This window comes from Neovison vison, chromosome 13, assembly GCF_020171115.1.
Source record: "Neovison vison isolate M4711 chromosome 13, ASM_NN_V1, whole genome shotgun sequence".
Taxonomy (NCBI): Eukaryota; Metazoa; Chordata; class Mammalia; order Carnivora; family Mustelidae; genus Neogale; species Neogale vison.
In genome coordinates this window covers 1,677,582-1,812,704 of record NC_058103.1, presented here as the reverse complement: position 1 = coordinate 1,812,704, position 135,123 = coordinate 1,677,582, and the positions used below count along the sequence as shown (strand labels likewise).

General features: G+C 65.6%; 5 protein-coding genes across 11 annotated transcripts; 4 read left to right on the top strand and 1 right to left on the bottom strand.

Annotated features, from left to right (window-relative positions):
- The first annotated feature begins 24,888 nt into the window (after window positions 1-24,888).
- Window positions 24,889-54,469, top strand: INF2 (inverted formin 2). Of its 6 annotated transcripts, XM_044229818.1 has the most exons (23): window positions 37,772-37,817; window positions 39,405-39,804; window positions 40,994-41,109; window positions 41,190-41,349; window positions 41,763-41,796; window positions 42,303-42,444; window positions 43,200-43,341; window positions 43,489-44,178; window positions 44,661-44,806; window positions 44,892-44,953; window positions 45,485-45,587; window positions 45,790-45,875; window positions 46,251-46,351; window positions 46,984-47,054; window positions 47,141-47,248; window positions 47,339-47,409; window positions 48,299-48,419; window positions 48,737-48,901; window positions 49,020-49,122; window positions 49,389-49,550; window positions 50,118-50,717; window positions 51,193-51,249; window positions 53,528-54,469. In XM_044229818.1, exons 2-22 carry the CDS (start codon window positions 39,414-39,416, stop codon window positions 51,246-51,248), a joined length of 3,630 nt encoding a protein of 1,209 aa, XP_044085753.1. In that variant the 5' UTR covers window positions 37,772-37,817; window positions 39,405-39,413; the 3' UTR covers window position 51,249; window positions 53,528-54,469. The 6 variants fall into 6 exon arrangements, with proteins under 6 accessions (XP_044085752.1, XP_044085754.1, XP_044085751.1 ...); XM_044229819.1 differs by lacking the exons at window positions 37,772-37,817; window positions 51,193-51,249 and adding an exon at window positions 28,827-28,893; XM_044229822.1 differs by lacking the exons at window positions 37,772-37,817; window positions 39,405-39,804 and adding an exon at window positions 40,554-40,645.
- Window positions 54,470-56,886: 2,417 nt separating this feature from the next.
- On the top strand, window positions 56,887-73,006 carry ADSS1 (adenylosuccinate synthase 1). Its single transcript, XM_044230569.1, has 13 exons — window positions 56,887-57,093; window positions 64,617-64,719; window positions 66,740-66,802; window positions 67,565-67,615; window positions 67,930-67,996; window positions 68,801-68,908; window positions 69,008-69,089; window positions 69,760-69,886; window positions 70,032-70,186; window positions 70,603-70,727; window positions 71,501-71,598; window positions 72,655-72,804; window positions 72,882-73,006. The coding sequence occupies exons 1-13, from the start codon at window positions 56,902-56,904 to the stop codon at window positions 72,932-72,934; spliced, it is 1,374 nt and encodes a 457-aa protein (XP_044086504.1). The 5' UTR covers window positions 56,887-56,901; the 3' UTR covers window positions 72,935-73,006.
- Window positions 73,007-76,261: 3,255 nt separating this feature from the next.
- Window positions 76,262-81,081, top strand: SIVA1 (SIVA1 apoptosis inducing factor). Of its 2 annotated transcripts, XM_044230821.1 has the most exons (5): window positions 76,262-76,428; window positions 77,946-78,140; window positions 78,429-78,689; window positions 78,941-79,097; window positions 80,889-81,081. In XM_044230821.1, exons 1-5 carry the CDS (start codon window positions 76,311-76,313, stop codon window positions 80,944-80,946), a joined length of 789 nt encoding a protein of 262 aa, XP_044086756.1. In that variant the 5' UTR covers window positions 76,262-76,310; the 3' UTR covers window positions 80,947-81,081. The 2 variants fall into 2 exon arrangements, with proteins under 2 accessions (XP_044086756.1, XP_044086757.1); XM_044230822.1 differs by lacking the exon at window positions 78,429-78,689.
- A 4,685-nt stretch (window positions 81,082-85,766) lies between these two features.
- On the bottom strand, window positions 85,767-105,329 carry AKT1 (AKT serine/threonine kinase 1). The gene is made up of 14 exons (XM_044231635.1): window positions 105,213-105,329; window positions 102,519-102,656; window positions 93,412-93,540; window positions 91,174-91,285; window positions 90,921-91,068; window positions 90,679-90,810; window positions 90,533-90,598; window positions 89,357-89,425; window positions 89,072-89,197; window positions 88,870-88,998; window positions 88,573-88,787; window positions 88,099-88,186; window positions 86,836-86,938; window positions 85,767-86,602 (listed from the first exon to the last, which is right to left on the bottom strand). The coding sequence occupies exons 2-14, from the start codon at window positions 102,562-102,564 to the stop codon at window positions 86,523-86,525; spliced, it is 1,443 nt and encodes a 480-aa protein (XP_044087570.1). The 5' UTR covers window positions 102,565-102,656; window positions 105,213-105,329; the 3' UTR covers window positions 85,767-86,522.
- A 5,638-nt stretch (window positions 105,330-110,967) lies between these two features.
- On the top strand, window positions 110,968-114,421 carry ZBTB42 (zinc finger and BTB domain containing 42). The gene has a single exon (XM_044231636.1). It carries the CDS (start codon window positions 110,968-110,970, stop codon window positions 112,234-112,236), a length of 1,269 nt encoding a protein of 422 aa, XP_044087571.1. The 3' UTR covers window positions 112,237-114,421.
- Window positions 114,422-135,123: the final 20,702 nt, after the last annotated feature.

Below are 135,123 nucleotides of genomic sequence, written 5' to 3'. Positions count from 1 at the left end.
GAAGGCTCCCCAGAAGGAGCACAACAGCCGGAGGGAGCTCCGTGAGCAGCCTGGATGGGGCACTGACGTCCATCTCGGCCTGAGCTGTAGCATCAGAGGCCGACGCGAAGACGGGCGGCAGGCACTGTCCCTTTCTCCTGCCTGGCCCCCACTCTGGAGCCTGAGAACGTCAGCAGTTCATTTTCCCAGTCTCCCCGGGAGCAAGGGCTGCCCTGTGACCAGCCGGACATCTGCTGAGGGGCTCCCGAGCGAGAACTCTCCTCTCCTACGAAAGAGGACAGGCTAGCGAGGAACCTTCTACACCTCACGGGTGTCCCCTGCTTCCTGCCTTTAAACATGGCGTGCGTGACCGATGGCTGGAGCCCTGGCAGCCAGCTCGTGATCAAGAGGCAGCAAGTCTGCACACTGAGGACGGCAGGGCGGAAGGAGGGTACGAAAGCCATGCACAAGCTACTGAACCCACTCTGGGACCACCGTCCTCCGGCTTCTTGATGAATAAGTGGAAACATCCACGAGGTAATACGGCCAATGTTCATATGGTTTAGGCCGCTTACTCCGGGTTCATTACGTGTAACTGAGCAGACCATTCTGGAAAGGGTCAGATCTCATGTAACAAGAGCAGGTCCGGTCCTAGGAGGACAAAATAGGGAAGACGAGACCAAGAAATGGGGAAGAAACGTGCTTAGAACCAGTTTTCCTGATAGGATGATTCAGTCCCAAGATCGCCTACAGCCCGGTGACTACACTGACCGAGCCTGTACTGAGAACGGGGAATGTTCTAGAAGAGGTTTCGGGTGTCCTGGCTGTAACTCCGCGCGGAGCCCGACCGCAGTCGTCACTTCCTGTGTGACGCGCATCCTGTCACCGTGTTGCACACCTTACCTACGATTACAGGTAAAACCATACCTGTGTCGCTCTATTTTGAAATAAAATACATTTTACACCTTTCAGTAAAAATGTTTAGTTAAAAAGAGAGAGAGAACATCGTTCTGACCGGAACAAAGACTTGAGGTCTGGCTGGAGCGACCGTCCGTCACGCAGGACTGACAGTAAAAGAAGCAAGACGTCACGCACCTGACACGTGCAGTGGCCATGCTGAACCCCGGAGTTGAGAGGGACAAACTGCTGATGGGAAAGAGCCGGTGGCCTGCGGAGGGACGGACGTCGGGGGGAGCTTTCCCCGTCATAGGCCGTGGAGTGCCATCTGCCAGAGGGAAGTGGCTCACAGAGGAGAACTTTGGGGCCCTAGAGAGCTAGGCCCAAGCCAGCCATCGTTGGAACGTGAAGGGGAAACTGTTGTCGTCCGACCCTCTCTGGGAAAGCAAAACCATTCAAGTGTGCGCACCAGCCGAAACAGAATGCGGACTGGAGCAAGGGGGAAATGCAAATGAAGAAATGATGATGAACAAAGGAACCATGAGACATAAACTATGTTTTCTTCTAAAGGTTATTTTTTCCCCAAAGATTTTATTTATCGAGAGAGTGAGCGAGCACAGGCAGAGGGAGATGCAGACCCCCCGCCGAGCAGAGAGCCCGATGCGGGGCTCGATCTCAGCACCCTGGGATCATGACCTGAGCCGAAGGCAGGCGCTTAACCCACTGAGCCACCAGGTGCCCCCAACATAAACTATTGTTAATAATTACCAACCACACTGTTGTAAGGCCTAATGTGGCCACTGAGAAATGATTCCTCGAGCAGTACATGGTTCAGGTAGAAGCACTTACGGCAGCTAGAAACAAATTCTGGGAGGAGCACTCAGGCGGAAGAGACAGTTACTCCACAGGGTGGGTCTGAAACAGGCTGCGGGGTTTCCATTTTCAAAGTGCAGGGCTGCTCACAATAAAATACCCAGGGAATGTCAGACTCCTGCCTCTCCCATTCACCCGCCCCGTGACCTCGGGCACTCACGTCCTTTCTGCAAGCCACAGGAATGTGCACCTGCAGGACGTCAGCAGAGGGACACACACCCGGTGGCACTCGCCAGAGTGTCGGGACAGACAGCGAGGCCCGGGGAGCCCCAGGACCAGATCAGATAGCCACGCTGAGACCAAGCACACGTCAGCCCAATAAATGTAAATGCAATAAATTCCCCAGGAAGACAAAAGCTCTCAACGTGGGTCGTTTTCTATATCCAGCTGTGTTGCTCACAAGAGACACACCAAACACGAAATGACGCAGGTTGGCGATATTATGAACAAAGTTATACCAGGTGAGTCTTTTTTTTTTTAAAGAAGGCAGAACCAGGGCAACAGGATTCTCAGACAAGGTAGATTTCAAGGCAAAAGCACTGGATGAAATAAAGAGAGCCCTCTATTCGGATAAAGAAGGCCCTCTACCCCATCGGCAAGCCCTGGAGGAGGCTGACCTCTGAGGGGACGGAAAGCCCTCTGCGCCCCTGCGCACTGAGCCGCCATGGCCTGCACACATGCCATCAAGAACGCCGTGTCCGGAGGGAAGGTCTGCCTGCCGCAAAGCCAGGCTGTGCGTCTCAGAACATACAGACAAGCTGAGTGGGGCCAGCAGGACTGAAGGCCAGTAGCACCTGTAGGTGGAGTGGAAGTGGCTCTCTGGAGAATCCTCCAGTACGGGGGTTTGAGTGCGTACAGTGACTTATAAGGGACTGGCCCACACAGAGAGCCCCAAGTTCGGCCGTCAGCAAACTGGGGGTCCAGGAGAGCCAACAGTGAAGCTCCAGTCTGTGTCCAAGTGCAGAGGCAGGAGAAGACCTAGGTCCCAGATCAAAGACAGGCAGGCAGAGGGAGGATGCCTTCCTTCCCTTTGTGTTTCCTTCGGTCCTTCCACTGCTTGGGTGAGGCCCACCACGTGGGGAGACCATCTGCATAGTCCGTCTAGCAGTCTCGTCCAGAATCACCTCCATGTCCACAATACCACCGACCCCCGCGCCCAGCCCAGCCGCTCACAGAACTAACTACCACCCTTGGCCAGCCTGCCGTCCATCCCAGGACACAGCTGGGGTCTGCTCGGCAGGTACTGGCCCCGGAAATCTCATCCCGGTGCCTGTCATCCCTCTGCGGGACCAGGAGGCCAAGCTCCACATCACCGCCGCCGCTGGTGGGTGTCTCATCCCGAGGTCGGAGCCACCTGGCAGACACCGGCCGGTCTGAGAGGCTTCCCGGGCCCAGCCCGCAGCAGCGCCTCCCAGGGGACGCCCCACCGCCGCCTGCCAGCTCGGTGGGGACACGTGCGACCCGGCATGGCCACAGAGAGCTCTGCAGTCATCAGACCAAGAGTTCAGCTCCATGGGACCCGGGAGCTGAGCGTCACTTACGAACCAGAGCCTTCCTGTCTCTGCCCCCGACGTGGCTCCTGGATGGGGCTGGAGGACAGCCGGCGTCCGAGCGAGGGGACCCCCGCGTCGGCTCAGACGTCACTCTGTGCTTCCTGCTTCCCGGTCCCTGAGTTTCTGTGTGCTCGGAGTCTGCAATGGTTGATTCGGTTTCCCAGGCGCCTTCGGGAGCCAGGACCCGCAGTCTTGCTGGAAATTAAATTTGGAAATTAGGCACTAGGAGTGGCAGAGGGCATGGCGGAGCCCCAGCAGAGCCAGACTGACACGTCCACGGAGCCACATCACAGTTATTAACCTTCTGCTCCCAAACAGACGGAGACGAGCTGCCAGCACCCCGGGGGAGTTTGCCCGCACAGCAGTCACGGCGGGAGAGGAAGACACCTTGCCCACCGACTGCCAGACCCAAACAAGGCGTGAGGGAAAGAGAAGACGGACGATCACGCACCGTGAGCTAGCAGACGGCGGGCCTCGGCAGTCGACACAGACAGGCAGCGCGCTCCTTGGAAATACCAAACAAGCAACAAGAGCTCCTGCGGGGACCCCCAGAAATCTCGGTGGGTTCCTGGGGGCGGGGGCGGCGCAGGCAGCGGTCCAGGAACACTCGAGGCCGACAACAGACGGGCCTGCTGTAAGGTCATCTCCCGCCTGCTTGGAACGGCAGCGTACACCCCGCGGTCCGCCCGTCCGGTCCAGTCCAGGTGGCCCTGCTGCCGCGGGGGAGGGGCCTCCCTGTCGCCGCACCTGGGACCCGGAGTTAAGGCCGCGAGCATCCCCAGATGCTGCACCCCGACGGCACGGCCGACGGCCCGTGCCCCACACAGCCCACGCCGTCGTCTGAGTTGAAGGGGACACGTCCCAACACGGACCCTCCTGACATTCGGTGACGGGACGGGCGAGCCAGAGACCACGACGCAGCCAAAGCCGCGAGGGCAGCCGTTCGCCGTTCTGGCCCAAGTAAGAAGGCGTCAGTCTGCGCTTTCCCGTGCGAGGCTGGGCCTCGGAGGAACACGACACAGCCGGGCCTGGCCCCCCACACCACACCCCTGCGGGCGGACATGCGTTCCAGCGACGCTGGTTCCCGTGGTCGGAGCTTTCATAGGGAGCCCGGGGCCTTCTAGCCCACGAAGGAGCGGAAGCGCACTTCCCGCGCTGGCAGCCAGTGCCCGGCCTCCACAGCCCGAGGGTCCGGCCACATCGCTGCCCATCCAGGGCCCAGGTGGGGAAGCAGGTCGTCAAGGTCAGGGGCGCGGAGGGAGAGCCCCAGCCCCGCCCCACATGCCCCACACCGCAACGACGCTCGCTCCCCGGTGGACCCCCTCTCGCTGCTGGCCCGTCGCGGCCCCCAGTGTGCTCTCAGCTGCAGACGCTGCCCACCGGGAACTCTCCAGCGGGCGGACGGTTAACCGCTGGAGCCAGATCCCTTCACGCTTCTCCCGTCCTTCTGAGGAAAGCCGGGCGCTGCTCGCCACGGAAGGGCGCTCAGCCCGTGCAGCAGGAGGAGAACGCGACGCGCAGGGACAGGCGCCCGTCAGCAAGGACCACCTGCCGTGTGACCCTCTTCACAGGAAACGTCCAGAACCAGGAAGTCTGCGGGGACGGCAGCTGGGGGTGGGGCACGGGCCAGGCAGGCGGCGGTGGGGACATCATCGGCCGAACCTCCTGCGGGCTCCTGCGGGCTCCTGCGGGCTCCTGCGGGAGCCAGACCCACACGCTGGCACACAGCGTCATCACTGCAGAACGTTCCCTCCTGCCGGGCAGGCCCTCACCCCGCCCCGTGGGGGACAACGCTGATGCTCTCCCCGCACGGCGTCCTAGAACTCCTGCCAAAGCGGACAGGCGGCCCTGCGGCCTTCGTCGAGGCTCTGACACCCACCCAACTCGCCCCACGTGCCTGACGGTCGCGTCGAGGACATTTGGAAAGCGGCGTTGGATCCGTCTTCGGAGCCGAGCCCGCCGCCACCAGCTGAGGAAAGACGATTCTTAACGGGCACGATTTTCTCCTCCTGGGCCGGATCCTCGGCGCACGCCGCCCGCACGCAGGCCGTCACCTAGCCGGGGGCCTGCCCTGGGACGCCGCCACCCTTCCCCGCGGGGAAAGCGCCCGTGGGGCCTGCAGGGGCGCGTCTGGGTCTTCTGGACCCCAGCGCCCCCCCCGACCTCCGGATGCAGTGGTGCCGACGCCCGCGGGCTCCCGAACCACAGACCAGAAACAAGCATGTCACACTCTTGGACAGAAAGCTTTTCGGCAGCAGAAGTGCCCTTGAACTGGGAAGTCGTCTCTGGAGGAGATGGCCGGGGGTCCCTGTGTCCACCACGAGTGTTGCTTCCTGGGAGCCTGCAGCGTCCGGAGCCGGACTTCGGCTGCGGGCCTCAGACGTGTTAGCTCTGAGCAGCTTGGTTCGCCGGAGCGCGCTGGGAGCAAAAGGGTTTGTTGCTGCGATGAGCTCATTGTTCGGTGATGGGGTGCAGGCGGCCGGCCTGGCCTCGCCCTCCCGCACAAAGGCGGGCAGGGGACAAGCTGCCCCTCCATCGGGCGCCTGTGCAAGTTGGGGCGCTGGACCTCACCCTTCCAAGACTGCGAGCCCCAGCTGGGCCCTCAGAGGTCTTTGGGGACCGACCGGGTCTCCCCGCCCCGCCCCGCCCTGATTTGAGACCACCCGTAAGGAAGACAAAGGAATGTGATGCCGCCTTTTGCCACCAGAGGGCGCCCTTGCCCCCAAAGGACGGGGTGCGCGGCAGGTGGCTCCTTGCACCTGCCCTGTGAGGCCAGGGGCGGAGGGCTCTGTGCTCTTGCAGGGGTGGGGGGGTCCCTGGAGCCCCCATCCTGGGTCCCAGCTCAGCCCCGCCCCTCTGCCAGCTCCCCATTCCCTGGTTGAGGGGTGTGGCTGAGCCACCCCCCCCTCCGCCCCGTCTGCTGGCCTCCCCCGGGGCAGAGGCACTGGGTCTGGGAGCCCTGGAGGCATGAGGGTGCCGTGAGCTCCGGCACAATGTGAAGACTGCCCTTGGCTGGGCGGACCCCCAGCCCCACAAAGGAGGGGGCCCTACTGCAACCCAGCTTGGCCAGAACGGCCCTTCTCTCTTCCGGCCCTGCAGAGCAGCTGCCGAGGCCCCTGGGAGGGAGTCCTGGGTGCCTCCAGAGAATGCCCAGGCTGCCCAGAGTGCGGAGGGAGGACCTGGAGCCGGGCCTGATCCAGCCAGCCGAGAGCCGTGTGACCGACCCGTGGGCCTGCATTTGGCACGTCCTGCGTCTCCTTGGGCAGCCGCCGCCCTCCCACCTCAGGCTGACAGACGGAAACTCAGCCTCGAAGCCCAGAAAGAGCAAGGCACACATGGGGTCCTAGAGTCCATGGCCAAGGCCCCAGCCACCCCGTGCAGCCCTGGGACCATCAGGCGGCGTGGGCTGCTCGGGCCAGGGCGGGTGTCCCTCCCTTCCACGGCCCTCACCTCCCGGCCCAGCCTGCCAGCCCCAGCTGGTCCCAGAGCCGCCTCATCTCCTGGGCCTCAGTCCCCCGTCGGCAAAGCAAGGCACCGACGGCTCCTGGTTGGAAGGCAAACGGGCTGTGCGCTGGACGTGACCTCAGGTGCCGGCACGGAGTAGGGGCTCAGGATGGGATGTTCCCCCGGCCCCGCCCACCCTCCACGAGCCCAGGACACCGACCGGCAGGGCCACCAGCACTGTTGGCTGCCCCTGGCGGTCACGGCACTGGGAGGCAGTTGACGGTCACTGGACCAGACCAGACCCACACAAGATGCCGCAGCGTGGCCTCTCCCATGGGGGCAAAGGCCTCACTCAGGTCTGCAGGGGCTAACCCCCAGGACTCCCTCCGGCCCCCGAGACTGTGCAAAACAGGCCCAGACTCCCTCCCTTCCTGGTTGCGTTGGGGAACCAGCAGAGCAGTGCCTCCAGCAGGACTGGGCAGACCCCTTAGGAAGGGCCTGGCCTGGAAATCAGAACTGATCTGGGAGCTGGGGGCGGGCTCTGGGGCTGTCCCGGGTGGGAGGGGCCCCGGGGACCGGCCTGGGGACTGGGAGCAGTGATGGGACAGAGCTCACTTGGGCAAGAGGCGGAGCTTCTGATGAGCCATGGGGTGAGGAATGAGCTCCCCGTCACTGGCATGTGAGCAGAGCTGGAAGAGGGACCACAAGCTGAAGAGGGACCCCGGTCCTGGACGGGGCCTACCCGAGCCCCCAGAGAGGAGGTTCCTGGTCCCCAGAGGCCTCTCCCAGGGGTCCGGGACCTTGACCACGGGAGCAGCCCTCAGGAGAGCCACCCAGCTCTGCCTCCAGCAGACACCAGCCTCCCCTCCTCCCCCTCCCTCCTGGGAGCACAGGTGCCCGTCGTCAGTGACCTGACCCTCAGCGGGCTCCTTCCCTGCCTCACCTGCTCCTCTGGGCAGGGACCGTGTGCGACATTGTGCTGTGCTCTGTGGAACGGCGTGATGCCGTGCTGTGTGCTGTCGGCAGGGACAGGAGAAGGAATCCCTACAGCTCCCCGGAGCTCGGCAGCGTCCCTGACCCTCACCCGTGGGCTCCTCCGCCCACCCGCACCGCGGTCCCACCCGCCTGGACGGCCGCTTTCCAGCATTTCCCATAGATCTTTTAAGGCCTTAGAGTCCCAGGATCTAGTCATTCTATAAAACTCTGTCCCAGTATTAGTCATTCTGGGTCAGTTTTCCCAAGTATGGGGTACCCCTTTCCGTATCTAGGTTTCAGATCTTCTTGTGCTGGGTAAGTGGTCTTGGACTTAGTTTTTCGTGTCTTCTCTGATCCAGTGCTTTGGGGTTTCCCCCACGAAATCCTACTCTATGTATGTTGGCTCCTTTTCTTTCTTTCGAAACACCTCGATTGGGATAGAATCTACATATTATGAAATTCACCCGGAAATTATGAATTTCCGACGTACCGTTCAGTGGGTTTTAGTGTCAGTACAACACTGTGCACCAGAACTATAACCGTAAGGTACAAAGAGGCCGCACACCTGTCAGCGGGCCCAGCGCCGGCCCCACGGGTCCACCTCTGTGTCTGCAGAGTCCCTGCTCGGGACATCCCGTGTGAGTGAAGTTCGTACATGGCCTTGTCTGACGGGTTCCTGTCGACCAGCAGAGCGGGTTACGACTCTCTTTTTTAAAGACTTTATTTATTTGAGAGAAAGAGAGCATGGAGGGAGGGGCAGAGGGGGTGGGGGAGAGACTCTCAAGCAGACCCCCCACTGAGCACAGAGTCCCCCTCGGGGCGCGACCCCATCACCCGGAGACCATGACCAGCTGAAATCAAGAGCAGCCTGTCCGGTCCCCAGCCCCGCGCCCTTGCCGAGGCTCAGTCGCGGCAGGACCGTCCTCCTGGGCGCAAGGTGGTGTCTCCTGCCGTCCTCCCTGCCTCCCCACGTGCTGGGCGTGTGTCATTCCCCCACCGCTTCCCCCCCAAATGCCCACCGAACCCTCGTGACTTGTTCTCGGGATTTGCGGCTCTCTGATCCTTTCCGTGGGTGTGTACCCCTTCTCTAGCCTTCGCAAAATATTTTCTTTTGCGTTTACCGACCTTTGTGTCCCTCTGGGTTCATGTGAATTTCCAAAACGATTTTCAGTTCAGCTCTAACTCCGAGGATGTCTCATTTCCTGCTGTCCTTCAGCTTTGTCGTGGCCTGGCAGCCAACCCCCTGGAGGGCCTGTGTGTCCCTGGGGCCCAGGACTCCTGCCGCTGTGTGTTCCCACCCACGTCGGATCAGGCCTGGGGGCTGCCCGGCCGCACGTGGGGCAGGGTGCAGAGCTGATTTCTGGGGCGCGGTCATAAGCGGGATCGCAGCCTCCGCCTTGATTCCTCGGAGCACTGGCCCGGGGAGCGAGCCGCCATGTGGTGAGCATGCTTGAGCAGCAGGCGCGGAGGGGCGCGTCCGGGGAAGGGCGCGTCCGGGGGAGGGGAGGGGGTGCGCACGGAGGGTTGGCAACGGAGGGAGGGGTCACAGTTTGCTCCCTGTGTGATCGGTCACCTTGGAGACAGACCCTGAGCCCCAGCCGCACCTTCAGATGACAGCCCCCCAAGCCGCATCTGGCCCGAGGGAAAGCCAAGCACGGGCTCACGGGGAGCTGTCAGGCGGAACCGACCGCTGCATCTGCCCTACTAAGTGTTGCGGTACTCAGCCGCGCGGCCTCCAGTAACTGACAGCGGGGGTTTTGTGAGCCTCCTCGCCCGCGGAGTCAGTCTCCGCACCCCTCACGCTCTCCCTCCCAGCGTCCTTGTAAGGGTCCGACTGCCACTCAGCCTCCGGCTCCCGTGTGGCTGTGCTCACCCCTTCTAGCCGTGCCCAGCGTCCCCGGCCCCTCGACCTGCCCCTGCTGTCTGCGGGGCTGTTCCTGCCACTCTGCTGACCCTGCCCTTCCTGGTGGGGCTCTAACCCCCCACCAGAGCTCACCGCGACCCTCCGACTCCTGCGGAGTGTGGCGCCCGCCCTCCTGGCCTCCGGCTCAGCCAGGGTTCACGGGCTCTTCCCCTGCCCTCCGGGGCTCCTGTGTCCCAGGGCACCTCCTCTTGGTCCTCTGTGTCCTTCGGCTTCTCTCCTCCGTCGTCAGTGCCATCTCGCTGGCTTCCTGCTGCCCTTCCGGCGCTCCCTCTGCCCCTACATCTTGCCCCGGGCTGGGCCGTCCCGTCCTGCCCTGTGTCATTGGCCAGCGAGCTTGTCAAACCTAATCTTTCCCCTAGCTAGGTTCCCTTCCTTGTGATTTCTTTTCTTGCTTCTTATTTTTTTTTTAAAGACTTTTATTTATTACTTTGAGTGAGCGCTCGAGAGCACACGAGCAGGGAGAGGGGCAGAGGGACAAGCAGGTTCCCGCTGAGCGGGGAGCACAGGGCAGGGCTGGATCCCGGGCTCCCGGGACGGGACCAGCCGGCGCCGCACGGACAAGGTGCTCCTCTGCCACGTCCACACAGGCGCCCGCGGGCTGTGCTTGGTTCTGCGTCTTCCTGCTCGTACCTCCGCGGCCCGTCTGCACCCGGTCCACACAGCGCGCGGCGGAGGTCTTTCCTGCCCGGGCCGTGGTCCCGGAGCCTCTGCGAACCTGCCTCTCGTCCTGGCCAGCTGCCCGGCCTCGTGGTACTTCCCCAGAACCTGGGGAGGCCCGGCGATGTGCCCCCCCCCCTCTGTCTGTCACAGGAAGCGCAGGTCGGCTTAGTGGGGGGGCCTCCGCGTGTCTGCTGTACCATGACGAGGTGATGTTGGAAAGCCCCTGGGATGAGGCTGGCGGCCAGGGACCCCACCCCGTGATCAGAGGGCTGGAACATCCGGTCCCACCCCCTGACCTCTGGGAGGGGAGACGGGCGGGGGTTCAATCCATCACCCATGGCCAATGATGTAATCAATCGTGACTGCCTAAGGAAGCATTTGTAAAAAGCCAAAAAGGACGGGGTTGGGGTCCAAGAGCTTCCCGCTGTTGAACTGTTGAAGATTTGGGGAGAGCGCGGAGCTCAGGGCACGGGCACTCCAGCCCTTCCCCGCCCTCGTCCTACGCACCTCTGCGGGCTGTGTTCACAGTTGAGTTGTAGTGTTTCCTGAGTCGCGTCCGTAGTCAGTGGGTCAGAAGCACAGGGGATCGGGGCCGCGGCCACCGGCACCTTCAGTCGGGGAGGAGCCGTCGAGAGGGACCGAGTGCTCGCCTGCCGGGTCTTAATGTAGTAGGGAATGCGGCTGAGGGCCGGAGCCCACGGCCAAGAAAGAATTCTGGAGACATCTTTGGTGCAAGAAGGTGATTTTATGCAAGCACAGGACAGGCCCCGTGGGCAGAGAGGGCAAGGGCGCGGGGGCTGTGAGCGGCGGCTGATGATCCACGTGGGCGCTGGGGGAGGTCCGGGCACGGGAGCCGTCCGAAAGGACTTTGATCCGCTCAAGAGGACTCTGGGGAGACGGGAGGCCCGGCCGCGGTGCCCTGGAGCAAAGCACGACATTGAGTCAGAGGGAGCTTCCTGCAGGGGTGGGGCGTCGGGGCTCCAGGAAACTGAGCTGTGGGTCTCTGGGTCGTAGGCTATTGCTAAGGAGGCTTTTCCCGTGGAAGCCGGTGAGACAATGGTGAAGTGAGGGAGACTCCGGTCCTGGGGGGCTGAGGTCTCTGTCTGGGAACCATTCGCAGCAGGAGCGCCTGGGGACGTCCCACTGTCCCGTCTGCCGGCGGGTGGAAGGGGGTCCTGGGGCGGGAGGGGGTCCACTGCTGCTTTGTCCTCCGCTGGCCTTCTGCTCCCTCGCCGGTCTGAGGCCAGCTCCTGTGGGCGTGTCAGAACTGGGGGCCTTGTAGGACGCCCAGCTGGGGCGCGGGACCTGCTGTCAGAAGCGTCTCCCCCTGTAGGTGCTCCTAGCGAGCCCCCTGGCGGGCGTGTCCCCTTCAGCCTCCGTCCCACCCACCACGGCCCCGAACTGCTGACCCTGGGCCTGGAGGCGGCGGGTGGGGTGCCGGAGCCGCTGCTGACCTGCTCCCAGCAGCCCTCACCCGCAGGTGCGTCCAGCCCTCCAGCCTCGCCCTGGGGCCAGCCTCCCTCCTGTCCCCTCCCTGCCTCCCTGCGGCCCCGCTCCTCCCACAAGCCACCCTGTTCAAGAACCTCAGTGCCCCAGGTTTCCCACGGGCTCTTGCTGCGTTTTTCTGGTTCCCCAAATCCGTCCTTGCCGCGGTGCCCTCCCCAGGTTGAGTGGGGAAGAGCCCGTATTCAGCATGAATCAGAACAGGACCGAGGAGACAGGCGCTGGGGGTGCCCTGGTGGGGAAGACGGCCCCCGAAAGCTCTGCCCCCCTCTTCGGCTTTCCCAAAGGTCACTGGATAATGAGGTCTTAGCCCCGGCAGAGTGGGCACTTGTGCCTGGTTAGAGGCCCTGGGAGACGGGCCCATATGCAGATGAGGCCATTCCTTCATCTTGGGGCAGGGTCTGGGGGGCGGGGAAGTGGGGGTGCTGGGGAGGCTGGGACCACACACCCCCCGTGTGCGTGCACGGACACACACACACGCGCGCGCGCACACACGCACATACACACACGCACATACACACACGCACACATGCGCGCGCGCACATACACACACGCGCACACACGCACATACACACACATGCACACGCACACATGCACGCACACGCACGCACACGCACATACACACGCGCGCACACGCGCACGCACACACGCACACACACTCGCACGCACCACCACCATCTTCTCAGGTGGCTTTATTTTTTTTTTTAGATTTTATTTATTTTTGCGAGGGAGGGAGAGAGCGAGCACAAGGACAAGCGGGGGGTGGGGGCGCTGCGGAGGGAGACGCTCCCTGATGAGCCACTAAGCCGCGGCCTGTGCTGCCGCTAGAGCAGCTGCGCGGACCGAGGCCCACGGCGGCCCCAGGGCCCGGGAACCACCCTTGGCCCCACACGGAGCCCCTCTAGGCCCCGCAGCACTGACCCCACCCCCCGCCACAGTCCGTGAAGCCGGTCGGACGTGTCACCCACAGCCACGGAGCCCCGGCTGGGTCCGAGAATGCCCAACACCGTGTGTCCCCACCTGGAGTGCGGCCCTTCTCCCTCCCACCGCACTGCGGGCAGGGACATCCCAGGACAGGGGCCTCTGCTAGAGGAACGGGCAGCCGAGCCCTCCCCACGGCGGCGGGGCTGCTGCGGAGCTCCTGGAGCAGGGCCTGGATTTCCACCTGGGCCCCCTCCCCTGGCCCCCTCCCCTGGGCCCCCTCCCCTGGCCCCCTCCCCTGGGCCCCCTCCCCTGGCCCCCTCCCCTGGGCCCCGCTCTGCGACTGAGGGAGCCGGGCTCGCCTCTTAGAACCCTGCGTCTGTCTGTTCACCTGGAAACGTTCCTCTGACGGATTTGTCATCCCCGACACCCTGGAGACCAGAGAGCGGCCCGGAGGAGGCTGTGAAGAGGTGGACGTTCTCCCGTCTTGTTCTGGGTGTGGGTCCCACACTCTGTCTGTCAGCCTCCTCGTCCTGCCCGCTTCGGGCACACACTTCACTGCACGCACGTCGCACCTCCGAAACCCAGTCCACGGAAGAGTGAGGAAGTAGGAAACCCGACTGGCTCCGCTCGGGTCCCGGGATCGAGCCCCGCGTGGGGCTCCCTGCTCCGTGGGAGCCTGCCCTCTCCCACTCCCCCTGCTTGTGGTCCGTCTCTCGCTATGTCTCTGTCAAAGAAATAAATAAAAATCTTAAAAAGAAAAAAAAAAGCAAAGACAGGAAATAGGGGCAGCCAGGCCATCGCGAACACGGGGAGGGCGACGTGGACAGAAAGGCACCGCCGTGGCTTTTGCTGACTTCTGTCAGCCACAGAACATGACCCTGTTTCCACCAACTCTCACCCGATACTCTTAAGTGACCATGTGACTTATTACTGTGTGCATAAACCGAATGCTTCTTCAACAAATTCCCTACCATAGAGAATTCACTGTTTCTAGGGTTTTCCTTCCGACGTTGTAAACTGCCATCCACACCAGGAGCTCGAAGCCTGTGTATATGCTAAATCTTCCTCTTGACCTAAGTCCCAGGATTGGTATCCCTGGGGCAAAATGCACTCATGTTTTTAAAATTTGAAATTGTTTTTTAATGCCATGTGGAAAGCAGTGATTTCAATAGACTTTCTGGTCCCGCCTCTCATTGGGTCTTTATTCCTGGGGAGGCTGGCAGTGCTGGGCCTGGAGGGGCCGGAAGGGGTGGGTCCCCCGTGGGAGACATCACTCCTGTTGGCGACCAAGGGGGGCCGCACACTAGGGCCTCACAGCTACGTCTCAGAGAGCTGCGGGGCTGTGGAGACCCAGGCCCAAGAGGGGACACCCACACAGCCAACAAGCGTGGCCATCCTGCTGCCCAGGGTGTTCGTCAGTGCCAGCACTGGGCCAAAGACCGGACTGTCCAGATGGGGAGCCACAGTGACAGGAACAGAACCCAGAGGAGCTTCCCACAGCCACAGGGACAGTGGTGACAAAATCGGAGGCTTCAGGATCCTCGGACGCACTGTTGGTTCCACCCACCCCAAAACATGTGGTGCCGGGAAATCTTGGTGCGGTATCCAGTGAGAGGCTGGGCCTTGCCAGCTCTCTCTGGTGAGACCAGACCCCGAACCACGGCTAGCCAGAGCAAGACCGAGTCACACCAAATAACACTGCAATCCAGCTCATTCTTCCTGACTGGGCTGTGGGACCCAGCTCTCCTCCATCCCAGCTGCCCGAGGGCTGCTCCCAGCAATGGCCAAGTGGCTCCAACTGGACCAGCTCCAGTATGGGGACATCCACAGTCACTGGACGTAAGGACAACTGTCCAACAGAGTGGAGGAGAGCCAAACCCAGACCGACACTGGAGGACACAGACACTCAGGAGTCCGTGCTCGCTGGGTGAGCGTCCCATGTTTGTGCCTCTGTGTCCGAGGGCAGGCTTGCCTGCTTGAAGAATCAGAGGACGGAGTTGGGGGTGACCGCCACAACTGGAAAGGGAGGGACGACCCCAGGAAGGGAGCCCTGAATGTTCGTGATGGCTTCTGCTCAACTCCTGGCTGATCTGTGAGCTGTGTTTGCACAGGACAGACTCCGAGCAGCTCTGTTGACGGCACAGAGATTTTACACAAAGGGGAGACTGTTCACGGTTAGAGTCCAGTTCCGCTAACCCCTCAATGAAACAAACAAACAAACAAATGTATGCTCTGAAAGTGAACACAACAGAGCCCCAAGCCCCTACAACGTACCAGTCACAATGTGCAGGACACAACCACAAATCACTAGACACACAAAGTGGCAGGACATGGGACAACACCCAGCAGAAGCCAGAAGACAAAGGAAGAGCTCCTCAGCGGGCACACAGTGGGGCCAGATCAGCCAAAAACACCATCCCCAGAAGAAGGTGAGACACAGAGAACCTGTCTTCCCTGGCCCTGCGCTAAGAGGAATACCGGAAGAGACGCTCAAGGAACTGATCCAGGCGTGGATGGGAAACTGTCGGAAGACGTGAAGAAGTCCGGAAAGGACGACGTCTGTGCACACACTGAAGCAAAGACACACGTGCACGACAGCGCTCTCAACTCTTCCCCCAGCTTGAAACACGAGGAAAACCACGGACATCACAACCAGAGCAGAAAGAGCAGGCGGGAGGCGTTTGCAATACAAACGTGCAACAAAGCATCCAAGACTTACGTCCGGAAAGTACAAATATATAAAGAACTCCTACAGATCAAACAGAAAAAGACAGACAACTCCACAGGAAATGGTCAAACAGACTCGAACATCACAAAGGAGGAGCGTCCAGAGATCCGTAAACGTGTAAGAGGTGCCCGTTTCACTAACCAGCATGGAAAAGCAGATTAAAAGCCGAACATCATACCACAAACCCACAGAAGGGCCAACACGGAAAACACGAAACCTTCCTGTTCTCAGCAAGGATGCAGAGTAGTTGGAGCTCGCGCGCTTGGCTGGTGGCCGTGAACGCTGGCACAGCCGCTTTGGAAACGTGTCTGGCAGCGTCTGTGAAAGTCGGACACACGCAGACACACACCTAGGACTTATCCAGCAGAAACGAGTGTGTGCGTGTCCCCAAACACGTACTAGAATGCTCGGGGCAACACCGAAGCCGAAAGCCGAAGCCCTTCCATCAGTAGTAACTCGGGAGAATACAGGAGGGACGTCCGCCCGCGGGAATGACGCAGACAAGACAGGAGCCCCTCTCGGACCTCTCACCGCACTGAGTACGCCGAAGCCAGGGACCTCACATGGGAGGCTCCACGCCCAGAAATACCAAAGCCCAAGAGACACATCTCCGGTGTCCTCGGGTAGGAGTGTGGGAGGGAGGAGGAATGAGGGCAGCTCGGGGACAGCACCTGAGGACGGTCACCTCCATCTGCGTGTCGGGTCTCAGGGCGGCGGCAGAGGCGCTTGTCTGCGCACATTCTCCTTCGGGGAACACGTGCTGGGCCAAAGCCCCGACCTGCGCACATTCGGGAAGCAGAGCGAGGAAGAAGAGGGGAGGGTGCCCGACCCTGTGTGCGTGCGGACGCGGTGGGCCTCCGCCACAGCGGCAGGGGCAGGACCCCCATCCCTGTGCGCTCCCGTACCTGCGTCTCGCGGTCTGGAGAGCCCCGTTCAGAACCAGGCGCCTTCGTAGGGAAGAAATCGTTCCTGAAACTTACCAATTCCTTCTGTTTAAACCCAAATGAGATAAATTTGATGCTTGGTGTTAGAGCGAAGCCTGGCAGGCTTACCCCGTCGGCTTTCCAGTGACTTGCTCCGACCTCTGTACGCCGCACCTGCCGAGCAGGACGTCCGGATCAAGGGTTAACAACTTAACAATGCTCGTCTCTTAGAGGTCGGACTTAAAGTGACTTCTACAGACTCTTCTGTAAATCATTTACCTTACTTGATGTTTTTAATACCAAACATTGGAAAAAACCTTTATTTTCCGCTTCTAGTTTAGCCATCACTAGCTGAGCGACCTTGAGCAAGTCTCTTAACCTCTCTGAGTTTCTGTATTTACAATTTTAAAACAGAGATAATATCCCCAATTCATAGATTTTGATAAGGATTAAGTTAGATCTTTCGGGTGGAGTGTGGATGTGTCTATCACCCCATTGTCTCACCAGCTGAGCAGGGCAGGGTTACCAGATAACGCAGAATAAACTCTGTGTTTAATTCAGAATAAGTCGGATGAATCTGAATAATTCAGATAAATATGAATTTCAGACAAGTAAGTTTCTGCCTAAGTGTGCCCCATGCAGTATCTGGGACATACTTGTACCAAATATTGCATACTTACATAGTTATACCAAAACAGGATTCACTTCTTTTTTTTTTTTTAAGATTTTATTTATTTATTTGACAGACAGAGATCACAAGTAGGCAGAGAGAGGAGGAAGCAGGCTCCCTGCTGAGCAGAGACCCCGATGCGGGACTCGATCCCAGGACCCTGAGATCATGACCTGAGCCGAAGGCAGCGGCTTAACCCACTGAGCCACCCAGGCGCCCCGGGATTCACTTCTTATCTGAACTTCAAATTTATTAGATACCCTGTATTTATATTTGCTAAATTTGACAACCCTGCTCAAGCGCATTGCTGTGCCTTTGCCTACTTGGTTTAACAAGTACCAACCCTGCACCCAGCACAAGGCAGGCTTTCAGGAAATATCGGATGGATGGATGGGTGGGTGGGTACTGGATACCGTAATGGTTTGAACACCAAACAGCCTTAAGTATCCGTGACAGAGCCAGGGTGAAGCAAAGGAAGTGCCTGCTGCTAGGAAGACCCCAGTTCAGACACATCTTACCGTGTCTGGGATTAATCTGCTCAGCTTCTGTGTCCATTAAATGGAAATGCTCTGCTGTGCCCCAGCAGGAGGAAGCCCAGTGTGCTGGGGCAGGGGTCATATGTCCTTGACATGAGAAGGAGGGAATCTGCCTCCAGGCTTCAAAACCTTCCCAGCCCACACCCGATTTCACCTAAAAGGTAGCCTCTCCATTCCTAGCACCAAGGAGCGGTTCCCAGACAGCTGACCGCCCCCCTGTCCACAGCCACGCGTGCCAGCCTCTGCCGGCTGCCATCCAGAGCCTTCTTCAGTGAGGACGTCCAGTCGGAGAGACCCCCACCCACCCAGGAGTCCTGAGCCGCGGGAACCACATCTTTCTAGAGAGGCCCACCTGCTTCTATAGGAAAGGGGCTCCGATCGGCGGGCCCACAACACGCGCAGAGATCCGGCTGGCAGCTCTTCTCTTGTGGAGAGCCACCCCCTTGTTGAACCAGGCCTCGAGGGAAGCAGCCCACACTCCTGGCGCCCCCTCCTCTCGTCACAGAGAATGTCTGGGGGGGGGCATCTCCGGGGTGGGGAGCCCGGCATCGTCAACACGGCCCTTCCTGCAAGGCCCCTGGATAAGGAGCCGCGAGCTGTTGGCAGGAACGTCAGGGTAGGGGATTGTGGACCAGGGACGGGGCAACACCGACACAGGAGCTGGGGAGAGCCCCCTCCCACCTCCGTGGGACTTTGGGGAGACAATCCCCTTCTCTCCTTGCCTCCCTCAGGTTGGGTTTCTTGCAACGAAAAGTCTCCCGCTTACGTCCGCATCTCTGAACCACACCACACAGGGCGGCAGGGCTGGCCCTCGCCCGGACTGGGCCTGGCACCATGGGCACCCGCACCAGCGCCCAGGGGCCAGAGCGCCATGCCCCTCCGTCCGGTGGCTTCCTGCCGGCTCTGATGTGCGGGGGGCAGAGCGCGATGACCCAGCACACTCCCTGCCTTGCCAGCCCCATCTTAGACAAGGAGCCCGAAACCCAGAAAGAAATACAGCACAGCTGGGAAGCCAGGGCGCAGTGTGGGGGCGGGGGGGCACCCACCGCACATCGGCTCGAGGCGGCATGCAGGGGAGGGCAGGCCGAGGTCAGCTCCCCATGCTTCACGTTGGTACAAACGTTCATCCCAGCACAAGACGTCACTGCCGGGGTGGAGCCTCCGTTCCATACTCCAGAGCCCAGCTGGGAGGGATCCACAGCGAGACTAGGGGTCCAGGAGCCCCTTCCCCTCCGGGGCCTCAGGTGTCCCACCGCACATAACAAGACGGGGGAGACTGACCTAACTGCAGGCAAGTGGGAAGGCAGGGCAGCCTAGGGGGTGGCCCCAGTCAGAGGGGGCACCCTCTCCACCCACCCCTGCCCCAAGGACCAGGAAGGTAACCGCAGGGGCCAGAGGAGGGCCAGAACCTGTCTGAGCCCCTGCAGAATTCCCCCTGGGGGTGGGGCATCAGCCCGGCCCCTCCCACAGCTGCCCCCAAGGTTCCCAGGGCCCCAGGGGAGAGGAGTCTGCAGCACTACAATACTTGGGGGGGGGGCCTGGTACCGGGCTCCCCTGTGCTGTGCTAAGCTCAGGCAGTCCTGCAGATTCTGGGGTTCCTGGACTGGGGTAGGGGAGTCCCCAGTGGGAATCCCGGAGAAGCCCCTTGGCAAGGCCCCCCCACCCCAGAGGTGGCCTGTTTGGCGATGCGAGCATCGGACACTCCTCCCCACTGATCAGAGGGCCCTGTGGGGGCTGAGGTGAGAGCCGTTTTGGGAAAGACCCACCCCCAATGCAGGCCCAGGAAAGGCCGAGGTGAGGCGTGCCCCCTCCTCCCCCAGCGGCTCCTCCTCCTCCTCTTCGCAAGGAGACAGATGGTGACGGAAACAGCCTCCTTCGTTTTCCGGAGGGTGACTCAGAGTGCAGCTGCTTCCTCAGCCCCACACAGCAGCCCGCAGCCTGCCCTCCCCCGCCCGGGAGCCCCGGGCCCCCCACCAGGCCACTCCTCCAGGGAAGACGCTGGGCAGAGGGTCTGCAGGATCTCGGCCCCCCCACACCCGCTCCCCAGGCCTGGGTGGGGAAGGGCTGCCCGTCCCCCAACCTGGGCTGACCCCTTACAGCCCCAGCTGCGAAGCCTCTCGCTTCCCACCCCCCCCCCTGACGTCAGCACCCCTGGGCAGCAGGAGGACCGTGTGTTCTGGGCTCCCCCGGTGTCCCAGGGTGGGGAGATGTGGGGAGGAGCCCAGGGGAGGGGCGGGGGCTGGGCGGCCCTGGTTCTCAGGGACTGGGGAGAGAGCAGCGTGCCCGGGGAGGGGAGGGCTAGGAGGGAGCCCGGAGGGAGAAGAAGCAGAGAAGTTTCCAGGAGCCGGAGCAGAGGTCAGTGTGGAATGCGGCAGGAACCAGACAGACCAGCCTCCTCCAAGGAAAACGCCAGCTGGATCCCGGCACGGCAGACCTGCCCCAGGATTGCCCCTGGGGACACAAGCCCCAGACCCCTCAACTCAGAGCCCATTCCTCGCTCAGAGCTCAGGGGCAGCTCTCCCCCTGCGGAAGCCCCGGGACCGGTGGGCGTGCCTTCTCCCGGTCACCCCAACGTCGCTTCCTCTCCGCATCCTGCCAGGCCGCGGTGCGGACCCACCCCCGGACAAGGGTGCACATGGACCCGCACTCACCCGGGGTGTGGAAATGAGGAGCCTGCGTTAGCGTCTCTGTTCCCTGCCCCGTGGGAGAGAGCGAGGACGGTCACCCTACTCCCTCCGGCCACCCCACTGACTGCGGCAGACACTGAGCTCAGGGAGTTTCTGTCCCTTTGCCCAGGGCCATGCGCTGGGGCCGGTCCAGGGCCCGAAATCCCAGACGCAGCGGGCACTTCCTTCTGTGGGAGCAACCGGGCCTGGCTCGGCAGCCGGGACTCAGACCAGGGGCCTCCACCTTCCGGCCCGGGACATCGAGTAGGTCCTTGGCTCTGGCGGAAGGTCCCCTGAGAGCTGAGCAGGCTCGGGCCCTCCTAGGTTTCCTCCCTGTGTGCTGCCCCCCCCCCATTTGGGGCTTCAGGTTCCCTAAGTCAAGAACAACCTAGACCCCCTCACCTGCCTACCAGATCGACGGGAGGGAGGGTGGGAGCCGTGCCTGGGAGGGGCGGGGGCCAACCGCAGGGTGGGGACGCAGGTGTGAGCTTCCAGCTGGGCCATGGCACCTGCCTTCTGTGTGGCCTCGAGCGAGCTCTTAGCGCCTTAAATGCCGGGTGTCCATCTGTGGGCAGAGGGCGACACGGGCCAGGCAGGGCCCCGCGACCACGGACGGGACAGAGCCCGCACCGGACGCCCCGAGGCTCCGAGCACCCTTCCCGGGAGGGGCCTGGGCTCCTCCCCACACTGCGCACTGGGCGTCCCACGCCCCACACAGACCCACGTCCCCACGCTGGGGCCAACCACAAGGCCAGGCCCTGGCTGAGCTGCCCACGAGGGACCAGAGGCACAAGCAAGCCCCTGTCTCCCGGGCCTTCCTGACAGACCGTGGGGTGACGGCCCCGCCTCCCCGCGGCAAGAACAGAAGCTGACCTCTGATCCGCCCTCACCCACGTGCACACACACACCCTCAGCTCGAACCACACCAGCTCCGGCCAGCTTGGCCCTGCCTCCTTGCCCCCCCAACCCAGGGGATCTTTCCCCATAAGGCAGGTCCCCCCCCATCCCTGCCCCTTCCCCAGCCTCCTTGCCCTGCTCCTTGGCTTGTCCAGAAGAGGCTTCCGGGACTCCCCAGCCCCAGCCCCTCAGCCCTCCGTCTACAGTGGCCAGCCGGTCCCCACCACGTCACCGGAGGGCTGCTTCCCCCCGGTCTCCTCTCCTACCCCGGTCCACAACACACTCTCCTTTCGTAGTAGAGGGCACCGCTCAGAGGAGTTCACACCACTCACGCCCGGTGGCCCTCCCGCAGCCCTGGGCTCCTCTCTCATGGGGCCCCAAGCGGCCAGGGTTCCTGACCAGGACCGGGCAGCGTAGAGCGCAGAGCCTGCATCCGGGCCCCGGGCGCGACGGCTCGGTGCTCCCCGGCTGTACCACGGGGCCGCACTGCCGCCGTCCACAGGGCCCTAGGGCAGGCCGACGTCCGGAATGCGGCCTGTGGGCGTACACTCGTCTGCATGGGGTCGTGCCGTCACGCCCGCTGTCAGAGGGCAATCCTGCCCCACCGGGACCTCCGCACCCCCCCACACACCCAGCCTGCCCCTCCCCCTACTCGCCCCGCCCTTCCTCCAAGAGGCGGGGGACAATTCAGGCCTGAGCACTTTGGGAGAAGGACTTGGCCACCTCTTAGCCAGTACAAGGGGGAAGGGGGACAGAAGAGTCCAGGCTCTGCTAGCTGGGGTCAGCAGGGTCCCCCAACCAGCACTGAATCCGCCCAGGAGCCCAGAGACGCTCTCCTGCGGGGGCCTGACCCTCACAGGGCCCAGCACGCGGAAGACGGGTCTGGACCACGGGGAACCCGCGGAGAGAGACTGCATGTGGGGAGGGGAGGGCTCCTGGCTGGAGGACGGAGCCACAGCCTTCGGGGTTCCCTCAGACAGCAGCCGACCCACGAGCCCCCCACCCTGTGGAAATGGAGCTACAGGCTGACGCACTCACTCAGCAAACATCCCCTGGCAGGCGTCCCAGCCAGGCCCTGTGCCCGGAGAGCAAACATGGGGGGCTGGGCAGGGCCCACGCCAGGCCATCCAGAGCCCGGAATGCACAAAGAAAAGGCTCTAGCTGCTGGCAGGGAGGGTGTGAAGGGCTCCCGCGAAGCTAAAGTAGGAAGGAACCCCCCCGGCCCCCCTGCGCAGGCTTTGAATCAGGATCTCATGAAGTCATCTGTGCTCAGTAAGTGAACGACGATTTAAAATGGGAAAAAGACAAAGGACAGCCTCGTGACAGCCATGGCAGGACGTCTGGTGCCACGCGCGTCCCTCGTCTCCGTGGACTCATTGTGGTGTTGGCTGCTCCCGGCTGGGCCGGGGTGGGCTGGGGACACGTCTGGAAGGCCCAGCTACAGAAGGGCTCTGGCAGGCGCTCCCCCAACAGCCGGCTGCCCCGACTTGGCAGAGGGCACGGCTGTGCCCCCCGAGACCACCTGCCAGGGGCCGACCTCTGCCAGCGCTCGGCCCATCCAGTCAGAGTTAGATTTCCAACTGATTTTAAAAAAACATGGCCAAAGCAGTAAGGAATGGGTAGATTAAAGGAAACGGGGTGCCGCCTGAGGAGGCCCAAAAGGGCTTCCTGGAGAGGGATGCACACTGAGCCGGGAGGGCCCGGAGTACACATCACATCACCGGGACAGCCCGCGTGAGGCACCCCTGCAGAGCTAGGACAGGGCAAGCCCACCCAGACCCTCCCCCCCCCCCCCGAACCCCCTCGGCCACACCTGGTCTGGAAGCCACAGATTAATCCCACACAAGCCTGAGCCGGAAAGAGTGGTCCAAGCTCAGCGGGAGAGCAGGAAGGACAGTGACCCTCCCTGGGACGGGACGTGTGGGGAGAAGCAGAGCGGGGGCAGCCCACGAAGGGCCAGAGGGAGTGGGGAGGGAGGGGCACCAGGGCAGTCCGGGGTGGGGGCCACCCCTGCAGAGCCAGCACCCTAGAAACTGGCGAGGCCGGGGTCTGCAGGAGGGCCACACTGCGGTTTGAGCTTTTGGGTTATTTTTGGCCGTTAAACCTCCGCCTGCTGTACTGGGTACATGCTGGGCCCTGCTGGGCGCTCAGGAAGGTACAGGGGGCTGGGGCAGGGGCCGGGAAGGAGCCCCTTCCCACACCTTGGACTGAATCTGTCAAGTCCATGCATAGGACAGCTTAGGGGCAAGGGGGTTCTTTTCCACAAAGGTGAGGAGGCCCCGTGCCTCACTCAGGGGCGGCGGGAGCAGCCCGGAGCCCGGATCGGAACTCGGGTTGTTCTCGGACGACAGGGGCTGTGGGGCTGGGGGGCCCGGGCAGGGCTGAAAGCCAAGGGGCGGCTCAGAGGGAGGCAGGCGCCGGCCCGATTCCACTCATCAACACTGTGTGACAGCCTCCTTCCCTAAAATAAAACCTTTAAGACCTACGAGGCCCAGGCTTGGCACCGTGTCTCTAAGAAACACAGTTCAGGAGCCAAAAACCACTGGCAAGGAATTCCAGACTGGGTCCCCATCTCTCTAAGAACACCAGGGAGAGCCCAACACAGCAGCCGAGATGCCCCCTCCCCGCCCTCCAGTCCTCCCTGAGACCTCTCCCCTTCTCCCTTGCTCCAGCCCTGCCCCTCTAGACAGAAAAGAAGACCCACCCTTGAATCTGCAGCTTCAAGGCCAAGAGCAGGCCAAGTGGGAAAGGTCCTGCGTGGTGCACACCCCGGGCTTGGGGCCAGAGGCCTCCTCACCCTCAAAGCCCCAAAGATTCCCCACGGGGACTCCAGCTGGTGTGCCCCCCAATTACTCCCTCCCCCCAGTTCCCGGGACCAGGGCTGCCCATCCTGCTTGTGCGTCTAGACCTTCCCTGGCCAGCTGCGGCCCCCGAGGGAGGCAGGGGAGGCCCGGGGCAGCCTGTCCCAGCCGCCGTGCAGCTCAGCACCTCGGCCTGCGGGTGCAGAGGACAGCGGAGAGCAGGTGCCCCTGTGCTGCCCCCAGCAGTGGGGTGGCCACAGTCTCGGCAGCCCGAGGGCATGGCCGTGGTGGTCTCTGGTCACCATAAACCACGAATTCGCCTCCGGGGGACCCAGGGTCAAGGTCGGCCCGCATGTTGCCGGCTGGTCGACACACAGCCTGGAGCCATGTGTGTTTCTGGTTAGAGACGCCGCATTCCGCGCAGAGCTGACCCTGACACCAGTGCTGCCCTGCCCCCCCCGCACAGTCGAAAAACACGTCACTTTTAACTTGACCCCCCAAAACACAAGCCATCCGTTAACACACATTGTGCGCTCTGTGTTACACGCTGTATTTTCGCCACAGAAAGTGTCAGAGAAAAGAACGTGTAACCAAGAAAATCTTAGGGAGAATACGTTTACGGCACCGGACCACATTCACCGGGAGACACTCGGAGACACTCGGCGTCTACGCGGACCCGCCAGTTCAAGCCCGTGCTGTTCAAGGATCCGGCCACACTGACTCGCTCGCGCCGAGCCCCGGCCAGCCGCTCTGCACCCGGGCCCTGGAGGGAGTCTCCTGACACAGGCGTGTTCCCGGGAGGCACGTCCGAGCCACTCCCACAGCAAATCTCCAAAGGAAGGACAAAAATGCGGAAAACACGTCACTGGACAGGCCGAGACGGACCCTTGCTCACGGTGGAATGAAACCGGGGGGCAGGCCGTCACTTCCCTCGACGTCAGCTGGGGACCTGCTAGTCGGGGACTCAAAGTGTTTGCGGCCAGGCACATGCTCCCCAGTGGCCGTGGCCTTAGGGTCATAAACGTGCGTTAACCAGCAGGCACGTTCGCCAACCATGAGACTGTCCTGTGAGTGCGTGTGGGTGTTCACATGAAGGACGGAGAGGCCACTCCTGGCCACTGTCCCCCCCCCCACGAGGATCGTCTGATCCCACTTCCTGGACCGCAATTCCCGAGCGGGGCGGGCCCCCATGGACCCCAGCCTCCCGGAAGCCAGCACCAGCAGCCAGACCCTCGGGGGCTCCCTGCAGTTTGAGCTGGGGACACAGAGGACCGTCAGGGAACCCTGAGAGGCCACCGTGAGCAGGTACTGAGGCCGCGGGGTCACGGCACTGAGGGAGAGATAGGGACACAGGAGGAGCCGCCTCGGAAGGGACGGGAGGTCTGGCGTCCTCAGGGACAAGGACCGAGCAGGAGTGGCTGCCCGGGGTGCCGTGGCTGCTCTGGGCAAAGGCTGGGTACCCTGGCTCTTACTCCCCAGGTAGAACTAGCTGAAGCAGGTGTCTGGACAGACCGCTGGGTGTGTGAGTGGGGGCACCGGCGGGGGGCGGGGGGTAGGGCGGCGGTTGGATCCACGACAGACAGACGGTGTGTGGTGGGTGGGTGGACGGAAGGAGGGCGGACGGTGGCTGAGTGGGTCGGTGGCCGGGCTTGCTTTTGCTAACTCCGTTCTGGAGCAGTGTCCGAGGTCATCTCAGGCCATCCCAGAAAGGAAACAGAAGGAAAAAGGTTTCAAAATGAAAGCAATAAAGATGACTCTGGGTGCCTGTCCGGGGAAGTGAAACCGCAGTCCAGGCTGCTGCCCAGGGTCTCTGGGGGCCCCAGAGGGTCCCCCTGGGCTCACAGCGGCCCACCCACCGTTCTCAGGGCTGTCCTGGTTGTCACCTCCGCATCACGCGTCAGGCAGGGAGACGCTCTCTGAGAGACACCCACGCCTGCCTTCCTGCTCCCAGCAGAGCTCACTCAAGGTCTGCCCATCCAGTCTCTGAGCTCTGCTTCCTGACAAGAGGCGGGGGCTAGCTCTGAGCCGGCCCGGGGTGGGGGGCAGGGCACCCTTGCTCTGCCAGAGCATGGGGGGGGCGCGTGCTCCCCCAGAGTCAGGCGTCGGTGACACAGGGACTCTGGCCAGTGGGTCAGAGGCGGCTGGCCACATGTGGAAGCTCCAACATGTTCCGTGTCCTCGGGCATCAGGTTACCCAGAGCTGGGGGTAGGCACAGATGCACCCGCAGCTCCGAAAAGAGACCCAGGTCCCAGGAAGGGACCTGACAGGTGGACGTAGCTTCCAGAAATAATGTCCGTCATCAGATGGGCCGAGTGTGCTGTCCTGGCTACAGGAAGTCTCTGGGGTGGGACAGGAAATCAGGTCGGAACGAGGTCTGGATGGGGGTGTGCCTGGGGTGCAGAGTCACTGGAAGAAATGGGGACCGGGGTTGGAGGCGTCTTTATATGTCTCTGTGGGTAAGGCAGGACGAGCCCTACCAAGCCGAGGCACGGCGGGTCAGAGCCCAGGGCTGAGGGAAAGCCACTCTCAGGCCAGCGTCTGTACCCCAGAGCCTTCAAGGCCCCGACCTCGGCCACCCACCCCATGGACACAGCCCCCCACACACACTCTCCCCGCTGTCTTCAGCCGGCTCCGGCCAGTTACCTGTTGGCCTGCGGTGAACTGACTCAGCCCTTGGGGGCCAGGGCGCACCAGAGAGAAAGCCCTGGGCAGGAGGCCACACCAACGGTGCCGGCTGGCCCCCAGCAGCCCCCTCCTCTCCACCGAGGCAGGGGGTCTCCCTGCTGAGCGGGCCGCAGGAGGACCGGCCAGATGGCTGGGATGCAGACCCCAGCCATGCCAGGCGTCCACTCCAGTCTCTGGGTGAGGCTCTGGATTCTGCCCACTCCGCGGCCCGGGGGTGGGAGCACGGGTGCCAGGCACAGAAACCCTGCTCAACGCTGAGCTTCTGGCTCGGCCATCCTCCCCAGCCCAGGCCCAGGGCTAGAAGGTCACCCTTTCCTCCACTGCATAGTTCGATCCATTAGGCCAACAAATATACCCACTGACCACAGCCGGAAGCAGCCAGGCGCCAGCTCGGGACGGCAGTGAGTCAGCTGGCCCGTGTCTCCTGCCCCACCTCCAGGTCCTGCCGACGCTGGGCATCTAGGCTCTGGGATCCAGGGATCCAGGAGAGTGAGGAGAGGCCCGAAACCCAGCTCTGGGGAGGGCAGGAAGGCTTCCAGGAGGAGGCCCCAAAGCTCAGAGGGTCAAGCAGAGGGGCAGGGAGCAGGATAGGGGTGTCTGGCCAGCCTTCCAGGCAGAGGCACTCACGCTGAGCAAGGACTCGACGCATTCCAAGAATCGCTGAGTCCCCATCCAGGAGTGGCCCTCATGTGCCTGCGTCTCCAGGTTGGAGAGTGTCCAAGAGTCAGCAAGCACCTTTCTTGGCTGGCTCTCCTGGGGACTCAGGGCCCTCATCCGGCACTGGCCTGTGGCCAGAAGCCACTCTTGTGCTGGGGCTGGCCTGAGATTTCCTGGGCTGGGCAGAGGCTAGCGACGCCCCTGGGAGTCTGCATCGACGGGCCCTCTCCCCACCGGACAGAGGCGCACCGTGAGTCCTGGGGCAGAAGCTGGGGCAAGGCTGGGAAATGCCCTCTGCCCTCTGCCCTTCCGTGGCCAGTCCCACCCACCGGGCCCGCCTCCCCAGGCTCTGAATTCTGCAGACCTCCGTAAAGGTCAGACGAGCCCAGGGACAGGGATGCTCTGTCCCATGTTCTCATCTCGCCCTAATTACAGGCCTTAGAGGCTCTAGTCATTCTCCTTTGCAGGTGGGGAAGCAGAGGCTTGGCAGTTGAAGTCATGTCCAGGCCTGACTCACACCCTGAGCGCTGGAGTGGGGCCCTGGGGGCAGGGGCTGTGTCTCTGTCAACAGGCGGGCTGGACAGAGGACCAGCCTCACCTGCCTCACCTGCCCCTCGCTCACCCACGGTCCCCTGGGCCCTCAGGCCTGGGGCCTTCCGCTCCCTGTGAGCTCCGCCTCAGGGTTACATACCCCAAGGGACTTCCAGAGCTGGGGGCCACCTCTCCCAAGCCGGTCAGCCAGGATTTCTGAGCGTGCAAGGGGCAGGTCCCCCCGCACTCCAGGGAATGTGGGGGTCATGAACCAGGCCCCGCAGTGCTGCAGGATTGATGAGGCAGGGCAAGAAGGAGGGGGTGGCAGAGAACACCGCCCCAGCACTCCCACAGGCGGGGAGCAGGGGCGGCTTCCTCGGCCGTTGCCTGCAGGGCCCGGCTCCTCCAGCCTGCCCCAGACCCCCACCCCCAGCGGACTCTGACGCGGCTGCTGCGAGGCCCGCAGGGGCTGGCGCGGCTGGTGGGGGCTCTGTCCACCGCAGAACGTCCGCGAGGGGCCCTCAGCCGGGGATCCAGGGGCCAGCGCAGGGGTCCCAGGTAGGGGCGCGGCAGCCGAGCGACAGCCCGACTCGGACTCTGCCCCTGAGCCCCACGGCTGAGCGGTCCGACGGCTGCCCGCGGGGGCTGGACCGGAGGAGGGGTCGGGGGCGAGAAGGCCCGGCGCAGGCGACCCCAGGGAGGCGGCCCACCGCGAGGTCCGAGGTGAGGGGACTTTCCCGGGCCCCGGATCCGCGTCTCCCGCCCCCGCCGCCGCCGCCGCCGCCGCGCCCGCCAGGAGCGAGGCCGGCAGGTGCGGAAGGGGCGGCCTCGGGGCGGCGCGGGCGCGGGGGCACCGGCGGGCGCGGAGAGCCTCCCGCCGACCCCTCCCCGACTCCGCCCCGGGCGGGGCCCGCTCCCCACGTGGCCGCCGGGGGCGGGGCGGGGCGGCACCTCCTCTTCCGCGCGCCCCGCGCCGGGGGAGCCCAGCCCGCGCCCAGCCCGGCCCGATCCCTGCGGAGCCCGCGGCCCTGCCCGACCCGAGCGAGCGCCCCCGCGCCCCCGCCCGGTAAGTCCACACCTCTGCGCCCCCCCCCCGGGAGCCGCAGGGGAAACTGAGGCCGAGCGCGGGGGCTCCTGGGCCGGGGAGGGGGGTTGGGGCAGCGCGGCACGGGGCGGGCGGGCTCCCGGGTCCCGGCTCGCGGCTCCCGCGTGGCGCCCCCGGAGGCCCCGGCCCCAGGGCGCAGCCCATCCCGGACGGCCGACCCCTCGCGGGGACGCCGCCCGCACGCCCCGGCCGCGGTTGTGGGCCCAGGGTCAGCCCGCCAACGCCCCGCCCGCTGCCGCCAGAATTTCCCGTCCCCGCGGCGGCCACGTCCTGACCATGAATCAGCCACAGTTGGGAAAATAAACTTCAACTTCGGGTCGGCAGCGGGGGGGAGCCCGGCGAGCTGCGCGCGGGCCTCGGGTCCCGCGGGCGCTGCTGCCTGTAGCTGCCTGGGCGCAGGTGGGCGCACCCGGGGCCCTGGCACCGCCACAGGCAGCCTTGGGGCACGTGCCCCAGTCTGCTCGGGGTTCCTCCTGGCTCGGGCTGGCAAACCTGGGGTTGGGAGGCTGGCTCTGTGCTCCTCCAGCCCCACCCCTGAACCCCCTTCCCAAGGAGGGAAGTGAGGAATGAGCACGACCTCAGGAAGGAACTGGGGTTACCAGCAGTGCCCCCATCAGCCTCCAGCTGCTCCTGGGGGGGTGGGCAGGTGGGTCTAAGTGCCTGGCCTCCTGAGTTTTGGTAACCTAGGGGCTTCCCCCACCCCCTCCACCCCCCTACCTCCTCTACCCCCCCAACCCCCCCTGCAGGGCGGCCAGACTCCTGCTGTGACCACAGCAGCTACTGCCCTGGCCTAGCCAGTCGTGTGGGCAGGCATGGCTGTGACCCCGCCTGGGTCATGCATACCCTCAGGGGGAGCTGGGGTTGGGAACTTCCCTTCCCACCAGCCCCACCTCCTGCTCCCTAGGCAGTCGGACCTAGGCAGGACACTCGCCTGCTCTAGGCCTCAGTGTCCCCATCCGCACCCTGAAGGATGGGGACAATGGTTCAGGTGTGGACTTCCTCCCCGTCACTCTCAGTGGGGAGGAAGAGACCCCAGACCCCTTCACAGCGCCGTCCAGGACAGGAAGCCTTCGGGGAGGGGGTGTCAAGGATCTGGGGTCCGGGCCTTTCACTCCCCACCCCCACTCCCTCACCAGGGCAGCATCCACTCGTGACTTAAAAAGCCAAGTTGGGCACTAGCCCCCAGCTGACCCCTGCCCGGGCCCCACCTTCTGTCTCCCCCGAGGAGCTCGGGGCTGGTGGACAGCTTGTCACGTCTGCGGGCCGAGGGGCCCTGCTGGGGAGAGGACCGCGGTGATCAGGTAGGGCTGCCCTCCTGGGACCCACCCAGGCAGCCTGTCTGCCAGGGCTGCCCTGGTTTCCAGCAGAGTGTAGCTCTCAGGTGAGGCCCCCACTTCGTGGAGGAGCTCGTGGCCTCACGTGCCGGGACCCGGGAGCTCCTGACCTCACAGACACTTCGTTCGCCTCAGCAGAGTGTGGTGGCTTTCCAGGCTGGAGAAGGTAGCAGGTGCCCCAGGGCTGGGGCGGGACAGAAGGCAGCGGCTGGCCGGTGCAGGGCACGATGCGGTCGCCCTCGCTCCAGACCAGGGCAGGGGGTGATCTCCAGGGCACCCCGAGGAGGAACCGGAAGGCAGAGTCCCCCCATAGTCTGAGGGCTGTGGCCTGAATCAGCTGCCCGGCTCCTTCCCGCACTGGTCTTGTACACAGTTGGTGTCTCATAGTTGCATGATTCGAGGCCCAGTGGACACAGTGGATTGGGAAAGGCATGTGCACCTCCATTTTAAGACAGCGGACAGAAGCGGGTCTATGGGAGGTTGAGGCTGAGCCCAGGCAGGAGCCAGTCTCTTCAGGGCTGTTCCCAGACAGCGCCATGCCTGGGGACCCTGGACGTCCAAGACAAGGAGGCTGGTTTCAATCCATTAGGAAGGAGTGCGTGTGAGGGGGGGAGCTCCCCATCACTAGGGGTGACAGCAGGGTCTGACCCTGTGGCGCCTGGTGTGGCCACCCCCTGGTGAGGAGGGTCTCTCGCGCTCCAGCTGGTCCTGAGCAGGAGGGGGGACTGGTGGCACGGCTGCCCCATCTGCCGGGTGGAGAGAGCACTCCGAGATGAAGGGAAGCTCTTTCTCGGTGACCGCCACCCTCCTCCCCTGCCAGGCAGGGAGAGAGGGGCAAGGGTGGGCCTGCACCTTCCCAAGGTGTGATTAAGGAAGGGACTGACTGGGTGGGGGTCTTCCGGGGGCCCCCCCTGCCGGGTGCACTGCAGCCTCCCGAGAGCGGGCCCAGGGGCCAGCCCGCGCACGGCCGCATGCCCTCGGGTCCTGAGCAGGGTCTGGGCGGAAAACGAGAGAATGACAGAAGGAAGGAGTGAGCCAGCCAGCCACGTTCCCACCCCACGGCCTCCGACCCTCGCCATCTACCCAGTGAGGCACGGGTCCTGGGATGATCGTCCGTTTCATGGGACAGGAAACCGAGGCCTGAGGCTGCTGGGTTGTGGAGTCCTGCCATTGCGGCGGGACGCATTTATAAAGCCCCTACTGTGCGCATCAGCATCTATGCTCACCTCACTGCTCCAGTGGACCAGAGTGCAGCATAGAGGGCGTGCTGCCCCGGGGTCAAGGTGAGAACGGGCTGGGCCATGGGGGCACATGGAGGCCAAGGCTGGACCCTCGGGTCCCCGCACCACCACTCTGGGACTAGGAGAGCTTTGTCCCGGCCAAGCAGCAGCCCTGCGGCTCCCTACAGAGGAGGGGCAGGCTCTGGGGCGTCCCCCTGTAGGACTCCAGAGCAGCTCATAGGGATGGGCAGCAGCCACAGGCCTGCTGAGCCGGACCCCGGGAGCCAGTGGGCCCTCCCGGCCATGGGGGCTTGGTCACAGATGCCCGGATGGCTAGACCACACAGAGGCCCCTCCCCCGGGGCTCCCTGAGGACAGAATGCTGTCTTCCGCCTGCCCCCCGCCCCCCAGGGCTACCTTCCCACCCAGCCCCGCCTCATCCCTGCAGTTTTCCCTGGTCAGGGCCCCCCTCCCACCCGTGGGCTGCAGCTCCCTCACGAGAACTCCCCTCCCTGCAAGCTGGGCCCAAGCGGGGGAGGAGGAGCTGGAAGGTGGACGGCCTAGGCCGACCCCCCCCCCCGAAGGCTGAGGCCCACCGAGCAGGCGCGCATGGCCACGGCCACTGAGGGTCATCAGGTGCAGGTGCATGGCTGGGACACCAGTCAGGAGACACACTTTGGGGGGTGGAGGCGGATGGTGCCTCCCATTTAGCAGATGGGGCCACTGAGGCCTAACCTCCAAGCCTCGCCTCGAGGCTGACCCAGGGCGCAGTGGGTCAGGGAGCAGGCCAGCTCCAGACACAACCGCAGGGGCCTGGGCGGCGGCTTCCCTGCCCGCACCCCGTGCCCGTGGTGCCCAGCCAGCGTGGGCCCACACGCACAGCACACTCTCTCTCACACACACACATGGGGCGGGGGGTCCTCTGTTCCCGAGCTCAGTCTTGGCCTTGTTGAGTGCAGACGGACACGAGTGTGGGTGCCAGCGTGGGCCCTGGCCCGCTGTGTCGGAGGGCCTCAGTCTCCCCGTCTGTGCCTGCACCCGGGCCCTCTCGGGCTCCGGCTGTGGCCTCAGTGTGCAGCCTGCTCCCCCGCCGTCCGTGTCCCCATGCGCAGTTCCCCATTTCTGCTCCCCAGTACAGTTGGGCATGCAAGGGCAGGAAGGCCCACGTCTGCTCTTTGGCTGCCCAGAGATGGGGCTGGGCACTCCCTGTCCCCCTCCCCTGTCCCCACCTTCCCACATACGGAGACATGAGAGTCGGAGAAGAGGAGCACCACAGGCCCAGAGGGGAGCCTGCTCTTCTGGAGGCACACACGGCCCTGCTTGGGGCTTCAGGGCTGCTGTGGAGGTAGGGCACAGCCCAGGAGGGACCGTGCAGGCCAGGCAGGCCCAGTGGCCGGCACGGGGGGCGAGGCTCTGCCAACCCAGCATCCCCGGAGAACATCCTGGCCACTTGAGGATGGGAAAACCGAGTCCTCCATGGGCCCGGCCCTCGGCTGCTGGCAAGGAGTGCCTCACGGCATCTGGTGCGGGCCGCCCGGCGTCTTGCTCACTGGCAGAGCCGGGGCGACCCAGGGACCGAGTGGGGCTGCGTCCCAGCTCCATGTTGGCCCCTGGCTGAGGAGGAGGCGGTGGTGGGTGCCGTGGAAGGGCGGGCACTTGGGCACTTCCAGAGCCTGGTTTAGAGAGGGCGTCCCGTGGGTCTGCCGGCAGGCTCCAGGGCTGGCACTGATGTGCTCGGCCCCGTTTGAGGACTGGACCCAGGGCCCTGGCAAATCCTGTGGTTGTTCCAGGGACACAGCCAGGCCACAGCAGAGCCTGATTTCACCCAGAAGCTGAGCCATCCTCTGCCCACGGGGCCCTAGCCAGGGCCCTGGCAGTGCCAGGCAGTGCCAGCGGCCCCTCCCCCACCCTCAATCCGGGGCTTTGTTCTCCCTGCTCCTGCGCGGCCTCGTCTTCAGCCCCTCCTCTACGGCCTGAGGCCTGCGAGCACACACGTCAGGGCCCAAAGCCTGAGGCCCTGAGGGTCCTCCCAGACTGGGTGAGGCCTTTCCTGAGGGCAGCAGGGACACAGGGAGGGACAGGGGACCTCCTGGAGGAGGCATCTCTGAGCTGCCTGCCTCTGAACTTGGGGGGCAGAAGCCAGAAAGAGGGATTCTGGTGGCCAGCCTGAGGTCCTCGTGGGGCCCCGGGAGGCCCTGTGGGTGGAAGGCGCGGTCGGGGGCTGGGCCTGCCATAGAGAGGCCCCAGATTCAAGTGCCGCCCTGCGACCTGAGGCCAGCTTCTTGCGCTCCCTCACACCCAGCCACAAGTCTGTACCCATCACTGCTCTCAAGGAGTCACTGACAGAACTGGCTCAGCCACAGAAGGTGGCAACAGTGGCCTCTGTGGTCCTTGGCCACACCGTGCCGCTCTCCAGTGGCCGCCTTGGGGCGCCAGACTCTAGACCCGAGCCCTGAGCATGTCAGAGGTGGGCAGGCCCTCCAGGGAGCCCCCTGGCCCTGCTCTTCGCGCAGCCAGGGAGATGGAGGCTCGGGGACAGCAGAAGGCCGGGGCCAACCCTGTCCCCGCGAGCCCTTAGCACAGGTGGAAGCGAAAGTTGGGCTTCCTAGCACGGGTGCCTCCGCCCTTCCTGTCCTCCCCTGCGCCGGAGCCATCCCTGGGGGAGGCGGGACTCCCAGACCATCCCCAGCCCTTTCTCAGAAATGCAGACACACAGCGCCCAGCCCAGGGCTGCGCAGCCAGCACCCTCCTCTCAGGGGCCAAGGGCAACGGCAGGCCCAGGACCCCCCCCCCTACTTTCTAGCAGGCGTTTCCTGTTTGCCCAAATCCCTCCTCGACCCCAGGGCAGCCCTCTCTGCAGCTTTCTGTGCTTCCACCCACTTCCAGTCCTAGCCCCGGAGGCCAGGACCCAGGGAGGGCACAAAACAGGCCCGGCCTGGGCACCGTGTGTCTGCTGGCCGTCCCACCTGCCCCCACATCCTGGACCACAGTGGCCCACGTCCAGGCCCGGCCTCCCTGACCAGCAGGGTCGCTGGGCTCTCCGCGCCAGCCCGCCCAGCCCTGCACCCTCGGGCCCCTCTACCCTGCGTAGCTGTAGCCTCACAGAGGAGACCAGCAGAGCCCCACCCTGCCTCCCTGGTGATCCGCGCTGAGCCCACTGCCCTTCAGAGACTGTAGGCCTGTTCTCTCTCTGTGCTCTTCCTCTTTCTAATTATGAAAGTGACCACATTCACCCCAGGATGCAACTTGTGTTAGCATTCAGGCGTGTGTCTGGTGGGACATGCTGGATGGCAGAAATCCTACACGGTACGACTTGATGTCCTACTTCCCGTCTCCGTTTTTAATTCAGCAGCGCCGTGAAGGTCTTGGTGCCCATCCGCCCCCCCAGCAGCCCCCTGTCTTGTTGCTGGGTGGACGGTGGCCCGGCAGGCCTCCTCACACACGGGGGCGAGGCGGTCAGGTGAGGGCTTGGGAGCCACAGGCCCCGTGCTCCGTCCTGGGACTGCTGGCTGCCGGTCCCGGCCCGTGAGGCGGGCCAGGGGCTGGTGAGGACATCACCACATGGCCAGGGTTCTCTGCACTCTGCACCTGTGGATGGGTGGGCGGCGGGTTGGCGCTCGCCTGCTCCTCCTTCCCCAAGGCCTGCTGTGCCCGGGCCCCCGGCCTGGGGTGACCCTGTGGTGGGTGACCCACGCAAGTCCTCTGAGGGCTCACACCCTGGTGGGGAAGGGGCTGCGTGCCCTGGAGGCTCAAAAGGAGCCAAGGTGATGGGGGGGGAGATCCGAGGAGGAACCCGCTCCAGGGGCTTCCCCCAAGCCCGCCGGCCCCGGCTGCCCCCGAGCTCTAGGGAATTTGCTGCAGGAAACGCAATATAAGAGTTGCCAGGCAGTGGAAAAATTTGGAGCTAAAAATACAGCATGGCAGCCCCTGCCTCCCAGTTCCGGAACCCCGCTCCTGCCATTGTACCCGCCTTCCCCAAGGAAGACAAGCTCGCTCTCTGCACCCCGCCCCCGCGCCCTCACTGGCTCTGGGCCCAGAAGCACCCCAGCCCCTGTGCTGATGCTGGCACGGCTGTCCTGAAGCTGCCTCCCCACAGCAGCCAGCCCTCTCCCTGGTGCCCGGTCCCTAGCTGCTGCCCCCCTCACCCTCACTGCCCACCCCGCGGGTCCCCCAGCCCTCACACTGATCTAGGAACAGAAGGCCAAACCCGCTCCTCCAAGGTGCCGAGCTCTGGCACTTAGTCTGGGCTCCCCACCCCGCCACGCTGTCCAAACCTGGGGGGGTCCATGTGGTGGCCTCCCAGCAGCCATGCCCAGGACCTAGCCTGGTGCTCGGTGCCCACCTCAGGAGGCCCTCTCTCTCTGGCTGAGTTTCTCCATCTGCGTGGCAGCCGCTGGACTCTGAGGGCGGCGGGGGGGGGGCAACTTTGACCCTGTCCCCTGTCCCCTCCCCAGGAACACACTGCTTGACAGACGCCTGCCAGGGGCGGTGGCTTCTCGTGAGTCAGCACCGCTGCCCGGGCATGTGGGTGCCCGGTTGGAGGAGCTGGTACTGCTGTTCGGGGCTGGCCGGGCGTGGGCAGAAAGGCACGTGGGTGTCTGTACCCCCTCCAGGTCCTGCGTGGGCTGGGTGAGCTCAGGTGAGCAGCCCACCCGGCTCAGCTGACCCAGGAGAGCACTGAGGGGGAAGGCGTGATCCTGCCCCAGCGGGAACCCCACTTTGTTGGTTGAAAAAGTGGAGCGCTGAAGAAGATTGGGGAACATGCCACTCATGTCAGAGCCCCAGTATCTTCCTCTACAAAGACCCCTGCCCACTGGAGCTCCCCTGGTGCAGGGGGACGGACGGACCTCCTGCGGGACACTTGGGGGTGCTGAAGCGCCCCTCATTTTGCAGCCACCCGACCAACTGGGTGCAGCCTGAACCCGGGAGACCATCATGCTCTTCAGCCGGCAGTGCGGGGGGGAGGGGGGCAGAAAAGGCTCCGTAAATGCAAATTCCTGCTCTGCCCGCGCCCCTCTGTGGGGTGGGAGGGGCCGAGACCACATTCCTGAGCGTGTGGTTCCGCCCCCGGCAGGCCAGCCCCGCCCCCACATGGGGTGGGGAGCCCCATCACATTCCTGAGCATCTGACCGCGCCCTCTTTGGGGGCAGGGCCTGGCTGGTGGCCGCGGGCTGGGCAGGACGGCGGGCGGGGCCGGGCCGCCCACGGGCGGTGTCGGAGGGCTCCCGAGCGCTCCCACGGTGCCCGCCGGGTCCGTTTGCCCCCTGGGAGCCGCACCTGTCCCCGTACAGACCCGCAGCAGAGGGGCAGGGGCCCGTCCCCGGGCGCACAGCCGGCAAGCCCAGCGGCCTGGCCTCTGCCTCCCACGCAGGTCCGGGGCCTGCCAGGAAGGGTGGTTCCCCGCGCTGTTCTCCTGACAGCGGGAAGTGCCCCCGCTGGGGCCCCGGACAGCAACGTTCACCAGCCCCGGACGGGGCCAGACGGAAGCCGCCCCTCCTGAACGGCTCCCGGCGGGGACCGGGTCTCCGCCGCTTGCATCCGGAGGTGGGATCGCTTTCGGGTTGGATCACGCGTCTGCCCGGTCACTGTTACTGTGGGCGTCCGGTGTTCTCTCCGTGTGGACGCTGCGTGCGCATCTGTCCGTCCTCTGCTGCCCTGTGAGATCACGTGCCTGCATGCGAGGCCCTCGTGTGTGCTGCGCTGGTCTAGGCACGTGTAGGACGCACGCGTGGAGGGGCTGGACCAGCTTGTGAAACTCAGCCCCAGGCCACACGACTAGCATCCTTCGTGGGCAGGCCGGTAGTCGAGACTGATCATCCCCTGCAAGGGGGCCGCTGGTCGGTCTCCTGGGGCAGTGAGCGGGTGCACAGGGAGGCCTAGGCAGCGTCAGGTGGGGCTGTCTCTGAGAGATGGTCTCCTGCATCTAGGGACCCCTGGGGCTCCTGGCTGGAGAAGACACTCAGGATGCTGGAGGCCTGGCCTGGGAGGGTTGGTGCTCTAGCCTCTCCGCTGTGCCAAGGAAACAGGGACTGGGGCCAGTGGGGCGGGTGTGGGGGCGGGGAAGGGAGGGTCATTCCTGGCTGCCTCTTTTAAGCTGCAGCACCCACGGTGGGCGGCAGTGTGTGCCAAGGCCACTCTGCCGTGCTCTTCATGGTGCCGGGAGCGGCCCCCTCCCCCAGTCCCGGGAGCAGCCCGGAGGGACCAGAGCCGCAGCGGTCAGCAGGGCTGCTCAGCAGTTCGCAGGGATGAGAAGCCAGCAGAGCGAGAGGGGCAGCCCAAAGCAGGGCTTGGAGTGGGTGGGCAGAGGCAGCCGGAAGGTCCTGCGCATCTGGGTGAGTGGACCATGGGGTACGGGGCAGTCACAAGGGCTAACCACACGCTGCGCCGCACCCTCCCCACAGGGTCCCCCACACCCACGGCCTCCCAGGATGCTCCCAGTGGGCTGCTTCCGGAGGTTTGGGTGAGGACAGTGCGTCTCATGCAGGGTGAGTGGCCCGGTGGGCCCAGAGCCCATGCCCCAGCAGGCCGGAGCCTCTCTTCCCCTCAGCCAGGCCGCCTCCTTGGGGTACCCCATGGGCCTGCGTGGCAGTCAGCCAGGGCCTGGGTGGGGGGCTGCAAATGGAGGAGAGGCTGCTGGAATGCCAGGCCGTCCCTTGCAGGAGAGGGGGCTCAGGGAGCACAAAGGAGGACACCCAAGATGCTCACTGAGGCAGAGGGGGAGCGGGGCCTCCAGGAATGCTCACTGTGAGCCAGGCCAGGGACAGACTTCTGGGCTCCTGTCCCCACTCAGCCTCCAGCTCCTGTAGGGCCTCCGATGGCCCCTGGAGGCCCCCACTAAGGCTCTAGGTCCGGCAGCCCTGAGAGGGAGGCCGGGTTGGACGGCCAGCCTCTCTCCACCCTTGGCCTGGGGTCCAGGCTCACTCGGTTCTGCCCTTTCCAGCTCTGGGGTCCGGGCACGTGACCTGGCTTCTCCAGTACCCCCCTTGCTTATCCTGTAACTTCGGGGGCTGGGGTGCGCAGTGGCGAGCCCAGGCCCTGGGCCTGAGGCACGGCGGTTCTCCCAAGCTCTGCTTCTCGGGCCCTCTCAGCAGCTCCGGGCCGTCCTTCTCACGCACTAAATGCAAGACCCAAGCCATACATGGTTGCAGGAGAGCCTGGCCTGCCCCTGACCTTTGAGGCCAGTCCCCAGGGGCTCTGGCCAAGGACAGAGTCACCACCAAGGGCCCCCAGGAGCGTGGCCTGGTGGATGTGGTAAAGACACAGAGGCACAGCGGGTATGGCCTCCTTTGGGGAAAGGCTGGTGTTGGGGGGCATTCTTGGAGGGGGGTCGCCCTTGTTGAGACTGCATTCAGTAACGTTCACATGCCAAGGGTTTAGGGGGACATCCGGTCCTCTGCCCATACAGCCTGACCACCTGAGGGCCTCGGAGGCCAGGGCCTTGCAGGGCTGCTTCCCCATGGGGCCCTGGCCATGCTCGTGATGGGGGGTGGGCACCGGGCATGACCCTCGAGTCAGCCCCTTCCCCAGCCACACGCCTGAGGCTGTGGTCAGCCCCCAAGTGCCCCGGGTCTGGAACAGCCCCTCCCAGTTCTGCCTATCTGACCCTGTCCCCAGGGGCAGGGGAAGTGCTCTGGGACAAGATAAGGGAGCCCCAGAGAGGCCACTTCTGGTGCATCGTCACCACTGGGTCGGTGGTGTTCCTGCCGGTGTGGCCACCTCGAGATCCTCGGGCGGACGGGGAGGCGGTCCGTCAGGGGGGCGCGTGAGAAGCCCGTGGACGGTGGCGGCCCTGACAGGGCGAGGGCGCAGCTTCCCCCCTCCCAGGCCCGTTTGGCAGGTGGAGGGAGACAGCACCGGGGGAGAACCCGCCTCCCGTCGTGGGTTGGGGGCTCACGGCAGGTCTCCCTCGGGCCCCACAGTTCGGCAAGATGTCGGCGAAGGAGGGTGCGCAGCGCAAGTGGGCGGCACTCAAAGAGAAGCTGGGGCCGCAGGACTCGGACCCCACGGAGGCCAACCTGGAGAGCGCGGACCCCGAGCTGTGCACCCGGCTGCTGCAGATGCCGTCCGTGGTCAACTACTCGGGCCTGCGCAAGCGCCTGGAGGGCAGCGACGGCGGCTGGATGGTGCAGTTCCTGGAGCAGAGCGGCCTGGACCTGCTGCTCGAGGCGCTGGCCCGCCTGTCGGGCCGCGGGGTGGCCCGCATCTCCGACGCCCTGCTGCAGCTCACGTGCGTCAGCTGTGTGCGAGCCGTCATGAACTCGCAGCAGGGCATCGAGTATATCCTCAGCAACCAGGCCTACGTGCGCCAGCTGTCCCTGGGTGAGCCGCGGCCGCGGCCGGGGCCCAGACGGCCTCCCGAGCTCAGGCTGGGGCCCTGCGCCACGGAGGGCAGCGGGAGGGATTCCTGAGGAGGAACCAGGTGCCCGTTCGCCCCAGGTCTGAGACGTCCAGGTCAGCTTGGAGCCATGGTCCACCAGCAGCACCTAGTTGCCCCCTCTGTTCCATGGCTCTGCCTGGCCTTCCCGCCCAGCCCTGTGCCTGTTTGCACCCTGCCCCCTTCCCCACCTCCGGCCTACAGCACCCCCCACCCCCACACCTGCCACCCTAGTCCGTGCCCTGGCAGCCGGACTCACCTGGGCCAAAAACACACGTTGAGCGGCGCGCCCCCGCTTACACTGTACCTGGCCACAAGCCCCTCGGAGCCCCACAGGTCACCGCCGCTCAGTTCTGGCCAGCACTTGCAGCTGGAGGCGTCCTCCACGCCCCCACACACCCCACCCCTGCCCACTCTGCCCCGCTCCCACCTCCTGCTCGGGCTGCTCTGTGCCTTGTGCACCTGCTGACTCCCTTAAGTTCTTACTCTTGATCACCTCCTCCAGGAAGTCTCCCCAGGCTGCACCCAGTGTTAGTCTCCAACCTTTGGGAATGACCTCAGGTGGTCCTTAGTGAGCAGGGGTCCCACTGTGTTCCTGGCCTGCCTGGCTGTCCTGCTCTGTGGCAGCAACCCTGTCCCCCTGATGCTTGGGGCTCTAGGGAGGAATGGGGGAGTGCTGGTGGGTCGGCCCCTGGGAGTGGGCGCATGCCTGTGTAGAGTCCTTTGTGGTCTCTCAGCAGGCCAGCTGAGGGACACCCCCAGAGCTTTCCCAGCCCAGGGGATGAGGTGAGAGGCAGGGGCTCATGAAGACAAGGAAACACCCTAAGCTGCTGGGCAAAGTCATGGGCTTGGCCCGGGAAGCTGTGCCGGTGTGAGCCTTGGGCCCAGAGCCAGCACGGACGACTTTCAGAGCTAAGGCCCAGCTCAAGCAGACTGACCCTGCATGGTCTGCCTCTCCTTTCCTGGAGAGAACAGCGCCCGGGGAGGGGGAGGCCAGCCCCTGATGTGGCCCGTGGGCTGGTGCAGAGTGCCCCCTGGTGTCCAGCTGGAGTGTGGGTTCAGGACAGCGGGGAGCAGGAGCCCAGGCCTGGTATTGATGGGGGGCCCCTGCTGAGACTCCCTGGCCCTCCGCAGCTCTGGACACATCCAACGTGATGGTCAAGAAGCAGGTATTTGAGCTGCTGGCTGCCCTGTGCATCTACTCTCCTGAGGGCCACGGGCTGACCCTGGACGCCCTGGACCACTACAAGGTGAGCCCTGGGGCGCCTGGTGCGGGCCAGGCATGTGCTGACCCCGCCCGGGGCACGTGCTGACCCCGCCCGCCCTGCAGACGGTGCGCAGCCAACAGTACCGCTTCAGCGTCATCATGAACGAGCTCTCCGACAGTGACAATGTGCCCTACGTCGTCACCCTGCTCAGCGTGGTCAACGCCATCATCCTGGGCCCCGAGGACCTCCGCACCCGCACCCAGCTACGCGGGGAGTTCACGGGTAACCGCCCACAGCCCGCCCCGGTGCCCCCTGCGGGACCCCAGAGGAAGGCTCTGGGAAGCAGCCCCCAGCCGAGTCCCCAGTGGTGGACTCGGGGCCCTGGGGCCCCGGACATGAGTCCTGCATGGCTCTCAGTGGGAGGCTGACCCCCAGCTCCAGTCCTGCCAGTGGTGGCCGTGGTGGCCGTGGTGGCCGTGCCATTTGGTGGGACAACGGCGTGTGCCCTCCAGATTGTTCCTGGCACCTGCAGGAATGGCAGGTCCCCCTCCCGCCCCTTGGGCTGGGCGTTCTGGGTGGTGGGAAGGAGCCCAGGGAGAGAGCAGAGGGGAAGGTATCAGAAGATGCAAGCGACCTTGGACAGGGGCTGACCCGAGCAGCCTCCAAAGCCCGCTGACCCCAGTGTCCCTTCCCAGGGTTGCAGCTGCTGGACATTCTGACGCGGCTACGGTGAGTCCCCATCACTGTTCTCCAAAGCCAGGCTCACCCTCCCCTTGGGCCTGGAGCAGCACCTCCCGATGGGCAGAGGGAAATTCCAGGACAGCCCCCGCGGGCCCCGCTAAACCCAGGTCCCGGAGACATCGCGGTTGCCATCCGTCACACTGCGTGACGGGCCACCGTGCAGGGCCACCCTGCAGAACCTCCTGGCCCAGCAGCTTGGGGGGTGCAAGATACAACACCGACCATCCTGTTGGTGTGAGCACGTCCCCGGTAGCGCATACGGCATACTTAGGCTAAACAGCACTTGCCGTTTTCCTGAAACTCAAACTTACTTGGGTTCTGGGAACCCATGCAGGTGAGAACACCCCTCCCGGGCCCCTGTCAGGACCACTGCCCCGGCTACGGGGCCCACGTGCCCAGCACGCCCCGCTCAGGGCTGTCTGTGTGTCTGTCCAGGGTTGGGAGGGAGGCGGGTGGGGCAGCAGCCTCAGCCCATCTGGCCCCTCTCGCCCCAGGGACCTGGAGGACGCCGACCTGCTGATCCAGCTGGAGGCCTTCGAGGAGGCCAAGGCCGAGGATGAGGAGGAGCTCCTGCGCATCTGCGGGGGCGTCAACATGACTAGCCATCAGGAGGTCTTCGCGTCTCTCTTCCACAAGGTGAGCCAGGGAGCAAGCTTGCGGGGAACTGGCTCCAGAGACGGGGGTCCAGGGCTGTGCTGTGGCTGCCTTCCCTGCCCCGGGAGACCCCACCCTGACCAGAGCCGTAGGGCCGGATCTGGTGCCCCAGCAAGGAGCAGCGAGGGGCCGGGGGCGCTGGAGACAGGAGGAGCCCAGAGCCAGCGCAGGCAGCCTGGGGCAAGTCTTCGCTGGCACAGGCCCAGAGCCAAGGCCACAGGACCCTCTAGGACATTGTCCCAAACATCAGAGGTAGCTGAGCTGTCCGAAACTCCAGCCGGCGGATGGCCTCAAATGGCCCCAGGGGCTTCTGGACCAGCAGGAGGCCAGGAGGCCGGGTTCTGTTCCAGTTCAGGCCCTCCCCGGTGGGAGCCCCTGTCCTTCACTGAACTCACGGCTCTCAGCCAGGGGACGAGTGTTGCCAGGAGACATCCAGGACATCTGGACGCATGCGGGGGGTCTCAGTGGGGCAACGGGTCCCACTGGCTTCGGGTGGGTGGAGACCGGGGATGCCGGGCCACCTCCCACCACATGCAGGGCCGCCCCTAGCATGGAGCGGTGTCTAACCCCCAATGTCACCTGTGCACCGGTCTGGGAAGCCAGGCTCCGGCCCATCAGCAGGGCCCTTGCGAGGCACAGAGCAGTGATGGGGCGGACGTCCCTGGTGGTCTGAAGCCGTTGTCAGCCTCCCCCGGGAAGGGCGCGGCTACCAACCTGTCCTTTTCCTCCCCGCCCAGGTGAGCTGCTCCCCCGCATCTGCCCGGCTGCTGTCCGTGCTGCAGGGTCTCCTGTACCTGGAGCCCACCCTGCCCTCCAGCCAACTGCTCTGGGAGGCCCTGGAGAACCTGGTGAACCGGGCCGTGCTCCTGGCCAGTGACGGTGAGCAGGTGGGGCAGTGTGTCCCTGACCCCAGCCCAGCGGACAGACAGTGGGGCGTTAGACCATGTGGGAGGGCATCCCTCCTCGGCCCCTCGCCCCCCCCACCTGCTCGGGCATTCTGCCCTGACCCTGGACACCCCCACACAGTCCAGGAGTGCACCCTGGAGGAGATGGTAGAGCGGCTCCTGTCCGTCAAGGGGCGGCCACGCCCGAGTTCCCTGAACAAGGCCCACAAGAGTGTCCAGGCCGACCTAGACCAGAGCCGGAAGGACGGCGCGCCCCAAAACAGTGGCTCCGTCAAGGCGGGTGTGGAGGAGCAGCAGCCAGAGGCCGGGCTCAGCGGTCTGCACCTCACCGTGCAGAGGGCGAACGGCTCGGTGGCCCCACAGCTGCAGAAACCAGCCCCAGTCCCTCCCGCTCCGCCGCTCCCCGGCTCCTCCTCAGCAGGGCCCCCTCCCCCGCCCCCACCACCCCCACCGCTCCCACCGACCCCACTGCCAGTCCTGGGGACCCAGGTCTCTCCACCCCCTCCCCCACCCCCTCCCCCACCCCCGCTGCCTGTCTCTGGCGGGGTCCCTCCTCCCCCACCTCCCCCACCCCCAGTCCTGGGGTGCCCCCCCCCACCCCCACTACCTGGCCTGGACGGGGCCCTTCCTCCTCCCCCACCCCCGCCCGGTCCCTCCAGCTTCTCTCCGGTGGGTGGGGAGGAGATCATCGTGGCGCACACGATCCCGGCCCAGGGCTCTGCCCCGGTCCCCAGCCACCGGCGAGTCCTCGCTCCCTCCCTGCGCATGAAGAAGCTCAACTGGCAGAAGCTGCCATCCAACGTGGCCCGAGGTGAGGACCCCCGTCTCCCTGAGCGGCCGCCCTCCCGAGGCCCGGACCCCGCCCTGCTGCGCACGTCCCCCCGCCACGTGTGGCATATGTGCCTGGGTCTGGGCCAAGGGTCCCCCCGCCTGCAGGCCGGACTGGTCAATCTCCACCCTGGGCTCCGCTCCCCGGTCGTCCGGGGCGGGGGGCCGGGGCGGGGACAGGGGCGGGGACCGGCCAGGGTCACCCCTGAAGACCCTTCCTCCCGCACGCGCCCTGGTAAGCCGAGATGTCCCTCTGCGGCCACAGCCCCTGCCCTGCCCGGGCACCGGGGTGCTGATGCTCGGTCGGAGAAGGTCAAGGCCCAGGCTTGTGAGACGGCCGGTCCCCCTCCAGCCGGGACACGGGCATGTGTGCGTCCGTCCACGTGCACGCGGCATGACAGCGACCGGAGGGCATCCCTGGCCCCCGGGGCTGGCGTGAGCCTGACCGGGGACCCCGCCCCCCAGAGCAGAGCTCCATGTGGGCCTCACTGAGCAGCCTGGGCGCCGAGGTCGTGGAGCCTGACTTCTCCAGCATTGAGCGGCTCTTCTGCTTCCCCGAGGCCAAGCCCAAGGAACGCATGGCCGCCCCCGCCAGGAAGGAGCCCAAGGAGGTGGGGCCGGCCTGGCCCGGTTGGGGGGGGTACGGGGGTCTCGGTGCAGCCACAGGTACCAACACCAGGGTGGGGTGTTTTCCAGATCACCTTTCTGGACTCCAAGAAGAGCCTGAACCTCAACATCTTCCTGAAGCAGTTTAAATGGTGAGCGGCCCGTCCTGCCCAGCCCCTGCCCTCTCGGGCTGCGCAGTGCCCTGGGTGTGGGGGGCTCCGGGGAAGTGCGACTCCCCCTCCCTGGGGCCAGTCGGTGCCCCAGACCCCCCCCAACTGGGGGCCCTGGAGAGCCCCAGCCTGCTCCTTGAGGAAGCAGAGGCCCAGACAGCAGCGGGCAGTGCTCCCGTCCCCCGGGTCCTTCCCTGCAGCTGCTGAGCGCCGGCTCCTGCCAGGGAGGTCCCTGGGCATGCGTGAGCCCCCTGCCTGGGTCCTGAGCAGCCCCCAGGAAGGAGGAGCAGGGGTGCCCTGACAGGCAGGGAGCACGGGAGTCAGCCTCCAGCCACGTTACTGTGCGCCCCCAGGCAGGTGGATTGCCTTCTCTGTGTCCCGGCAGCTCGGGCCTGAACAGCAAAGAGGTCGTGCGCTGAGGGCAGTCCCTGACCAGCAGGGTCCCCCAGGAGCCCAGAGGAGGGGGCCGGTGCTCCCTCTGTTCCCACTGAGACCACGCCCTCTCTCCCGCAGCTCCAATGAGGACGTCACCGCCATGATCCGAGCTGGGGACACTACCAAATTCGACGTGGAGGTTCTTAAGCAGTTCCTCAAGCTCCTTCCCGAAAAGCACGAGGTGAGTGGGGCAGAGCCTTGCCGGCCCTGCCCAGGTGCTCCCCACAGGGAAAGAGGAGGGGACGCACGGACACACGGACACACGGAGCTGTGCTGGACATGAGTGGGCCCTGGCGGGCAGGCATGGGCAGGTGCCGGGCGGTGCGGGGGCTTCCTGGGAGGGGATGGGGGCCAGGATCCCACGGTGGGCCTCCTCCCTGCAGATCGAAAACCTGCAGTCGTTCACGGAGGACCGCACCAAGCTGGCCAACGCCGACCAATTCTACCTCCTCCTGCTGGGCATTCCCTGGTGAATGGGCTGCCCTCGGACCCCAGGGCCCAGTGGCAGGGATGGGGCCGGGGGACCCGGGCCCAGACTTAGAGGAGGGAGTGTGGCTGTGCGGACCGTTCCCTTGGGGCTCCGTGGGGAGGGCTGCCCGTGTCATTCACGCTCCCCCCTGCTCCGAGAAGGTGGGGAGCCCTGCAGGGGGACAGCTGTCTTCCGGGTCCCCTGTGGGTGTTTGTCTCAAGTGCCCCTTCCCAGGCCCTACTCCAGTCCTGCGGAGTCCCCGTCTGGAACCCGGCCCGGAAATGTGCACACGGACCAGGGCCAGGCCGTGGGCCCCCGTGCTACAGGCCCTGGGTGGGTGGGAGACCTAGGCCCTGATTCCCCGCTCTGTCCCAGCTATCAGCTGCGGGTAGAGTGCATGCTGCTGTGTGAGGGCGCGGCCGTCGCGTTGGACCTGGTGCAGCCCAAGGCCCAGCTGGTGCTCGCGGCCTGCTGCAGTGAGTGGGGGGCACAGCCTGGGGCCGGGGGGGCCCGGAATCCACATGGCGAGTGGTCCCGGGGCACGGACCTTCCCCACCTCACCATAGACACACCCCCTGCCCTAAGGCACACGCCACACACACGCACTCGTGTGTGCGTTCACAGACGCACACAGGCACGGGCACACGCACATCCGTGCACACAGACGCAGGCCCCCGTGCACGCACGGGCTCACATACACAGAGACGGGCGCGCCCATCAAGGGGCGTGCTCAGGGACACCTGTGAATGCTCAGCAGTCTTTCCAGAAGAGGGTCAAGCAGGAGTGTACCCCAGCCCCGGGGCAGGGACGCACGCAGTGGACATCCACTCCCATGTCAGCCACCATCCCTGAAGCCCCAAGGGAAGGTTGGCTGAGAACCAGGGAGGCCGCCGCTCCGACCTTTCGGAAGATTCCTCGCAGAAGCATCATACCCGGACAGGGGCCAGGGGTCATCTGCTCCCGGGGTGGGGAGGGTACAGGAGTGCAGAGTCCTGGGCCTGCTCCCGGGGGGGCTGGAATCCCTGGGGAGGGGAGGGGAGACCCCCACACCGAGCTGCAGACCCCTCGCAGCACCTACCCCTCCCTCAGCCCTGGCGCCCTCCCGCAGGCCTGCTCACCAGCCACCGGCTGCCCGTCTTCTGCCAGCTGATCCTGAAAATTGGAAACTTCCTCAACTACGTAAGCGGGCCCCGCCCCCTACCCCCCATGCCCTCCCCCTCCCACCGGGCTTCAGGGGCCCTCACTCCGCACCCGGACCCTGGCAGGGCAGCCACACGGGGGACGCCGACGGCTTCAAGATCAGCACGCTTCTGAAGCTCACGGAGACCAAGTCGCAGCAGAGCCGCGTGACCCTGCTGCACCATGTGCTGGAGGTGGACCTGGGCTGGCCCCACTCCCCGCTCAGGCACCCCCGGGGCCAGGGTGTGGCCACCACCACGCTCACCCCACTTGTCCTGTTGCAGGAGGCAGAGAAGGGCCACCCAGACCTCCTGCAGCTGCCCCAGGACCTGGAGCAGCCCTCCCAAGCAGCGGGGTAGGTGCCCCCTGCCCCCCCACGGGGCTCGCCCACACCGGCGCCCCCACCAGCAACCCCACCTCTGGTCCTGGCCAGTGAGGTGGCTGGGCCAGGCTGGGTCCCCAGGAACCACTGCCCCCCAGAATGGTCATTTTCACATCTGAATAGGACTTTGGGTCCATCGTGGCCTGTTCCTAGGTGATTGACAGCAAGAAAGTGAGGCCTAGGAGCTGTAGGGAGCGACCTGGTCGTGGTCACACCAGGGATTAGGCTCAGGCCACCTTTTTCCAAGGCTGAGCCTCATAACAGCCCATGAGGAAGCCTGTGCCACTCCCGTTGTACAGATGAGGACACTGAGGCCTAGGCTAGTGGGGCTGCATTCCTAGGGTCACTCGGCCCAGAGGAGCAGCTCAGGGAGGGTGGCCTGGACCTTCCAACTCCAGGTACCCACTGCTACGGGAAGTTCTCAGGCCTGAGAGCCAAAGATGGGCTGAGCTGCTGGGGTCACTGTCCCAGCATTTCACCCCCGGCACCATCTGGCCCTTCCTGGAGCTCTGATGTGCTTCTAGAACCTGAGGGCATGTAGACACTAGAACCAGTGTCCCCCGCTGTCCCTACGGCTGTGCCGTCCACTGTCCCCCACTGTCCTTGCGGGGGTGCTGTCCGCTGTCCACTGCCGTCCCTGTGGGGATGTGCCACCCAGTGTCCTCCGCTCTCCCCACGGGCGTGCTGTCCACTGTCGCCCACTACCCTGAGGGTGTGCCATCCACTACCCGTGGGTGTGCCGTCCAGTGTCCCTGCCATTCCTGCCGGTGTGCAGGCTGAGGGCCCCCACTGGCCCCTCCGCTGACCCTGCAAGACTGGACATCAGCTGTCGCCTGACCCCGCCTGGCTTTGGGGTTTTCAGGATCAACCTTGAGCTCATCCGTTCGGAGTCCAGCACCAACCTGAAGAAGCTTCTGGAGATGGAGCGGAAGGTGTCGTCCTCCATCCCCGAGGTGCAGGAGCAGTATGCCGGGCGTCTCCAGGCAAGCTGGGCCAGGGTCCGGGCCAGGAGGCAGCTGCTGGGGGGTCTCCCGGGTGGTGGAGGAAGACAGGCCAGGGTGAGGGGCCCCGTAGGAGGGCAACATGCTGTCCCTGATCCCAAGGTCGTTCCTGCAAGGGAAGGGCTTCCTCTGAGCCTGGGGCCTGCAGTGCCCAGACCTCTCTGTCCTGCGGCCAACCCCCTTCCGCAGCCGGGCCCCGCCCTGCCCCCAGGGCTACCCCGGGGCCGTGACCCTTTGAGGGCCGGTAGTGCCCTCGGTGGGGCTCTCCCTGGGCCATGACCGCGCCCTCCTGTCCCCAGGCCAGCATTGAGGCCTCCCGGGCGCTGGACGAGGTGTTCCAGGCCATCGAGGAGAAGAAGCTAGAGCTGGCGCGGTACCTGTGCGAGGACGCACAGCGGCTGTCCCTGGAGGACACGTTCAGCACCATGAAGACCTTCCGGGACCTCTTCGTGCGCGCCCTGAAGGTGGGCCGGGTCGGCAACCCCTCCCCGGGCTCAGGCAGAGCTGCTGGAATCACGGGGTGCCGGGCTCGTGCTGTCCTTCGAGGGCTGGGGGTCACGGGCTCCCCGTCCCCCCACGCAGGACAACAAGGACTGGAAGGAGCAGGCAGCAAAGGCCGAGAGGAGAAAGCGGCAGCTGGCAGAGGAGGAGGCCCAGAGGCCATGGGGCGAGGACGGGAAGCCAGGTGAGGCCAGGGGGAGCCGGGGGGGGGCAGGCCTTGGTTGGGGGCCCAGGGGGAGCAGGGGGGGTGGGCCTTGTCTGGGGGTGGGGGGGCAGGGAGGGCGGGGGGGGCCCAGGGGGAGCAGGGGGGCCTCCGAGGGGCCGGGTCTCATCCCCTATCCTCGAAGCTCTGGGGGCACCGCCCACCCCCTCCTGGTCATCGTCTCGGGTCACGTGGGTGGGGTCCAGGGACCCGCAGGCAGCCTCTCTGAGGGTCTGGGGGCCTTTCAGTCAGGAGGGGAGTCGGGAAGCAGGAGGAAGTGTGTGTCATCGACGCCCTGCTGGCGGACATCAGGAAGGGCTTCCAGCTGCGGAAGACGGCCCGGGGCCGGGGGGACGCGGAGGGGGGCGGCAAGGCAGCTGCCATGGACCCACCGAGGGACAAGGCGCCTGGTGAGAGCCTCTCCCACCTTTCGTCACTGTCTCCCTCCTGCTTTCCTTGCTGCCCGCTACCTCCCCTCCTCCAGGAAGCTCTCTCTGACCTCATGGGAGAACCCTCGTGGCTGCTTGGCTGCCGGAGAAACGGCACAGCCATGAAGTGGGGTTAGAGGGTCAGCTCGGCCTTCTGGTCCCCTTGTGGGTGGCAGAGGGCTCCCTGCAGCCCCCTCGGGCAGTGGGCCTTTGACCCGTGTCTTGGGGCTTGGGGCTGCTGAGGTGGTGGGAGAGGTGGGCCGGGGCCTGGGGGAAGGGCGGTCCACTCAGCGTGGCCGCCCGGAGTTGGGGGGCTCTTAGGACGGGCATGAAGTTGGCCCAGTGTCCCCCGCCCAGCCACACCACGGGCCTGCTCTCTGGGAACCCACACTTCGGGGCCACCAGGGCAGGTTCTCGGGGCAGTGGGCTCTGCAGCGCTGGTGGCACTCGGGTAGATGTTGGGATGGACAGAGACCTCTGCTTGGGCACGCCCTCAGGATGGCCTGGGAGTCGGGACCTGCCCTCAGCTGCCGTGTCCTGTGTCCACAGCGGCCACCAGAGTCCCCGCAGGAGGCACCGGCGGCCCAGCCTCCGAGCCCCAGGGCTGGGATCTCTCCGACGCCACTGCCCCTGGCCCGCAGCCCATTGCAGACCCGCCACAGGGGAACGGGCCTGGGTCCCTGGAGAGGCGTTCTTCCTGGTACACAGATGCCAGCGACGTCCTGACCACCGAGGACCCCCAGAACCCCCAGCCTTGTCAGGGCGCCTGGCCGGTGGTGCTGGGCAGTGCACAGGCCCTGAAACCTCTCAGGCTGTCCGGTGACAAGCCCCCTGGGGCCACGGGGTCAGGCCAAGATGCCGAAGACCCCACAGCCCCTCGAGGCGTCCGCCGGGCTGAGGCCGACAGCACCGTGGAGGGGACGCAGGAGGCTGACCTCCCTGCCACCGGCCCTGGCGTGGCTGGGGACGGGGATGGGGACCAGGAGGACACAGCCCCAGATTCTGCACTGGACACGTCCTTGGACAGGTCCTTCTCTGAGGACACAGTCACGGACTCTTCAGGGTCCGGCACTCTCCCCAGGACCCGGGGACAGGCCTCAAAGAGGATGGGCAAGCGGAGGAAGAAGCGTCCCTCGAGGAACCAGGAAGGTAACTTGGGGCTCCCTTTCCATCGTTCCTTGTCCCCCGAAGCAGGGCTCCCGGGTAGGCAAGGCCCATGGAGCATGGGGACTCCAGCGTCTGGTCAGAGCTCGTGCAGCCCCAGCAGGGCCTCCGCCTTTCGCTGCCGCTGGCCGTTCCCTCCTCTTCCTCCCGAGAGTGGGTGATTCCCAGGACACCCCACGTTCTGCAGGAGAGGAGACGGCCACCGTTCTGCGTGGGGGAGGAGCAGCTTTGGTTGGGGCACGCTGCCCTTGTCCCCACAGCCCAAACCCCCTAACTCCTGCTTCGTGCCGTCCCTAGCAGGGAGCGGCAGCTGGGGCGGGTGTAGCCTGGGGCTGCCCGAGGCCCAACGGGTCTGGGTCCGTGTCCACACAGCCCGAGCGCCCGGCAGCCCGGCCCCAGCTCCGAGTTCAGGGCAGGCCAGGAATAAGCCGTTGAGTGCGTTTCTCTTATTTGAAAGCAGAGGTTGTCCCTGACTCTGACGATAATAAAACAAAAAGACTCTGTGTGATCCAGTAAGGTAGGTACTGGTTCTGGTGTCCTGCACTAACGGTGGCCGCAGAGGCCCGGCCCGCGCCCAGCCCCTCCTGGACGCTAACCTGCCTCCCTGCGGCCCGCCTGGGCCTGTCGGCAAGCCCTGTCCTCCTGTGCTGCTGGTGCTGGGACCCGCCTGGCCGTCTGCCTTCTCCTCCCTCTCTGGAAGGGTGGGAGCCGTGCCTCGCTTAGCTGGTGTCCGCTGTGTGCCAGGCGCGACCTCGGAAGGTGCACCGGGTAGAGGGGCCTCAGGAGGGTGGGGGGCCTCCGAGCGGGACACGCAGGCGGGGGTCGCCTCTGCCCCAAGCAGTCTGGCTAACCTGGGGCTTTCCTGACTTCTATCTCCCAGGGTGGTAACCTTTGCTCTGAGACCTTCCACGGGCCACACCCCAGCTCTGGTCTGGCCACAAATGTCCCCAGGGAGGCAGTGAGGGACAGAGGCAGTCCCAAGATCCAGCTGCCAGGAAGAGACGGGCCACGGGCCCTCTCTAAGGAATGGACATGCCTCCCCTCCCTTGTAGCCAGGTCCTGGAGACCGCAGATGGGTCTGAGGGCACATCCCGGGTCCACAGCACTGGGCCTCCCGGGACCCCGAGGACGGGCAGGACCATGGTTGTCTCAGATGTGGCCCGAGAGGCTCACAGGTGCAGACAGACAGGCCTGGGATCCCTGCTGCTTTCTGGGCCGTGCTGATGGCGAACTGATCCACTTCCTCCGGAGCAGGGGGCCGCCTGCACCCAGCTCGGTGCTGACCCAGAGGGCCCGGGGCATGGAGGAGAGGTGTAGTGGTGCCCAGAGGAAGCAAGGGCTGGCGAGAAGCCAGGCGCACCCTCCGGACGGTTTATTCCCCGCTCTTGGTACGGGCGTGAGCCTCAGTCCCCAAGTTTGCTGCCGGGATTACTTTCGAAGCCTGGCTCTCCGGTGAAACCAGCGTGCACTAGCGAGTGGGGCTGTGGGGTCTTTGGGTTTGGGGGTCCGGCAGCCACATGTGGCCACGGTGCAGGGAAAGCCTGGTGTGCCCAGCACAGCTCTGCGCACCCCCGCAGGACCGCCCCCTGTCCTCCGGCACAGCAGTCCACTGCCTCCCCGGGCCCCAACATCCCCTTGGCTGGGAGCAGGAGGGAATCCCACCCTCTCCATCTCAAGCTTTTATCTGGAAAAACGGCCACCAGACAGGGAGTTTGCGAGACCATGACGGCCACCACGCGTCCTGCACCCTGAAACGGCAAGAACTTTCCAAAACTAGCAAAATTATCAGCATTTGTGGCGTTGCTCTTAGCTCACTGAGGGGTTGGAAGGTTCAAGGCATCTTGCCGCCTGGCCCCCAACCTGGCCCCCGGGGTGTCCTAAGTGAGGCTGCTCTCACGGGTTTGGGGCAGGAATTCCACACACGTGACCTGAGTCCACCCCAGAGCAGGTCCAGAGGGGCTCGGGGCCCCTTATCCCACGGGCCGGGGCCTGGAGGCCGACTGCCTGGTTGAGGCGGTGATGTGGGAGCCCCTGCTGTGTGGGGTCCTGGCACCCTGGGGCGCAGGGACAGGAACCCCGCTCTGAGTGACTTTGGACCTTTCTGCCTCTCGTTTGTGTGCCTCATCTTTTTCAAGCACGATCGTCCCTCCCATCTGCTCAGGACCCCAGGGGCCTGGGGTGGGAGAGGGCAGGGCAGGGCGTCTGCGGGGAAGCGCAGAACAGGGGCCCTTGGACCAGAGGGCTCTAGGGGACAGGGGGCCTGCCGGGCCAGGTAGGGGGCGTCCAGGTGGCAGGAACCAAGGAGCTGTGGCCGCTGGTAAAGGACAGGTCTGACGCGTCCGGCGTCAGGGGTCGGGAAGTTCAGGGAGAGGCAGCCAGCGGGACTGATGGGGACGGACAGTGTGGCCTGGCCCTCGGGGGAGTGGTGAAGTCAGGTGGGGGGGTGGGAGTGGAGAAGTGGGAGAGAAGGGCCTTGGTGGGGCACAGGGCCTGGTGGGGGTAAGGCAGGGGGCGGAGAGCAGGGCCTGGTGGGGGTGGGGGTGGGGAGAGCAGGCCCAGGGATCCGGCCTGGGCAGGTGGACAGGAGCCCGCCGGCTGGGGGCTCACCCCGGCGACTTCCACCTGGAAGGGTCTTGCTGCTGGAAAACAAGGGCCGGGGTCAGCGTGGACCGAGGGAGACGCAGTGCAGCCCCCCGGGCTGTGGTGATGCCTGGGGACCCGGAGGCAGGCACCTTGCTTGGCATCGTCCCCAGCAAGTCTTCTCCTAAAGATGCTGTTCCTCTCGCTTCCCACAGGCCTCAGCCTTAAGCCCAAAGCCAAGTGAGAGTGCTGCGGCCCCCACCGGGCGGGCCCCCCGGAGTACTGCTGAGCTGGGCCCTCCAGGGCCAGGCTGGAACCGGGCCCCTGGGAAACCAAAACTCTGTGCCTTACCCTCCGGGGAGGTGGGCCTCCCAGAGCTGCTCGGGGTGCTCTGGCCGAGACCCAGGAGGCCCCAGCGCCCGGCCTCCTGGCCCCCTCCTGGACAGCCTGCACGCCCCCAGCCCCCGTGTGGTCAGCTTTCTGAATGCCGACGCCCACGCCCGCACCCGCATGCCCCACGGCACGGCCCACAGGGGTGAGGAGCCTCGGCTGCGTCCCCAGGGCGCCTCTCAGCCGTGCCCTGCCCTCCAGCCCCGGGCGCTCAGAAGCTTCTGGAGACGGGCCCTCACAGACCTCTCCACAGAGCCACGGGAGCCGGACAGAGCTGGAGCCCCCACACCCCACCCACCGCCTCCTGCCCCAGCCCCTGCGCCCTGCTCCCAGTTCCGCCTCTCAGCCTGCTTACCTGGGCTGGGCCAGAGCGGTTTTTAACGGAGCTGGATTGTTTCCGTAACTGCTCTTCTGCGGTAGCTGAGCTGGGCATAGGTGGGTGGAGGACCCCCGGGCCTGCGGCAGGGCAGGCTGGCCGGCGTGGTCTCTGCCCAGCAAACAGGTGGGGGACCCTGCGGGGCCGGCCCCCCATCCGCCCAGCCTTTGCTGCCACCGGGCCCGGCCACCGAGTCACCAGAACGGTCGTCACTGTGGCTATGGCTGCGGCCGCCTCCAGAGGGACTGGGCTCCACCCCTGCTAGGCTAAGAGGAGGTGAGGACCCAGGCCTGGGGGCGGCCAGCCCCACCCCGCCCCACCCCTGCCCCAGGTCTATGCTCCCGAGGCTGGCGTCCGGAGAGGCTCAGACCAATAAAGAAGCAAGCCGGCCCAGGGAGTGCTGCGTGGTGTTCAGGAGCGGCGGGCAAGCGGGCCGGGACCCTCGCCGCGGCTGTGCTGGCCTGTCCACTGCCCCAGAGTTCCCTGGGCCCAGGCCGGAGCAGGTGCCCGATAGACCCCAGCGTGGGGGCATGGGGAGCCCAGCACCTCTGTACAGAAATCTCGCCCATGGACTCCAGCGGGTTTCCGCAGCCGTCAAGCACAGAGATTCAGTTCTAGAACACTCCATCATCCCCCCGAATTCTCTTAGCAGGCGCGCCCGTGCCGCCTCCCCCGGCCCCCAAGTCTGCTTCCGTCTCCATAGATTTGCTTTCTGTGGACATTTCCTATAAACAGAGGCCGCTACGTGGCCTTCCGTGGCCGGCTTCTCCCACGCAGCGTGTTTGCGGGGTTCACCGCGTGGGAACGTGGGTCGGGACTCCGCACCTTTGCCTGGCAGAGTGGGTGGGCCTCACCGCGTGGACGGCCCTGGGGGTGGGGCTCCTGTGCGAATCAGCCTCGAGTCGGTGGCCGTTCACGGAACCCTGAGGTGCCCGAAGTAGCGGCACTGCTTTGCCCTCAAGGGCGTGAGCGCCTGTGCCCGCGGTGACCATGGGGTCCATGTCTGCGACCACCGAGCATGAGGCTCAGTGGCTGAGCCCACCCCACTCCCACAGGGAGCCCCCCAACCTCGGTGACCTGGGCTGCCATGACCCCAGTGACAGGCCCATGGCGCACAGGCCGCTGCAGGGGGACGTGTTCTAATTCAGGCGAGGCCGTGTGACAGGCCAGGCCCGGCTGCCAGTGGGGACAGGCTGTTTATAGAAAAGCCCGACCCCCCCCCCCCCCCCGCCAGGCCCACTGGCTATTTATAGAGCCAGGCTTGGGGGAGTTGCTGCTGCTGCCTGCCAGCATTTGGCCCTGCGGATCCCGTGTGAACCCCCATAGTGGCCCCCTGAGCCACACGCTCCCCCGAAAGGGCCCCAGCCAGCACCCAGCCCTGCCGGGACTCCAGCCCATCGCGCCTCTGCGGGCGTTCCAGAGGCAGCAGACAGCCCTTCCCACCTTCCTGCTCCCTTCGGCCACCAGGCCACCTTTTTCTCGTCTACATGGCCAGCGTCTGTGCCCCAAGGTCCGCTCCCACCGCCGTCCCCTGGTAACACCCAGGCACCCTGGCCACAGCCCTGCCGGCCACCCGATGCCTGCTCACCCCGGCCTGCCCAGAGTCTCCCGCCGTCCTGTCCCTGTTCAGCCACTTCCCACAGGTGGGCCAGGGGGTGCTGCTGTCCCCCAGGAAGGCCAAGGACGAGAAGCTCACCCCGCACACCCCGCTTGTTGCTTGCATTGCGGCGTTTGCCCCACAGCAATGCCGGGAGAAAGGAACCAGTGGGGTCCCCATGGGAGAGAACAGGGCCCCAGCGGGAGCCCAGGGGACTGTAGGGAGGGAACAGGAGAGGACTAAGGAGGGCGGGCGGACAGCGCCCTCCTCTGCTGGGACTCTCCATCCACGACCTCTGTGTGCCTCTTCTCTTCCTCCGTGGGAACTTCTGCACCCCCTGGGGAAGCCCGCGGAGCCACAGGCTCATTGCTGGGCTCCAGGTCCCTCTGTACTGAAGACCCCCCACCAGAGAGGGAACAGGGTCTTCTGGCCCTGGGGGGAGGGGCCCGTAGTACCCTCCTGCCCACAGGGGTCCATCCCTGGCCCCTTCTCCCAGCGGGGCCAGCCATGTCCAAACCCGAGTCCACACGGGAGATTTGGGGGGCGGGGTGGGCCCCGCAGGAGCCCAGCAGACGTTGCAAATCCTCTCCAGAAGCCCAGGCCCTCCAGAGGTGGGCCAGGAAAGCGTCCGCCGCGGGGTCTCGTGGAGCCTGCCCGCTGCTGCGGACGGCACGGTGGTCGTGCCGCGGCTCCTCGTGGCTGGAACTGAGCCCGAGAGAGTGGGTGGGTGCTGGGGAGGGGCATGCTGTCCTCCCCGCCCAGAGCGTGCGCGTCAGCCCCAGACCGAGCTTCACCACAGGCAAGCGCCCCCTCCAAACCCAGTGGGGCGTGAGGTCGTGGCTCCCCCTCTCACCCTGAAGAGGGCCCCCCCCCCGTTTTCTAAAACCCTGAGGTCCCGGGCCTGGTGAGGACCCAGGGGAGTGGGTACCCAGGTCCCACCCCGGGACAGGGCCGCACAGGTGTCCCCATGAGTGTCCCCACAGGGGGAGCCTGGCCATCTGTCCTTGTGCCCCCGGCTCCAGAAGTGGGTGCCCTCGGCCGGCCGCCGCTCCCCAGTGGTGGCTGGGCAGACAGGGGCGGGACCCGGCAGCCTGGAGGTCACCAAGAGGCGCCACTGCACCAGCCTGGCCCGCCCCCGGCCCGCCCCCTGCCCCGGGCGGCTCCTTTTAATGGCACAGCAGCGGGGGCTCTCCCGTGGCCCAGCGCAGCCGAGGAGCCGGACCAGCATGTCGGGGACCCGCGCCTCCAACGACCGGCCCCCAGGCTCGGGGGGCGTCAAGCGCGGGAGGCTGCAGCAGGAGGCGGCGGCCACCGGCTCCCGGGTGACCGTGGTGCTGGGCGCGCAGTGGGGGGACGAGGGCAAAGGCAAGGTGGTGGACCTGCTGGCCACGGACGCCGACATCATCAGCCGCTGCCAGGTGCGGGCCCTCCCCCCACCCAGCAAGCCCCCTCCTTCCCTCGGGCCTGGGGCCCTGTCCTCACGGTCCCCGACCTGGACACGCCTCTTGGATGCCTCCCCTCCCTGGACGGCCTCCCCTCGGCCACCGGACCCTTCTACACGCACACACTCCCCTCCCCCTCACTCCCCACACTGCCTTCCCTGCCCAGCCCCACCCCTCCAGGCTGTGGGCCAGGGCGGAGCTATAAATGCCTGTGCTGAGCTGGGGACACCCGATCTCAGGGGGTGGGGTGGGGTGCTCCATGGGCGTGCCGCTGGGCCCTCCGGTGCGGGGGGGGGGGGGGGGGGGCAGCTCCTGGCTGGTCTGAGACACCCTCCCTCCTCCCTGTCTGGGCCTGACCACAGGGTGGCCCTGGGGGGCCAGGCAAGAGCAGGCAGAGGCAGGGGCAGGACTATGGCCTAGGACCAGAAGGAAGACAGGCCAGGGGCAAGGAGGGTCCCCGGCCAGACTCGGGGCAGGGGGTGGCCACGGGTGGCTGGCCAGGGCGACCCAGTGTCTGCCGGTGTCACCAGGGAGGCCAGATATGGGCTCTGTCCCCAAGGGCCCAGGGTGAGCACTGCCAGCTGTGGGCTATCCTCGGGGCTGCTCCCTGGGGCCACCACCCCTGTGCCAGGACTGAGAGCTATGCTTGGCGCTGGGACTTAGAGCTCAGAGCACAGAGGGGGCCGGTTTTAAGGTGCATGTTTTGGCTGTGTGGGGTTTGGAGCCATGCCCACAAACGCCACCCCAAATGGGGAAGGGGCACCCCTGAGCTCTTCGTCTGGTGTGGGGTTTCATTCCCAGCTCCTGCCAGGAAGGCTAGGGCGGGGGCCCACTCCCAGGGAAGGACATGGGCCCCACGCTTGGCTCAGAGAACATGCTTGGCTCAGCCGCTCTCTGGGTCACTCCTGTCCCACACAGACAGTGGGTTCTGGAAGCTGCACCCCAGCCTGATAGAGAGACCTCCTACCCTTTCTGCCCCGAGCCAGTGAGCAAGGCCCATCCCGGCCCCAGACAGTCTCCAAGGCAGTCTCCGGGTGCCCTGCTGCTTGAGCTAGGGGCCCTTGTCCCGCTGGGCACACGGTGCCGCCGCCCTCCATGTAACCTGCTGGCTCCAGTGAGCCTCCCAAGTCCGTCTGTGGCCCGTCTCCCTTCTGAAGAGCCCAGAGGGCTTTGCAGGCCATCCTGGCCGCGGAAATGGCTCTGGCGTGGGTCCTCCCTGCTCTGCCACATGGGTCAGCAGGACAGGACCAGCCAAGCACAGAACAGGCGGGAGCCCCGTCACCTGACCTGGGGGCCCACGGGGCACCCTCGCCCCTAGCTGACTTCTCAGACGAGATCAGATGCGTCTCTGCTGCAGGAGCCCTGGGTGACCTCACAGTGGGGACAACTGGGGGCTGTCCTGGGAGCCCAAGGTGCCTTCTTCCCTCTAGCCTCCAGACCGTGTGGTGGAGCAGGGACACGGAGGCCCAGAATAGCGGAGGAATGAGAAGCAGCAGCCCACCTGGGCGCTCACGTGTGCCACCCCCCCACGGAGAGCGCCAGGCTGTCAGGCATGTGCAGTGAGGGCCCCGCGCTGGCCCTGGGGAAGCTGCCACGACGCTCAAAGTCACGGCTGTGGGTGCAGAGAGCCAGACCCAGCCCTGACCCCAGGAGCCGGCAGCACACGGGAGCAGGGGGCTTCCGGAAGCGGGCAGAGGGGCATGTGCGGTGGGCAGGAGTCCTCTCTGGGTGGCTGCCTGGAACGGCTGAAGCCGGCCAGCCTCAGTGACCAGAAGAGTCACCTGGCCTGTTACTTGGGCCCAGGGCCGTCCTGAGTAGCCCCGTGAGTGCCGGCTCCACGCGGCCTCTGCCAGCCCTCACCAGCGGCCGCACCCCCGCCCCTCCCTGCTCCGACTCAGCACCTCTCTGAAGCCCTTCGGGGCCCTCAGTGGTGTACAGCCGGGCTCCCCCACAGCTGGCTTCTTCCCTGTCAGTCACGTGGGGCCTGTGCTCAGCACCCCAGGACTCCCCCACTGCCTTCCCGACTGTCCAGGGTCTCCGGCTTGGGTCCCTCCTGCGGTTTTCTGTGTCCTTTGGGGGGCAGCCTCCCCTTCTCACTGGAAAGATCGCGCACATCCTGCCTCCCTGCCATTCCCGCCGGACCCCCCAGCCGCCTTTTGTCCCACGCTCTGGGCCTGTGGGGGCTGCTGTGGGGCACCTGCGGTCGGGGCATGGCAGGGAAGGCCTCCCTTGGCTCATAGCGGTGCAGGTTCCCTCTGGGCCATGTCACGGCGCCCCTGGGGACCGCTGCTGGCATCCCCGTTCTCCACGGGGGCTTGGGGCCGGCACACCGGCTGTGAGCTCTGCCCTCCCGTCTTAGGAGTCAGCACACCTCCCCTGGGCTCTGTCTTCTTCTTCCCTCCCGCTGCTCCCCCTGTCGCCGGCCTGGAGTCGGCCCCAGGCCCACACAGCCAGCTGCTCACGCCCAGTCCTTCCTCCATTTCCAAAGTTATTTGGTCCAGAAGGCTCTGGGGCACCCTGGCCAGGACTGCCACGGTTGGGATTTAAAATTCTCTCCTTTGCAACGGCAGCATCCACGGTACCGGGGTTCCATGGGTGACCGTGTCCAGTACAAGGGTGCTGTGTTTCTCTCGGTTTCCAGCACAGTCCACGTGCGATCACCCATCTGGGGAGCGCACTTGTCCACCCAGCTCACGCCCCGGGAAGGTCCAGCGACCCCGAGCTGCTGGTGGAGAGCTACGGTTCTGTACATGGCGGTCTCACTCTTTGAGGGGCCATGTCCTGCCGATCGTGGGGGCTGGGGGACCTCTCTCGCCACGTGGGCATCAGGAGATATCGAGCCTCACCACGAACCCCCAGCTGGTCAGGGCCCTCCATGGGACAAGGGGTGGGGAGAGCCTGTTGTCGCTTCCAGAAGCAGGCATCCCTGCATGTCTGCATCCTCTGATGCTTGTGGGGGGGCATCCCCCAGCTAACACTGGCTCTTGGTGGCCATGGAGGCGTCTCTAATGGGCAGCTGTCACCTGCCTGGAGCCCCTGAGCTCTCCCTCCCACTCCTGTGCGGTGCTGAGCCCAGGGCCACTCTGCGTGGGGTTGAGGGAGTGACCGCAGCGGGCAGCAGGCGAGGGAAAGGACTGTGTAGGTGGGTGGACTTCAGGTCAGGTCAGCGTCTCCACCCTGAGAGCAGGCCACTCGCCATGTGTCACTCAGGACCCAGACTCAGCCGGACCCCTGCTGCTCCCGGGGCCGGCCAGGAGCACTAGCTCCCCTCCCCTGCTCAGACCAGGACTGGGATGGACGCAGGCAGAGGAGCTGCTCCCTCTCCGAGAGCTGGACTGAGGAGGCCAGCGGGCTCTGTAGCTGCGGGGGGCAGGCGGGCAGAGCTGTCAGAGAAATGAGATCAGGAATGTTGGGGAGAAGGGGAGTCTGGAGCTCACGGGCCTGGGGCCCCTCGAAGCTGATGGGGCTGGGGGGTGCATCACAGGACAGATGGCCAGGCTAGTGCCTCCCTGGGACTCAGGGCCGAGGGCATGGTGGCCAAAGGAGCCGTCCAGAACAGAGTGGAGACGCATGCTGTTGGGGGTTCAGGGAAAATGGGAGGGGTGGGGCCCCTGGCAGATCAGAGGTCAGCGGAAGGCCATCCACACGGACACCGGCAGGGCGCTCAGGACGAGGGCTGGCGCACCGAAGCAGGAAGGGGACAGATGCTGGCGTGCGAGGGTGCACGGGTGGGAGACGGGGGCTGCAGAATGTGCTCCGCGGGGAGCCCTGAGGAGATGGCGCAGCCCTGGGGAGTGGGGTGGGCGCCCCAGGGGCACCCTTGAACCCCCTGCAGTGTGCCCTCCCCGGACACGCTGCTCACCCTGCCCCGTCGCCTCCAAAGAGGGGCGAGAGCCCCGACCAGCGAGTGGACCCTCTGAGCCGGCTGAGTGGGTGCCTGACCCGACTTGGGGACCGAAGTCCTGCCCTTTGCACAGCCCCACCGCCTGCCCTGTTGCTGCAGGAGCAGGTCCCCCAGACCTGGGGCCCCACAGAAGGCAGCAGAAAAGGGGGGCCGGGAAGATGACTCTCACAGGCTCTCTGTCCACCAGGTCTTGGGGCCCAGTGGGACGTCAGAGCTGGCTCTCAGGGCTGCACAGGCCTCGAGGTGCCCAAGAGAGTGGCTGAGGCCATGCTCTCTCGCTGCCAGGTGGGGACCAGAGAGGGCGTCTGCACTGTGTGGCTCCCGGCCACCGCTTACACTCCCACAACGGGCCTTGTGTGTGTCTCAGCCTGGGCAGGCCCTGGGGAGGGCTTCCTGCGCCTGGGCCCCGCTTTCCCTGGTCCCAAGGAGAGTGGGCCCGCAGGTCTTCTGCAGGGACAGGAAGGTTCAGAGCTGCCCAGGTTTCTGAGTGGGCCGGCCTTGGTCCTATTCCTGGGTCCAGGAGTGAGAGCCCCCTTTTCTGCCTCCAGTGGGGCAGCTGGCTGGGGCTTCCGCAAGGTTTGGGCAGCGTGGCGGGAGTGGCTTCGGAGTCCGTGGTGGGTCCAGAGCTGGGCCTGACCCAAGGTTCTGCCACAGAGGGAGGACCTGGAGGCAGGCAGAGCCCCGGAGGGCCCATCCCGAGCCCTGCCTCTGTGCCCAGCTCCCGCCTGACTTGGCCCGTCCCCCTGGGGTACAAAGGTAAGGGGAGGCCTGCTCCAGGGAGCCATGGGGCAGACAGTGAAACAGATCTGGGAGTCGCCCCAGGCTGCCCTGAGTTCCAGGACGGTCCTCGCTCACTCTCTCGGGCACAGAGCGTGGAACCTCCAGAGCCTGCCTCCTAGGCTGAGCCGCCCAAGAGGGAAAGGGGCCAAGCCAGGTCGGATGTTCACACCTGCTCTCACTGGGACCCTGGACAAGCTCCTCCCTTCACGTGGTTTTCCAAACGGGGCTGGAACTGGGGCAGCTGCACCCCCAGCCCGAAGGCCCCCAGGCCCGGTCCTCTTTGGGCCCAGGGGGCAGGTGGCAGTGGGGCTGAAGCCTAAGAAGGGCGCGTGGGGTGTCCCTGCCCCCATCTCACACCCTGCCCACATGCCACCTGGGGAAGGATGGACGGTGGTCTCTGGGACCATCACCCTGAACCTCGGCAGAGCTGCTGGGAGATGCTCCCCACAGGTCAGCAGGCCCTGGGCTCAGCGTCCTGGGGTGAGCTCCTGCTCCCTGAGAGTGGACTGGGGTCTGAGGCCTGGGCCCTGCCGCTGGCCCGGGTCATCTGATGCCCACTGGGCCACAGTGGCCCGTGCCGTTCCTAGTGCCCGTGTTTACCCCACACAGAGGCGGGGGTGTGCTTCACAGTGCTTCTGGTCTCCGCGTGTGTCCTCAGGCCGGCCGACACTGGCCCCGAGCACCGGGAGAGCAGGCAGCGGGAGGGGGGCTGTCCAGCCCGGCTGTGGCAGGTGCGAAGCCGCTGTGGGGGGAAGGCATCGGCAGGGAGGCAGGGGTGCTGCGTCCCAGAACAGCCTGGATCCTGCCCTGAACGCCCGCTCTTGGGACCGAGGTCCTCCCATTTGCCAATGGAGACCCCGCCCCCAGCACCCCTCGCACGAGACAGATCCTGGCTGGGGCGCCCGTGCGAGGCGAGTCGGCGGACAGATGTCTGGTGAGGGCAGAGCAGGGTGGGGTGGGGTGGGGTGGGGGTCTGCCTCTGAGCCCACCGCCTCCCCTGCCGCGTCTCCCCCACCCCACCAGCGTCCGCCCTCTTCCTCTCCCCACCCCCGCCGCCCCCGGGGTCCCTTCCCACATCTCTTTGCGCAGCCCATCGTCTCACCTGCCGCTACCGGCTCCGTCCTGAGCCCCCGGGGCCTGGAGCTGCCTGTCCGCCCTTGCTCCTGGGGTGGCCCCCGGGCTCCCAGGCCCCCACAGGCCCCTTTGTCCTTCCCCTCTGCTCCCCGCAGCCCACCCGTATCCATCGCTCCCCCAGAGGCTGCGGTGAGTTCCCATAGCCAGTGACCTGGGAGCCCCAGGGCAGCTCGGACCCCACCGGTGACGGGGCGCTGGGGGGGCACGGCCACAGTAGGGTGTCAAGCGCACGCCTGGACTGCGGGACCCCGGGAGTCTGTCAGAGACGCCCTCCACGCCATGTCGGGGGCAGCGGGAGCAGACACACCGGACTGTCCACGTGCACTCCAGACCCGCAGTGCTCGGGCGTCTGGGGCCCTCCGCGGACCCGGCTTCCAGCAGGAGCACCCTGGGCGGAGCTCACAGGGCGGAGACGGGGATCAGGGCGCTGTGGACGTCGGGGAGACGCATTCAGACCCTAACCCCACTGCTTCACGTACTGAGGCCTGACGTGCGGTCCGGGAGTGAAAGCCACTGGGCCTGGGGTCTCTGCTGTCACCCCAAGCGCCCTGCCGCCCCCCACGCGAGCTGTTTGGGTGCAGAAGCTGGGAGACACAAATTTCATCCAGATTCTCTGGGAGGAACAGGGGCTCCCAGCTGGCAGATGGGGGGAGGAGGCCACGGTCACTCAGCCCTGCCTGGAATGGGCAAGACCAAGGCCACCAAGAGCCTGCGGCCCAGGCCCTCCTCTTCGAAGCAGGAGGACGGGGGTGTGTGGCAGGGACTGGGCCTTGGCCTGGAGGGCCCCTGTGGATAAGCCCATGTCTCTGTGGGAACTCAGGACGGGAAGGTGGGACTGGGCTGAGCACAGGGCACAGGCACGGGCCAGCATGCTTCCCCACCCAGGGGCACCACCAAGGGTCCTGTGTGGCACACTGGCGGGGGCACGTGTCCTCTGTTGGTGGGAACAGCAGGCTGGGCACCCCTCCTGGGACTAGATCTCCTTGGGCCCCCCGCAACCCCCTTCAGCCAGCCCCAGGCCCCTACCAGCAAGAGTTCCACAAAGAAAGGACCCTGTCACCCAGGTGTCCCCCAGGACAGAGCTAGACTCAGAGCCGTGTTTCCCTTCTTATTCTTAGATGGCAGGCCAGGTGGAGTGGCCCCTGCTCAGGGGGCTGGGGGCGCCGGTCTTGAGGCCAACGGCTACACCTGTCCCTCACCTCGTCCCAAACAACGGTGCTGTCTAGCCCAACCTCTGCCGCCAGGGAGCTTGGGCTGTGGGGGAGAGGCTGGCCCCTCATTCCTGCATCAGAGGAAGGCCCTCCGGAGGGGCTCGTAGAGGGGGCCTGTGCCAAGCCGGCCTCCTCGGGGCATCAACGTGGGCCCATGGGATGGTCCTGGGCCAGGGGGCGGGGGGCAGGGACCAGCCAGGGTCCCCTCCAAGCCAGTCCCCTGGCCGGGCCTCTGCACCTCCTCTGTGGCGTGGGCCGGTGACTCGGTGCACCCAGACATGCATCAGAGCCAACCAGGGCTCTAGAGGCCCCCAAGTCCAAGTGTGGACAGTGTCCCACACGCCCTGGGGGACAGAACCACTGCCCTCAGCCACCTGTGTTCAGAGCTAGTCCAGAGCAAGGCTGGACGGGCCCTCCCGGGCAGGCCAAGCCCTGAGGCTCCCGCATACTCATCGGGGTTCTGTTCCCAGGGGGGCAACAACGCCGGGCACACCGTGGTGGTGGACGGCAGGGAGTATGACTTCCACCTGCTCCCCAGCGGCATCATCAACACCAAGGCCGTGTCCTTCATCGGTGAGTGCCGGCGGCCCGGGGCCCCTCGTGTGTCGGCAGCACAGGCCAGGGCGTCATCCGGCCCAGGGTGCCCTGCATGTGGGCCTGGACACAGCAGGAGAGCTGGGCTGGTGCACGGGCGGGGATCCTGTCCTGGCGGCCGCCCAGCCTGGGCCAGAGGGACCAAGGGCGGGAGGCCCCACAGAGCTCTGTGTGCGAGCTGTATGCATGTATGGGAGTAATCGTGTGTGGGTGTGAGTCCGTGAGCAGGTGTTGTGTGTGGACAGGTGTGCAGGCCGGTGTGTGTGTGTGTGTGTGTGTGTGTGTGCACGCGCGCACGTGCAAGCATGAACAGGGGCTGGACTCCTGCCGCACGGGCGGATGCCCAGCCTGCTGGCCCCCCTTGCCTCCCCCTCCCCACGGCACTCCTGCCCTGGCTGGGGCCTTCCCTGCCCTTCAGGGTCCCTCCAGCCTCTAGGACTGTGGGGTTTCCTGCTCTCTCGCTCTCTCCCTGTCTCTGCCCCTCTCCCCCTCCCTCCCTCCCCCCTCGGCTCTACACAGAGCCTCCCTGGCCTAGAGCAGCCCCCCCAACCCAGATGCCCTCCTGCAGCGTCCAGGACACGTCCTCTGGCTCCTTCCGGGGCTGACCAAGACCACCACGCGCCTTCTCTGGCCCCAACGCCCTGCGCCGTGTTGGGAAGCCCAGTGAGGGCACCGGGCCGCCGAAGAGAGGGGAGTGTTGGCTGAGGGGCCGCGTGTGGTCAGGCTGCGCAGGGGGACAGACCCGGGCCGCCGTGTGGGCGAGGACAGCACGGTGACACCGGGGTTCACCCAGAGTAGGGCTCGGGGGGGAAGCTCTCCTGCAGCCTTCTCCTGGCCCAGCCTCATCCGCTGGACCCTGCGCCCCAGTTGGTGGGAAGCGAGGCCAGGGAGGCCCTACTTGGAGCTGGGGTGAGTCAGGGTCAGCAGCCGGAGCCCAGGCTGTGTGGTCGAGGGGGCGCCTGGCAGCGTGCTCGGCAGGGGGCGAACATGCCCCAACTCAGCTGCCCCTCGGCTTGCGACACTCCCCGGGCCCCTGCCACGTGGCCACTTCAGGACACCCTGGCATTTCGGTGACCTTTTGTACTTGGCGTGGCTTGCACAGTCTGAGCCACTGCCATCTGGACCCACATCCTGTCTCCCTTGGCAGAGCCTACGCCACCGCCACCGGAGCCCTCGTGGGGACCAGGGGGGCGGGGCAGGGGGAGGGCTCCTCCTGGGAAGACAGCAGGTGGCCCGGCTGGCTGCCTTCCTTCTAAGAGAAAAGGGACGGCATTTCGCTTTGGCCTGGACCCCACGCTAACATGCTGTGTGACCTGGGGCCAGTCGCCTTCCTTCTGCGGGCCTCAGTCCGTCCCTGTGAACGGTGTCCACGGATGGCATTTCAGCGTCCCAAGGAGGGAAGGCACGGCTCCCCAGAGGCCCTGCTTGGGCCGGGAAGGGTCTTTCACACCATTTCGCACCACTCGAGTGAACCATCCCAGCTTCCTGAGGGTCCGCGCTGGTGAAGTTCAGCATGGCTCCGCTCCGGGGCTCGGTCCCCACCTGGCAGTGCCCTCCGCTGTTCACTGGGACGCCTCTGCTCTCGGGCTCTGCACCTGCGTCTGTTGCTTTGGTTTCGGCCGCTTCTTCTCCTGCCGTGACACACTCCTTATAAGCCCACCAGCTTAGCCTCTTCGACACGCAGAGCTCAGTGCCGTGAAGCTCACTCACTCTGCCTGTCTCCAGAACTTTCCATTTCCCCAGCCTGAAACTGTCCCCATTCAACACGAACCCTGTCCACCTCCCCAGTCCCTGGCATCACCCCTCCTGTCCCTGTGAATCGGACTCCTCTAGGGACCCCCATGAGTGGAATCACACAGGGTCTCTGTCCTTTGGACCTGCCTGTGTCACTCGGCACAGTGTCCTCGAGGTCCGTCCATGTTGTCGCAGGCGGCAGAATCCCCTCCAATGCAGGCTGCCACGGCCGCCGTGCGGCTCAGTCCCCTGTGCTGTGTTGCAGGCAACGGGGTGGTCGTCCACTTACCCGGCTTGTTCGAAGAAGCAGAAAAAAATGAGAAGAAAGGTAAATCTGAGTCGGCGCACACGCACCCTGGCCTGGGCCAGTCTCCAGCAGTGCGGTGGCCAAGCGCCTCTCCCACGGGTTCTTGCGGGGGTGGGGTGGGGGTCTCTTTCCCCAGCTCAGCAGACCTGTGCAGAAAGCTGGGTCTGCACTCGGGATGCGAGGCCTGAAGCATGGCTGTGGGCCTCAGTATTTACGGGGAGTTTTCATGACTCTGGGGACAGGGGGCATCCAGAGGATCCCACTCAGGAAGTCTGGAAGGGGCCCTGGGACCTAGAATTTGATGAAGCTACCCAGGACACCCGATGTCCGACCAGGCTGGGGGACCATTGGGCCAACCACGCCTACAGGGAAAGATGTGGTTCCTGGGGGTTCCTGGGGCCAGGAGGCAGGCAGTGACCAAGCCCACGGGCCAGGGTGTCTGGGCAAGTTGTCCTCCGGGAAGACTGTCTAGAGGGGGCAGCCCAGAGACCCTGATGGGGTCCGAGGAGGAAGCAGGACTGGGCCTCTGGGCTTGAGTTCCAGACAGGAGCGGGAAGGGAGAACAGGAACCCGACCCTGGGCCTGAGCACCAGGAAGTTCCAGGCCAGAGGTCCCGCAGGGGGGTGGGGGTGAGACTCCCGGCCCTCAGCAGGTAGAGGCGCCATGAGGGGAGGGCACACCCACATGATCTTTGTGGACTCTTGCCCTGGGTGGGAGCTGGGCTGGCTGCCCAGCCTTGGCCGCGCTGCCCGGGATGGCTGACCGCCTGCCGTGTGACCGCAGGGCTGAAGGACTGGGACAAGAGGCTCATCATCTCCGACCGCGCGCACCTCGGTGAGCACCTGCACCACTGCCTGCCGCGGGAACAGCCGCCCCTCCCCCGCACACTGAGCCCACATAGCCCCATGGGGCCTTCTCGAGAACTGCCAAGTAGGCAGGGGGTTGGAATCACGGTCCCCACTGGCAGATGGGAAAACTGAGGCCCAAAGGAACTCCCGGTCACATGTGAGCATGCGTCGGGCAGAGGCAGATTCTAGTGTGTCCCCTTTCAAACTGGACCACCTGTCCTGGGCAGCCCGGGCACGGGCAGGGGAGCCCCATAACCCGGTGTCTGTCTCTCGCCCGGGCACTCTCACTGGGCCGCGCAGTGTTTGACTTTCACCAGGCCGTCGACGGGCTGCAGGAAGTGCAACGGCAGGCCCAGGAGGGCAAGAAGTGAGTATCTCCAGGGGTTCCTCTCGTCTCAGGGGCTCTCGAGTCTGGGAGCTCTGCAGTGTGCCAGCTGGGGGGACGGGGTCCCCTTGAAGCCACCACGACCATAGACACCCAGTACAGCCTGACCCCATACACAGGCCCCCCACACCCTGGCCCCACAAGCACACACAGCTGTGACTTTGTCCTCCGAAGATATTTATGAGAATGTGCAGGGCGCTGGTTCTCCAACCAGGACAGGGTGAAGCCAGGGGTGTCCTGCCCCACCAAGCGACATGCTCACTGGCCACCTGTGTGCACGCACGCACGCCCACGTGTGTGCACGCTCAGACCACACACACACTCATAGCCACAAGTGCCAGGTGGAAGCTGAGTGGGCCGTTCACAGAGCCCAGGTTGAGGGCAGTGGCCGCCAGCGGGCACAAGGTGGACATGGCCAGCGTGCCCAGCCCCTGGGGAGGCAGCCGCTGGCAGACCCGGACGGCAGCGTCCTCCGCGCCCGGCCAGGGGGAAGCTGGGGCCCAGAGCAGGCAGGACATCAGAAAGCCAAGGCATGGAAGGTGGGGAGGGCTATGCCTGGCCCAGGACCCCTGTGGGGGCCCCAGTCCCCAGATTCCTGACCAACAACGGAGGGACCACTGGGTTTTCACAGCCGTCCCAGACGGCAGGTGCTGCCCTGGGACCATCCCTCCCAGCTCAACCCCGTTTAAAACAGGGGTGCTGCCTGGCAGCCTGAGCGCCCGGGTCCTCCAGGCCCCCGCAGGCCGCGGGACGGGCCCCTCAGGCTCACGGCCACCTGTCTTTCAGTATCGGCACCACCAGGAAGGGCATCGGACCCGCCTACTCTTCCAAGGCCGCCCGCATGGGCCTCCGTGTCTGTGACCTCCTGTCGGACTTCGACGAATTTTCCGCCAGGTACCGGCGCCACGCGCAGCCCGAGGGGGGACTGCGGCTGGAGCTGCGGGCGCGGACACCAGGCGGGGCGCGGGGTCGCAGCCACTGTTGTCCCCGCAGATTCAAGAACCTGGCGCGCCAGCACCAGTCCATGTTCCCCAGCCTGGAAGTGGACGTCGAAGGGCAACTCAAAAGGCTCAAGGTAGAGCAGAGGCTCGGCGGGACGGCGCGCAGGGGGGCTGGGGGCGGGGCCGGGGAGCGGCAGGCCCGCCCCACGGAGGCGCAGCTCGGCTGTCAGACGCCCTTGGAACGCGCAGGGACACATTGTCCCAGGTACTGGCTGGCCCTCTTGGCGACCACAGGCCTCCTGTGCAAACCCAGGCCACTGAGGGCAGGAGGGTTCCCCCCGCCGGAGGCCAGGGGATCAGGGGACCAGGGGAGGGGACATTTCCCGGGATGTGCTGGGGAAAGACGCTGTCCCTGTCCTATTTGGGGTAGCGGATAGAGGTGGCCTTGCTAACACAGAGCGGCAGCACAGGGTGAGGAGAACACAAAGCCCTTCCTCAGTTTAATCCCCTCTTTGAAGGCATGTCTCCACATAGGGTCACCTTCTGAGCTGCTGGGGGTCAGGACTTCCAACAGATGAACCATGGACGGAGTTGGGGGTGGGGGACAATTCAGCCCGTGGATGCAGGAGGAGGCCACTGCGAGCCTTGCAGACAAGACCCAGACGGGCTGGGGGCTGGGGGCCGTTTTACATCTTGGGACAGGCTTGCAGGGCAGGTCCCTTTCGGGAAAGGAATGCCCTAGAACTTCAGGCTGTCCGGAGGGGCCTGGCTCCCACCCCCAGCCTCCTCTGCCTGCCCCCACAGGGCTTTGCTGAACGGATCCGACCCATGGTGCGAGACGGCGTCTACTTTATGTACGAGGCGCTCCATGGTACCCCCAAAAAAATCCTCGTGGAGGGTGCCAATGCAGCCCTCCTTGATATTGACTTCGGTAGGTCCCCAGCCTGGCTGATCTCAATGAAACCCCCTTTCCTGCCTGCTGGGACCAGGCTGGCCACTGCCCTCTGCCAAGCCAGAGCCCAGGGCCAGCATGGTCTGCAGGGGGGGCAGGCAGCCCCTGACTGGCTGTCTTGCAGGGACCTACCCCTTTGTGACGTCCTCCAATTGCACGGTGGGCGGCGTGTGCACGGGCCTGGGCATTCCCCCACAGAACATAGGCGAGGTCTACGGCGTGGTGAAGGCCTACACCACACGCGTGGGCATTGGGGCGTTCCCCACCGAGCAGATCAATGTGAGTCTCCATCCCAGCAGGACCACAGCAGGGGGACACAGAGCCATGCGGGTGCCCAGGGGCGGGGTGTGCAGAGACACACAGGGCAAGTGCAGCAGCAGGCGGCCACAGGTGCGCACAAGGTGCGCGTTCCAACAGCCCTGCACCAGGCAAGCTCCCGGGGACCCGCTTTCCCCAGGAAGCACCGCAGGCAAGCCGCGTGCCTCATGGCCCCTCAGAGCACTCCAGGTGGTGTGGCTCAGGGGCCGTCTCGGGAGTCCCCTGGGCACGGAGAGCCCAAGGCTCTGGTCCTGAGCAGGGGTGTGTGAGGCCAGTGTGGGAAGGAGGTGGGAGGCAGTGGAGAGAAGCGCTGAGCTCAGAAGCGAGGCGCAGACTCCCCCCTTCACGCGCCGTGGACCTGCTCTGCTGTCACGCAGGAAATCGGAGACCTGCTTCAGAGCCGTGGCCATGAGTGGGGGGTGACCACGGGCAGGAAGAGGCGCTGCGGCTGGCTAGACCTGATGATTCTCAGATACGCGCACATGGTCAACGGCTTCACCGCGTAAGCAGCCCTTCCCACATGTGCGATGTTGGGGTGCTGGCCACAGACTCCCCCACCCACCCCACAGCGGGGCCACAACGGCGGGTGACATGCAAGCCGGCCATCAGCTCCTGAGCTTGAGCAGGGAAGGGGGCGGCCCAAGGGCATCCTGGCACCCAGAGGCTAAGGTCGATCGTCTAGAGAGGGAGTGTGAGCCTGGCACCAAGGGCCTCCACCATGGCCCTCGGGGACACACCACCTTCTCCGTGGGCCCTGGCCAGGCCTGACTGTCAAGAACTCCGTTAGGTCTGCTGGGGTGTGGGGCTGGGCGGTGGGAGGGCAACACTGTCCCCACACTGGGGCCAGGTGGCGAAGAGATTGCACACTCAGCACTGAGGCGCCTGCCGTGGCTGCAGCAGAGCAGAGGACCGGGACGGCCACCGTGGGTGCAGGACGCGCAGAGACCCGCCCACGAGGGCCTTCGAGGGAGAAAGGAGAGGGAAGGTGGAAGGGGGGGGCTGAGCCAGTTAAGAACGGTGGCTCCACACAGTCCCTGGGGCTGCTGGCCACAGAGGAGACCCCACACGCAGCCCTGTCAGAGGGCCACTAGGGCCAGGGCCACGGGAACGGGGGCTCATGGGGAGGAGACCTCAGCCAGGCAGAAGCCATGCCCCCAAGCCCGGCCACGTGTTTCTGGGCTCACCGTGTCTACACTCGCTGGCAACCGTCAGTAGAGGGGACACGCGGGGGTGCAGGCTTCTGCAGTGCAGCTCCATCTGCTGGCTTGGGGACAGGCTGGCCTTGACAAAACTAGACATCCTGGATGCCCTGGACGAGGTGAAGGTCGGCGTCTCATACAAGCTGAACGGAAAAAGGATCCCCTATTTCCCAGGTACGGGGAGGTGGTGGCTTTTCTGTCTGTGGCATGGGAAGAGAAGGGGTGGTCTGCAGACTGGGGGGGCCCGTGGGAGCCAGCCCCCTCTCACTCCAGACCCTGGGGTCGCTCAGGCACTGCCGAGGCCCAGCTCCTGGGGGCCCTGGAAGCTCCTTGGGCAGGCATGGACTGCTTCGTGCAAACGTAAAGAGGACGGTCTTACCAAAGAAAACATGGTTTTCAGTTATTTAAGACCTAATGGTTTTGTTACTATGCGCCCCTTCTTTTAGAAAGCACAAAAGTGTTTTGTTTTCTTGGATCTCAGTTCCCGTTCTGACCGCACCCCCCTAGCAGCCCTCTCTCCTCGGAGTCCTCTTGGCCTGCATCCCCTGACCCTACTGACCCCTGACCTTGGCAGAAGGCCCAGGGATCCAGTGCCCTGGGGAGCGTGCAGGAAGACCCTGCAACAGACAACGTGTTCCGGCACCTTCCATCAGTGAGGGATGGCTGGCATCCACAGACTCCCGGCTAGAGCCGGGTCCTTGCCCTGGGAAAAGGACAGAGATCTTTAGGATCTCTTCATGCTTCAGGACCCTTTAGTTTCCAAGTTACGGGGAAGGGGGCGCCTGGCAGGGCTCAGTCTGTTAAGCATCTCTTGATTTTGGCTCGGGGCATGATCTTGGGATTGTGAGATCGAGCCCCGAGTCAGGCTCTGTGCTCAGGGCAGAGCCTGCTGGAGATTCTCTTCCTCTGCCCCAGCCCCTTGTACGCGCTCTAAATAAATGGGTAAATAAAATCTTAATAGAATTTCCAAGTGGGGGCCATGGAATTCCTCAGCTGAGTCGCCTGCGGGCGTTCTAGCAGACCCCTTATCAAGTCCATGTGCAGGGGGGTCTGGAAGGGGTGCAGCCCATGTCCGAGGGCCATTTCCCCCCCCACCCCCGCACAGCAAACAGGGCCACATGCCTTCCCCTGGCTGACCACGGTGGCGAGCAGGCCCCCCAGTGGACGACCCGAGCACCAGCACCTTGGGAACGTGGGTCACCTCCCCCCCCCCCCACCCCGTCTCCCCAGCGAACCAGGAGATACTGCAGAAGGTTGAAGTTGAGTATGAGACGCTGCCCGGGTGGAAGGCGGACACCACGGGCGCCAGGAAGTGGGAGGACCTGCCCCCGCAGGCCCAGAACTACGTGCGGTTCGTGGAGAATCACGTTGGAGTGGCAGGTAGGTGCCCGTGTCCCGGCCACCGCCCTGCCCTCTGCCCCCCACCTCCGGGGCTGAGCGACCCTGTTCCCTTCCAGTGAAATGGGTTGGTGTTGGCAAATCAAGGGACTCGATGATCCAGCTGTTTTAGACAGCGCTGGCCGAGCGGTCCCCAGCGGTCCCGTCCCATCTCGACGGCCAGAGTCAGCGCCTGGAAGGAAGAAGTAGGAAAACTGTTTTCTGTACTTGGGTATTTCTCGCTAAGCCTTCAGCTGACCACAGGCTTCTGCAGTGATCCGAACGTCTGACAGCCAGCGTCACGTCCATTTTTTCCTTTTAAACCTGCTACTGAAAACAAGCAGGAGCCCTCCAAACCGAGAACTCTGATGGCACGTTAGTAGTCACATGGTTGTACGGCCAGCGGGAGCCACTTAGTAATAAACATAGCCAGGAGCCACTGAACGGTGGTCATCAGTCTGTGTCTGCTTCTGACTGTCCTTTCCTTTTGACTTTACGGGGGACAGTGGTCTGGGTGATGCACGTTTCTGGGATCACAAAGCCAAGCTGTTTGGTTGCTCAGACAGGAACGGACCCAGGCAGGCGAGACCACGGGCCTTCAGTGCGTCCCAAAAGGGAACCATTACAGAAATGCCCCCTTGAACTCTAAGCCTCGTGCACGGGCCGGGGGCAGCCCCAGCAGCCCCTCTTCACCTCGGCTGCACACACCTGCCCTCATCCCTCCGGAGGCCACTGGACTGAATAAGCGACTTAAGTGGCCACAGCTGCACGAGCTTACTGTGTTCTCCACTAGAAGCTGAGTGACCTCCTTGAACAAGTCTTCCAGGTCTGGGTCAATTTAGGAAAGTAACTGCCCCTTCGCTACCATTTGAGAGAGGGAAGGAATTAGATGAGGAGGACCCATCTAATTCAGGGTTAAATCCCAGCCTCGTAACCCTGACACGGTCATCTGCGCTTCAGGAAATGGGTGGAGGGCCCACGGGGCTTTCTTCCCAGGCAGCACACGGGTCCAGTGGGCTCCAGTCCGGCGGGAGATGCTAACCACATGACAGGATCTTTAGGGCGCAGTCTCCATCCAGAAAGTCCTGGGACCTCACGCACACCAGCAAACTGCTCCAAGCAGTGCCTGCAATAGTCGTGAGGGATTTCCGAGAAGCTACAACCAGTTTCTCTGGGCTGCCAGTCAGCGAGGAGCAATGCTACTTGGAGGCGGGGGCGAGGGGCACCAGCAGAAACTGTTGAGTTTTCCGAGAATCACTTCTTTCCACGGTATGTCCAGAGGGGCAGGAGGACAGCCCCGAGGCAGGTGTCGGATCTTCGGGAAAGAGAGGTCGTCCCCTCCACTGCACGGGACCCCACACGATCCTCTGCAGAGACGGCTGCCTGGCCGCGTCTTGCCACAGCACAGGTGCAGGCCTCGGACCGAGAACCAGAGTAGGCATTTTTCGGAAGAAAATCGTTCATTCCGTGTGAAAACTCCCAGCATGGCTTTGCAAGGTTACCCTGCAGTTTAAATTAGCTGCAGAAAAGGCTTCCAAACCTCTACCTTGCAGGGGCTGCGGAATCTGGAGCTTGAAGACGAATTGTTGACGCTCTCCTACCTCAAGACAGAACCTCGAGGGGGCGGCCTCGGGCAGCGTCCCACGGGTCTGCAGGCTGTACAGGCCGCCTTCCAGGGAGCAGGACTCTTCCCTGGCACCGACCTCCTCACTCTCGCGGCCCCGGGACGGGGGAGTGCGCGCAGCCCCTTCTCTGGCCCCAGGTGTGCCCAGGACTGGAGACACAGTAAGGCGCTGTGTCGGCGGCACGGAGGGGCTCCGGCGGTCTCGCTCGGCGCCGGAGGAAGGACAAGCGGGTGGTGCACGCGGACGGCTCCGCTCCAAGCACTCTGGACTCTGAACGCGGCCGGCTCCCCGAACGGCCACCAGCGGCCACCAGCCACGCCGCCGCTCGCGCCGGCCGCAACACACGAACGTGTCCACAGACCGGCAGGCGGACAGCGGCCTTCGTCACAGCCCAACCCGGAGCCCGCCCAGGCGCCCACCGGTCGGGGACAGCCGGTCCACGCGCACCCCGGACCGCTCGCCCCGAAGGAGCCGCCGTTTGCAGGGCGGGGCGGAGCGGGCACCGTCCCCGGGGCCTCAGCGAGTGTCCGCCGGGCAGGGGCACGGCTGCACCGAGGAAGCTGCGCCCCTGCCTCCGCGGCCCGGGCTCGTCCCGCCGCACGGCCGGCTGCGCACAGCCCTGCGGCCCCGAGACGACCTCCCCGCCCGCCGGGAGGGACGCGCCGCCGCCGCACCGGGAAACGGGAGCCGAGTCCGCCCGTGAGCACCGGCCCCGGCCCCGGAGCGCGGCAGGGCCTGGCCGTCCTTTCAGGCTGAGCCGGGGCCCCCGCGGCCCCCGCGGTCCGAGCTGCACGGAAGGGCCTCGGGCTGCTGACCCGCGTCTTCCCGGCACGGAGCTGCGGGGCCGCCTCCCGCCTCCGTCCCGCAGGTTCCGGCCGCGGCCACGCCGGCGCTCCCTCCCGAGGCTGCGCAACAGCCGCACCGGCCCCGCGCGGCAGCGGGACGGAGGTCGCCGGGGGCGCTCGCAAGGGGGCCGGGGCGGCGGCAGGCGGACACGAGGCCGGCCGGGCCCCCGACGCCCCCTCGGCCCCGCCTGGCGCGCGCGGACACACAGCCGCCGGAGCACGGGCCGAGCCCCGCACGACCACAGCCGGTCCCCGCACGGCTGCCCCCCACGGTCGCCCAACACGGACCCCGCCCCGCGCGGCGCGCCACCCTCCCGTCGGCCGGAAGTAACGTGCGCCCCGGAACCGCGGAAGTGACGCGCGGCCACTTCCGGGAGGCCCTCCCACTGAAAACAAGGAAACGCGAATCGTTCTCCAACGCCGGTGACAAACAAGGGACTGCACCAGTTCCGACAAGGGTGTCGGGACCGCGGCCCTGCAATGGCTGAGCCACCCGCCCGTCGAGCGCAAACACGCCCGGCCCCGCCCCCCACGGGACCGCAGCCCATCCCGCCACGCCGCGTCCCGACTGCAGGTCCGGGTCGCGCTCGGCCTATCCCGCGGCGCACCTCCCACAAGGCCCGCCCCCGGCGCACCGGTTCCGCCTCCAAGCTACGCTCGGCCTATCCGGCGCCGGGCCGCCCTCGAGCCCCGCCCCACACCCTTGCCTTCGGCCCATCCCTCGCCGCGCTGCAACCGGGACCCCGCCCACTCTCGACTTTTCCCGCTCTGCCCATCCCGCTCCCACCCTCGCCCCCAGCCTATCCCGCACCGCACCGCCTTCAACCCGCCCCTGCCCTCGTCTCCGACCTATCCCGCGCCGCGCTCGAGCCCCGCCTCCGCGAGCCCCCGGCCTATCCCGCGCAGCATCGCTTTCGAGCCCCGCCTCCGCCCTAGCCCCCGGCCTATCCCGCGCCGCGCCGCTTTGGCGCGCGGCTGTGACGTCACGGGTCGCGGCGAGGCGCGCGCGGCTGAACGGCGCCGCTGCCGGCCCGCGGCCATGCCCAAGCGGGGCTGTCCGTTCGCGGACGCGGCCCCGCTGCAGCTGAAGGTCCGGGTTGGCCAGAGGGAGCTGAGCCGCGGCGTATGCGCCGAGCAGCACTCGCGGGAGATCTTCGGTGAGTGGCCGCGGGAGCCGAGGGGCCGCGGGCGCCGTGAGAGCGGCGTGGGTGCGCCCGCGGGGACGCGACGTCGGCCCGGGGCTGCCCCTGGTCCGCGGGAGGCCGGGGAGGGCCACGTCCCGAGCGGAGCGGGCGGGCGCGGGCGTCGGTCCGGAGCCTCGGGCCGCTCGGGGGACCCGCAGGAGGCGGGGTCCCCAGCGGGCACGGGCCTCGGGGGGCCGCAGAGGCCGAGCGGGAGCCGGTCGGCGGGGACGGAGGGAAAGGGGCTGCGGGCGGAGGCCGGGAGCCAGGCCCGGGCCGCGGGACTCGGCGTGAGCGCACGGCGCGGCCGCCGCTGAGGTGCGAGGGCTCCCGCGGGCTGCGTCGTGCGCTCGGGCGGGCGCGTTCCCGGCGCCGCTGGGGCTGGACGGCTGCGGCCGCCGCGTCGGTGCCCGCAGGAAGCGCTGCCTCTGCCCTGCGGCAGACGTGGGCGAGAGCCCCCTCGGCCCTCCGGCCCCCACGCGGCTGCTCCGCCTTCCCGGCCTTGCGCCCCGAGGCTCTGCAGGGGCAGCGAGTGCGGCGCGGGGCTGGACCTGGCGGAGCGCGCGCGGGCACGGGCTGTCGCTGTGCGCCGCAGAGGAGCCCGAGACCAGTGGGACCGAGTCCAGCTCTTCCCTGCGCTCGAGCCCGCTGGCGTTGTGGCCGCGGCTGCCGCCCGAGCTGCCGGCGTCGCTCGGGTCACACGCTGTAAAGACCAGCATCGCCCGCAGCACAGGCCCCCGCACCCCGCCCAGGGTCGGGCGCCCTCGGGAGGGGCTGGAGGAGGGGAGCCGTCGTCGGCCCCCGCTTCCGGTTCCCGGGGCCCGTCGTTCTGTCCCATCACACAGGGCCGCAGCTTCTAGGGTCCCCGCCCTGGCGCCGTGCAGACAAGGCAGGAAACCATAGAGCGTCTGGGGGCTGCCGTTGCGCACTGGATCTTGTGAAAGCCCCCGATGGCCGACGGGGGCCTGGTGGAGAGCCGCTGCCCGGTGCGGAGCAGCCCTTCAGCTCCGGGGGGGGGGGCGGTGTCCAGGGCCCACCGGGGTCTGGAAAGCTCTGGGTTGCCTCTGCCAAAAGCCGCTTGCCGCCCGCCTGTCCTTCGTCAGCAGCTCCGCAGGAGGTGGGGGGTGCCACCAGGGGGGCTGTGGGCCCGGACCAGAGCCGCTGGCTGTGAAGTAGTGACGTGAAGCGCGCCCGCTTCCAGGGAGCCGGGCGGAAAGAGCCGCGAGGTGAGGCCCCTTGTCCCGAGAGAGCCACGGGAGCACAGGACAGGCCTGGGTAGGGCCGCATGGCCCAGAGTCCTCCTAGAGGCGGGGACCGTGCCGCGGGCGTGAGGACGGCGAGAGGACAGAGTGGTCCCCAGCTCACCAGGGAGCAGCGTGGGCTGAGGGTGCCTGGGCGACAGCACAGAGGAGGCCTGGCCTCCGCCAGCCTGAAGGACGAGGCGCTTCCACCCCACCGGGCTGTGAACACCGGCACCGGTTTGTCTTCCCCAGAGAAAACCAAGCAGCTGCTGTTCCGCGGGGCTCAGGCCTACATGGACCACGTGTGGGAGGAGAGCTGTGCCATCGTTGACCTGCCGGAGTCCCCGAGGCCGGGCCCCACAGAGGCCCTCCGGGCCGCACGGGGGCAGATGCTGATTGGACCTGACGGCCGGCTGACCAGGAGCCAAGCCCAGGCCGCTGAAGCTGGTGAGTGAGGCCGACCGGCACGTTCCCTGTGCGCCAAGGGGGGCTGTGAGGAGTGTGTTGTCCTTTGTTCCTCACACGGACACCGTGGGCTGGGGGCTTCTCCTCCCCCACACAGGCAGGGGCTGGCCCCAGGGTCTGACGAGCTGCTCAGCGCCAGAGGCTCCCGACGTTAGGAGGCTGTACCCCCCCAGCCACTGATCCAAGCCTGGGGTTGTGCAGTAGCTTCTGGCTGGGGGTCAGGAAAGGAGTAGAAACCCCCTTGGTGTCCTGCCTGCTTTCCACCTGCAGCGAGCCACGGCGTCCCAGCAGGTGGGAACCCTGGACAGGCCGCAGATCGTGGGCGGCTCAGAACCCCCCACCTTTGTTGCTGGAGTCACCGTTACCGCCCGCCCCTACCTGGCTCCCCACTCTCCAGGGCCTGGACAGGGGCCCAGAAATGCAGGGGCCACACTTGGAGACAAAGGATTTGGACGCCTGAGACGAAAGCTACGGGAGCTCTCGTACAAGCCAGCGAGGGAGGAGTTGATCCTTCCGGTGCCCAGCACCTAGGTAGCGGGAATGGAAGGAGGGCCCGACCCAGAGCCTCGGAAACCGCGCTCTAAGGGCTCCTGGGCGCCTGGGGTCTCCCTGGTGAGCAAGGAAGGGTCTGTGTGCGGCGCTTTCTGGAAGGTTGTCCTGAGGACCTGGTGGGAGAGACACAGGGAGCCGGTCAGCTCCGTCTGCGGCGGGGGAGGCGGCCCCACGGCCTCCAGCACCTGAGATCTCCTGCGGGGCTGACAGATGGTGTTTCCTCCTCACAGACCTGTCCGGGGCCGTGACCAGAGCCTGCTCCTCCTGTGTGCGTGCGCTGGACGGGACGGCGGTGTGTGGCCAGTGTGAACGCGCCCTGTGCGGGCGCTGCGTACGCGCCTGCTGCCGCTGCGGGGCCGTGGCCTGCAGCCTGTGCGCCCTTGTGGAGTAAGTGCCCGACCGCGGGGCGCCCCAGTCACGGTGGGGACCTGGGAGTGGGAGAGCGGCCGGTCCGGCATTGCCCCTGGGGGTGCGCTGGGGCCAAGAACTGCCTGGGCCTGGCTTGCACCTTCTCCAAGGACGGGCTTTCCTTGGGGAGACGCAGGTCACGTGGACGGCCAGCTCCGCCCTTGCTGGGGTCCCGCCATGCTTCGTGGGCCAAATTTTCAGGCTTTGACGTTAGGACCGGCTCACGTGGTTTTTCCTGTTCGCCGGCTGCCCATGGAGGAACCGGTTGGAGGGCACGCGTGTGTGTGTGAGCGTGCGCTTTCCTATACCACCTCGAGCGGAAGCGGAGTGTTTGCGTGGTCTGTTCCGGGAGCGTGTGTGTCTGTCTCCGCCCGCTGAGCCCACACACCTGCTTGGGAAGTGCCCGGTACCAGTGCCTTCTCCTGGAGCCACTGTCAGCTGCTGGGTGTAAGACGCAGCCCCCCACAAAGACTCGCAGCTGGCTGTGTAGACCTCAGACTAGCTTGTCTCGGCAGTCTAAAACCAGCCGTGCAAAGCAGAAGCCCTGCTCGGGGCGGCCAGCTGGGGGAGCCTAGGAAAGCCGGGCAGCATGTGCCGCACGAGGCGGGGTGGGCGCCGGGAGCTGGGCTTGGGCGTGTGGGTCGGCTGTTCACACACGCGGGATACGCTTTCCTTTGCTTCTGCTGGTTCTGCCCCTCCTGTGTCTGTGCAGACAAGACAGCTGGGTCCCCAGCGTCCCGAGGCCCGTTCTTGTGGGGCGGGACCCAGCTTTGCCGCAGGGTGGCCAAGGGGGAAGGAGAGTTGCCTGGAGCCCTCTCCCGCCCACCCGTGTGCAGGAACCTTCCTCCTGCCCTGACGGTGTCCTCCTGGTCTTTACTTCCTGCTTTTCCCCAACTGCCTACACAGCTCACCCTGTGACGGGTGGCAGGGGCGTCCGTTTCTCAGACGCGACCGGCCGGGCTCTCTGCTCCGTCTCACAGCACGCTGCAGGCCCCAAGGCCGAAGTGGCAGGTGTGGAAGCCAGCCTTGGCCTGCTGCCGCCACTCCCACAGGGGTAGGCCCTCGGTCCCTGTGCCGGGAGCCGCAGAAGTGGGTGCTGTGCCGAGGCTCTGCGTTCACAAAGACACAGTCCGGCGGCACCCCGCCCACAGCTGATGATCTTCGTGAGTCCCGTGCCGGAGGCTTACGCCCCTCCCATCAGGTGGTGGGCAGCTCTGCCTTCCTGCTGGCGCATCTCGGACTAGACGGCCTCCCGCGTGTTCTGTAGCAAGCAGCCAGTTTCTTGTCCTGCAGGGTCTCTCCTCATGACTGTCCTCTGTGATTTGCTGGACCACTACGGCCCAGTAAATCCCCGGGGGATACTGGGAGGTTTCTGTGCAGCGCAGGCCGCAGGTGGACCACCGGCCATCTCCGTCTGCCGGGGCTGTGGGGCAGACACCGCACACGGGCGGTGTAGACAGCAGGCTCGTGCTCTGGATGCAGAAGTCCAGATCAGGCGGCGGTGGTGGAGGCTCCTTCCCAGGCTCTGAGGAAGGCCGCCTGCAGGCCCGGGGAGTGTGGGCGTACCTTGGCATTCTCCCGGTGGCCTCAAGCATGGGGTCAGGGCACACGTGTCTGCGGTGGGACCGCGTCGTAACTGGTTCTGTCTGCAGCTCCCAGCCCTGTCCCAGATAAGGTCAAGGGACAGGGGGTCAGCACCGCATCATAGCAGTCTGGGGGGCACAAGTGAGCCCCTGAATCACTTGTTCTCTCTTCCTTGTGCTGCTGCAGCTGCGGAGACGTTCACGAGACGCTGCTGTGTGCCGGCTGCGCCATGCTCGAGGCCTGAGGCCCAGGGCGGATGCCAGCTTTCCGGACAGGCCGCACGGGCGCTGCTGCTGTGGAGCTGGGGGCCGGGGCGGGGGTCTGTTTTATATTTTGTACTGAGGGCAGAGTGAATAAACCCCTTTATATTTGGACCAGAGGCCTTGCTCAGCAGTTCCGGGAATACAGCCTCCAAGGGCATGTGCCCACCGACATACAGGCCCTCGGAGCTCTGGGTGAGGTGTGTTCCCACTCTTCACGATTTTACGGGTAGGAAACAAGTGTCCGAAGTTGGGTCCTTGAGCCCCTCCGGCCATTGGTGAGGAGAGAGGATTTGGAGCCGGGTCGTCTGACTCCGGAGTGCAGGACCGCGGTGTCAGAGCAGCTTGGGATGTCGGGTGACATCCGAGACCGCCCCTGAGATGGCACCACTACCTGTGCCCATCTGGGTGTCCACTGGGTTTTTCAGGGGCGGCTCTGGGTGGCCTGACGGTCCCTGCTCTCCAGGAGTGATGCCCAGCTGGGCAGTGTCCTCACTGTGTTCGGGGCAGTGGGGTGTGTGACCTGGAGGGAGGGCCGTCGATGGAGCCACAGCGAGGTGGCCAGCAAGACAGAAGAGGCGGCCGGGGGAGGTCATACATGAGCTGGGTGTGGATCTCCCTCACCCGGCATGAGGGTCCCCTGCTGTGGATTCAGTGGCCTGCTCATGAGCAGAGAAGTGCCCAGGGCATCCTTAGAAGACAGCAGGGTGGCGACTGGAGAGTCACTCGGATTCGCTACCGTGAGAGGAGCATAAAACCCCCTAAGTTCAGATGGGGGGGCCGCACAGGCAAGGAGGCCGTCGCGGTCAGGGCCCCGAGCTCTGGAAACCGCCATCGATCGGCCATCCTGCTCCCAGGACCACTTCTCGTCTGGCTTCCTGCAGAGGCCCTGGGGCCTCCTGGGTGCCCCGCTGCGGGCCATGAGTCCAGCAGGCACAATGTCACACCAGTCACTTGGGAAATGTACATCAAAGCCCCAAGGACATAGCACCTCTCACCAATGGCCGCCATTAGGGAAACAGAGTGGGGGCGCCTGGGGGGCTCAGTGGGTTAAGCCTCTGCCTTCCACTCGGGTCATGGTCTCAGGGTCCTGGGATGGAGCCCCACATCCGGCTCCCTGCTCAGTGGGGAGTCTGCTTCCTCCTCACTTTCTGCCTGCGTCTCTGCCTGCTTGTCTCCCTGTAAAATAAATAAAATCTTTGAAAAGAAAAAGCAGAGCCAGTGTGGGCAGGGACGCGGAGCAAGCGCGGTCAGTGGGAGTGGAAGATGGGGCCACTGTGGAAAACAGGGCTGGGCTCCTCAAAAAACGGAAAGGAGAACTGTGGGGTGATGTGGTTGTCCCTCTAGTGTGCGTGTGTTTACCCAAAAGTGAAAGCAGGAACATGAAAAGACGTGTGCCCACCCCCTGTGGTCACCGTGCTATGAGTCACCGTGGCTGGGGGGGTGGAGGGCCGCCTGGGTGTCCCATCGGAGGCGAGGGGGTAAACAGCCCGGCCCGTCTGTGCTGGGGGGTGCGCCGCAATCCAGCCTCAGGGGGGAAGGAGGTCCCGACGCCTCTAGGGACCATCAGGAGAGGGGCTCCATGACCTGAGCCGGCACAGAGGACTGATCCTGCCCGGGATGCCCCTCAAGGAATCTGGTCATAGACAGCGGTTGGGGTGGGGGGGGTCGGTGTTTCACAGGGAGAGTTTCAGTCTGGGAATATGGGTGGCGCTGGTGAGCCCTGCACGCCGGTTAGGGTTGGAGCTGGTTAAGTTGCCAACTCTTGTTTTTGGCTCAGGTCGTAACCTTAGGGTCCCGGGATCGAGCTCCATGTTGGGGGGCAGTTCCCTATTCAGCCGGAAGTCTGCTTCTCCCCCTCCCCCCAACTCATGCTGTCCTCCCTTTCAAAGTCTTTTTTTTTTAAGATTTTATTTCCTTGACAGACACAGAGGGAGCAGAAGCAGGGGGAGTGGGAAAGGGAGAGGGAGAAGCAGGCTCCCTGCTCAGCAGGGAGCCCGATGTGGGGCTTGATCCCAGGACCCTGGGATCATGATGCTTAACACCTGAGACACCCAGGCGCCCTAAATATAATATATTTTTTTAAGATTTTATTTATTTATTTGACAGACAGAAATCACAAGTAGGCAGAGAGGCAGGCAGAGAGAGAGGAGGAAGCAGGCTCCCTGCCGAGCAGAGAGCCTGATGCGGGACTCGATCCCAGGACCCTGAGATCATGACCTGAGCCGAAGGCAGCGGCTTAACCCACTGAGCCACCCAGGCGCCCCCAATATAATATTTTTTAAAATAAGAAAAAAGATTTTTTAAGGCATGTGGTTGGGGCGCCTGGGTGTCTCTGTCTAGTAAGTGTCTGCTTTCAGCTCAGGTCATGATCCCGGAGCCCCACATTGGGCCTCCTGCTCAGCGGGGTCTGCTTCTCCCTCTGCCCTTCACCCCACCTGTGCTCTCTCTCTCAGAGCCACACTTTCTGTCAGACAAATAAGTAAAATCTTAAAAAGGAATAAAAATTAAAAGGCCTGTCGTGTCCTTCTGCATAGCTGCATGAGAGCCCGTATTTATAGAGACCGATGCCAGTTGCCTCTTGAGACTAGAAGTGGTCGCAGCGTGCTCCGGGCTGGACGCAGAGGGTGGCGTGGGCGTGTGCCCTGTCCCGCTGCGGCTGGCGTGGGCGTGTGCCCTGTCCCGCTCCGGCCGGAGCCGCCGGGCGGGGGCCTCCGCGCAGCCGGCATCACAGGCCGGCTCCTGCGGCCAGCAGCAATGTCAGTGGGAACGCTGGTAAAACAAGCCAATAAAGGAGAGAAGATGATGTTTGAAAAAAGTCATTAAATCCAAAATCAGGTGAGGAAAGACCAGAAAAGGAACAGATGGGACACAGAAGAGCGGCCGGAAGCTGGGTAAGCTCGGTCCGCCCGGCGGGAGCAGACCCAGCGCTTCGGTCAAGGCCGCTTGGGCCGGAGGCACTCGCTCGCACCCGCCTCGCCCACGGAGCTCACCTTAGGTGTAAAGACACAACACCCGGAGGACCATAAACCCCATCTCTGAGCCGGCGTCCCTGGGCCGGCAGCTTCTGGAGAGCAGGCCCGGCCCGGCCCCTCCGAGGCTCCGCAGGGCAGGCCGGCAGCCCCGAGGTAGTGCGTGCGCAGGTGCCGCAGGGGGTGGGCCGTGCAGGTGCGGAGCACGGTCCGGCCGGCCGGAAGCCCCTGTGCCGGCCAGAGTGGCTGTGGGGCTGTGGGCCGGGAGTGGGCGGTCCGGCTGGGACAGGGTAGGCCCCCAGGAGTTGTCCGAGGTGCCGGTCTCGTTGGCGCTGCCCGCCCCCGAAGTTCGGGGCATTCCCTCATTCCTCAGCTCCCCCCACCTGAGATGGGGTTGTGTCGTGTCCAGACCCCTGACTCTGACCCCCCTCCTGGGACCAAAGCATCCCCTATCGCCTGTGGGGAGGGGCGGGCCGCCCGACGCCGAGTCCAGGCCCCTCCCCGACTTCCACAGCCGCCCACCACGGCAGCCACTGTTTTTGCTCAGAGCTTGAGGGTAACAGAAGGGGGTCGCTGTACTTCCCGTGGTGGACTTTTTTTTCATTTCTGCATTAAGCTGTGTGTTAAAATGTAATGATCTTAACCATTTCAAGTGTGCAGCCCGATGGCACCAGATGTGTTCCCCAGCGTGTCCCGTTGTCTCGGGTCTCCGCCGTGTGCATCTGCTCTCGCCATTAGACACAGCCTGTCCCCGGGCACCGCCACCGCTTTCCCTGTGCGTCGCCCTCCTCCGGGGTCCCCGTGTTCGTGGAGCCCTCGGGTCTGTCCTCTCGGGAAGGCCTCTTCCACTCCGCATGACGTCCTCCGGGTCCGCCCGTGTCGTCGCAGGGGCCGGGAGGGCCGCTTCTGAAGGCCGGCTCCGGTCCTGGGAGTGGATGGGCCGTTTGGCGCGTCCGCTCACCCACACCGGACACTCGGGTTCCATCCGCAGGTTGGCCGCTGTGAACTGTGCGGCAGGGACCACAGGGGACGGATCTCTGCTTCCAGTCCTTCCGGGTACAGACCCAGAAGTGGACTTGCGGACTCTGGTCCCTGTGTGTGCGGTTTCTTGGGGAACCGCCGGACCGCTGGCCTCAGCAGCTGCACCGTTTCACCTTCGCACCGGCCAGCGCGCAGGGCTCGGACCTGATGCCCACGTTCGTACACGTGACACAAGGACGTCTCTTACCTCCAGGGCACCCGTCGGGACGTCACGTCTGGTGCGTGTGTGTGGTCCCAGGAGAGCTGTGCCCTCGTGACTGGGGGCTGCTCCGCATGTGCCCCCGACCCGGCATGCCTCACAGGTGCTCCCTCTGGCAGAGGACGGCCACCCCGCCTGAAACCACGCGGGGGTCAGGAGAGGGAGGGGCCCGCACCCCCACCTGCAGGCCCATGCCCCAGGACCTGTGAATGGCCGGGGCGTCCCGGCCACACCTGCGGGGGGCAGTCCATGGGAGAGATGAGGAAGCGAAAGCTCCCAGGCTCCCCCCGCTGAGGTGGGCTGGGCAGCGGGCTCCTGTCTGCGCGGAGCAAGCGGCCACCAGGGGGCACTGCCGCCTGTCCCTTGGTCTGCTGGGTCCGTGGGGCGCTCCCCACTCTGCTCCCCAGCAGTCCCACCGGCTGTGCGATGCTGCCAGGCCTCCTGGGCTGAGGGGGGTTCCCGGCTGGGCGCGTGGACAGCCAGGACATCTGCCCACCCTCCCTTGCTCACGGGGACAGGCTGATCGCGGCTCCCCCAACCTGCGCCAGCCCACACGCTCTTTGACCCGCCACCCAGCAAAACGAGCCAGAGCTGAAAAGCAGTGTTTATTGAGGAGTCTGGGGGGAAAGTCTTGTGATAGTAAAAATAGTAAAGTCGAATGTAAAAAGCGCCCTGGTGGCATGGCGTCTAGCCTCGAGGCGCGGAAGGTGTGCCGCGGCCCCTCCCCAGGGGCGCTGGGCGCACAGCGGGCCAGTGAAGCTGCGCCGAAGGACGGGTGCTACCTGGGGACACTGTCCCAGTGACACAGCCCCGAAGGGACCAAAGTGTGGGAGGGGCTTTCTGGCCACTGTGATTAAAAACCCCAAAATACAAGTGAATAGCATAATACACAGCAACGGGCTGCAACCTCGTTCCTCTGCCTCCGGGCGAGCCCGGCCTGGCCTGCCCCAGGGAAGGGACCAGGCCCGCGCGCCACAACCAGCTGCTGCTGGTGCCCCGGGCCGGGCCGAGACAGCTGGCGGGAGGGATGCAGGGGCCATAGGCAGGGCACCCAGACCCCCACCTGCACGTGGCTGCATAAGGTCCTTGACCATTTCCTACGTGACCCCAATCGTTCTGAAGGCCAAGGCCGTGTCTGGAGACGGAGATGAAATAAATTAAAAACCCCGCAGGACGTCTTTCCTCGGAGGCCGGCCGCCCGCCCACAGCATGAAGCATCTTCCATCCCCGCCGGGAGGAGGGCGTGGTTCCTCCCACACCCAGAAATCACCCCAAACACACACAGTCCTGCGAGGCTTCCTCCCCGTCCCCTGCAGCCGCCAGGAGCAGGGCAGCCAGCTGGCCTCCCTCAGGCCGTGCCGCTGGCCGAGTAGGAGAACTGTGGGAAGTGGGGCCTCCGCTCGCTGTCCTCGCCCTCCATGGTGTCACCTGCGGGCAGGCCAGAGGGACGCTCAGATCCCGGCACGGGGAGCACGGCTACCACGCATCTGGAGAAACCGAGGCAGGCCCCAAGGCTCGCCTGCCGGACCCTCTGCCCGCCTGGGGCCAGGACGGTGCCCTCCCACCCCCATCACCACCAGCCTCACAGCGGGGACCATCCCAGGCCTCAGAGAGGAGGAGGAAACAAGCTTGGGAGTCGGCCGGAGCTGACCGTCCCTCACCTTGGTCGGGTGGCGTGATGGTGATCATCTGCGCCGTGAACTCCTCGTCAAAGTACCGGGTGTCCGTCTCCGACGTGACCTGGGGCTTGAAGGGCGGACTGAGCTGCGGGAACGACGGCGGGGGCAGGTGAGGCTGTACTCTGCGGTGCCCCGGGCCTGAGCCCCCTGCCCCCCGCCCCAACAGGGAAAGGTCTCCAGGCCACACTGAGGCCGTGGAACTTGGCTCCACAGAGACAGACAGGGAGGGTGGCGGCCTGAGACCCTGCCGACATGCCCCTTCCCCAGAGGCAGGCCGGCGTCGCAGGGGGCCCACAGCCCACCAGCTCCGTAGGGCCCCAGGCAGGAGACAGGCCCATGCTCTTCTCTAGCTTTCTTCACTTTCTGATTCTCTTATGAGGTAAGGAGATGAGGGATGCCACAGGACAGGGTGGGCGCCCAGCCCCATCAGAGCCTGCTTTCCTGACCACGGCCACTCAGCCTAGCCACCACGGGCTCCCACTTTGAGAATTCACGATAAAGGGACAGTCCCATCCCCAACAGGGCCAATGAGTGGTACTCCCATGCTGTGGCTCAGGGGGACCATGGCGGCCCTGGGAGGGGACCCCAGTAGCACCCCGATAATGCTGGGGTACAAGGTGAACTTGATATGCTGGGCCCTCCCTGCCCAACTTCCCATGAGGAGAGGAGGCCAGGCCTATCAGCAGAACGGGGACAGGACAGGTCCTGAGCGCAGGGCCTGGCTGGTCTCCTTTGTGGCTCAAGGACAGGGGCACAGCCGAATCAGGCTGCAGAGGGTGCGTGGGAACTCTGCCCGAGCCGGCGGTGGGAGGAGGGCCCTGCAGGCAAGCACCGGCCCCCGTACTCCGGGGCTGCCCTGCACAAGCTAGCAGCGTCCCCGGTCAGCGGTCGCTGGGCAGGGGCAGGGCCAGGGAAGTGGACAGGAGCTGGGCAGGGCGTGTGGCCGGCAACGGGCCTGCACAGGGAGAGGATGGAAGCCAGCTGGAAGTCTGCTCGGTGACAGGGTGCCCAGCACACCCCGGTATGGCCCTCCTGAGCCTGCCGGGCTGGTCCTGTTCCACCCTAAGCCTGCAGCGAAGGGAGGGCGTGGGGGAGCTGGTGCCCCCACACCCCCGCCGGGCACCCTGCTCCGGGAGCCATGCGGACCCAGCTCCTCCCCGCAGGGCTCTGGAGGCAGAGCCGGGTGCAGAGCCCGGCCCCCAGGGATGGGGAGGGGAGGGGCCGGGGCGCCAGGCACCCACCCACCTTCTTCTCATACACGTCCTGCCACACGATGCTAGCGAAGAAACGGTGCTGCATGATCTCCTTGGCGTCCTCCGGGCCCCCTCCAAGCCTGCGGGGACACGCCAGCTGCCACTGCCTGCCCGCCCGGCTCAGCAGAGGCCTGCCCCCCACCGGGCTCTAGTGCAGTGCGGGGACGGTGTGGGGGGTGGGCACAGGGCCGGGGCCACGGCCTGGTCCTGGGGCCACAAGGGTACGGCAGCCCCTCTGGGGGGGCCGTGGACAGGCCGTGCCCCCGCGTGTAGAACACTGAGGAGGCAGGCGCTGCCGGCACGGTGGGGTCTTCCTGAGCAGCTCTGGGAGGCTGGGAGGTCAGGGTCAAGGTGCCTGTGTGGCCCCAGCCAGCCTGGCCGAGGACGGCACACATCAGCCATTGCTGCGGCCTGGAAGCGGCCCCGCTGTCCCGAGGGGAAACGGGGCCGGGGCTGCGCGGCTCACCTCTGCTTCGGGTCCTTCCGGAGCAGCCCCGACAGCAGGGACTTGGCCTCGGGGCTGAGCGTGCGCGGGAAGCGGAGCTCCTCCATGAGGATGAGCTCGAAGAGCTTCTCGTGGTCCTGGTTGTAGAAGGGCAGGCGGCCGCACAGCATCTCATACATGACCACGCCCAGCCCCCACCAGTCGACCGCCCGGCCGTAGTCGTTGTCCTCCAGCACCTGGGGGCGCAGGGCCGCGGGGTCACAGGCCGCCTGGGGCGCGGGGTGCCAGGCCGCCCCGGGGGACGCAGCAGGGGCGTACCTCGGGGGCCAGGTACTCGGGCGTCCCGCAGAAGGTCTTCATGGTGGCCCCGTCCTTGATGCCCTCCTTGCACAGGCCGAAGTCGGTGATCTTAATGTGCCCGTCCTTGTCCAGCATGAGGTTCTCCAGCTGAGGGGCGGCCTCCAGGTGAGCACCAGCCCGCCCCGCCGCCCCGCGGCCCCCCGCCGCCCCGCCCGCCCACCTTGAGGTCGCGGTAGACGACGTTCTTCTCTGAGTGCAGGTAGTGCAGGGCGGACACGATCTCGGCGCCGTAGAAGCGGGCCCGGTCCTCGGGGAACACGCGCTCCCGGGACAGGTGGAAGAAGAGCTGCGGGGGCGGGGTGTGAGGGGCGCAGGGACCCCCCCCCCGCCCCCCCGCGGAGACCCCGAAGGCCTGACTCCCCCGCCCCCTCGGGCCCTGTGCTGGGGAAGGGACACCCGAGGCTCGGGGAGGGCCAGCCCCCGGCGGGCCGCGCAGCCACCCTACCTCGCCCCCGTTGGCGTACTCCATGACGAAGCAGAGGCGGTCGTGGGTCTGGAAGGAGTACTTCAGGGCCTGTGGGGACGCAGAGCTGGTGCCTGGACCCCGTCCCGCCCAGAGCCCCGACCCCCACAGGCCGTTCCCAAAGGAGCAGCTTGGGCTCCGCACCCAGTCTTAGCCGGCTGGGATCACAGACGCCAGCAGGTTCTGGGGACAGTGAGGAGGCGTCCCTGCGACCCCCGGGCTCCCAGCACAGGAGGCAGGGCAGCAGCCAGACCCTCCGCGGGGCCAGGACACGCCCAGGGCAGAGCTTCCCAGCCGCCTTCCTACCTCATGGCACAGGAGGCCTGGCTCAGAGAGGAAAGGCCCAGATGACCAAGTCGTCCCCCCAGGTGAATGACCCCAGATGTAACCTCGCGGCCAGAAGGAGCCGCATTCACGGGAAGGCCAGCTCCTGACTTCAGGCAGCGGGACCAGCCACGCCGCACGGCCCCCGTCCCCACGGAGAACCCGCAGGAGGGGGGTGCCGCTGCCGGGCCAGAGGGGCAGGGGCTGGTGTGCGGGGACCCCAGCGTCTCTGTCCACCGTGACGGGGGTGCTGCGGTCACGGGGCTGCGCTGAGGGGGAGGGAAGGACACGCAGCCTGCACATGAGGAAGGGGCGAGCTGACATGGAGCAGGTGAAGCCAGCATAGCGAGGGAGTCCGGCAAACCATAAAACCTCGTCAAGCTGTCGGCTGCTGCTCGGAAGAAACCACTTCAATGACCAGACACGCTGGAGAGATACAGCCTTTCCCTGCTCTGCCCTGCTCTGGGCCAGGGTGGCCCCTTGGAAGAGGACGCCACACTGAGCAAAAGGTGGCAGGGCCTTCAACTCCCCGGGAGAGCCCGGGTGGGGGTAGCCGTCTGTCCCCTCCATGCCGACTGGCTTGTCTACCCCTCCGGGGCAGAGCACCCCCCCCGGACAGGGACCCTCCACACTCCAGCCTCGGAGCAGAAGCAGCAGGAAGGTGGTGTGTCCAATGGGGGGCGTGGGGGCCTCCCAGGGCCTCGGGCAGCGCAGAGGGAAGACTCTTGCTACCCCCACCCCCTCCAGCCTCGGGGGGCCTCCATCCCCAGCCTGGACTCTGAAGGACACCAGCTCGGTCTGCAGGGACACGGGCACAGGGCCTCCAGGACTCACTGTCAGGAACGGATGCCTCGAGTTCTGGAGAACACGGTTCTCCGTGAGCGTGTGGGCGACCTCGTCCTGGAAGACAGGGCCGGGTGAGCGGCCCGCCCCCGGCCCACCACGGCCCGCCCCCACCCGCCCCCAGCCCTGCACCCTACCTTAGCCACGATGACCTCCTTCTTCAGGATTTTCATGGCATAGTAGCGGCCCGTGGCCTTCTCCTTCACCAGGATCACCTTCCCGAACGTGCCCTTCCCCAGCAGCTTCAGGTACTCAAACTCATTCATGGTCTGCAGGGCGGCGGGCAGTCGCCTGAGGTCAGGGGGGCCCTGCCCCCCCAGAATCCCACCTCCCCGCCCACACAGGGCTCCCTGGGGGCCATGCGGGGGGAGGGCCTCACCACACGGTGCTTGGGCTTGGCCAGGGACACCTCCATCTCCTCGGCCCCCGAGTTGTCACTGGGCGAGCCCGACCTGAAGTCCATCATCTCCTCCTCCTGCCTCTTGAGCCCATCGGCCACCGTCTGGATGGCGGTCGTCCACTCCTCCCTGCAGGGCGGCAGGTCAGGGCCCGGGAACGGCCTGGATGCTGGGGACACGGAAGCCCTGCTCCCCACAGCCCGCCCCCACCGTGCCCGTGGGTCAGCCTCGTACCGCTCCTCAGGGGTCTCCACGTGGAAGGTCCGCTCGATCACCGTGGTCCACTGCAGGCAGCGGATGATGAAAGTGTTGGGCCGGGGCCGCTCCGTCTTCATCAGCTGGCATTCTGGGGGGCAAGGCTGGCACATGAGTGTCTGTACCCCCCACACACGGCCCACCTGCCCCCCAGGACCCCACCCTGGGGCCACGGGAGGCCCACACCAAGCCCTGGCTCCCCTCCTCGTTACAGTGGGGCTGGGACACCTATTCCTGCCCAGGCACCATGCTCTGAGCAGTGAGGCGCCCCGTGGGGCCAGCTGGGTCCTCTTGCCCCTGCCGTCCTCTCCCTCGGTCCTTCGGGCTCTGAGCCTGTGCTGCAAGCCAGGCCACAGCTCGACGGGCCAGACGGTGAGTGCGGGCGCCCCAGTGAGGGGTGGGCAGGAGGGAAAGCATGTGGGCCCTGAGCAGCGACCCCTGCTGTCTTCCTGCCCACCACCCCCCCAGCAGGCCCGTTCCAGGGCAGAGGCTGCTGGTGACTCAGCCTTCAGAGAGGCCCCCTGTCCTGGCTGCAGGCAGCTGGAGCACACGACCCCCCAGGAGGCTGCTCGGGCTGTACTCCCCCTGCACTGGTGACACCCCTGCCCCCGCAGAGGCTGCTGATTCCAGACAAAGAGCCAGAACATGCACGCACACCTGGAATGTGTGCGCACACCGGGAGCCCAGGGACTGTGGGGATGCACCAGCCCCGAGGGTGAGGCCGTCGGGGGTGCTGCCGAGAAATCCTGGGCCGATGCCGGCCCAGCCTGTGTGAGCGGAGAGGGAGCCCAGGGCCAGCGCAGGGCCTTCTGGTGGTCCAGCACCTGGGCCTTGGCCACCCCAAGAGGCCCCGCGTGGGCTCAGCAGAGTGTAAGGAAATGGCCCACCAGGGCTCTGCACCAGAAGGGGGCTTGGGACCAGCCTATGGCGAGGTGGCCTGTGTCAACATGGGGGTGGGGGACCCGGAAGTCCGTGGTCTTCTCTGCCCTGCACCCCGCCTCCCACTCGCTCATCCGAGACCAGGTCTTCCAGCGTCCAGGTGCCTGGCGTCCGTCTCAGAGCCTGGCTTCTCGTCCCCTCGCCCCCACCGTCCATCCCCAAGGAAAAGCCCCTCAGCAGAGGCCGCAGCCCAGCCACCTCCCTGTCTGTGGCTCTGCACCTCGGCTGGGGCTCCAGCTGGCCTGTGTGGCCTGGCCTTAAGGCCCCAGCCCCTCCCCCACCGCTCCGGCCACCCTCTGGACGGTGCCTGCCTCCTGCAAGCCTCCACAAGGTCCCCTTCGGCCCCCCTGCACTCTGCCCATACCAAACGCTCCTGAGGACCCTCGCACCCCTGCCAGCAAGGTGGCCCCACCCCCGGCCGAGGAGGCAGTGGAGGGAGCCCACGCGATCAGCAGGCTGCAGGGGACGCTGGTGCCTGCCTCTTTGTCTCCCTTCCCCCGGGACCCTTACTCCATCCGTCTGTGGACGCCTGAGGCTGGGGGGCGGGAGGGGAAGCGGGGCTCCGTGGACTCCGTGGTAAAACCTCCCCGGGAGACGCCCAGGCTGGGAACTCCCCGACAGAAACCCCTGGGCGGGGTACGTTGGCACCGGCGCACCCTGGGAAGATGGGCAGCCAAGGTCCGGGGGCACCCCTGCTCAGACCTTGGACCAGAACCTGCCCCAGGCCGCGTGGGCAGCGGGACTGGGAAGGCGGAGCTAGCCAGAGCGTGGAGGAGCCCGGACGCCCCACTGGACAGTGCACTCCGGCACCCCAAGAGGGACCTAGGAGGCCTGTTGCTGCCTGAGTCCCTCCCTCGTGCTCCCCCCCGACTGGGCCTGCGTCCCGGGAAGTGCCAGGACAGAGCCAGGGACCCGGGTGCCTGGACCAGAAACAGAGACCAGGCCGAGGCCCACTGGGCTGCGCAGCACCCCCTCCGCACCCACCGCAGTCCAGCTCTGGGGCTCCCCAGCCCCAGAGTCACCAGCCCTTGGGACTCAGCTCAGAGAGCTCCCACTGGCCAGAACCGGCCACTGACCAGTTCCCATGGGGACTCAGGACCAGCCCTGCCCCACCTGGTCCCTGGCCACTGCTGGCCCCAGACACGGAGGCCCAGGGGATGTCAGTGCGGGGGCTGCTGGGCCCGGAGGACTCCTGGCACCCTGGCCACCTGTCTCGCCAGGGCCAGCCCCACGCCCAACAGCAGCGGACCACATCCCGGCGTGGCCACGGGCACTTACGAGCCACGGAGAAGTTGTTCAGAGGGGACTCCCGCTGCTCCACATCCTGGGGCCGCTCCTTGTAGCCGATGAAGGTGCCGTCGTTCTTGAGCAGGAAGTACCTCGGCCGCCAGGTTTTGATGTACTCCCCTGAGGACACCCAGGCAGGGAGGGGCTGGGGCCGCCGGCCCTGCTCCCCCTCCCCCAACAGCAGCTCCGGCTCTGCAGCACGCCAGACACTCTCTGTGCCTGAGCAGACAGGACGCCCCAAACCCAGGCCCCTACCCCTGCCCCCACCCCCAGCACGGAGGGCAGGCCGCCTGCCAGGGCGTCGGGGCTGAGCGCTCCCCACCCTCCTGGGGCCCCCAGTGACTGCAGTGACCGGGGCCAGGGGACTGCCCACCACAGCCAGTCCCTGGCCTACGGGTTGGAGCCTGGCGTCCCGAACTGAGAGGACAATGGCTGAGACTTAAGGCCCAACCCCCGGGGCTGGGCACCAGGACAGCCCCTCACCACCCCGCCCAGAGCCCCAAGGAGAAGCCAGACCCTGGAGGTGTCCGTGCGGTCCTCAGGCTGTGAGCCCCAGCCCTGACCCCCACGGCGCACTATGAGTTACCCAGGTACCCGGGGAACTTTCCCCAAAGTTGCGCCACATCAGCCATAAACAGGCGTTCACACTTAAGAACCAGAGCAGATGTCCTCTGCGATATTCGGGCGACTGTCATTTTTCATACTGACACCCAGAAAAAAAATGTTTCATTTACATTTTGCAGAGCAAGGAATTTGAACAACAACGGAGAACTTCCTAATTAGACAACTGCTTTATCACAGGGGCCACCGGGCAGCAGGTGGGGAGGGGGCGGGGTCCCCACGCTCTGGGTCAGGCGTTCCCTCCCAGCTGAGCCCCAGGGGAGGGGGGTGAGCAAAGGCCCCATGCTGGACCGGGCGCCTGTGCTCCCCGCCCCTCACCACCCAGCCCCTCCCTCCCATGGGCCTCCGGCCGTGGCCTCTGAGAACCAGCCCTGCCTCTGCTCCGCACGGCGTGCCGCTGTAGGCCCAACACGGCCGGCTCAGGGGGCACCCGAGGGATGGCCAGCAGTGACCCGCCCCATACCCCAACAGCGTTCAGTGGGATCCCCGGCCGGCACCGCCAGCCCGGGAAGACACTGGGAAGGCCGCGGTCAGGTCTCGTGCGGACGCCGCTCTGGGGACTCCCCCCACCCCCAGACACCCCTTCCCTGCTGGTACGGCGGGTGGGCAAGAGCGGAGCAGGCTCCAGGGGGGGGCTGCGCGTGCCCCCCCCCCCCCCCCCCCGTGCCGTCCCGGGCCGCCTGCTCCCACCCGCCTGCGCGCCGGTCTGGAGCTGTCGGCCCCTGATGGAGTATCTCCTCTCCTGCCAGCTGCCGCTCCCCGGGACGCTAACTGAGCGGGGAGACTGATGCGCGCCTCGCCCGCACAGACCCCAAATCCATCTTGATGCACCAACTGCCACCAGCCCCCACCGTGCCCGCACGGCCCCCCAGCACCATGCCCCGTGCGTGCAGTTGGGGCGTGTGCGCCCGCCCAGCAGCACCCACGTACCAGAGGGGCCCTCAGTTTCCCCACTGGGTCCAGGATCCCTGGAAAGGGGGTGCCGGTGCTGCTAAGGAGCCACGACTCACCCCGCACCTGCGGTCTAGCAGCCTCCCCCCCCTCCCCCACTCCAAGGCCAGGAAGGTTCTGGAAGCCAGAACTGGGGAGTGGGGGCGAGGAGGCAAGGGAGCAACACTGGCAGGGACGAGGCGGAAGGGCAGGCTCGGCCCTAGCGGAGCCTCGGACAACGGTCCAGGAGGACAGGCGGGGACTCTGCTGGGCGCTCGAACAGCCCCAGCCCCAGGGCACGGAAGGGGGGACCATGGTAGGTCCCCAGCTGCCCCCTCCCTGCCTGTGCCCCACGTGGCTGAGCCCAAGAGCCACACAGCACACAGGTGGGACAAAGGCCCTGGGAAGGTGGCCTCACTCGGCCCCCACCTGGGCAGCTGGGCCCACAGACCCCCTGGGGAGGACCCCCGGGGAGGCTCCGAGACACACAGACCCCTTCTGCCTGGCGGGGTGCACCCCAGGGGCCACCTGGGGCCGCCGCAGTACCAGAGGCATCCTGGGCTGTGGCCTGTCTCTGAACGAGTCCAACCCAGGCCCCAGAGCCCTGAGGGCCTGGGGTGACACAGGCTAGACCCTGTGGGGGCTGCAGCCACCCCTGGGCCGAAGGACCGCTGTCCTCAGCCACAGGACCGCAGCCACCGGCGTGGGCGGGGACGCCCACCATCCAGGGCTGCTGGCGGGAACCCCGGCACCTTCACTCTGGGCAGGGGACAGACAGGGAAGACCAAGTAGGCCCTTCAGGACACGACTCCCCACATGGGGCTCTCTGCCACTCCTCTGGGGACAAACGCCTGCCACAGCTGGGGGAATCTCCTGGCGGCCACCTGCGCGCAGCAGGAAGCAGCCTGGCCGGGACCCAGGCCCAGGGCACGTGTCTGGTCCCTGGCCCTCGCAGCCAGAGCCCAGGACCCCCAGAGCGGCTCTCTATCCCCCGCTTCCCTCCCCACCCTTCCCATGCAAACATTTCAGACCAAGGCCCACACAGGGTCTCCGCAGAGGCCCAGACCAGACTCCGAGTCCCCTGCACACCGCCCAGCAGCCCAGCCAGGAGGACGCCATACCTGCTGCCACGAGCCAGGAACCAGGGTGAAACCGTGGGCAGGCGCCCCTACCCAGAGGATCTCTACCTGGGGAGGCAGCTTCTCCTTCCCCGTCCGCGTTCTCTTAGAAGTCCAAGTCCAGCCCTAGGCCGGGGTCAGGGAGGGACCCACACTGCTCCGGGCCCCACAGAACCCCACCCACCCACCCCTCGGGGACCACATCTCGCCCAGCCACCAGACCGGGGCAGGAGGGGGGAACCTCACGCCCTCCTGACCCCCTTCACTCCCACACGAGGGCGCCCGGGGAAGGGCCCCAGCTGGGGTGGAGGCGTGCAGGCTGAGCCAGGGTCCTAGTTGCCCAGACCAGGACTCCCCTAGGTCCTACCGCCCCTCCAAGGCCCCTCGGCTCCCAGCACCAGCCCCTCGGTGTCCCTGTGTCATCCGCCAGGAGGGACCTTCCAGTACCCCAGCTCATCCTGGCAGCCAGCTCAAGCCCAGAAAAAGGCCGGAGGACCCCAGAAGAAGGGGGGTTCTTTGTTAGCAACCCTGGTCCCCCAGAGCCCAGATCACACTGACAAGGCAACAAGGCAAGGGCTCAGGGACAAGACAGGCAGAGGCTGAGGGCCTGTCCCTGCTGTGGTCCCGGGCACGTGTCCCAGGCCACGCTACGGTCAGGGCACCCCAGGCAGAGGACCTGGGGGCTGGATCCCAAGCTGGGGGCAACCCGGGGGTCCCGCCACAGCCCGGGCCTGACGCTCCAGAGTCCTCCACACCATGGGGGTCCCGGCACGCTACCCCCCACCCCCAATTCGGCTGCCGCGCCCTGAGCTCCACGAACATTCCCTCCAAGTCCCTGGTTCTCGGGGAAATTGCTGGATAAACACTTTGCCGCGGCAGCGGTGCGGGCGGCTGGCAGGGTGCCAGGCGGCACCGAGCTGTTTCTCCACAGCAAAGCGAGCCCCAGCAGGCCCGGGGAGCAGGCGCCAGCTGACAGCGGCGACCGTGCGGTCCCCTGCCGCCAACACATCCATCGCGGGCCGACAGCTGCCGGGCGCCCATTTACCTTCTCCAGCACAGTGAGCAAACGCCCCGCTGACGGCAGCCCATCCATCCCGCCCACCAGGAAGGGGGCAGGCAGTGGGCGGGCATGGGCCATCCCGGGGGGCCCGGCCTGCCAGGCCTCTGCCCTTGTGCAAGCCAGGGTCCCTGGTCCCCACACTACCAGCGGGGCACTAGGCCACAGAACGACACCGGAAGCCAAGAGTGCCCTGGGGGTGGGGGTGGGGGGGTGTCACAGCCCCACTCAGACAGACCCGGGCCTGTGGGGGTGCACCACACCATCCCGCCCCCCGAGACGGAGGCTCTCCAAGGGCAGCATCACGGGTCTTCCCGGAGGCCGGGCTCGGCTGTGGCTGAGGCGGGAGCCACTCTGTGCCCAGCAGCAGGGCGACACGGGGAAGACAGATGCTCCCCTACCAAGGCCCTGAGCCAGGCCGGGCCCACCCCCAGCCCACCCGGAGAAGGCCCCCCTGGCAGGGCTCATCATGCCCACCGGCCACCTGGGGAAACTGAGGACCAAGCAGGGGACTCTCAAGGTCCCAGAAGGTGAGCAGAGACGCAGGGCCTGCTGTCCAGGCTGGGCTCACTCCAGACCACCAGCCAAGCTCGTCGGGAGTCTGGTTCTGCCCTCCGGCAGGCAGGCCCCCCAGTCAGGGCCCGAGGCACACAAGTGGACACAGGAGCACAGGGGAGGCCCTGGGGCCATCCCCGCCTCCCGCCCTGGCCGCCCGGCCACCGCGCAGCATCTGCAGGCGGGAGGAGGGGCCTCCCGGAGCCCCAGGCCGGCTACCGCACGTCCACACCCCCCCAGGATGTGCCCCCGTGGCTTGGTCCCACAGCCTGTGCCCACCCCCACTGTGTCACTGCTCATCTCCTGCCCTCTGCCCACGTCCCGGCTCACCCAGAGCCCCCGCGGATAAGGCCACGGCCCCCCTGCCCTGGTGCCCCACGTGCTATGCCCTGCCTGCCCCCCACCCTCTTCCCATTCCAGTCTCCGTTGACCAACTAGCCACTGGGCCACCTGCCACACCTGCCCTCACCACAGCGGGGTTCAGGGGACTGGGTTTCCAAGACCAGAGGCAGCCACAGCCACATCTGTGCCTGAACAAGCATCCAGGGGGCTGGATGGTCGAGCGGGCAGCCCCCAGGCCCATTGGTCCCCCAGCTGCCCTGTATCTGCGGGCTCTCGGGTCCCAGGACTGGGTCCCAAGGCTGGGGCTGCAGTCTGGGGGCCCACCTGAGTAGAGACCCTACCCCAGAGCACCAGGGCCAGCAGCAGCAGCACGGAGAAACACCTCCCCAACCAGGCCATCAAGTCTCACGTCCCCGAAACAGGGGTCTAGTCCACTATTTCTGAAGGCTAAAGAGACCCCCCTGAAGGCAGGAGAAAGGAAAGCAAAGGCCGGGCCCAGGAGGGGACGTGCGGCTCCCAGGAGCGGGCTCGTGGCTCACCTTGCCCAGTCCACCCTAGCCGGGAGTCCCAGGGTCTCTGCCGGCCGGTCAGAGCAAGATCTGGGCCTGGGGGAGGGGCCTGCCCCGCCAAGTGGAGAGGAATGGCAGCCCACGGTGGGGTGGCCCCGGCGGGGGGGCCCAGAGCCACAGCTGCAGGCTCTGCTTACGGGCCCGTAGGGACGCCACTGGCCCCAAGCCCAGCGGGGTGTGCCCGGGCGGGAGGGACGCCAGCAGCGGCCGACCCAGCTCCCACCCCACGCACTTCCAGGAACCCGGCCTGGTGCGACCCAGGCCGGCCTCTCCTGAGAGCTGCTGGCAGGAGGTGGCCCGGCCTCTCAGCCCAGGCCCCAGTGTCCCTGGTGCCACAAGGGAAGCGCACTGCCTAGGGTCACCTGGAGGGAGCCTAGGCCCTCCCTAGCCTGCACGGAGCCTGGCCCACCGCAGGGCTGCCCTGCCCAAAGCGCACGCCACAGCCACCTGCTGGGGCCGCCGACACAGGCCAAGGGACCAGGGTTGGCGGGCGGTGACCCTCACGCCCCGAGCGAGTCACCCCAGCTTCCTCTTCTGTTATTTGTTCTGCACGGAGAAGCCGGCACGCTCACAAAACAGGAAACAGCCCCCAGCGACGGCGGCCACGGCCACGGCCACACACCAGGGCCAATAGGCCCTGGAGCACACGTCCAGCCCCAGGCCCGCCTGCTCTGCACCGAACTGCCCCACAGGCAAGGCCTGGGCTCCGCCGGACACAGGGCTCAGCAAGAGCCACCTTCTGGACCAGGGGCTGCCGTAACCAAAGCCACGGCCACCTCCGCGTGCCCTGGGCGGGCGCTAGGGCCGCCCCTCCCTGACAGCCAGGGAGACTGAGGCACACAGGAGGCCTAGGGCAGCCCCGCCCTCCAGCCCAGGGCACCGGCTCCGGGGAGCCAACATGCGCTCTCGCTGTTCCCGCCGAGCCCCCTGCTCTGGCGAGGCAGCCGGCAGCACTCCGAGCAGACCCCAGGGCCGCTGGGGCCCAGAAGCGCGGTAAACAGGCCCCTGGGCCTACGTCCCCGCATCTGCCCAGCAGAGCTGCCGCTCCGAAGGGGAACAAGGCCTCCTCCACGTGGGGCCACAGAACCAGGGATGGAGGAGGGCCTGTGCCACCAAAGTGGAACCGCCTCAGAGCCACATGAGGGACACAGGCGATGCCATGGCCATGGCAGGAAGCGGGACCTTGCCACAGCTGAGGGAGGGGCGGCGGGAGACACCACAGCCCCAGGGGCCTCTCCCCCGCCAGGACCCAGGGGACCGACACAGCCTGGAACCCGAGGAGGCCAGACCCCCTCCATGTGCCTGCAGATGTCACCGGTGATGCACCCCCATGCCAGCCCCAGGAGCAGAGAAGCCCCACTCCCACAGGCCAGCTGCCCAGAGGGGCCGGGCCGGCCTCACAGTGCTCTGGTGGGGACGTCCCCCCCAGCCGCCCGCTGGCCTGCACCAGCACGGGGTGCCCGCCCAAGGCTCCCCACCCCACCCCAGACCCCTTCCTTCAGGAGAGGGGAGGAAAGCAGCTTCCTCCTCTCTCCGGGTCCACCTGGTTCAGCCGGCCCGTCCAGGGTGAGGAACACCCAGGAAAACCCCACGAGCCTGGCTGGGCATGCAGTGCACATGAGCACAGGCTCCAGCCGTGGGCCCAGGGGCAGAGACCCCCAAACCAGCTGCACAGACGGAGGCCTTGGCCTTCGCCTAGAGCGGTCTGAAGACAAAACCGGATGCCACAGGCCAAGCTTAGCCAGACCAACACCCTGGAGCTCACCTGCTGCTTTTCAAGTGCTGACCCGTTAGTCCCAGGGCAACCCAGAAGGGACCGAACACTGGCCCAGCCCAGCTTCTGCTGAGCCCTGGCGGCCGGAGCCGGGCTCGCTGCTCCTTGCTTGGGGCATCTGCCCGTCACTCAGGACACGGGTGTCAAATCACCCAGCTCCAGCCGCCCATCTCGGGGGACCCCTGTCTGCCCAGCCTGCCTCCAGCCACTGGAGCTCACTCCCGGGGACCAGCTCCCCAGCGCACACGCTGGGACACTGAGGCCCAGGGGGCCTGACTGGCCCACAGAACAGGCCACTGCTCAGCCGGAAATCACCACCCAGGCCGGGCTCCCCACCGCCCACGGCGGCTGCTCTGGCCCAGGGCACGAAGCATCGGGACACCCGGGAGACCGCCCAAAGGTCACTCCCCACAGATGACGCCCACCTCCCCAAGGGGAGCAGGACACCCTCTCTCCTGGCCTGAGGCTGGGGCCAGACAGCAGGGCCTGGAGGCTGCTGAGGCTGCTGGACCCTGACTTAGGGCCCCGATAAACCACCAGCTGACCATCAGCAGACCGGTCCTCACCACCGTTCCTGTCACGTACACAGGGACACCAGGGTCCAAAGAGCTCAAAACAGATTTGCAGTTACAAAGCAGCTAAATCACATTCACACTCAGCTCTGCAGACACCCCACTGGGCACCACCGCTGTACCCTACCCCCAGCGCCTTCAGAAGGCATGTGCCCCGAGTGGCAACTGGAATTCACCCAGGCCTCAGAAAGGCATCCCCACCCCAGCCTGGCGGGCCAGCGCACGTGCCGGTGACTGGTCAGTCAACGCATGTTTGCCAAGGACGGAGGGGTACCGGTCCCATAGCGGGCTGTGGGTGTGTGCTGCTGCCAGGCCCAGAGAAAGGGCACGGGGCCAGGTCAAGGCGGAGGGGGAGACACCAAAGGGGTCTATGAGAGGAGGCAGACAGGGCAGACCCAGCAAAGGGGCTCCAGGCGAGAGGCAGGACTCCTGGGGAAGCAAGGAGGTGGTACGCAGTGGGGGAGGGGATCAAGAAGGCAGGTGGGTGCAGGGGTGCTTAGGGGAAGCTAGGCGGAAGGGCTCCCCACGGACCACAGGGCCTGGAGCCTCCTCACCTCCGTGTCAAGGCTCAGTGCACTGGCCTCCCTACAGCTGCCAAACTGAACTCTAGAACACGCCGCTGACCACATCCTCGATCCTCTGTTTCAAGCCCTCTGCAGCCCCCAACCCGTCAGCCCTGTCACCTCTCACCTCCCCCTGCCGCTCCTGCAGGCCCCAGCCTGCTCTGCCAGGCAGCTCCTATGCATCCTACAAAACCCAAGCTGGTGACACCCGCCTCTGCCACGCCTCCCTGTCTGCTCCCTCTGCTGCCAAGGCTCCCCCTCCCAACAGCCCATGGGGTCCTGGAGCGGGGATAGGGCACCCTCCAGCCATCTGCCGGAGGGCACACGTGAGGAAGTAGCTAGCTGGGGTCACCACAGCTTTGGGAAGGAGCAGGTCTGGAGGAAGAGGAAGTTGGGGGGGTTGTCGCTAAGCCCTACCCTGAGGTAGGAGGGAGTCACCCGTCTGGGCACCTGGACGGAAGCCTATCCAGCCCCCACCCCTCATCCACACCCAACGACAGGGCTGTGGAGCAGGGGCTGTGGGCAAGGCTACAAAGCAAGGGACCGAGGCCATGGTTCCATCCCCACTAGGCCCCGCCAAGCCCCTCCCTGGGTACAGAGCCCTCAGTGCGGACAGGGGAGGCTGGATGGGTGCCGGGCTCCGGCCACTGACTGCTCCAGCACAAACACAACCCATGCAGGGCCCCTGGGTGGTGCAGGTCCCGCCCCCCCACCCACCCACCAACCGCCTTCCCAGCCCAGGCCTGAGGCAGGCACCAGGCCAGGCCCAGCAACTCTGCCCTGCCCTCAGGAGCCCTCGGGCAGTGCCCCGGGCCGCCAGCGAGCCAGGCCTTGGACAGGCCCCAGTGTCCTCGCTGCCTTCCAGGAAAGCAGGGAGGGAGGCGGCAGGGGCTCTCCAGCCTGAGGGCCCTGGCCAGACAATCACGGTGCCAGCCAAGGGAAAGCCTACAGGCTAGCTCCAGGACCCCAGCCCCGACCCGGCCGCGAGGGCACTGACCTCTCTTGTGCAGCCAGCCCTCCTTCACGATGGCCACGTCGTTCATGGCGCCCAGTTCCAGGAGCTGGGGCACCCCCAGTGCCACTCACGGTCCCCTCTCGGCAGGGTCGCCCTGAGCCCAGCCGATGTACCCAGCGTCTGGAAGAATCGAAGGGAAGAGGGTGAGGCGGTGCCCGGCTTGGGGCACCCCTCCAACCCCACGGTGAGCCCGGGAAGCGTTCTGCACCTGGGGTCCCATTTGGGGCCCCCTTCCCACATGGCTGGCCCCGCTCACAGCCCACAGAGCTGCTGCCGCCCCCCACTTGCTTCCACCACAGCACCTGACAGAACATTCACGTGATTCCATCTGTTCCCTGGGGCCAGGCCTCCCCTGCTCCTGGGGTGCAAGCCCCCTGCCACCCCCTTCTGACCCCCAGACCTCAGCCTGTGACACATCATACATATGCCTTTCTACAGATCACCCCCATCCCCAAAAGGCCCTCCTCACATATTCCAGCCTCCATAACCTGCCACCACAGCAGAGGCCACCTCCTCCAGGCAGCCCCTCTGACTGCTTGGACTGCCCAAGCCCCTGCTCCCCCTGCCCACGCTGCAACCGCCCGCCCCCATAGGCTAGGGTGCTCGAGCAGGCCCAAGATTCTTCCTTCTTGCCCCAGACTAGGAAAGAAGAGAAATTCAAACACAAAGCAAGTAGGGCCAGGAGACCAGGCGACTGGCACCAATGAGAGCCCAGAGCCCTCCAGGGTGACATATAAACCTCTCCCTAAGAAACCCCAGGACCCTCCTAAACCACAGGAGCCCAGATGTTCTGAATCTGGCTCATTCATAGGGCCAGCATGTGGCAGGCATCCCTGGTTTTGCCAAGATCAGCCCTGGGGACAAAGAAAGGTTCAGATGGGTCCCGTCTGTAAGCAGCACCCAGTCCCAGTGGTTACAAGCCCATAATTACAGCATTCCAGAGGCAACAAATGGGGGGTGTGCGGTCCACCAGCAGCCTTCTCCTGAACACACACTTTGGCCATTGAACCAGAAGGGCCCTTCCCATCGCTCCCTGCTGGATGAACTCCTAGGCATCCCTCAAAACCCAGTTCAAACATTGCCCATTCTGGGCATCCCAGGGAAGAGCACTCCTCTGCTAGCCCCAAACACAAGCACTCCTGAGGGCAGACCAGCAAAGACCCCCCCTCTCCGACCCCTAAGCAAGGAGGACCCCTGAGGACCTCCCAGCATGGATCCCAGCATGGGTTTTCCTACAGCTACCTAGGAGTTCCTGGGCCACACACCTCAGTGGCCTCCTGAGGCGGGGGTTGGGACCCAGAGAAGGGCTGCTGTGCACAGAAGGTCCTAGTCTGAATTTAGTAGAGCAGGAAGACCTCATTGCCTGTGTCTCCTGCCAGCCCAGATTAGACCCACTCTGTCCCAGGAGGAACGGGCCTAGTGAGCTCAGCAGGCCATGGGGCAGCGACAGGCAGCAAGCAAGATGGAGGAAGGAAGAGACCTCCAAGGACAGGGCTCTGTGCCCCTGCACAGCAGAGGGGGAGGCCTGGAAGGGGAGGGGGGCCCCCCCTCTGGTGACACAAGTGGGCGTGGCCTGGACGCAGAGGGCTAGACCCCAAGACCGCTAGGTGTCCCCCACCCCCACCCCGCCTAAGCAGGGCCTGCTGCTGACAGAGTCGGACAGCTGTCCAGCCCTGTATGTAAAAATATATCTGTGCTCACGCATGGGGTGGTGCAGACCCGCAGAGAAATCAACAGACCACACCAGCGCCTGGGCTGCTGCTGGGCACAAGGCAGAAGGGACGGAGGGTCCCCTTTTCTCACGACCGCACTGCCAGTGCCTTTACCATAAAAGTGTGTCAGTGCCATGATTGTTTACGCAACAACTTACCCAAAATTTGCTCCAAACACTGGTTTGTGAACAACATGTTCAACTGGGGGAGGGCAGGGAGCCCAGACCCCCGTGCACCCCTGCCCTTCACTTGGCCCAGGGCCTCAGAGCAGCCAGGGATAGCCTGGAGCAAGCCTGGGGGGCCCTCTGGCTACAGAGCACAGGCCCGTGCCCCCTACTCTGTCCGCCATGGCAATACACAGGAACCAGTGGAGCCGGTGGGCAAGTTCACCAGTCGACTCCCCACCCCCCAACCTGGGAGGCAAGTCCCAGCCCCGCGCCGGGCCCCAGCCTCCGGGATGGGCTGGGCAGCCCCTCCAAAGCCCACCCAGGTCAGGAAGCAGTTTCGGCCGGAGGGTCGCTGGCCCTTCGGGGCCGGCCCGGCACCTCGCCATCGCGCACAACTTCTCCTCCAGGAGCGAAGGACGGCTCCTTCCAAGGCCCACCCACAAACCTGAACGACGGCGGCGGCCCCTGAGCACCCACTACGCGCCGCGGCCGGCCGGCCCGCCGCGTCCCTCGCCCCTGCCCGGCCCGATCGGCCGCTTCCCCAAGGTCATGAGGGAGGCCCGGGCCGCGGCCCGCACCCCCTCCGCCGCCGCCGCCGGCCCGGCCCGGCCCGGCCCCGTGCCCTCCCCGCCCAGGCCGCGCTCGGCCACTTCCTGCTCCGCTCCTCCACCCCGGCTGCGCGCAGCCCGCGCCCCGGGCCCCGCGGCCGGGAACAAAGCGCCGGGCCGCGGGAGGAAATCCGGGCCCCGGCGGCGGCGGGCGGGGGCGCGCGGCGGGGCGGGCGGGCGGGGACTCACCGGGCGCCGCGTCCGGGCCGAGCGCGGGCCTAGCCGGGCCGCGGCCTCCGGCGCCCTCCGCTCGGCATCCCCGCGCGCCCTCCGGGCGGGGCCGGGCTGGAGGCCGCGGCGGGCGGGCGCTGCTCGGGCGGGCCTCGCGCGCCGCCGGGCCCGGTGCTCGTGGCGGCCGCCGGCTCGCGTCCCCCGGCTGCGCTGCTGCGCTGGCCGCCCGCCGCGCTCGGTCCCGCCGCCGCCCGTCCGCCGCCGCCGCCGCCGCCGCCGCCGCCGGCCCGCCCTCTCCCCGCCCCGCGCCGCCCCGCCCGGCCGCCCGCCCACATCCGCCTCCGCCGCCCGGGGCGCCCCCGGCGCGGCCGGGGCGAGGGCGCGGCGCCGGGAGCGCGCGGCGGACGGGCCGCCCACGCTGCCCGGGCCGCGTGCTCCCCGGCCTCAGTTTCCCCGCGCGTCCGGGGCGCCCGCGCTGCCCGGCCCGGTTCCGCCGCGGCCCTGGGGGAAGGGCCGGCCGGGGACGATCCCCGGCCTTCTGCCTCCGTGGCGCCGGGGGTGGGGGTGGGGGGCAGTGTGCCTTTCCAGAGGTGCCCCCAGTGGGAGCCCGTGCCGTGGGCCGGAAAGCAGTGGAGATGACCCGAACAGGCCCAATCCGAGGACCCTGCCAAGCGAGCGGTCCTGGGGTCGCGTGCAGGCGGCTGGCGGGGGTCAGGTGCGAGCGGCCTGAAGGCTGGCTGCAGTGCACAGGGACAGGGAAGGCTGCGGAGGAAAGGGACACAGGCCCCTTGTGCTGACCGACGACCTTGCCCTGGGAGGGGCGCCCCACCCCTTGAAAGGGGCTTCCAGGAGCTTCCCCTTGCCCCTAAGGAACACAGGGACGATCCTTCAAGAGGAGATGGGAGAGTTCGCGGGATGACAGAGGGCTGAGAGGCTGAGGAGGCAGGAGGACCCCAGACCCCTCCGCCTACAGATTCCCAGCACACCGCAGATGACTCCCCACCCCGACCCCTCCCTGGGCCCTGCTCGCCCCTGGAGCCAGAAGTTTCTGCAGCAGCAACCCCTCCCCCTATCCCTGAGGCCTCCAAGTTGACAGGGACCCTTTTGTAAAAGGAGGACTCCTGAGTGTCGCCCTTCTGGGGTGGGAGTGTATTTTGTGGGGTGGACGGGGGCATTTTTGTTCCTTATTCAGGGTCAGAGTTCAGCCTGGAGGGTAGAGATCCTTCTTCTGGGTCAGAGGCAGATGCAGCCCGGCAGAGCGGCTCACCAAGTATCTGCGCCCAGAACTGGGGCTCCTGGCAGACTTCCTGTGGCTCCTGGACAGAGTTATACTCCTTGGAGAAGGACCCTCCCCTCCTCAGGGGGACACCCTCTCCTCGGGGAGGTGGCTGCCAGTTCCTCCCCTTGGCCCCACTGCCCCTCTCCCCAGCCCAGCCCAGGACTCCCAGCTGTGACTGAGTGCGCCCCCCCAGCCCCCACAGGGCCCTGCCTCCAGGGGGCCCAGTGAGAGGCCTGGATGACTCAGTCATCCATGCTTCTGGGACCAACACCTGCCCTGAGGTCACCCGCCAGCTGTCCCACATCTGTCCACCCCCTACCCTGCAAACCTTCCCCGTGGGCCCCTGGGACCCCTCAGGAACTGTCCCATCTATCCACCGCCCTGCCAGGAAGAGGGTCCAGACCCGCCCCCATCATGGCCAGGCAGGGCTATGGAGAAGGCCCAGGGCAAGAAGAGATTGTGATGAGGGGTCTGGGCAAGTGTCCTTTCATAGAAGACGTGGCGGCTCCCCTCGGCCATTTGAGGAAAGGCATCTTGGCCAGGAGGCTGCACCGTGGGGGTCCGAAAGCTCCCTGCTGACCCAGGAGGCCTCCCCACAGCTCAGCATGGAGCTCTGGTGCCCACCGAGTGCCTTGAGACCTGCGGGCAGCCCCATGCCCCACCCCTGCAGCCCCCCCCCCCGTCCCGACCGCACCTCTGTGGGAGCCCGCCCTGGGACATGGGGGCAGCCCCGAAGGCAGGCTGATCCTCTCCTCCTCTGGAACCTTCACCTTAAGAACATCCACCCTGCACCTCAGACAGAAGGGTGAGATGGGGACCCAGTCCTGTCAGCCCAGCCTGGCCCACGCTGGGGCCTCTGGGGAGCCCCTCGACCAGATGTTTGCAGCCAAAACTGCTGTAGCAGTCTTGGGGAGGGTGGCCTCCTCCCCACCCCCACCACACCCCACCCCACCACACCCCACCACACCCCCCGCTGCTGGGGCTCAGGGGCCTCGAGTCCTGTCACCTACTGCAGCTGCCGGCCATCGGGCGGGCGCAGGCCAGCACCCCCGGCCGCCGCCGGGGCTCAGCGGCAGCTGTGGGGCGGGGCCGGGGGCAGCTCCCAGGCCAGATGGCCGCCTGGCCAGCTGCGTCCAGGGAGGCTCTGCCCGCACCACCTCGGTCGCCTCCCGTCATCCCGCGACCTTGTCTAGCCAGAGAGGGGATGTTGGCGGGGGTGGGGGGGGGTTGGGAGGGAGGGGGATGGGCAGCTCCCAAGTGCCATTCCAGGGGCTTCTGGGACAGCCCCTCCTGGGGAGTGGGGGGGTGGGTACGGGGCACTTAACTCAGGCCTTCCCACCTGAGAGGCACAGAGTGGGGGGGCCTCCCCAGCAATGACGGCCCTCCCCCCTCCTCTAGCTCATCCCTACCTGGGCGGGCCTCCCAGGCTCCCGCCAGCAGTGTCCTAACCGGCTTCGGCTTCGGCCCGTCTCCACACCCCGCAGCCTCGGTCAGGGCCCCAAGGAGCGCTTTGTCCCACTAGCCAGGCGGGGCAGGCCAGGACACACCGCCCGCCCCAGGGCCTCACTCTGGCCTGCCTGGGGAGCTGTCCGCCCAGAGCCCCAGGACGCTGGCCTCCCTCCTGCCTCCCTGGCCTCAGGGGCCCAACCTGGGGAAATAGCACTGGACAGGCAGGCGCCACGGAGCAGTTAGGATTTGGTTGGACCTCGCTCACAGAAGCCCCTGCATTCACTCGAGACACGTACTGAACCCCCATTTAGGGCCGAGCTGACTTCTTTGCATGGAGAAGACAGCGGGAAAGCCTGAGGTCACGCGCAGTCTTGGGACCGGGGGAGTGCTCTGTAGAAGGCTCAGGCTAAGAAAGGATAAGGTGGGCTTGGGGGCTCTTAGCTGGGGTGTTCAGCAGAGACTACAGTGGGAGAGGGGCATGGCCCAGGGAACAAAAACAGAAATGGGGGAGGAGCCAGGGCAGGGCCCTCTGGGGGAACACAATGGGAACCCCGGGCCCTATAGTTAACCTCCCACTTTGCAGATGAGTGTTTCAAGGCTCAAGGAGGTTGAGAGCTTGGCCCGAAGTTGGGAGGGGGCAGCTGGCAGACTTTAAGCCAGACAAGACCCCAGGGGGCCATCCCATCAGGGCTCACTTGGACCTGACTTGAATCCATCTCCTCCTACTGGGAGCCCAGCCAAGGGGGTGCAGGGGGTGGGGGTGGGGGACCAGCGGGAACAAACCTCCAGAGCCAGGGCAATCTCAGCGGCTGAGTGCGGTGTGAGTTCAGGGTTCCAAGGGTGCTGGCCAGATTTAGGAAAGAAAAATGCAGGATGTCCCGTCAGATGTGAACTTCAAATGAATAAGGAATAATGTTTTAGTATAAAAATGTGGCTTTCCTTCCCACAGACTTGAGATACCAGCTGTGCTGGGCCCTTCCTCAGGTCTCTAACCTGAGGCTTTGAACAGGACCTCTGGGTGGCTCGCGCCCACCATCCCACGGGGGCCACCCCCTCCTCCTGGAGAGCTCAGCTGGATCCCTCCCCACTCATCCTGCAGCCTGACGGTCCAGCCCCTTGCCAGCACCTCCTCCACCCCTAGTCGATCGGGGTGGGGAGTTCTCCTCCTTCCCAGCCAGCCTCCATCTCTGGGGATGCGTGCAGGTGGGAATTCAGGAGACTGTCGGGATTCGAATCCCGATTCAGGGACTTACTTTTTTTTTTTTTTTTAAGATTTTATTTACTTATTTGACAGAGAGAGCAGAAGCAGAGGGAGTAGTAGAAGGGGAGGGAGAGGTAGGCTTTCCGCTGAGCAGGGGACCCAATGTAGGGCTCGATCCCAGGACCCCAGGATCATGACCAGAGCCAAACGCAGACACTTAACCGACTGAGCCCCCCAGGTGCTCCCCACCCCTGGTTTAGGGATTTACTGCCTGCTCTATGGCCTGCTGGTGGCCCTGGGCCCTTCCCTCGCTAACCACCCCCCACCAGCAAACAGGGGTAATAACAAGAGCATCTAGCCTGCGGGACTGCTGGGAAGGGAAGCTGGGCAGTGGTCAGTGCCTTGTCCCTGCTCCAACGAGGGCAGCCCCTTTAGAAGAGACTGGAAGAGAATGCCAGCCAGCAGTGCCCCCCACCGCCGGGGCCCCAACTTCTCCCAAATCGTCGCTATTCCACCCAGGTTCTTCTCTGGGCAGACCTGGGTGACACCCTGACACCTTCGGTTGGTCTCACACCTGGCCCTCAGGATGCCAGCTGCGCTCCTCCGCAGGGTCTCCCCCTTCCTAAACACGTTTCCGCCTGCCCTGGACTTGGGGCACCCTCCGAGGCACTGGGCTGTCCCCCAGGTCTGCAGAAATGTGCCCGGTCCCTGGGGCTCCGGGACACAGAGCTCAGGGCACCCGGCCCCGCCCCCACAGGGGGAGCTAGGCCCTGCTGACCGGGTGGGGGTCCCCTTTTCTGGACTCTGCCGTGGAGATCCCGCCCAGGTGTTTGGAGGAAAGTACCAGCCAAATTAATTCCAATTCAGAAAGAGGCTTTCAACCAAGAAGGGGAGGTGTCATCTTTTCAAAATTTACTCCATGGGTCCCCTCCTTCCTCCCACAGCCAGCGCCCCCCAAAGTGCGCCCTCGGGTGACAGCCCCAGCGCGGGTCCGCAGAGGAGCGGGTCCTCGGAAGGGGTGCTATAGCAGAGCGCGCAGTTGGGACCCCGTGGGGGGCGGTAGACACCCAGGCCGAGGCGGCAAATATCGCGAGAGAGCCCCCTCCCCCGCCGCGCCCCTCACCCCCTCCCACCCCGGTGTCCCAGCTGGCGGCTCGCCGGGCCCCGGCGGGGCGAGGCGGGGCGAGGCGGGGCGAGGCGGGGCGGGCCGGGAAGGGGCGGCGAGGGTGACCTCAGCGGTTCCGCCGCTCCGGGAAGTCGCCTCGGCCCGCCCCCTCCAGCCCCCGCCCCGAGTTTCGCTCTCTCCGGGGCGGGGCGAGCGGCGGGCGCGGTCTGGCCAGCCAAGTTGGAGCGCGCCCCGCCCGGCGCCCTGCCGTCCCGCGCCCTCCCCGCCGGGGCGCGCCGCCCGGAGCCCCGCGCACCGGGGCCGCACCGGGGCCGCACCGGGGAGGGCGCGCGGCGCGGGCGGCGGCCGGAGAGCCGGGCGGGCGGCGGAGGTGAGCGCGGGGGGCGGGCGCCGGCTCCTCCCGCCCCGCCCGCCGGCCCGCTCCGGCTCCCGCTCCCCGCGGCCGCGCTGCCATAAATGGGGCCCGCGGCGGCGGCGGCGGCGGCGGCGGCCGGGCGTCGGGCGGCGACGCGGGCGTCGGGGGACGCGGCGGGCGGCACCCCGGAGTGAAGTTCAGGGGCGGCCCGGCGGGGGCGCGCGCAGGTTCGCGCCCCGGGACCCGCCCCCGGCCCGCGGCTTCAGTTTACTTTCGGTCGAGTTTCTCCTGCGCCGGGGCAGGTGCCGGCGGCGGCGGCGGGGGCGGGGGCGCCCGGTCCGCGCCCGCCGGGGCCCGCGGCGCATGGAGTTCCCGGAGCACGGCGCGCGGCTGCTGGGGCGCCTGCGGCAGCAACGCGACCAGGGCTTCCTGTGCGACTGCACCGTGCTGGTGGGCGCCGCGCGCTTCCCGGCCCACCGCGCCGTGCTGGCCGCGTGCAGCGTCTACTTCCATCTCTTCTACAGGGACCGGCCGGCGGGCAGCCGCGACGCGGTGCGGCTCAACGGCGACGTGGTCACGGCGCCCGCCTTCGGCCGCCTGCTGGACTTCATGTACGAGGGCCGCCTGGACCTGCGCAGCCTGCCGGTGGAGGACGTCCTGGCCGCCGCCAGTTACCTGCACATGTACGACGTCGTCAAGGTCTGCAAGGGCAGGCTCAGGGACCGGGGCCGCGCGCTGCACCGGGGGACCCCCGCCGCCCGGGCCGAGCCGCCGGACCAGCCCCCGCACCCCCAGCCCGCCCGGTCCTCGGTGTTCTGCCCCGCGGCCCCAAAGGCCCAGCCGCCCCGGACTGGGGTCCACGCCCTCCCTCCGCGAGCCCCGGGCCCCCCTCCCTGGCAGGGCCCTGGAGACTCGGACCGGGCCCTGGACCTGTCACTGAAGCGGAGCCCCAGGCGGGAGCCAGTCCACCCACCCTGCGTCCTCCAGACAGCCGCCTGCCGCCTGAGGCAGCCTGGCCTCCCGCCGCCGGTGAAGGACTCGCGGGACTCGCTGTCGGAACCCGAGGACGACGGCGGCCCTCGCGGCCCTCACCGCCCCCTGCAGCCCCCCTGCGCTCCTGCAGCTGAGCGCCGGGCTGTGGGCTTGGAGCCGCTGCCGGCCGCTGGTGCGGGCGGCGCGCAGCTGGAGCTGGATGCAGAGCAGGGGACCAGTGGGGGCGAGCTGGGTCCCGGCGGGCCCCTCCGCGTCTGCCCGCTGTGCACCAAGCTGTTCCCCGGCGGCCGCGGCCTGCAGCTGCACCTGAGCGCCCACTTCCGCGAGCGGGAAGGGGCCCGGGCCCGGCTGTCGCCTGACGGCGCGCTGCCCACCTGCCCGCTCTGCGGGAAGACCTTCTCCTGCACCTACACGCTGAAGAGGCACGAGCGCACGCACTCGGGCGAGAAGCCCTACACGTGCACGCAGTGCGGCAAGAGCTTCCAGTACTCGCACAACCTGAGCCGCCACGCCGTGGTGCACACGCGCGAGAAGCCGCACGCCTGCCGCTGGTGCGGGCGCCGCTTCACGCAGTCCGGTGACCTCTACCGCCACGTCCGGAAATTCCACTGTGGCTTGGTCAAGTCCCTGCTGGTGTGACCTGTCCTCGTGGGGCGTGGTGTGGCGTGACCTGTCCTTGGGAGGGCAGGGAGGGGCTGCCCAGGTGGCTGCAGGGACGGAAGGCGAGGGATGGGAGCTCCAGGTGGCAGGGAGCCCCCGTGCTGCAGCTCCCAGCGGAAGGGCCCCCACTGCCCCTGGACCGCAGTGCCAGACTTGGGGGCACTCGGCATGGCTGGGTCCGCCCTCTTCCCCACCTTGCTCCCTCCCCCCAGCCTCCAATGGACTCCGTCCCCCAGCTGTGCCCTGACCTTGATCACTGTCTTCCTCTCCATCCCCTGAGTCAGCTCCATGGGGTCTGGGGAGGTGGGGGGTGGGGGTGGGGGGTTGTCCCTAGGGCCCTGAACTCCAGCCCAGCCACCATCCTTGAACCAGGAAGGAGAACGCACTTCTGCCTCCGAGGGGGGCTCTCCTGACCACCTCGCTAACTCGCTGGGGCATACCCTCTGGAGCCCGACACCAGGCATGGTAGAGAACTCGCACATCACGGAAGTCGCCAGCATGTCCGGAAAAGGGCACTTGGATGGACCAGGCCCTTTCTGGTGGATGGCAGCAGGAGCCTTCCTGGGAGGCCCCGGGCACAGGGGGACGAGGACAGCCGGGGACATCGAGGCACAGCTGGTGTGGCTGGGCTGCAGAGCCAGCCAGATGCCAAGGGGCTCCTGCATTCCCGGTGCTGGGGCAGGAGGTGGGTCCCCGGAGCCAGTGACCCTGACCACACTGCAGGTAGCTGGGAGAGAGGAAGTCGCAGTTTGGGAACAATTCTCTTTAGACGGAGAGAGAGCTTCCCTGAGGTTGCCAGATGTCTGCCCACGGGCGGTGGGCCGTGCTGCTTCCCTGCCTGAGCTCGGGGTGCGGGGTGCCTCAGAGCATCCCTTGGGTGGGGCCAGGAGGGGCCTTGAGTGTCGCAGGCTGCCACAGGGCTCCAGTGGGCCTCACCCTGAGGTACTTGGCTTGCCCGCTTGAGGTCTCCCCAGAGCAGCCCATCATTTCCAGAGCACCGAGCTGGGGGCCAGTGCAGGGCCATGTTTGCAGGCTCTCCCTTCCCTCCAGCAGGGCCTGGGTGCAAGCTGCCATCGAACAGGGAGGGGACAAGCACCTGCTGGGCTGGGGTCACGGCCCCCCACTGTCATCCACAGCTCCTAGACCCGTAGCTGGGGGGGGGGGGTCACCCAGCCAGTCTTGCTGCCCGAGTGTGATTATGACAAAGGGGGAGACGGGGCCTTGTCCCCACTTCCAAGAGCCTCCTGGACTCCTCGGGTCCGCGGACTGGAGGCACTGAGGACAGAGTCCAGCCAAGCTTAAGTGATTTTCTCATATCCTGGCTACCACTTGATGTCATATTTATTTGTCTGCCTGGTCTGGAGTGAGATGACCGATGGCCTTCATGGCAGGTGGGCGGAAGGGACGGTCTCCCCGCGCTCCCTCGGCTCTCCCAGCAGGTGGACGGCCTGCCACGTGCTGCAGGGCCTTTCCTGGTGCGCAGGGCTCCGAGGCCCTGGCCCAGCCGCAGACCAGAGCGCACTGAGGAAGGGGCCCCTGCTTGAGATCGTCCTGACGGTGGGCTCCTCCAAAAGGGCTACCTCACACTCCGTGTCATGTCCTCCATGAGCAGGTTTCCGTGTGTGTGTGTGTGTGTGTGTGTGTGTGTGTGTGTGTCTCCAGCAAATGGCGAGGTGAGCCATGCCCACAGCCCCGCCACACGGCAGGGAGAGGTGGCCGCCCTGGTTTTCCCCAGAGGTTCCGTGGGGGAAGAAGCGGACTTTCCTCCTGACTTACCAACACTGGATTCATTGTCTTCGGCAAACAGTTACTGTGAAGTTAATGTAAAGAGAAGTGGTTAGTTTTTAATGTGACAACCAACACCGGTCCAAGGTACCCTGTATGTCTGACGCACAAACGTGCGGATGTGTGGCAGAGGCGCACGGATGCCGTCCGAGGGGGGCCTGCTGTGTGGGGTCCTCCTGGTCCTGTCCCGCCCCCTCCCCGCGGTCTCATGCTGCTCTGCTCCAGGGTGGATGACCCCTGGGACCCAGAGGACACGGGTTTGCGTGGGACGGTGGGCTTGCGCGCACCCGCCTGCCACGACAGCCTGGACACCGGAGCTGTCCTGTGTGTCATCATCGTCTTCATGCTGACCCTGCTAATAAAGTCTGCACCCCGTGGAGATGGCCGGGATTATTCCAGGGACAGGAGCGCGGGCATCTCCAAGTGTGTGCGGGAAGTGGGGGCACCGCTGGTTTGGGCGGGTGGGGGCAGAAGAAGCCCAGGGGCAGGGGAGGGTCCTAGGCGGGGAGTGGCCACTCTGGGGACCCTGTCTCAGAGGGTACCCTGTAGGGGGGGGGTGTGGGCTAGTACAGGGCCATGGATAGGGGGCACACCCTCTTTCCTCAGGCTGCTCTCCCTGCCATGGGGGTGGGGGGCAGGACGCAGGCTGGGACCTGGTGAGGGGACTGGTTTCTTGTACAGGGGGCAATGAGGGCACCTGCTGAGCAGCCACAGGCCTTTAAGCTTGGATCTGAGGCCTCCTGGTCCACTGGTCTTGGGCCCTGTGTCCACCTGCCTTCTGGAGGCAGGTGCAATGCCTGGGTGCCCACACTGGTCCCCCACATACCCTTTGCCTTTTCCTCTCCCACCACAACTCCTATGTACCCCACCTCCTTTCAGGTGGGCCTAGACCCCCAGAGGCCCAATCTGGGGAGATGTGGGCAAAACTTGGGGGTGTGTGTCCCTCCTGGCCTCGCCTTCACCCCGTGGGGCCCTCCTGCAACTCTAGGGAGACCAAGTGGGGTGGAGCTGGGCAGTGGCTGGGCGGCTCTGCCCCCGTGAGGGTTCTAGAGTCCTGAACCAGAGCTGGCAGGTGGCCGTGGGTAGGTGTCCCAGCCCCTACTCAGCCCTCGCATGGGGACGTGGACCCGGAGCTCTCGGAGCTGTCCCTGTTTTCTCCAGGCCCGGGGCAGACGAGCAGACAGCCTCACATGTGTGTCCCAAGCCTGGTCCTGGCCAAAGTGTCCTCCAGGTAGAGCCAAAGCAGACCCAAGGGCAGGGGACACCGTCCTTGCCAGGGGTCCCCAAGGGCAGTGCCGAGCTGAGCTGGCCCTGAAAAGGGCTGCTGGGCTTTGGGCTATACTTTGAGGCCTTACCAGTCCTGACCCCAAATGCAGGCCATTGCTTCTCAGAAATGGTGCCCAGCACATTCCCTCCCCCATGAAGCCTGGCTCCCGATGAGCCTGCCTTCTGGACCAGGGCCACTGTCCTGCAGGGAGACCCTGTCACATTCTCAGTTGGGCTGGTGACTCAGCCGGCCTTCTCAGAACCAGCCAGGAGGCTGTTGCCATGCCAACCAGGCAGTGGGGGGGCCGGCGGTGGAGAGGCGTCCGTAGGGGGAGGGGCTGACCTGGGACAGGGCTGCAAGGCCCGACCCACATGCAGCTCACTGTGGGCTCTGCCACCCACGCCTCTGGGGCTGGAGCCATCCAGCCTGACCTGTCGACTACATGGTAAACTGAGGCACGTGGCAGGGCCTGGAGCCTCCTCCTCCCTCCTATCCCTCTCCTCCACCAGCACTTCTTCCCAGTAGAGTCCCACAGAAACCGACCCCTAAAATCTGGGCCAACTTCCAAGTGGAGGACGGAAGACTCGGCCGTGTGCACGCTGCCCAGTGGTGGGGAAGGGGCGTTCCTTCCCTGGGGGCTCCCCTGCTTCTTGGATATTTCCCAGCTCCTCCGCACCTCCTTTGTCCCTACTGAAGGGAAAGTGGGTCTGGGTCTCACCACGCTCACCCGACCTCCCCAACAGCAGCGTGGAAAGCAGCCCTCTGCTGCTTACCGCAGAGCGGAGGCCTTTGGGGAGGGCCACCTTCTCCTCGTCTGGGTCCCCAGGGTGCTTCCGTTCTGCCTCAGTCTTCTCATCTGAAGGATGGGAACGTCGGCACATGCCTGCGGAGGGGCGACTGGGGGCATGCCCAGGGGACACACAGGCAGCAGCCACCAGGAGCTGGCCGCCCCTGCTGCTGCGGACCACGGCCGGTGTACCACAGCTGCCTCCCCTGGGGCCATCCCGAGCTCAGAAGAGCCCCCGTGGCCAAGGGCTTCGGCCACAGTGCCCTGCGGAGCAGGCCGCGCTCGTCCTGGGCGTGCTGGGCTTGTGGCTGTGCTGGGCTGCAGGCACCAGCGGTTTGCGGTTTGGGGACCAGCACTGTTGGGATCTGGGCCTGCCTCCTTACGGAATCACCTGCCCCCAGCCCTCAGCCTCCCTGGCCGAGCCCCCCGCAGGGGTTCCCATGGGCACAAGGGGCTTTGGGAGGAGTATGGGGACGGCTGGCCAGGGGCCCGGCGCGGCAGGCACGCACCCCCCCAGCTTCAGCCTGGGCCTGCGGAGACGTCAGCGGACCTGGGGCATCGCCGGAAATCCAGGGGTGCATAGACCCACCTCCCTGATTGGAGCCAAATGGCATTGCTTTCAGCAATTTGAACGGAAGTCTGTAAACAGAAAAACCCATTCCCTGCCCTGTGCTGCAGACACAGCGCCTGTCGTCGGCTGTGGGACGCGGCACCGCGCCCTGGGCAGCTCCGCACCACAGGCATGTACACTCTCGAAGTTCCTGAGGCTGCAGATCCAAGGTCCCGGAGTCAGCAGAGCTGGGTGCTCCAGGGGCCTCTCTCCTGGGCATGTAGACGCCGTCCTCTCCCCGTGCCTGGGTCCGGATTGCCTGCCCCTATAAGAACGCCAGTCCCAGGGGACGAGGGTCCCCCTAGGAACCTCGTTTTAACCCGACCGCCTCGCCTCTGTAAAGACCGTACATCCCAGTTCAGTGACCGTGCAAGGCCGACTCTGGAGAAACCCACTCTAGCCCCTCCAGCACGCAGTGCCTCAGAAGCACACCCAGGCCCGGATCGGAGCCGGCCCCCGCGGGGTTCTCGTCGGTAAGGTTTGCTGAGGATTCGGTCTCACCCTCCAACGCGCCGCTGGGCACCACCACCTGCTGCCGTCCTGTGTCCAGAGCCACGGCGCAGGGAGGCCTGGCCTTGACGGGCCTGAGCCCATCCTGCCCACTCGCTTCTCAGCGGCCCGCACCTGAGTCTCACCCCCTTGCTGCCGGCGTCCCAGGGCACGAACCCTTGGTCTCGCTGCCCCACCGGGCTGTCCCTTCCAGCTCTGCTTCCCCTGCAGGATGCCACGCCCATCTGCCCCCCCAAGCGGGGCCGGGAAGGGACATCTCTGCCCCCCGCCTCTCCCGAAGTCTCACGGGTCTCGAGGCTCGCACCCCCCTACGTGTAAACCATCCTCTCTCCGCTGGGCTCTGCGCCCTGAGGTCCCTTTGCTCACAGACGCTCCAGCTCCCCTCTGCCTCCCTGTCCAGGGTCTGAGGCCAAGGCCCTGGACACCCAACAGTTTGTGGGCAAACGCATCCAGTGGCCCCCCCCGGGCTCCATGGCCTCTCCCCCACCTCTGCACCACCCCCCCAGGCCTGGGTCCCACAACAGCTACACCCCCTCGGGAACCTCAAGTCCAGTGCCCCCACCCCCCGCAGCACAAGCTCCGTCTCCCCTGACCAAGCAGCTTCTCCATCGTGAGTCTGGGCCCGCGTGTCTGAAGCTGCCGGCCCCTCTCCCCTCCACTCGGCTCCCCTGTCCAGGCCTTGAGTCTTTGGCTGTTTCCTCCTGAGCCCTCGGGAACCCGCACTTGGATAGATGCGGCCCCTCCCCTCCCTGCGCAGCCCGCAGAAAAGGAGGGGCTTGGGAGGTCCGCTGGAGCCCATTCTGACGACACCCAGGAGGAGAGCGAGGCCAGCGCCCGGGGGCCTGGGGACACCAGCCCCGCGTGGGTGGGCCAAGACCTCACCACCGAGAACCACCCGTGTTTGAAAAGATGAGGTGAAGGCGCGGGAGCGCGGGTGGGTGGCAGGTGCACGGGGCGCCGAGAGGCACACGGTGTCTCCACCGGGAGATGCCTGCGGTGACGGCAGGTTTGGTGGACGCATCCCAAGACACTTAGGGGGCATGCGGACCAGCACTCAGCACCCCTAGTCACTGTGGCCCCCACAGTGAGGTCGTGGGACACGCACGTGTCCGAACGGGAAGCCTGACAGCACCAGGCTGCGGGACCTGCACGGGGCAGGAACTCGGGACGGTTCCTAGGGGGACCCTCGTCCCCTGGGACTGGCGTTCTTATAGGGGCAGGCGATCCGGACCCAGGCACGGGGAGAGGACGGCGTCTACATGCCCAGGAGAGAGGCCCCTGGAGCACCCAGCTCTGCTGACGCCGGGACCTTGGATCTGCAGCCTCAGGAACTTCGAGAGTGTACACGCCTGCACTGGAAAAGGGACGCCAGTTCCCTGTGAAGCGGAGGACACTGGTCACGGGACCTGCCCATTCTCCCAGAGGGCTCATCCAGGGGAGGGGAGACATGTGTCCCCACAGGGACCTTCCTCACGGTCCGTGGGAGCGATAGCCACACTCCCCGGGAGCCTGTGACAAGCCAAATGTCCCCTGGCTGGAGAGGACACGCCACGGGATGGCGTGACTGTGAAGGTGGGAGGCTAGCCAGACGCGACGCCGGGGACGAAGGTCCCCGATGCGAGGGACAGACAGCAGGCGGGAAGGGACCTGCCATGCAGTCTCACCTGCACGAAGCTCTAGGGCAGGCAGGGCAGCGTCCTGGAGAACAACCCACATCTGCCCCCGCGGGGGGAGGGACGAGGGGACTTTTGGGGAGTGCCGGACAGTCCTCAGGTCTTATAGGGTGGCGAGCCACGTAGCCGTCAAGAAACTTCACTGTGCACTTCCACGTGTGTACGTTTAAGGAAACCCCAAGAAGACAGTGAAAGGTCGCGGACAGAGCCGGGGCTGGGCCGCACAGCGGGGAGCGAGCGGCTGCGGGAGCCGGTGACCGGCGCAGGGAGCTCTGCGCTCTGGAAACGGGCAGGTGTGACGCCTTCCGTGAGAAGATGCCGACCGACGCCCTCCTGCTTCAGACCGGCACAGACAACACGGTGGTCACAGTCTCCTGGGCGAGGCTGCGGGGCCTGAGCCTGGCAGGCTCGTGTCTGACTCGGTCCTGACAGAGTCTGTGGGTCCCCGATCCCCTCCCTCAGCCACCGCAGCCTGGGGGTGGCAGTAGGTCCCCTCCAGGGACCGAGAAGTACAAGAACGCGCATTTGCGTCGCGACCGAAGTTTCTTGGAAGGATACCAAAGAAATAAAAGGCAACTGGGAATTTTGGTCACTCGCAGGAAGGGAACTTGGTTCCTGCCTGATGGGGTCTGGGCGGGGGAGAGTGGGGTCATTCGGGGGTTATGGGTCATTAGGCACCAACGTACGTTATTTTAGTTCAACTTGAAACCGGGTCCTCTATCCCGCACCTCCAGCACGACTTCCCACACCACTGCTTACGTCGGTCCTTCTACCTCCCGAATTCCCTGTGTCGTGTTTTCATCCTGATTCTGTCAATCAAAGACACACCAGGGCTGCTTCCTCCGGCGTGCAGCACCAGGGGCTCCCACGACCACTCATTTCTTGGGTGTTCTCCAGTGTTTCTGTAAATACGGATATTTTTTCTCCCGTGTCCCCCCGAGAGGTGTCCTACCACAGAAGCCGTTCTGAATGTTGTTGATTTTCTCTTAAAAACAGACGGCAGAGACCTTCCCGCACCAGCGGGAAAACGTCCCGGAGGCTGTAACCTCTGAACAGCCCCACCCGTTTCACCGTGGTCTTGTGTCATGGCCTGGTCCCCGGGGTGGACACCTGGGGGGTTCCCTGCTGGTACATGCGACACTCCAGCACATGACCGTGACTAGGCCTCGCTGGCCTGTGGAAGCCCGGGCGGACATCCTCGTGGGCAGCAACCCTTGCGATGCCGGGAGAGCACCACCTCCACAGAGGCGTCGGTGGTGGCTTTGCGTCCCCGCCCCGCACCTGCCCCCTGCTTGCCCACCACAGCACGTGACCACATTCCAGGATTTTCCAAAATCGACAGGTAAGGAACCGTGTGTCTGCATGACCTTCGTCTGCATTTGTTATTACAGGGGACCCTGCGCGCGTGCCCAGGCTGACTCTTGGCACGCGTCTTCTGTCCGTTTGCCTACTGGGCATTTCCGCTCTGGTGTCGTGGGATTCGCCGTTATTCTTGGCAGCATTCTTACGGCTTTACTTCACTTACATTTATATCTTTGATCCTTTTTAACCGGCGCGTGGTCACGGTGTGGCTCGAACTTTCTCCTTCTTCAGAGGAGCAACCGCCTGTGCAATCTGTCGGCCTGCTGACCGCCGCGACCACGCGCGGACTCCTGCTGTGCCGTGCTTGTGCGCTCTGCCCTCCGCTGCCCTCCCCTCGTGCTGCTGGGCCACTTGACTGATTTTGCTCCTTCCTTTTCCACCGGGACTCTGGACTCGGCACACCCGGCTCAGGGGAAAGCTGTTCCCCTGCGGTCCACTCCGGCTCGGCTCCTCCCGACCCTCCCACGCGGCTCATGACATCCGCGACGTCCAGGCTGTCTTCGGGTCACGGGCCCGGGGCCTCCATCTGGCTGTGGGTCTCTCAGCTAAGCACCCCTGGCTCCCGAGGCTCCCAGCTTCCTTCCACCCCGCTGGCCTCGCTTCACCCCGTCCCGTCTCTGCAAGCACGGCGGGGCTCAGCCTCAGCGGGCTCCCTTCTGCGTCCCTGCTGCTCCCGCGGGGTCTCACCCTCTCCGTTGTGACAAATGCCATCTCTCCCTTTTTAAGATACTTACTTTAGAGCGAGTGTGCGCAAGCGAGCACGGGAGGGGCAGGAGGCGGGCGAATCCTGAAGCAGCCCCCGCATGAGCATGAAGCCCGGCGTGGGGCTGGGTCCCAGGACCCCGGGACCATGGCCTGAGCTGAAATCAAGGGTCAGCTGCTCTACGGACTGAGCCCCCAGGCGCCCTCCGCCAGAGACCCTCCCCACGGTGCCTCCTGGGCTGATGCCGCCTGTGACACCCACACGCTCTCCTGAAGGCCTTCCAGGAGCACAGGATGAGGTCTGGACGTCCCCCACACACCAGTGCTCTCTCTGCCGCTCCCTTTCCAGCAACCAAGGGCCCCCGGGAACCTGCGTTGCTTTCTCCTGCCGTACTCCCCACGTTGCACAGAAAGGGCTGAGGCTTCTGTCTGCAGCAGACCTGGGGACATCCACCTCCACTGCCGACACCCCGGTCCGAGTCACAGTCACCATCCACACGACGACCGCCCTGGTCTGCCAAGGCATCCGTCAGGCCCTGCCGGCTCCCATCCCACTCGTTAGGACGTCCAGCCGCGTTCTTCCCTGGCGGACGTGGCCCCGGCCTGCCCTGGCTCCTAGCCCTGTCCTCGTCTTTCTTTCCTCTCCAGGGTTTGGGGTCACCAGCCTCCAGCCAGGTCCCAGAGCCACTGCTCGCTGTCCTGCCTGGCCTGGAGGGGGCTGGGGCCAAGGGCCTGAAGGATTGGTGGTCTGGGGTCTGGGGCTGTGGGGTCTGGGGCCAGAGGACTGGGGTCCAGGCACTGGGGATGTGGGAGCACTGGGGGTGAGGTCTGGGACTTGGGGATGTGGGGGTTGGGGCCAGAGGGCTGGGGCTGCGGGGACTGGGGGCGTGGAGTCTGGGGCTGTTGGACTGGGGGTCGGGGCACTAGGGGTGTAGGGGCCCAGGGGCAGAGAACTGGCTTGAGATCTGAGGACTGGGGGTGTAAGGGTTTGGGGCCAGAGGACCTAGGGTCTGGGGGTTGGGGGTGTGGGGTTCAGGGCCACAGGACAGGGGGTCATGGCACTGGGGCTGTGGGGGCCTGAGGCTAGAGAACTGGGGTGAGGTCTGGGGCCAGAGGACTCGGGGTCAGGGCACCGAGGGTGTGGGGACCTGGAGACTGAGCTGAGGTCCAGGCGTTGGGAGTGCGGGGTCCAGGGCCGGACTGGGGCTCTAGGGGTTGGGGGTGTGCGGTCCGGAGGGCTGCGGGTCCCGGGATAGTGATGTGCGGTCAGGGGCGGAGGACTGGGGGTCCAGGCGCTGGGGGCGTGGCAGCCGGAGGGCTGGGGTGAGGTTGGGGGGTTGGGGTGCGGGGTGCGGGGTCCGGGGAGGAGCAGGGGGTCCGGGTTGGGGTGCGGGGCCGGGCAGGGCCGGGAACCCCGCTCCTTCCCGCCCCTCCTCACTGTTAGGACCCGTCGCCCCCCGGGGAGGTCTCGAGGGGACGACTCGCCCCGCCCCTCCCCCCAGCTGACGGGCGCGAGGAAAGGCGGGCAGCGGGAGGAAACGGCCCCGCACGGCCGACCCAGGGGTCCGGGGAGCACAGCCGCACGGGGCGACGAGCCGACCCCCGCCCGCAGCCAGCCCGGAAGTGCCGACCCGACCGCGCATGCTCGCTCCGCCTCCCGCGCGCTCCCCCGTCACAGGGGACGGCGTGCGGCCGCTCCCGGAAGTCCCCCGGGAAACGCGAGCCCCTGGGCCGCGGGTTCCGCCGCGGGTCGCGGGTGGACTCGGGTGAAGTCTGTCTGTCCCGCGCCGTGGGCGCCCGCGGAGGACGCGCTGCGCGTGGCCCCTCGGCTGCGTGGGGCGGGGCTCCCCGGGCCGGCGCGTCTGGCGCGCTGGGCGGCGGGACCGGACGGTGACTCGGCGCCGACTTACCTGCCGGGCTCACCTGTCCGCGGGGCGGGCCGCGGACCCCGCCCGACCCTCGTCCGCCCGCCGCGCCGGGTCAGCGCGAGCGCGGGGCCCTTCCCGGGGCCGGAGGGGATGGAGGAGGCCCTCCGCCTGCGAGCGCTGCGCCCCACGGGCCGTGTCGCGCGGCAGGGACAGTGCGGGGGTGTCCTCGCGGGACAGCGGCAGATCTCGGAGTCCCACCGCCCGCGCCCCCGGGGCGACCCACGCGCCCCCGCCCCCGCCCCCGGGGGGACCCACGCGCCCCCGCCCTCGCCTGAGCTCCTCCCTCTTCCCTCCAAACAGTTGTAAAAAAGCTCAATTTACTTCCTAAACTTCGTGAAGTGAGTTTGAGAAATGCCACGCGTTCGAGGATGGACGGACCGCTGCTCTACCAGTGGACGCCCTTTTAGCTTGGAGTAGAAATACAAGTGTGCTCATTTGAACCCACGTGGCTTGTCCTCCCAGGGCAGGAGGCCTGGAAGCGAAGTTCAGCCGCCCAGGGGTGTCAGCCTCTCTGTAACCTGGAGGGGCCTTTCCCTCATGGTCACAGAGGGTTGCCATAGCTCCAGCTGCTACACCCATGCTCCAGGCTGGACAGAGTGGAAAAGGAGAGTGACAGAAATGTCTCTTTTATCATGGAAATGCCCAGACGCTCCCCAGAGGGCCTCTGGTGGCATTTCACCGGCCAGAACTATGTCCCAAGACCAACATGGCGGCAGCGCAGCTGGGGGAGTGGACGCTGAGCTTTTCCGGTGTATATAGTGGAGGGAAGAGAGTGGGGTTAACGGCCGGGGTAGAGATCTGTCACTGCGGCTGTCCCATGTCTTTGATTGTTCCCGTGTTGTGAATCCTGTCTTCCCACTCGGAATTCAGAGGGACCACCCAAGCCTGCGTCCCTTGCCTCATGGGACGCCTGTAAGGGGCCTGCCACACCAGGACACCAGTGGTCTGCTGGGATTACGCTTTGCTGGGTCTGTTCCCCGCCAACGCGGCGTATTTCTGGGGCCGGAGGTGGCGGGGGCGTCAGCTTGCTGCTGAGCGATGGGGCGTCTCTGGGCTTGGCGCAGCCTGCAGATCCATGACCCAGACAGGCTCTGGTAGGAGGTCAGGCCCAGTTCCTGGAAACGTCACCCAACCCTCAAGCTATCTTACAGCTCCTTGTAAATCCACATGCGCTTTTCAAGTAGGTTCTCTCTGCAGCCAGATGGGTTGGATTGTGTCCCTCAAACGTTCTGCTGAAGTCCTGATCCCCATTATGTGTGACTGACCTTATTAGGAAATAGGGTCTTGACCGAATAATCAAGTAAGAAGAGGTTATCGGGCCTTAATCCAACAGGACTGGTCTCCTTGTAAGAAGAGGGACATTTGGACGCAGACACGCAGGGGAGAGGCCGTGGGACCGTGGGGCAGAGTTGGAAGGGATGCAGCTGGGAGCACAGAGCCCCCACCCGGAGGACCACGGGGATCGCGGCCCTGACCACACCTTGAATCTGGATCTGGCCTCCAGGGTGTGAGAGGATAAACTTCAGTTGTTTTAATCACCCCAGTTTGTGGTCTTTTGTTGGAAACCACAGTGTGGGGGTGAGTGAAAAGGGGGCTGAATGGATGCATAACCGGATTCCAGGCGGTGGGGTTTGCTTAGGGAGGAGGCTCCCCACGTCCCTAAGGCAGACGGCTGACCCAGACTCCCCTGTGCTTTCCAAGAAGCAGCAGGGGGACCAACCATGGCCATCGCCCTCCTCCATGCCCACCAGGCCGCCCTGCCTACCTGCGCAGAGGAACGGGGAGGAGGGGAGACCTTGGCCTCATGGGAGTGCCGTGTTCATGGGGAGATGAGTGATTTTCACCCCCCGTGGCCCCTGAAGCCGAAGAGGACTTTTGCACTTACGCTCGGGTGGGAGTGGGCATTACCCCAAGGAGCGCGGACCGCGGCTCACTCAGCCAGGCCCTGCGGGTACAACCGAGGCCTTCCACGTTCCCCCACGAGGGCTCCTGGGGGAAGGTTCAGTCCGTTTGGGAAGCTATGGGACTGGGACGGCCAGAGGGTGGGGGTCACAAGGCGGTGAGCCCTAGACTCCTGCTCTGCGGCAGCGTGGAACCAGGCGTTCCTTCTGGAGCTCGGGGTGCTCCGCCTCCCGCGACGTCCTCAGCACCTGGAGGTCTCTGCGGGCGAGGGGGTGTCCTCAGCTCCTCTCAGTCTGCAGGGGTTCTCAGCATCTGGGGACCCGCTCAGCGTCCCGAGGACACTCAGCACCGGGCTCTCCACATCTGGGGTGGGGGTGGGGCGCGCCCGGCCTCCGGGGGACCGCTCCGGAGACCCCGTGCTTCTGCGGAGAGCCGCAGCGCATCCGGCGCAGGACCCGCCTCTCTCCGGGACGCGCTGGGGGTCCTGGGTGCAAGCCCGCTCCGCGCCCAGATCGCCCAGATCGTGGGGCTGGGGAAAGCTCCGCGCTTTGAGTGCGGTTGGCGCCGGTGGAAGGTGGGCTCCCGCCCTGCGGGGAGGTGGGGAGCGGACGTCTAGGGAGACCCTGCCTCTGCGCGTGGACCAGGGGGCGAGTGGGACCGGTGGCGGGGGTCAGCGGGGCTGGGGGGTTCCCAGGAGAAAGGGGGAAGCACAGGGAGCTTTACGTGGCACTTAGGAAGGTGGCTTTGTGTGCAAAGAGGAGGGCGGCTGCCCTGGTGGGAGGCGAGGACGAGGCCTGGACTCCCCCAACCCAAGCAAGCTGTGAAGGCCTTGTGGGCGTCTGCGTGCGGAACGAGGGGAGGCGAGGCAGGTGGCCAGGATCCGCTGGACAGGGACGGTCGGGGGTGGGGGTCCCCCGGGGCGGTGACCTCGGCTCTGGCACAGGCATGGGGGGAACAGAGAGGTCTGGGTGGCGTCCACAGGAGCCTGGGGGGATGGGTTGAACGAGGTGGGCGCCTTTGCGGGGGTGGTGCCTGGAGTGGCAGCCTTGGTCTCTGCGGGAGCCAGGCGGTGGCAGAGCAGGTTGAGGTGGGGACCTCCAGGGGTCTCTGGGCAGCTTGAGGGGCAGCAGCCCCAGGAGGGCAACGGGAAGGGAGCACAGGAGCTGGAGGGGCTCCAGTACCGGCCCAGGGGTGCCAGGGGTCTTCAAGGAAGCCACAGGCCCTGCACTCCTGGCCTGCCCTCCACCCCCCCTCCTGTTCATCCGCTCCATTCTCCCCGCAACAGTGACTGCAGTCTCCCGCGCAAAGCTGCCCCATCTGGGGTCTCTGGAGGGGGCTCTCCATGGGAACCCACCCTACATGTGCCCCAGACACTGAATGGGGTGCCCTTGGGTGCCTGCAGAATCCCTCCTGGGGAGAACTGCCTGTGTCCTCCCTGGGGGACTCAGGGAGGTGGCTGGCTGCCAGGGGCGGGTGACCACAGGGCTTCCTGGCCTCTCCCTGTGCCCTGGCAGGGGAGATCTGGGGACCTGGGGCCTCCATGAGTTGGGGAGGTGGCTGGTTTGGAGAGGGAGGGCAGGCAAGGGGAGAGAGGTGGCCGCCAAGGCCTGAGGGGCCACAGAGCACGGGAGCTGGGATGAGCTCCTGATACATCCACCTCCTGCTGCATGCCTTCACCCCTGCCTGTCCCCAGGCCCCTCCCAGGATAAACTGTTTATTTTTGTTTAAACAATTATTGAAGCTTATTTCATGTGTATGTGGTTTTTTTAAAAAGATTTTATTTATTTATTTGACAGACAGAGATCACAAGTAGGCAGAGAGGCAGGCGGGGAGTGGGGGAAGCAGGCTCCTGGCTGAGCAGAGAGCCTGTTGCAGGCCCAAATCCCAGAATCCTGGGACCATGACCTGAGCCGAAGGCAGAGACTCAACCCAGTGAGCCACCCAGGCGCCCATGAGTTAATTTTTGGTCCCGACCCAAGGTAAGGGTCCCACGTCATTCTCTGCTTGCTAGTGCCCAGCTGCTGTGGCACTGGTTGTTGACAAGAATGTCCTTTCGCCATTGAGGGGTCTTGGCACCGTCGTCAAACACCGGCCGACCATCCGTGGGGAGGTCTCTGTCCCGGCTGTCTATGCGACTCCACGGGTCCCTTCAGGCGTGCTTAGGCCAGTCCTGCACTATTTTAATGACCATAGCTCTGCAGGAAGTTTCAAAGTCGGGAAGTGTGAGTCCTCCGACTGGAGTCTTTTTCGAGACTGTCTGGGCTGCTCGGGGCCCCTGGCGATTTCACGCGAACCTGAGGATTGGCCTATTTCCGTGGGAAAGGCTTTTGGAATTCCCACGGGGACCGCGCGGAATCTGTAGGTTGCCCTGGGCAGTACCGACCCTTTGCGATGTCGAGGCTTCTCCTCCGTGGGCACAGATGTCTGTCTGCTTAGGATTCCTTTCCAGTGCTGCTTTGTAGCTCTCAGAGCTCAGGACTCTGCCCGGCTCAGGTGGAGTTATTCCTCAATAGTTCATTCTTTTTTTTTTTTTTTTTTGTAAGAGAGAGTGTGTGCATGCCCGTGTGAGTGGGGAGGGACAAAGGGACAGGGAGAGAGGACCCTGAGCAGACTCCCCACTGTGGGCAGAGCCTGCTGTGGGGCCGAACTCATGACCCAAGGTCATTACCTCAGCAGAAAGGAAGCCTACGGCTAAGGGACTGAGCTGAGACAGCCAAGTGCCCCATAAATATTTAAATTGTTGAGATGCTGTTGAGGATGGGCTGCTTTCTTAATTTCTTTTTCTCTCCTGAGTTATTTTTTTGATCTCAGGACTTACTACTCCCTAACATTTAAATATACTTTTGGGGATGTCTGGGTGGCTCAGTGGGTTAAGCCTCTGCCTTCAGCTCAGGTCATGATCTCAGGGTCCTGGGATCGAGCCCCACATCGGGCTCCCTGCTCAGCGGGGAGCCTGCTCCCCCCTCCCCCGCCTGCCTCCCTGCCTGCTTGTGATCTCTGTCAAATAAATAAAATCTTTAAATATATTTTTTGTTTATTTTTATTTACTTATTTTTTAATAGACTAAAATTTTGGTAAGGGTTAGAGCTTTGATTCGTTTCCAGCCATAGTCCCCATAGACACACGAAACAGTCACATCCGTAGCTCAGTGCGTAACCGCTGAGCGCGGCCATGACTGTTTGCCTCTGTTGGCATTCACTCTCCCGACCAGAGCTTTTCCCCTTGTGCGGTGACGACGGGCTCTACCAGGTGACGACGGGCTCTACCAGGTGACGACGGGCTCTACTACTTGATGACGAGGCTCTACTAGGCATCTGTGAACATGTTTTCTGCGATGGAGGTTTTATTTTCATGGCAGAAATTCTCAGTCACGGAAGTGATATCCATATAGGACTTAAATATTTAAGCCTTTCCTATGTTATGGATACTCACCACTGGTCTGTTGTCTGCTTTACAAATATATATGTTTTTCCAAATTTACCATGTTTTTAATACAGTCTCTACCCCCAGTGTGGGTCTTGAACTCACAACCCTGAGATCGAGAGTCACACACTCCACCGACTGAGCTGTCCAGGTGCCCCCCAAATCTGTTTTTTCTCCCCTAACTCTTTTGATTTCTGCACATGGCGGCTGTGTCAGTGTGCTTGGGGCGCGGACCTGCTCTGGGAACTTTCCTCCCGTGGCCTCGGCTCTACCTCTTCAGCGACCTCTCGCCTCTGCCGCCCCGCACGGAATTCTCCTGTATGAGGTGACGATTTCTGGAACTTGTACTCGGGTCCAGGGATTTGTCTAGTCCCAAATCCGTTCCACATTCACTGGGTTACACCATAGCTTCAGAGGCTGAGCTAATACCCGGGAAGGCAGCACCACCCCCCCCCCGCCCCCTTGGGTTTTTTCGGTGGATCCCCTCCGGCTCTTGTCTCTGCTGGTCTTCCCTGCCAAGCCCTCCTGCGCCGCAGACCGGCGATGCTTTCCCTCATTGCATCTCTCTCTGCTCTGCTCTGCTCTGCTCTGCAGACCGCAGAGCTTTCTTCACGCAGGTCCTGGGCCGTGCTTACTGGCTCCTTAAGTGTTTCGTATTTCTGCGTCATGGCAACAAATGGGACAGATTTTTCTCGTTTTAAAAGCTCATTATTGGAACAGGAAAAAAAAAAAGTTTGATCATTCCATACGCTTCTCTTGCCAATTCGCCAGCTTATCCTGTAATTCCGGTAGTTCTTACTAGAGTGTGTCAGCTTGCCCAGCACACCGTCCTCAGTGGCTTTGGGATTCTCCTTCCCCCAAGCTGATGCTAATCACCGACTTCCATCTGTATTCATAAGTGGGATGACCACCTTCTCTTCTTGTACCATCTTGTCACCTGGGTGGGGGAGGGGGAGGTCCGCCTTTCCCTGTGGGACGGAACAGGGTCAGCCCGCTCCTCCTGCACTGCCCAGCCTCCTTTGCGCACCACCTGGTCTGCTCCCTGCCCACCCATCAGGGGAGGTCGTTGCTCGCCTGGAACACGGCGTCCTGTGTGGGGTGGCCCAGGGCCTGTAGTGGATGGCTCTCCCCAGCCCGGGGTGGTGCGTGAGCCCCCTACTTGTAGGCCTGGGGGCTGAGAAGGAGAAGGCTAGAGCCCAGCGCTCCAGAGCTACGAGGAGCCCGCCCAGCCCAGCTGTGATGGAGGTGCCGTAGGCCGCCCATGGAGGATAGGCAAGGCCGGGGCTTCACAGGGGCACCCAGTGGTGCTCAGTCTAGGAGGGTTCCCCCCCAGGGCCCTGCCTCCCACTGAACCCATCGTCCTTCCCGCCGTCTGCACCTCTCTGTGGACCGGCCCCCTTGTCTGCACCTCTCTGTGGACCGGCCCTTTCCGCAGGCTCCCCATCCTGCTCCCGTTGCTGGCCCCCTCCTCGCCGCACACCCCCCTGACCTCCCTGGCCCAGCGCTGGGAGCCTCCTTGCTGGCCAGACCCCCTTCTTGCTGTCTGTGCCCACGTCTCCCCCACTTCCTGAAGCCGCCCTCCCTCCCGCAACGAGCGAAGTCTGCGCTTCTCCTCCGTTCTTCTAAGTCGCCCAGGACTGGGGGAGGGGCACCCCCTGGCCCGCACAGCAGGGAGGTCCCAGGAACCCCATCCCCCGGTTCTCTGCCCTGAGCATCCAGGCAGAGCGGAGCCCGGTCTCGTGGGGGCAGAGTCAGGGCTCGCAGACAGGTGAGGCTGTGGGGAGCTCCGCACGGACAGAATGGCCAGTGGGCTTAGCACAAAGCTGTCCGGACAGGACAGGTTCCCTGACGCCTCGACTCTCTGACACTGTGGGGGAGCTGCCCTGCCTCCCCTTCCCTTGGTAACCCCTCTGGGGGGCCTTCGTGCCTGCCTGCACCCCCACTCCAGGAGGAAGCTCTGAGTCCAGTCTGGGCCAAGAAGGACAAACACTTTGGCTTTGGGACCAGCGTCTCTGCTGTGGCTTTGGGAACTCCAAAGACTGACTGTTGTCTCTGGTGTCCCTCAGAGCCGCCGGGGCACCTCTCCAAACATGCTCTGCGGCCGCTCTCTCACGGGAAAAGAGAGCACAGTTTCAAAAAGTCCCAACCGGGGGCACGGCGGGGCTCAGTGGGTTAAGCATCTGCCTTCGGCTCAGGTCATGATCCCAGGGTCCTGGGATCAGTCGGTCCCACACCGGGCTCCTTGCTTCTCCCTCTGCCTGCCCCACCCCCTGCTCATGCGCTCTCTCTCTCTCTCTCAAACAAATAATAAATAAAATCTTTAAAAAAAAGAAAAAGAACAATTCCATCTGTCCCTACTTCCTTGGCCCCACACTGGGTCTCCCCGAGCCTCTCTCCTGCAGCTCTTCACCCTTCCCGTTGCCAAACCCTGCCGGGGGTTGGGGGGGCCTGTTTCCACCTCTCCCGCCCCCTCCCTCCCTCTGCCTGGGCCGGGCACCACATCTGGGTTTTCTGATGGTGAGGAAACTGAGTCACGGAGAAGCCACGTGACTTGCTTCAAATCCCAAGCTGCTGGGTGATTCACGAGTGCCCACTGGCACCGTCCTCCGGGACAGCCGGACGTGTGTCTGGGCGGTGTCCACCACTGGCCAGGCCGCGCCGGACCTCTGGTCCTTCTTCCTCTGGTGGAGGCTGTCCTCACGGGACTGTCTGTGTCTTTGCGCTCAGACGCGTCCACCACGGTGACATACTTCCGACAGCGAGCCCCGGGAAGGTCTCGGGGCTCCAGGTTTAGAAGGCGCCTCAGAGCACAGTGTGTGCAGACGGGACCTGCTCCAGGGCACGGGGGTCCGCGGGGGAGGGTGAACGGAGTGACCCAGCTACGAGGCAGGCAGGGCCCCTCGGTGGCCCGTGGGCATCAGCCCTTCCTCACCCAGCCATGCTCTGTCAGGGTCTAACCGCCGGTGGATAAAGCGTGACCGGTGGGTGCGCCAGGGCTGGCCCAGGGGCCACAGGGCAATCGGCAGAGGCGCAGCAGGGAAGGGGAAGGTCAGCACTGGTCCTGGGGGACGAGGCCTTTGAGCCGGGATGGGGGGGGGTTGGCAGCCAACAGAGTGCACAAAAGCCTGGGGCTTGTGTTTCGGGGCGGCCACCGTCGGCTGGTGGGGAAGACGGGGGGCTCCCAAGATCTGCAGATGCCCTCCGGGGAGGCAGGGGGCTCTGACCCCCCCACAAGGGGAGGCTGAGGGTCTTCTGCAGAAGGGTGGCTCCTCCTTCCCCACCCGCATCTCCCCCGCTTCCTGAAGCTGCCTTCCCTCCCGTAAGCCAGGCCTGTTCAGACCCTGGTGCCCCCACCTTGCCCGCAGCCCTGCCCTGGCCAGGCCTCAGCACCCCCGCCTCCCCGCCCAGTGAAGACTGCCTGGTGCTGGACACACTCCTGGTCAGCAGGTGTCCCCACAGCAGACCCCAAGCCAAGGACCAGAGTGCGCGGTGAGGGGGTGCACAAGGGAGGGGGTGGGCAGGCAGCCCCAGCGGGCCACGGGAACCCCTTTACGGGGACCGTGGAGGGACTGAGCTGGGAGCTCGCCTCCCTGAGAGCAGAGGCTGTAGGCGCCGGCTCCAAATGCGGCTGAGAGCCTCTCCTGCACGCGCCGTCCAGGGCCAACCGGCTCACCCTTTTTTTTTTCTTTTAATGATTTTATTTATTTATATAACAGACAGAGATCACAAGCAGGCAGAGGGGCAGGCAGAGAGAGAGGAGGAAGCAGGCTCCCCGCTGAGCAGAGAGCCCGATGGGGGCTGGATCCCAGGACCCTGGGATCATCACCGGAGCTGAAGGCAGACACGCAACGACTGAGCCACCCAGGCGCCCTGTATTGTGTGTTTTAATTTTATAACAGAATAATGAGAGAAATAATGTTGCATTTATTTGTTTTTTAAGGTTGCATTTATTTTAGTAAGGAACTTGTTAAGAGGAAAACATGTCAGGATACAGTATTCTTTTCTTTTTCTCCTAACATTTGGCCCGAGAGCAAACCCGGTTCCCGCGGCGGTGGTTTTGGGCGGGAACCTGACGCCCGCCCGCAGGAGCACAAATCCAGAAGTCTGAGAACGCAGGTCCGCCGCGCCGGGGAGCACATGTATGGCTCCTTCTGCTACTTGGGAGCTGGTCCTTTGGGTTCTGCCTCTGACATTGGGAGGCTGCCATCGCGTATCTCTCCTTGGAAGGACGTGGATTTCTGCCCCGTTTGAGGCCACAGAACCTTGCACGTTCTGTCCCAGCGCTTCCCTGGGAGGGAAGGAGCCGGGCGCGTGGCGCACGTTCGGTGTGCGGCAAACACTGAGGGAGAGGCCGCACGGGAATCGCGGAGCTGCGGGCCGGGTCTGTGGCCGGCCGGGAGCAGGCGGGGGCGGCAGGGATAGAGTCCGAGGAGGTGGGGGCCCTGGACAACAGCGTGCGCTGCGCTCACAGCTACAAGTGCTGTCGGAACACGTTGTAAGAATGCGCGGCTTTCCTTAAAAATTTGAAATTGTACAAAGAGCCCGTGTGCATGAGTCAAAATGCACCAAAGAAAGAAATGTAGTGTTAGAATAAATATATAAAATATATAAAAATAAAATATAAATCGGGGACATGACACAAAACATCCATTATGGGAATCAAAGTAAAACGGCATTTTGCTTAATAAAATGTGACATTTCTGTATCTTCACGAGAGCTCCAGCCGATGACGTTTCTGCCGCTGTCCCGTCCAGTAGAAGAGCCGATCTGGAGCCTCGGGCCACCGAGGGGAGGCGGCCACCTCAGCGGCCCTGCTGCTGCGTGCGCGGGCTGGGGAAGGCGAGCAGAAGCAGCGTTGGCTCTCTGGGGGCCACCCGAGAGAGGACCCCTGGGGCGCGGGGGATGGTGCCCTGCCTTGTCTGCCCAGGGGACCTGCAGGGCTGTGGGCAAGCATGGGGTGTGAGGGGCCTGGGCTCTCGGCTGCTATGGGCTCTGGGTTCCAGACCAAGGGTGCGGGAGAGCAACAGGGCTTCCCTTTTTTTTTTTTTTTTTTTTTTTAAGATTTTATTTATTTATTTGAGGGAGAGACTGAGAGAGAGAGCATGAGAGAGGAGAAGGTCAGAGGGAGAAGCAGACTCCCCAAGGATCTGGGAGCCCGATGCGGGACTCGATCCTGGACGGATCCTGGACGTCCGGGATCATGACCTGAGCCAAAGGCCGTCGTTCAACCAACTGAGCCACCCAGGCGCCCGCAACAGGGCTTCCTTGATTGGACGTTCCAGCTCCTCACTGCCCAGCTCCTCACTGCCCGACTCTGTCCCATAGCCAGGGGCGTGGGGGGCAGGGATGTGGGGGGAGGGGCACTGGGGGCAGGGATGCCGTCTTCCCCACTCAGGGATCAGGGATCCATGCCCTGTGCAGGGCTCACTTCTGGGAGGGCTGTGGGCAGACACTATGCCCTTTAGGAGGGCGGCTCAGGGACGGCCTGGGGGGACCCCATCTCCCAGACGCTTCCAGCCACCTCTCACCCCTCAGATTTACCGTCCTGGGGCTCCTGCCGCTTCTGCTGCAGCCCAGGGCCCTGCTGCTCCCCAGCCAGGGCCCAGAAGGACAGATGGCGCTCCTCCCACCGCAGAGAGGCGAGGGTCTCAGCGGGGCGGGTAACGAAGCGTGGACAAAGGGCAGCTCAGGCTTTCTGGGCTCTGGCCTCCTGCTGTCTACAGATAATCACCTTCAGCCAGGAGGACTGGGTCTCCAGGAGGCCAGCAAGCCTGGGTGGGGGACTGGGGGCGCCCTCCAGGCTTCTGATGGGCAGCAAGGCCGGTGGGGAAGGCTATGCCTGGGACCACCATTGCCAGGCCCCACTGCTCAGGCAGCAACCCAGCCTCAGCAGGCTCCCTAGCTGGGGGCCGGTGGGACTGGGGCCAGCAGACAAGCGTGGCTCCTGTCCTCTCCCGGGCCAGACGGGCCCCTGCAGACCTGGGCAGCCGTACAGCCGATGCCAACAAAGAGTCGTCTCCTTGCCTGGCTGCAGCTGACCTTCGGCTTCTGGTCACCGACAGGGGTGTGTGCAAGGGCCAGACTGACTGCTGGCAAGGGGAGAAGCTGGGCGGTCCCTCTGCCAGGTGTGTGTGTCGGGCACCTCCGTGTCCTCGGGTGTCCTCAGGTGCCAGCTGTGAGGCCTCCTTCTGCGTGCAGCGCTGCCCAGTGCTTAGGCTGGAGGCTCTCAATGTCCTGATGCTCGTGGCTAGGTGTGAAGCCCCAAAGGCAAGAGGACCGTCGAAGTATCCCAGGACCCCCAGGATCCCCCGTGGACGACAAGGCGGCCGGGCTGCCTGGCGGTCAGCCACGGCCTGTCCCCACCCCCAGTTCCCCTGTGCAGCCTCGACCGGACAGTCCTGGCCCGAACCCTCGAGGGTAGCCTACGAGGCCCGGGAGCACAGGCTGGTCCCAGCTCTGACCTCACCCGGAGGCTGTGGAGCTTAATGGCTTCGAAGGGCCCCGGGCCCTGGGGCTGGGGACAGGCCGCCTGGTCTCATCTCTGTGATTCTTCCCCTGGCTCCAGTCCTACCTCTGGAGGAGGGGTCTGCACACTCCGCCTAAAGCCGTAGCCACCCGGGCAGGCCCTGCCTGACCTTGTAGCCTTGTGTCCTTGGCCCCAAGCCCGCCGGCCCTGCTGGGAGCTCCCTGCCTCTGACGTGTGCTGCTCTTGCCCTCTCCTGAGTCTCTCTTCCGTCAAGAACACACATCTCGTCCTCTTTGTTTTTTTTTAAGGATTTTATTTATTTGACAGAGATCACAAGTAGACAGAGAGGCAGGCAGAGAGAGAGAGGGAAGCAGACCCCACGCTGAGCAGAGAGCCCGATGCGGGACTCGATCCCAGGACCCTGAGATCACAACCTGAGCCGAAGGCAGCG

What these genes read in the sequence shown, in the direction of transcription:
- SIVA1 (XM_044230821.1), top strand. Translation starts at nt 76,311, where the DNA reads ATGCCCAAGCGGGGCTGTCCGTTCGCGGACGCGGCCCCGCTGCAGCTG. An exon ending in AGCCCAGGCCGCTGAAGCTG is followed by an intron (nt 78,141 to 78,428) that starts GTGAGTGAGGCC and finishes TTCCACCTGCAG; the next exon opens with CGAGCCACGGCGTCCCAGCA. An exon ending in TTCCGGTGCCCAGCACCTAG is followed by an intron (nt 78,690 to 78,940) that starts GTAGCGGGAATG and finishes TCCTCCTCACAG; the next exon opens with ACCTGTCCGGGGCCGTGACC.
- INF2 (XM_044229817.1), top strand. Translation starts at nt 39,414, where the DNA reads ATGTCGGCGAAGGAGGGTGCGCAGCGCAAGTGGGCGGCACTCAAAGAG. An exon ending in GGTGCTCGCGGCCTGCTGCA is followed by an intron (nt 46,352 to 46,983) that starts GTGAGTGGGGGG and finishes GCCCTCCCGCAG; the next exon opens with GCCTGCTCACCAGCCACCGG. An exon ending in AGTATGCCGGGCGTCTCCAG is followed by an intron (nt 48,420 to 48,736) that starts GCAAGCTGGGCC and finishes TCCTGTCCCCAG; the next exon opens with GCCAGCATTGAGGCCTCCCG.
- ZBTB42 (XM_044231636.1), top strand. Translation starts at nt 110,968, where the DNA reads ATGGAGTTCCCGGAGCACGGCGCGCGGCTGCTGGGGCGCCTGCGGCAG.
- AKT1 (XM_044231635.1), bottom strand. Translation starts at nt 102,564, where the DNA reads ATGAACGACGTGGCCATCGTGAAGGAGGGCTGGCTGCACAAGAGAG. An exon ending in CGAGGCATCCGTTCCTGACA is followed by an intron (nt 89,426 to 90,532) that starts GTGAGTCCTGGA and finishes GCGTCCCCACAG; the next exon opens with GCCCTGAAGTACTCCTTCCA. An exon ending in CGGAAGGACCCGAAGCAGAG is followed by an intron (nt 88,187 to 88,572) that starts GTGAGCCGCGCA and finishes GTGTCCCCGCAG; the next exon opens with GCTTGGAGGGGGCCCGGAGG.
- ADSS1 (XM_044230569.1), top strand. Translation starts at nt 56,902, where the DNA reads ATGTCGGGGACCCGCGCCTCCAACGACCGGCCCCCAGGCTCGGGGGGC. An exon ending in AGAAAAAAATGAGAAGAAAG is followed by an intron (nt 66,803 to 67,564) that starts GTAAATCTGAGT and finishes GTGTGACCGCAG; the next exon opens with GGCTGAAGGACTGGGACAAG. An exon ending in ATGGTCAACGGCTTCACCGC is followed by an intron (nt 70,728 to 71,500) that starts GTAAGCAGCCCT and finishes GCTTGGGGACAG; the next exon opens with GCTGGCCTTGACAAAACTAG.